This window comes from Strongylocentrotus purpuratus, unplaced genomic scaffold (assembly GCF_000002235.5).
Source record: "Strongylocentrotus purpuratus isolate Spur 01 unplaced genomic scaffold, Spur_5.0 spur5_scaffold_9, whole genome shotgun sequence".
NCBI lineage: Eukaryota > Metazoa > Echinodermata > Echinoidea > Camarodonta > Strongylocentrotidae > Strongylocentrotus > Strongylocentrotus purpuratus.
Window position 1 is genome coordinate 6528352 of NW_022145615.1, and position 123925 is coordinate 6652276.

Consider the following 123925-nt stretch of genomic DNA (forward strand, 5'->3'; position numbering starts at 1 on the left):
ACAAGTCGATGAGAAATACGTTGTATTGTTATATAACCGTAATCTAATTAAACAAAACAAAAAAAAAATACAAAGAGCTTTTATCCCTTAACAAATGCCTTGAATTGTATTACGGAACCCGCTCGTCATAACTAAGTTAAATGATTTTCCTAAAATGCATTACAGTGAATTGACCGGCCCGCGTACCTAATTACAATACGCACCTTCTAATTAAAAATAAAAACACGATCCCAATAAACCAAATTCCCCCAAACGACACCAGTTCGGCAACCTAATAAACTGTTCGTGCAAACCGAACCCATCATGCTATCATTTACCAAGTTCTATAATTTGCATAATAAGCCTCACCCATGAATGAATAGGCTCACACACCTGATCGTTTTGTATGCACTCCGTAAAAAAAACTCCTAAAGGGCGTTCCCGACAACTCGAAAGAACACCAAACGTCAGCCCGACATAATGATAGGCAAGCATGCATACCGGATCCCAACACGTTCCTCCCTCTCAAAACATCACACCACCACCTGGCTTTAAAACAAAATAGTTTTGGCTGGGTGAACAGATCGGACCATTATCCAGATACTCGAATTGTTTTCACTCGAATTGTTTTCACACACACACACACACACACCACACACCACACACACACACACCACACACACACACTACACACACACATACACACACAATATACACTCACACAGCACACTCACAAACTCATACACAAAGAACGTTTGAACACTTTTTCATTTTAAGTTTTACATTTTAAAAAAATTAAGGCCGCGAGCCTAGTCAAGCTTCACCTATGATTGCGGTGTCCTGCACTTTTTTCAACTGATAGTTTGGATAATACTTTAAATTTATAATATGTATATGTTATATGTAATGGAAATATTAAGTTTCATTTTTATGTGTACATATGTTTAAAAAAACATTTTGACATGAAGTTATCATTGTTTGTCTATTTTGTACCTTACGTTTATTTGTTCTTAATTATTCTTTTATTATATTTGGAAAAATGCAGAAATAAAATCAATATCAAAATCAAAACGTGGATTCTACAAAATGTCGTGTTCTTAATATTCATCACAATATTCATTGCAGTCGTCACCGATTTCTCATGTAAATTACTTTTTAAAAATGTAGGTGTTATCAATAGACTTAAACATTATTTTCCCCAAATATTTAATATTATGTTCTACGTTATTGCAACTATTTTCAATATTTTTTAGAGTTGGAAAATGTTCTAAAATGAGAATTTGATATATTTTGAAGATACAAACAAGATCCACGAGGACGATATATTTTACACTTTTTGTGCAAATACAAACCCTTTCTTTAAAACAATTTTGTTTTAAAGGGATAGTTTAGGTTTTGTTTGAGACCGCGAATACCTTCAAAGAGCATGGTCATTGCTCTTATTCTTATTTATGACATTTCGGGTGCCCTTTTAGAATCTGAAACTGCTATGAAGATAATTTAATTAATCAGTAATACAATACACGGGCCGGCTTGTTGTGCGTATTATAACCAACACGGAAAAAAAAAGCAAATATTGACACAGTCTGGAAAAGCACGTATTAGGCGCTGTCTCGTTTTTCATTTGCTGGTTCAGAATTACCGAATATTTGTGGGGCACCACAAATATCAGAAATGGTTATATTTATGGGTTTTGTCAGCCGTCTCTGAACCGATTTTGATCAAACAAAGGTGGTTTTATCATCTAAATTGTATATTCTTTCAAATTTGACCCTCAGTTTTGTATTTCGCACCAACAAAGATATGTAGCGCCCTCTGCAACAAAACTGAACTATCCCTTTAAATAACAGACGGATATTATTTACAAATGGACTACTTGTGTATCAACTAAATGAAGATAAACCGCCAAGATTTTGCACTCCTGTATTTGTAAAAAATAGAGAAATTCATTCCTAACCTGCCGGGCTGTTAAATCTTATGTATGAGACAATATTGTTATGTGGAATGTGGAACAATAATGCAAACATAATACACACACGCACACAAGTACACAGACGCGCACAGGCAACTACATGTTTGTAATAGAGGGAAATAAAAAAATAAAAAAGGGGGAGAGAAGAGGGGGAGATTGTTGTTTTCCTCCTCTCAGTCTGTATTGAGTTGAGGGCAAAGATAATTAACATTGATGTCATTTCATGATTGTCAGTCCAAATCGTTCCTACACTCTCTGTTCTCTCCCACATCCAGATTTACAAATGTTTACGCTCTTCAAATGACAATTAGACTTTTGACAAAGTTTTAAAAAAAAGTAACATCATTCTGAATTTTCTAAATGTATTCTTATTATTCGTTATACTAATGAAAACCTTTATGCATGAAAACTGCTTTGTCGTTTATGAACCGAATTTATCAGCATGACTGTATTTACGACGTGTATGGTGTTACTTTGCTTATATTTCATGTATTAATGGCTTAGAAATATACCTGTAAAACTTGTCGGCACAGATGTTGACATAAGAAAATATAATCGTGTACATGTGCTGTTATAATATATACCCTACGGTAATAAAAAAAACATGTCGGACGAAATCAATTATCAACACTTTTACTTGTGTCTGTTGACCTTTTATCTGTGTTAGCACATGGATGTACTTTGTTGTTACCAGCATGGGTAGTCCGCCAACCACGTTACATCTTGTTGTACAGGTGTCACGTATATCTGACAAACATACTAAATATTTTCAATTATTTGGTGATCAACATGAGATATCAATGTATAAAGCATGAATCAAGCTTTCCAAATATCGAATACTAATTATGATTATATATATATTGACGCCTATTTTTTACAGCAAATATAAGATTTTGTTCACATTTGCATTAAGTCATGGTAAACAACATGAGGAACAGGACACATAAATGACTCGAATGAAACTCATCTTTATTTCACAAGAGTGTTCATGTCTGGAGTTAAGTGGAGTATGAATAATTGGTATTATATTAATGGATGTTAGAATTACTACAAATTATGTACACAACATGTTTCTGTGAAGCTCATGGTAAAAGGAAAAGGTGCAGGCTATTGGAAAAACAAATTGTTCATGTTTGGTGTTTTAAAAGAAATCTTAAACTTGCTACAATAAGATGATGTCTACAGTGAGCTATTAACATATTGATATATATTCAGTATAGATATAAATGCGGCGGGCACCTAATCGAGAATACACGGAACAGTGGGGTATCATTATTTTTGATGACATCTTTATCGTTAAGTTGTGACTACCAAGATGATTATATAACACACATTGACCTTTAAATATGTTTATTCATTCATTAAATCTTTCATTCATTAATGCATCCATTCATTCATTCATTTATTTATTTTATTTATTTTATTTTTATTATTTTTTTACAATCAAGTGTCGCAAAAATATGTTGAATATTGTATAATTTACAATCAAAATTTAAAAAAAATAACTTGGAATATTCTTAGTCATTCGAAAGAAAAAATTTCATAAGTAATAGTTAAAAATAATTTTAAATTAAAAGGTATTATGTAGAATTGAAAGAAAAAAGGCGTTTAATACAAGCGACGATCTTTTTCGTTCAATTTTGCATTACGCTATGGTAAACAAAATGAGGAACTGAAATATGAATGACCAAAATGGTATCTATTTAACAAAACAATCTTGCTTCGCAATATGATATTGAATTATGAATTATTTACGATAAAATGTAAACAGATAACAAGAAACAAACTTAGTCATTCAGAAGGTTGAGTAATAGTTCAAAAATAACATTAAACAGTATGGTATGTGTCGAAACGAAAGAACAAAATGCATTTCGAAGAAAAATACACGCAGTCTTTTAATATGATAACATATTCTTTTCACAGACCTACACTACAAAAGGTACAGACAGAATGAAAATATTGTGATAGGGTGTATCATGAAAAACAAATTGTAATACTCTGATTTATAACTAAAAGAGATATTTGTTCAAATGGAAAAAATAGGAAATTCTAAGCCAAATATGAAATAAAAAGGATTTACGGAACTGGTGCCATTAATATGAACATGATTTGATAATAGTATTGACAGTTGGGAGGAAACAAACTTAGCGCAACACATATAGTGTTGCAATTTTAAAGAGAAACAGGTAATTTTAAGATTCTTGGAATGAGCTGTATAATTATCTCTCCTAAGTACATAGAGCAGTGTATTATGTTATGTTCAAAGCTGAACAAATTAATTTACATGAAATTTGTTCGTATTTGTACAAGCTAATGGCAATTGTTAATTGCGAGTCCAATATTAATATTTAGACATTGACGTCTGAAACGTTAGTAAGCGTCAGGTAGTTCAGCTTGTAAGGTGACATCAAATGCGTGAAATGTGTCATTTCATTTTGATGTTGACTAAGCTCTTGAAATATCTAGTAATCCAACGATACGATTGGGCATACGGTCTGTAAAATCAGGGACAGAAATGCTTGGCTTGGAGCTGGTCAAAATTAGATCGTCATTGTTTAGATGGGGCATAGTTTGCATTTCTACTTGATGCCTGTAGGAAAGGGTGGTGGAAGGGGAAAGTCGACGATATCTGGTCGAGCTCTCCTTTCTCGACGCCCGTGTCTCATCGACAAAGAAAGACGGGATTCGATGGACTTTCTAAGGTTTTCAGCTGGAGCCCTTCTTGTCCTTTCCCCTCCCAGGTTGTGCCAGGTATGCCCATCCATTGAGATGGACTGGATTGGGATGGTGCAGACTCTACAACAGCCGGTTCATGTTGCACAGCATCGTGTCCTCGTATTTCTCCCCAGGATACACATGGTACCATTTTGTCAAGGATTCTTGGAGGCAGCGGAGGACCTTGGTCATTCAAATCGAAATAAATGTGCTCTTCTTCATCGACAGGCTGAGGATACTCAGCGTTATCCCTTTTGATTGGATGCCTGACGCACAGATTTGGCGTAAGTGTGGTGCCATCCGATATCGAAACATCGCCGTCTGATTCCTGGGCTGTATTTTCAGCTAAGTTACACTGATGGTCAATAGAAAGGGTATATGCCAATACATCAAACGTCAATATCAGGAAGGGAAACGTGCCCTTTGTGATATGCTTCGGAAACATCGCGAACATGACGTGCGATTGTTTAATTCAAGTTCAACAAAGCCCCAGAATGAAAGACTATTTGCACAATGCATTGATCAATCAAGCATAAATTCAAGAGAGTTTCGGTGATGAGTTAGTGTCTGTAACTGTCAGATGTAGACTTGTATAACAAACACAACTCAGAGCAATTACCGTGTGCAGCAACTCATTTTCAATTCATTGATTTGTCAGGTGAGTGAGATAAATGACAATTATCACAACTGGTTTCACATAGTAGTGTGTAATTTGAAATGAATTATTACACCCATTATCTGAATCTGTAAGTATAACTTACAAAACGTCACAAACGTTTTTTTATAAATATTTGTAGGGCTTCTGTAAACCTAATAAAGGAAAGTAATCTGTTTCAAGTTGTGGTGATTCATATGGATTTCGACAATTTATCGTGTTACATAACGCAACATAATGCAACTTTTCTCATAAAGTGCTGAATCATTGACCATTATCTTTGTCACAAACGTTGCTTCTGCTTTGACACTTAAATTAGCTTTCTCTATACGATCTGGAATAACTGGTGTAAAATGACTAGTAATTGTTTAACGAAATAATAATCTGTGGTAGTTTACAATAATGAATCCTGTTCCTTATGTCGTAACAAAATACCTAAAGCCACTTGTGTAGCTTATCGATGTCTACGGGTAAGAGTCCTGGTGCAACCCTTAATTCTTTTATCCGTCCGTTCAGGCCCATATGCTACAGGGTTTACTATGGCATCGGTCGCCCTGTGACTCTCGCCTTGTCGTGTTGTGCCTCTGGCTCAGCTGATATGAAAGGTAGTTCTGTTGGACAGTTTTTCTCTCCCTTCTTCCTTGATGGATTACTACATTTTCTGCAGAAGAAAATAAGGAGACATATCCCGACGATGACAGAACCTGCGATTGAAGATGGAAGGAGTGCTGTAAAGACTGTGTATGCAATGCCGCGGGGACTACTGCCTTCTTTCATTGCTTCTTCTCTTTCACTGGATAATGTGGTGATAGACGGTGATCCACGAATTAAAAATCGAGGTGATGCAGATTGCCCAGATTGCGTCGTGTCTGGTGTTGACTGAGATACCGATTTGCTTGAGGACGAAGGTAGCGATTTAGGATCCGGTTCGTCAATGAATGCATATATGGGGTGAACTCTTATTGAAACACTCGAAACCTCGCAAAATATCTGACTGCTCCAATAAATTTCACAGAAGTATTGTCCCGAATCAGCCGTTTTAATTTCGATTATTGGCAAAGTGAAATGTGTCTTTTTATCCGTTTTCAAAACAGTAGAACTTGTTTTGTATGGACTTGGAATTTCTCCATCAGCCAAGGAGAAAGACATTACTGTATCACCGCTACCCATCCTCCATATTAGAGTATAGTCTTGCTGTAATTCAATGCCAGTTATGCATGGTAAAGAAATATTCCCGTTTTCGTCGACATCAAGTTCGCCCACCGTGTCATTTAGCGGTGTTGAATAAAGCAAGGAGTCGCCATCAGCTGTAGCATGTGTAGTAGGCTGCACCACAATTCCAAATATGGCGAACATTATTAGGAAGCGTAACCCGAACTTAATGTCATGTTCCCACGCCATGCTTTTGTCAGAGATCGCATCTACAATGTGAATATACAAATGTAATATTCAGAGTTCTAGTTTTTGACAGCTGTGAAATATTCTTCGCAATCAACTCAGCAATTATTGAATTCTTACTGTCTTTCTTTCCTCGTTATAAATCCCTTTCCTTTTGATTCAATACTAATTGGTAATTAGCTTCAAATTGCCTTTATATCAAATCTATACGCTTTCTGTTTCATTGTGGCTTCGGGTTTCGTAAATTATTACTCAGCCTACATGACTTTTCATCTTTGACATAATTTCAATAAATATACATTTAATCTACTTTAGTCCATCGTTAGCAAATAAAAACTCTTTTAATTCTTTTAATCTATTCGATCCAATTACTCGTCAACAATTTCATCATCATAAAGTTATCATTCAGAATCGTTCTTGGCTTCCACATCATGCTCTCAATTGTATCGCTGTCATCATCACGAGGCCTATCACCCATCATCATCATCATTACCACCGCCATCACCACCGTCATAATCATCCTCACAATGTTATCACTGTCATCATCACGAGGCCTATCACCGCCATCATCATCATCATTACCACCGCCATCATCACCATCATAATCATCTTCACAATGTCATCACCGTCATCATCATCATCATTACCACCGCCATCACCACCATCATAATCATCATCACAATGTCATCACCGCCATCATCATCATCATAATCATCTTCACAATAACATCACCGTCATCATCATCATCATTACCACCGCCATCACCACCGTCATAATCATCCTCACAATGTTATCACTGTCATCATCACGAGGCCTATCACCGCCATCATCATCATCATTACCACCGCCATCACCACCATCATAATCATCTTCACAATGTCATCACCGTCATCATCATCATCATTACCACCGCCATCACCACCATCATAATCATCATCACAATGTCATCACCGCCATCATCATTACCACCGCCATCACCACCGTCATAATCATATTCACAATGTCATCACCGTCATCATCATCATCATTACCACCGCCATCACCACCATCATAATCATCCTCACAATGTTATCACTGTCAGCATCACGAGGACTATCACCGTCATCATCATCATCATCATCATTACCACCGCCATCACTACCATCATAATCATCATCACAAGGCCTATCAACCATTATCATCATTACCACCACTATCACCAACATCATAATCATCTTCACAATGTCATCACTGTCATCATCATCATCATCATTACCACCGCCATCACCACCGTCATAATCATCCTCACAATGTTATCACTGTTAGCATCACGAGGCTTATCACCGTCATCATCATCATCATCATCATCATTACCACCGCCATCACCACCATCATAATCATCATCACAAGGCCTATCACCCATCATCATCATTACCACCGCCATCACCACCATCCTAATCATCATTATAATTGTATTATCGTCATCGTCACTATGGCTACCATCTATCATCATCATCATCATCATCATCAAAATGTCATCGTATTCTGATACTTCTCCTGTATCTGTCTTTCACACTTGTGGCTTCATGTCCACTTGGATTATTATATAATATTGTTACACTATCATGACATGGTTTGCCGCTCTTGGAAGCTTTGACTCTTTTTCTCTTGAACATCCAGACAAATGGAAGAATATTTCAAAATTACAATTTAATGTGCCCCTTGATTCAACATTACTCAAGTCAATGTAAAAGTGCTGGTGACGCGTGAGCGTTAATTTATTTGAGATATTTGTCATACTTCAATTATCTCATAAATTTACAATGGCTTTAATCTACACATTAACATTTTAAGCGCTTGCATGTGATGTTATAATAACAAAACTATAGTTTTATACTTTCATTTTGATTTATTTTCTCTCTCTTTTTGTTTTTTTGTAGAAAAACTTACTTCATTAGTTTTTTTTTGCTATTTTCGACTGATCTCTTCGGAAAGCAATTTGAATATAGCTAGGCCTACACTTGTATATGAAATTAAAAAAAGCTTTTTTGATTTAAACCTATAGATATGTAAACATGTCCCTTGAAAGATCGACTTTGCTTTATGATAATACGCGATCAAGGAAGGGATATTGATATTTCTCTGTGTTTCTCCTGAAGTCTGGGAAAGCATTTATAAGATACGGGATGCAAAGGGTTTTATACAATGTAAAACAAATATTATTAATATCGTACACTCAACAGGTATGTTGTCATTTTATGCATAACACCTCATATGTATATATTAGTGTATAAGTATTAATTATTAAAATTGACGTACTATGTAGTATCACACAGATTTTAGGTTACATAAAATCATTATAAAGCTGGTTGAAATGTAAAACCCGGTTCATCGTGTTTTTGTCATTGTACTGGTTTGACAATTTAGTCTATGTCATTACGACGAGATGTGTCTATGTCATGACAGGATCACCCTCTCCTCACACAAGCATACGAATGCTCAAAAGCAATAGCATATTTACGAACACGTCTAATGTATTGTCATGACTATGGTGGTTCATTGAATCCCCTATTCAACTCACTTAATATGCATATAATTCGGATTCGAAACATCCCCCTTACTCATAAAAGAAGATCTATATATAAAAAGTTAGGACTTTCCTTTTAACAAAATTGAACGCTCAAAGTGAGAATTATCACTTTTAACAAGAATCAGAGAAAACCAAGTATTAGAAGAAACTGAAACCCCTCAAATCCCAGAAATGTTTTCATGAAGACAGTAAAATTACACCCAAGTGACAGAGAAACATGTGCTCAACAAAACATTTATTCAACTTACAATGTTTAAAAAAGAACAGTAGTAAAAAACATCTATTTCTTTTGAACCATCCTAAAAGAAAAGCAAGATGAAGAATTCCAAATCTAGGCATGAGAACATTTCCTATAAATAGAAAGCTAAAGAAAAGTATGTACAAGTATGATTTTTTTGTATACGAAAAGCGATGTTGAAAACCAAAACACGTGACGTTTAATTTTGAAGAAATGCATGACTAAAATGCATACATGAATATCTAAAAGACTACGTGTGAATCAAAACGTGAGCAAGCACTAATATTTTAACAGTCACTGCGCAGTGATCACATGATGCGTCGTTATGACTAACACCTCACATTATGGAGGAATTAAGAAGCTCATTAAACATATCAGTTTACAGCTAGATACAGAGATCATGATCTACGAAAGATATAATTGTTGGACATGAAAAGTTGGATGTAATTCAGCACAATATACACTAATATCATGACATATGAAACAATTAAGTGACTTTTTACAAGAATTACTTGCAATGGTTTAACATCTTTCCTCTTTTTTCAAACAATGGTAAAATTAAAATAATCAAACTTCATTATATATAACATGCAATACTTCTTTTTATCAGTTATTCAAATGCAACAAATCAGTAAGTAAGTAGTAAGTAATCTATGACTTGTTTCTTTGCAATAACTTGACAAAATGATCAAATAATTTACTTCAAAGCAACAAAGTGTAACTAGACCTGCAATCGTGGCACAACGATATGCGTTCAATGACGGGCGATGTGGCACTAACGGTCGTCTATACTAACATAATCATAAACAGTATAATATGGTGTCTAAAATGCGATTAACTCACAATTCTTTGTGTGAACATATACCATACTTGGTATCATTCGAAAGGGCACTTCATTGCGGTCAGTTTGACAGCATTGTTTTCTGCGCGCATTGTATTGCACGCATTAAACGCGCTATTACGTAATGCATAGTAAATTCATCATTTTTGGCGATAACTTTACGCTGACGTCACTGAAATTTACCAAACTTGGCGGAGAGTTGTCACGTTTATGGATACATGTGTCTGCCATTGACGTAGGTCTAAGGATCGTAATTTTAGAGCAAGTTGAAGTTATTTCGGAATTTTCTTGAAAATGGCGAATTTGGAGGGCAATTTTCTCAAATTTGGTCAGTGTTAGGGTATATATTTCGTATATGGCTGGAAAGGGCATATTTTCATGTATCTAAATCCAAAAAAGAGTACGGGTTTGCCAAGACACAATAGAGATACGGCCACAGAAAGAAAAACCAAGTCCCAGAACTTTAGAGGGCGCCATTTATGTTTTGCATAGCCATTGGAGCGTGAAATTTGACATGGCTATGCGCAATTGTGAGATAAGGATACTGTGAGATTTAAAAACAAAACGAAATTTATATGATAAAGTTAGGCAGTTTTAGATTTTTAGGGGTCAATTTTTTAAGAATTTGAGAGATTTTTGATGGATTCGGTTTCAGATTTGAATTTTGAGTACGAAGATGGCATTTTGAAGGTCAAGTTATACGTCGCAGATGAAAGAACATCTCTGAGACTATCTAGAGGAATTTGTTAGAAGTTTATATGATTTAGGATAGTGGAGATAGGAAGGAAGAAAGAATGGCCTTAACATTGACCAGAAACGAACAAAATTGCGCCTGGACGGTTATGCATGAGTGATTTCGAAAATCGAAGAATGTAGTGACTTTGATGAGATGTTAGAGACTATGCCTATGAAATTTGAAAGGAAAAGGACATGAGAAAAGCACCTAACTAGAAATAACAAGCACTATGTGCAAAACGAATGCGATTTTCTGACGAGGAAAACAAGGAAAAGGAGAATGAGAATATTAATGGGCAGAATGTGAACGAAAATAAGGCAATGACCATATTCGTCATTGCAACTATAGCAAACTACAAAGCATGAACTTCAGCAAAAAAAAATATTCAGCTATGCACTGGGTAGAAAAACAAAATGGTGTACGTGGAGAATCAATATAAACCATGTCATAATTACAGATACATACAAATTGTGAAATAGAATTTTTGATAGAGTCCAGGAAAATTAGTTCAGTATCAATCGGAAAATGCAAATCCATCTCTCCGATTTCTCCATGCTCACAGATGATCACTATTCAAATGAACACATTATTATTTTCTTCAATGTCCATCTGGACACAGCAGGTAATAGGAATAGTAAACAGTCTAGGACCCCCTGCAAAACTAGTTTTAAGAAGAGGTTTAAACTTTGTCTGAAATGTGTTTGATGCACTGATCACTCCGGTTTACAGCCACTCATACAAAAGACAAGGGATGGGATTCTCTGTTACTGGTAGAATATCGCCGCTGAGGACGCGTCCAGGAAACCTGATTCTCGAGCACTGGGTGGTGAAGGTAGAATACGTCTCGACGCATCTAATGAAGCACGTATTGGTGTTTGTCCTGGTTCCCGAAGACGTTGTTCAAATGAGAAACGCTGCAGCGAGTCGTAGGTGGAACTGGCTGTCGAGACCGTTCGATCGTAGAGCCCGGCCTCGTTGCAGGTGTCATCTTCAGATTTAAGATCATGATCCATGATGGTATCATTGATGTCGACAGCATTTATACCATTTGAGTCATCGGCACCAAGGCAATCAACGGAATAAGACAGTTTTGATGGCTTGACAGACACGTACTTGTATGAATTAGCTGCACCTGGAGGACAAAAGGTAGGTTCGGAAGAGCTTCTTATTCCTTGAGACGGACAACCCACTTGTTCCATACGGTCACCGTGGCGTTTAACCCCTCCCATTCCTGAAGGTTTAGGATCATTTCTACAAACAGATGACAGACGAGAAGCGTTGTTACTTTCGTTAACGAGTAAACAGGGACTACTGTTCGAACGGTCAATGGGGAATGTGGATTTTCGGAAGATCTTTTTCGGTTTCGCGTAAACGCAACAATCGTCAGGACTGGTTGCTAACCCTTCCAGTAAGGGCGATGATTTGTTCAAGAAGATAGTCTCTTCTGATAACGGAGCTCTCCTTGTGGCTTGTGGGGTAGTGAAGTCGTCACATACAGCCGGAACATCGCAAGGAACTTCTATTGAAGGTTTAAGGACGCTTCTGCCTTGCACCTTAATACCGCATGGATCACTGACCACTTCGTTCACTGTGCAATAGACTGTTTCATCGGACGTTTGGATATTCTTCAGATTGTCCTGTTGGTATCTTTCCATGGTATCACCTAGGCTCCTTTTGATGTAGCCCACTTTACACATCCGGCCAGACATTGCACTTTCAACCATGGTATCTGTGTTTCTTTGCATTTGCATGGTACAGCATCCCGTCGCATTACTATGCCTTGAGGAACTTAAGGTAACTCTTGGAGGCAACACTGGAACTTGGTTCTGTGTTTGAACAATTTCGCCATCAACATCGCCAACTCTATCCATTCTTTGACATTTACACATCCTTGAAAGTGGCATCTCGTCAGGAAGGGAAACACATGTTGTGTCCATAACTAATTGATTGTCATTTTGTTGAGACGCCATAATGTTTCCTCGAAACCTATGCAAACGCATATTCTGATTCTTGGTTTTATTTTTATAGCTCATGGTTAGATACAAGCACATTCCGAAGCTGCAAATCAGAACAGGAACAACCAAAATGGATAAAAACGCACCATTGAGCCATGATTTGTCTTCGTGAGAAATGTCTCTAGAAGTAGATATAGATAATGTATTAATTCGCGTTTCCATGGTCACATTTATTTGTGAATCCGAATTCGTTGAATCTCCTTCGGTTACATCGATAGTTTTAATGAATCTAGTAGTTGCATTTTCAGTATTATAAGTTGGTGAACAACCGGAAGAAATGGTGACAACTGTCTCGTCAGACTTATGTTCAATCTCAGCAGTGTAACAAATGCTCCGTTGGTTTAGTTTAACTTTTGCAATACGGTTCACTTCTATCGCATCATCTGTCTCTTTACCACAAATCACAAATACTTCATCGGAGTCAATCATATTTCTTTTAATCGTTCTTGGCTGATTTGAGTTCATCTTGATTATTTGTCCATTGCTGCCTCTTATTAGCAAAACATCTACCTGAACTGCACCTTGGCGTTTACAGACAAATGTATGCTCTTTCATTTCCAACAAAGTTGGATACGCACATGATTTGGTTTCTTTTTCTCGTGACGTATAACAAGTTAGGGGGATGATGTTCGATGATAACTCATTTACGGTAAAGCTTGCAAAGATTTCGTATCTACCAACTAATCTGTTAGAAAAAGAGCTGTTCATTTTGATTTCCTGGCGAAAAACTGTTTCGGTGACTGTGATTAGGGAAATGGTCATGTCTTCTTGCATCAAGTTCCACTCACAGACAGCATCTACTGTAAGGGTGTTCTTTCTAAAAAGCATGGAGCAAGTAGGTGACGGTCGATCAGTAGGTTGCAAAGGTTTTGAATTGTAAGATGCATAATTAGGTTGAATGTTCACAGTATCAATGCATTCTCTTAAAGAACATACTCCAAGCTCTCTTCCATCTTTGGTCAAAGTTAAGCTTGCATTTGGTATGAGCTCTTCTTCGAGGAGACAATGCATGTCGCATTCAGCAGTCGTCGCGATATCCATGTTTTCTGGAAAACCCTGCTTACGTGTAGATGCTTCAGAGCTGTCGGAGAATACCAACACCAGGACAGCAAGGAGCTTACAAAAATTACTGGTAGCCATCTTTGTGCCTAGGCCTATCCGATTAGAGTAGATAACATACATAACAAGATTGTACTTTGCGGTGCTCGTCCAGAAAATAGCAGTTATGTCGTAGATATACCGAAGTCCTGTACAACACTTTGTCAAAAAGTAGGATTAATCATTTTGTTTAATGGATGGAAATCGTTGGAAAACAAACTACTATAGAGTAAGAGCACTTTTGCTTCAAACTAACATTTATCAAGTTTAAGTTTCCATTCCTTAACACTGTCTACGTGCCATTACATTCAGGTATGGTGCGTATGTTGCTTATTAGGCAACATAATGTCACATGATAAACCCCATGCCGGTAGATGGCAGTTAAGCATCCATAACAAGTGATCATTTATTTACATAACAGCAGGTTTTCATAGCCATACGAGTACTCTATTGTTTTGTCTTTGTTCTGTCCCTTTTTTCACGGGATGGTAGTTTTGATAGTCATACGAGTACTTGTTTGTTTTAATTTATTTCTTTTTTTTCCTATATTTTTTCTTCAAGGGGGGCGGCGAGTGGGGTGAAAGAGGCTCATCCGAATGCTCTCTAACGGTATGTTCTAAAAATGAAAATAAATTTGTTCAACTTCTCCCGTCATAATCTTATCTACGCGCATTTTTTTAATAACCGATGACATTAAATAGGTAAGAACGTAGTAAGAACTGTAGGTTGCTTAAAAGGCAACCTACGTTTTACACAGACTTGTTTCCTTTTGTTTTGTTTTAGGGAGTGCAATTTCTGGAATCTTTATTCCCCTCCCTGGGAATTTCAAAAAAAATATTCCTAATTTGTCATTAAAATTGTTTGTAGTGGTTGAATTTTTCGCAAAGAACATTTCATGGTTTTCGAGATTCAACAGCATTATAAAATTGACCATGAGAGGACTTTCATGAACCCTACCTTGTTGCTAATTACCATGCAGACGTGTTTTATTGTGTATATTAGTGAAACCGTTCATTTATATGGATTTGTATCTTATAGTTCCACAAAACGTTCTTAGATAATTACAACCCTCTTTTACATAAATCACATGACTTACACAATTGCAATCTAGTTAATTAGATAACCATCAAAGCCATTAAAGACTATGGAACATCTCGTAAGGAATCTGATGTCACGGTAATTTGACTTTTCTTTATTTGAACTACTATTCCTGATGTCGGTCATTTTTCGTAAGATTACCAATAATTACGTATTTTCTTTCTTGCATATTTTTCCTTGGAAATCTCGGAAAGTATTATGTTGAAATGAAAAATAGTATTACGAAATTAAATCGCTGAAGTGAATTTAAATTCCATTTTGAATCACATTTTTATCGCTATTTTAAGTGACTTTAGTACGGTTGAACCTTTAGCGTGACCAGAGAAATTGTTAATTGATATTTCGAGCTTTGTTTATTAGTGCTATAACGAATGCTTTTAAAATATATCGCGATTGGGACCCGCAAAATTACCTTGCTATAATGACAGTTTGTTACAACAGTTTTTGATATACATTTATATATATATATATATATATATATATATATATATATCATATATATCATGAAGAATGTCCAGTTTTGTATACTGCTGTGTTATAAATACGATCTGCGTATACTGTCTCCTGATTTACCTTCAACTTAGATCGGGTGGGGGTGGTAGCATATCTAATTTGGAGTTGTACACGACTGCCATCTGCATCATGGAGGGTACACTCTGTTGAATTATTTCCTTGAGAACCCATTCGCACTCTCTCTGGGGTATTAGTGGGTCTAGGTTCATTCTCATCATGATAACATGTAAGTTGCCCTGTTATAACTTCCCTTTCTCGAGAACCGATGCAACCTCTTAGAGGCAAAGACGGCGTTCGATGCTCTCACGGTACAGAAATATCTCTTATGGGGATTTCTGACTTTGCCCTCGATACACCTGTACTACCTGGACCCTTCATACTTTTCACCATGAGAAATTGGTTTGAGAGACATCGCATTCTGTCTTTTTTTAACTTTTGTCTCCTATGCAGGTAAGCCTCAGTGTTAAAAACCATTAACACAAAAGTGATAGACGAGAGTACGCCATACACCAATACAACCAATCCATCAGAACGGGTAGAAATTTGTTTCTTATATTTCTGATCAGTACAGTGAATATTTTTCTGCGTTGTTTTCGTGTTTGTGACATGCTTCGTATAGTCCTAGCCCCTTGCGTTGTCAGAGATAGCGCCATGTTGCTGGCATAAGGATACCCAACTGTTGAGAGATCAATGTCGGGAGGTGAAAGCGGACAGCCAGGAGATATTCTGAAGATAGTCTGTATCAAAGTTTGTTTGACATTAGCAGAATAACAAATGTCATATTCGTTCCCATTAACATCTTCTTCCTCCGTTTTACTTCTATTATGGAGGTGTCGAGATATAATGGCTCATTCACTTAAAATTGAATGTAAGGGTTGATGGTTCGAATCCACGTCCGGCGCTAATGTCTTTCGGCAAGGCATTAATCCATACTTGCCACCCTCCGACCTGGTGAAAATGGAAAACTGGTGATTGCTGGGGTAATAATAAATGCAGGGCTTTCGGAAAGAAAATCATTGATGCTGATGAGGTTTCCATGATATTCTCCTTCTTCTCCATCTTCTTATAATTCTACTCCTTTTTCATTATCCTCTGCTCCTCTTTATATTCTACTCCTTTTTCTTGTTTTTCCCCCTCCTCCTGTCTATCTCTCTCTCTCTCTCTCTCTTTCTATTTCTCTATCTCTCTCTCTCTCTTTCTATCTCTCTCTCTCTCTCTCTCTCTCTTTCTATTTCTCTCTTCTGATTATTCCTCTCCTTTTATCTACCATTTCCCAAAATTAATATCCAGCTCCATTGACAAACTGCTTAAACGAATACGAACAGCAATATCTTGATAATGCAAAGCATATACTTTTAATCATTATAAAATTCCTTTTTTTTTATCAACATAACAATATCTAGAAAAATTATTTACTGTTAAATGTACATGTATAGTAAACAGAATGTGAAGAAAAAAAATAATACATTACGTATACATAGAACTTTTCAAACAGAAATGCTACTTCTGTCAAAGATTTTACAAACATTTTAGGGCCCTGTCTTAAAAAAATAGTTGCGATTGATCAAAATCGATCGCAAGTTGGCAGTCCCCTATCTCATATATACATATTTGCGATCGATATCAATCGCAAATAAGTTGTAATTAATACCAACTCTTTATAAGAAAGGGTCAAGGAATATATATATTGTCAGATGAACAAAACTGCTAGTATTCAAAACGAAAGGAGCAGGTAAAAATACATAAGGCAGAAAAAAAAGTAATCAGGAAGTCTGTCACAAAATGGTTTCTTCTCCTTCTTTTTCCACTTCTTCTTGCATCATGATACGAGCAAATTTGTTATTTAACTTAAGTTAAATAAAAGTTAAATAACAAATTTGCTCATATAAAAATAAACTGCGTGGCTTTAGTAGCCAAGCTGATATCAATTGTTATTAATCAATCACTTCGGGGAATCAGTTCCGTACCTTCGACTTTGTATGACATTCACTACTGTACTCCAAGTTAGGAAATAAATGGTTCATGATAGATTCATTAATTCAAACAAACTCAGTTTATCACCGACAAAAATAAGTTGTTCAAGTAAAACTCTGCATATCAAATTATTTTTGACGAAAAACCTGTATATCAAGTGATAATCGACGAAAAGTCAAAAATTTTGTGAGCAGAAATTTCGTCAAATTAGTTTGTTATGCAGAGTTTATTTAATAATAAAATTAACACCTTCTTTCATTTGATATATAGGGTTTTCATCAAATCGCAAACACTTCATACGAAATACTGAATTTCATGTTACTGGGCATTTAGCTTGGCATACTCCTCTACTCTAAAGTAGGTTGAAAGTAGTAAGTACTATCCTTTTATTGTTGTATCTAAGTTGGGGCTGCGGGCACGTCAAGCTACTTTGCTTATTTCTGTAGCCCTCCTGCATTTAATGTATGTTAATTATGCTTTCAATATATTTGTTTAATTTCGTTTATCATCTGTATAAAATTATATACACCTAAAATATTGTATAAATTATATTATGTTCATGAAAATGTATAATGAAAAGAAGGAAAAAGATGCAGAAACCAATGAATCAAATCAAAATCAAATCCTTTTAAACATACTTATAATTCGTCTTCTCATTCCACGACAATGATGTAAACTTTAATTTGTTTACAATAAGTGACATCGTTCTATGATGGATTGACACTTAAGATAAAACAAGGGTCTCCTCTTTGGTGAGTAGTCTCAGTCTCGGTTTCATATAAATGGGACCCCATCACGCACACTTTGAGAAATGTCCTTCCGGTGTGACGAGATGCAAATAAATGTACAATAATGAACCGCCATGTCTTTTATTTTATGTATTTTTGGTTCATGTTTCTACTTTCATACACTATACACCTATTATCGTTTGTATCTTTGTGTCATTGTCCAAGGAAAAATGTATAAGAATTTGTATTCATAAGTCATTCATTGATATTTATACTTTTATGTTTGTTTGTGCTCTCATACCCCGAGAGGGGGTCAACGAGTCAATACATTTCTAAAATTCTAAATTCTAATGCAATAGTCTTTTCGAGAAGGCAAGATGAGAATTGAACGTGTCTTTAAAGACACACAATCGTGGGTTCTCATTGAATGGGGGTCGACATCATTCGTGTATTAAACGAATACAAACAAGTATATATTAACTTGAGTGATCTTCACTTACGACACACGGGGCTTATGCAACAAAATGGACCCTCCTCTAAACGCTACATTACATCATCGTATATTTCCCTCAGCCGAAGGCTTTGTCTCAAGGGATTGGGGATAATTTCTTGCTGGGACATCCAGTTTGTTGTGTACAAGACATGTACGCCCATAAGATGGTAGACCTATTTCCAACAAGTCCGATGTAAGCGAATTATGAAATACTGCACATGGAAACTGCCTACCATTTTGTATTTTACAAAGATCAGTACTAAGGGTCTTCATACTGTTGCTTTGTCGCTACTATAGTAAAACAGGGAACCAGACAGGTTTGCTTGTTTTAGTCTTCAAAATGACCATGTTGATCATAAATTTGATCGAGAGTTAAGGCGCATCGAAAGGTGAACGGTCACATATTTTGTAGGTCAAGTTTGAGACAACTTCTTGCTTGAGGGTGTATCTTCGACAATTTCTGTGAGATTGGAATGGGGAAGATGGGAATTCGTCCATTTCCTGATCCAGTGGATAGCAAAAGCACCAGCTAAGACAATGAAAATGGTTCCTAAAGCGGCGTAGGCTAGTGACCCGATGACGGACGGTCTCGGCGTTGTGTCTGGAAAGAAGGAAATAGACGAATGGATTTAGAATGATCTTATTATTCATTATGCTTTATGAACAAATGCTTGCGGTCCAAACACCATTCCAGCAATTCATGACACTTCTTGTAGATACTCGCCTCACCTACCATCCCAGTATAGCTTCCTGAGTGAGCTGCCAAAGGAATTACCCAACCAAGTACAAGTACCAAGTATTACTATTATTATTGACGTTATTATTATTAGTAGTAGTATTGTTATAACCATCATTATAAATAATATTAAAGTTTAGCTAAATTCATTCGATTTTGTTTCGTTATAATTATATTGACTTAATTGTGTTTTATTTTATGTATTCAGTCATTTCTATACATGATAATGCCTAATTAAATAATTGAATTCGCATATATCAAACAAAAATGTAAATGTAAATATTATGTCTGAGGTGGGTGAACTTCGGAGAGTGAGCAATGTCGGGCATTTCTGTCATGCTAAGAGTTGTTTTCTTTGTTTCCATCAGTTTGTCTTCGTTAGGAAGAAATGAACGGACATGAGTATACATACAGTACAACCAAAAGTCATTACAAAAATAATTTAGGACAATGACTAAGATATTGTGACATACCAATCTGAGTTATTTCGTCCAAATATCAGTATAGAATGACGATTATCTGATTCAATTTATAACATTGCACACATGTAGACACGCATATGACTACTCAATAATTTTTGAATTATTTGTTTTGGTTAGAATGTTAATATTTATGATAAATTTGTTTATTTTTTTACTTTGTAAACAATACATTATTACTTGATTCCTTTCCTATATTTTCGGTACCTTTTATTTGTGCTAACAACCCAAATTTGAACTTGTGTTAAAACTTAAACTTGGAATACAAAAGAATAATAATCGTAGCGCATATCACATTATGATCTATTAAAAGTCTCTATGCGCTTCCAAATGCTATTGGATATCATTTCAGCGACTTTCATTGCTTTAGCTCCGGCAACCTACAAGAGTTCAAAAGTATTTTACTACAGATTTTCCCGTCTATGTTAACACTTTTGTGTATGCCATGTTGTGATGAACTAAAATCAAGCTGGCCAAACTCCGAGTATAGATGGCGCTGATAAAAAAATCAGGAAGAAACTGGGGAAACTTACAGCACTTGACGCCATTTGTATAAGCCCCACCATCACACAGGCCGTCCGTTGAGAAGTCCACCTGGCAGTCACCTAACCAATAAGCATCACTGCATGACACCTTACTGACTACGATCGGCAAGTTTTCTAGAACAGGCAAGTTTGTTGGCTAAAAGATAAAGAATAAAATTGGAATGTCGCAAAATTAAAAAGCAAAACTGAAGTAAGCAAACAAGATGAGATTCTTTGTCGCATAAGACAATGAGGCAAAAGACAACACATGAAACAAATATGGTAGATATAATGAATGAAAGGGAGTGAAAAATGAAGGCATTTGATAGGAATATGATGTTAAATTTGCTTGAACAAAAACATTTGAAATGTTAATATGTATAAGCCACTTCGATGAAAGCATTTGTACACATGCACCCTAAATATACACAGATCTGTTTTACATGGAGACGGCTAACTTTATACATTTTAGAGTAATCAATGCCTAATGGATTGAGATACTACCTGAATACCTTTCGTTTGCCTTCTTGAAAATAAAAGCTTCCACTTGTGACGGTATCACAGAATTTACAGCCCATGCATAACGATTGAATAAGTTTTGTGAACAGCAGTTATCCCGATGGATTTTGCAGTTTCGTACAAATAACCTTTATCTGCCCATTTGCAGGTATTATATCCGACGTGCCCTAATGTTCTACCTTACATAAAAATATATGTCACGAATACTGATATTACGGCTGAGGTATGTAAATTCGATAATACACTATCTGGTCTCTCTGGGAGCGGCAATGTGCAGAATTTGATGCACGTTGTTGATGGTCCATAATTTAATTTATACTGGGAATCTCGCTCAACAAGCCTAGCTTTTCTGAGATTCCCTTTTTTCCCCTCTCAATTAAATCAAGCAATTTAAAATCTGTTGTCTAATTCTCAAACATAAATGTACTTTGTAAACTTATTTGATTACGAATATACTTGTCATTATTTCGTTACTTGTATAATTCATTTGTTCTATTATACATTGCATTACTGTATGGTTTATATATGTCATTTAATTTGTGGATATTTGAGTGGAAAATAAATCAAATCAAATCAAATCAAATCAATTATATTTCCCATCTTTAACTTTCATCGGCTTCAATGGGCAAATAGAAAAAACAGGTGACCACCACAGTCAATTCAATTTTCAAGTTTCAGGTTTATTTATTTATTGCCACACTTCTCAAACAATTTTAACATAATAAGTTCAAAACATAATACAAATGAAGCACAAGTACTGTACAAATGTCACGTATCATAACATCGTAATAACTATTAAACAATATAGCCTGTATCATCAAATGATGAAAGAGAAACACTATTATTTTGTTTGTTTCAAGCTAAAGAATAAGTATGGGGGACCCAGAGTCACAATGTATAATATACCGCAAATAATATGACAGTCCAGGGTTTCGACAAATGGTGGAGATAAGGTTCAAAGTTTGTTTCACTTGAGAAGGGTACACTGTAGGATTCGACCGTCATTGTTGGTCAAACAGTTTTTTAGCGTTAAGTAACGCCTGGCTGGAATACTCCCCAGGGAGTGGAGATTGTGCACACAGTGTGTGCAGGCAAGTATTGAATCCAATGACCGTGGTAATAGTATACCTGTAAAGCGCTTTATAGAGACATTGTTAGATGTATTAAGCGCTATATAAAAGCGGAATATAATAATTATTATTAAGGGCAAAAAATCGTCCTAACACATTTCTAAAAACCCACGGTGGTGATCGAAAAACAAACACTTTACCTTGCCGCCGTAATGGTATCCATATTCGTCGCATATCATCGAAGCCGTGCGGTCGTCCATGTTGCAAACGCCCCCCAAAACACGGGTACGAGTCTGTTGTCGCTGTACGGCCAGCACCAGGCCATTGGGAGCGATAGTGTATAAAAGAGTTTTGTACTGGCCGATGTGGGTGATCAGTTCGTAGAATTGTTGTGGAGTGATGTCTAGAAAGAAATAAATCAAGGGAAGAAGGGTAAGAAATATTTCGTAAAGCATCGACATTAACAGCGGACTGAACGTGATCAAGGCCTGTGGTGGAGGTGGGGGTACTTCCGCAAAACCGTCATCTAAATTCTGGGACATCCCATTGAAATATGTATAAAATTAACAATTATTTATATGGGATTTATATACGAACTAATCTCTTAAAACATGTTGTATAGAATAAATTAGTATTTCTACTGGATTTCTATACGAATTAAGACTTATGGCGCCACGAGGAATTGGGCCCAGAACGCCTTTGTGAACTAGTCGGAGAAGCGGGATGACCGACCATATTATGTTCTCATGGAATTTCGCAAATCATGCTAGTTAAAAAGTAATCAATATTTAGGTCAAAATTAATCCTAAATCTCAAGACGATATGTATCAAGTTAGTGAAATGTAGCATAGCAAATAATCATAGGCGCATATGTCCCGTCCTGGTTATGTTTAAGTTGCCCCTTCATTTTGCATTTTGCCATCAAGGGGCGACATACATCGGACTCTGGCTTTTCATGATTGCATTATACATTAATTTTTTCAAATACCATGCCAGCAGGACGACCTGCAGTATGTCATATTGATTAAAGTACACGTATAAATGAAATGTATGCACATATTTATCGGTTCATACATCGGATTCTGGCTCTTCATGATTGCATTATACATTAATTTTTTTCAAATACCATGCCAGCAGGACGACCTGCAGTATGTAATATTGATTAAAGTACACGTATAAATGAAATGTATGCACATATTTATCGGTTCACGCATCAGCTGAAATTCGTATTTTCAAAATGCGATCCTACCACAAACTGCTCCGGCCCATTGCCCACAATATCCGCCATATTTTGTGTAGTTGCAGGTCAAGAGGGATTCCTCACTTCCGTTGCAAGCGAAGTCGGTCCCAACGGTGAGGAAAGTCTCCCTCTCTGGTTTGTTCAAGGATATGTCAGGATCATACAAGTCACCGTTGAAGATCAATGCATATCCTTCAGTAAACCCCAACTGTCTGCAGGTGACCAAAGCATCCACTGCGTCCCATCCGTCATTGCAGATGTTCCTCCATTCACCTTCCACGTTGACCTGGACAGCGCCCTCTTTATCTGAAGATCCTCCATACAAGCGGATTGAACTGCCAGTGACTACTTCAAATTTAAAATGACAAGAACGGAATCGAAAAGAGCAAAAATTACTCCCAAATTCCCTTTAAATAGGAGGTCTATACATCAATTCATATAGGATACGAGGGGGTTAAGTTATCCATTTTTAATTGAAATCTTTTTGTCTTATTTATTATACTTAAAAACAGGACCAGCTTACAGAAATTATATCTTTGCAGTAAGTTTGATAGACAGAATTTTTGATCTTCAGGAACTTTTATAATAAGCAGACATTATTTATTATATATATATATATATGAAGATGAAAACAGTTTGATTCTGCAAATACAAAGGTTTATTTCTTCATTAATTCATTAAAACTCTTTTAAAAGGAAATGGCCCCTCTTCCTATCATGTATTCAATTGTTATCATCATTCTCACCAATGTTTGCATGGGCTATTTCTTTCCCCAAAAGAGTTATACAGGAAATATCTGAGGCATCATTTGTTATCCTCATTTATTGTGAGGCCTAAAATGCGCAGAGCAGTGGGTGAAATGTTATACTATGTTATGTTATGCTATGCACGATTCGAACGCATTGGTGACTTGAAGAGAGGGTTGAGTTCTGAAAAGACTAAAACAAAACAAAAAAATATATATATATAAAGACCCATGTGGAATAACAAAATCCCCGAGGAAAGGATTGCGTGCTCTCCAAAGTCCATTATGCTTGGAATATGACTTAAAATAGCCAACAAACATGTTTTGAGGAAACGCTCAAGACATGCCACTCGACGTGTGTGAGGTCCAGTACTGTCCCACATATCCATTCCTGTGTGTAGTGTTTTTCAATTGTAGGTTTATGTGATTTTGAGCAAGAATGGGTGCATCTCTGAATACATTGATGAATCAAGAACCTCAATATACACAATTGTTATTTACTACAAATCTACCTTTCTAAATAGCAAGCTTTCCCACTGCAGTCGTTTGACCAGAACTTATTATATGCTGGCTTAGTTCGATAAAAAGATGATAGATCTATCAAAGTAATGTAAGCTTTACATATGTATTCTAGCACAGCATAATGTATATAGCCTGTGATCTACGATTGCTTGTTTTATTCATTTTGCTATATTTTACAATATCGATCATTACTATAATCATATTAGTATGTTATTTCGGATTGCGTTTACAATGTATCTTTCATTTGTTATTAAGAGCCAAACGTATGGTGAATAAACTTACTCGTGCCCATGCCGATTACTAGAAGGTGCAACACATGTAAGTTGATCATTTGACTCCACGCTGATACTGCCATGATTTAATCACGCTGTATTTCAAAGGAATTTAAGGTCGATTCCAAGTAGAAAAAAACAATGTTACACGTCTGTACATATCATCCTTACCACCACCACCACCATTAACACCACCAATGTGAATACAACATGGCGTGTATACTATCGAAAACACTCTATGTTCATGTGCAATTTGCAAGTATATTTTGCACATACAACAGTAAAATAGAAGAACGTCATTGCAACAATAATAAACCTGCCCTTCACCTCAGTTGTGTCTATTGCGCTTTGATCAATACATGCTTGTATATCACATTTCTAATTTATTGCATGCGAAAACTGCTACCCTACTATATCTGTTTCATGGTTGAATAAACTGCAGTATGCACTTTTACGTTTTCTCTCTTTCTCTGTATTAACCTGTTTTTTTTTCTTCTCTCTCTCTACGTGTATATACCCGCACCCCCCCCCCTCTCTCTCTCTCTCTTTCTCTCTCTACCTGTCTCGCTGTCGGACTCTCTGTCTTTCTCTTTCTCTCTCGATCTCGATCTCTTTCTCGACAGGCCTATCTCTCTCTCTCTCTCTCTCTCATTCTATTAAGCATCGTTTGTTATTGGAATTATAGCTGGTGGGAAATTTTAAATGTCTATTTTTCTGACTCGCACTGTATTTGGAGTCAAAATAAACAAAAACATATTGTGTATTAAAGTCTTGAAACCCCTTCATATTAATGGTCACCTCATTTGTATAGGTATTTGTCTAATTCATCAGTGAGGACGTGAAAAGGTAATTGTCAAGCCTCATTTTGGCATGTTTTAGACTTAATTTCAACATTAAAAGTATCGAAGGTTATGCTCAAAGACTTCGTTCCCTTGCAAATCTAGAAACTCAAAAGGTTAGTTATCGGGCAATTGACGTCACTTCCTGGTAAAATTGTGGCCGTGCGCCCATGACAATTTGAAGTGAAATACGGCAAATCGACGTGAAGATATAGATTAGGCATGTAGTTTTCATATCCCTATGAATTTCCAATATCCCTACAAATCCCCTTTTCCCTCTTAAACTTATGTTTGGTGATACTTTCAAAAGAATGTGCATTATTATTATCATATGAGATGGCAATCACGGCCATTACAAAATCAGATTTAAAATCAATTAAAAAATGTATCCAAATAAGCACACAATAGAAAAGTTATTTCTACAAAAATTCACAATTACAATTGGAATGGCAACATTCATTGCATGAAAAGAAAGATAATGTATATTATAATGTATAATATATAGTACAAGGCTTATATATAAAGCTATTCTCAGGTTTCGTTAACAAACAATGGATACATATATCAAATGAGACTTATGCTGTCAGATATAGTACTGAACACATATTTAACATTACATGAAGTGATTACATTTGGTAAATTATTTTGAAAAAGTAATTGCCTTATAAATGTTTTGTCAGGTGTTCTGAAAGTGTGATTCTGCACACACACACAAAATATACCGGAAGAATAATAGGGCCCAGAAAATAGCATAAAATGCTTATCATGTCCGTTACCTTTTTTATTTATTTATTTATTTATGCATGCATGTTCACAATTTCACAATTCATTGAAGTTAACATCACATGAAAAATTAATATAAGATGACAAATCATTTTCAATTTTACAATACATTTGAATTAACTTCACGTGAAAAAGAATATAACATTGCTTTATCAAAGACAAGTTGCAACTTATATACAGTTTGAAGAATGAACACACAAAGGTGATGAAACATAAGCAAATAGAGCTTGAATCTTTACAACACCTTTCAAATATATAATATATGACAAATAAAATTCCTAAAGTTTTGTAGTGAACTATTTACACTAGTTACAAAGTTTTTTTGTTTTTTTTAATTAAATTTCGTTAAGCCTAGTAACAAAATTATGTTAGATTTAATTAGAACTGATAAATAGATTATAATGTAAGTAATATCTTACATCTGTGAAATGATAATACATTTGAGTGCTCTTTTAAAGGAGTTTGTTGATTTTATATTTCGAATATCATTAGGTAAAGAATTCCATACATCTGGACCTCTGTGTCTGATTGATTTCTGGGCTAATGTAGTGTGAGGATTGACCACATGTAAATTCGATGACTGTCTTGTTGAATACGAATGAACCGTGTTATTAGGTTGGAACATTGAAGATAATGACGTAGGTAATAATTTGATATCAAAACGGAAAATAAAAATGGCAATTTGGAGGAAGTTAATATCATCAATCTTTAAGCATTTCAGTTTAACAAATAGTGGGGTAGCATGGTCACGATAACCAGCTCGGGTACATGTGCGTACAGCTTTCTTTTGTAACAGAAGAATATTATTAGTCACACACTTGGATGTTGCCCACAAAATATTACAATAAGAGATGTGTGGTAAAATTAGACTATTATATAGCATAAGTAATATTCTATCAGAAACAAAACATTTTATTCTATACAGTACGCCAATATTTCTGGAGATTGGAGTAACAATGTGTTTTACATGGTCGCTCCAGTCAAGTTTTTCATTGATATAGACACCAAGGAATTTCGTACATGTCTTTCTCTCTAAAGAAGTATCATCTAGTTTAATATTAAGAGCAAGGTTGTCATTAGATTTTCTACCTCTAAAATTAATATAATTTGTTTTAAGAACATTGAGAGAGAGCACATTACTTCTAAACCATAAAGTCAACTTTGGTAGTTCCGAATTTAGTTTCTCTTCAAGAGTGTTGATTTCGCGATGAGACAAGAAAACACTCGTATCATCTGTGAAATAAGGTATAATTTAACCCTAATAAGGCCGGGCTATTTGAAGTCTTACTACAGCCGGGGGGGGGGGGGGCATTATGGCCCCCCCCCCCCTAAGATCTCGGCCGTGAAAGGGCCGATCTCCGCGAAAATTTGCACGCATGTCAAGTGAAGTGTACAGAACAATATGATAATTTCAATTTTTTGAAAAAAAATCACTCATTTGCATATTTATGGTAATTTATGCAAATAACGTCATAAAATCAAATTCTTTTTCACTACATATATTCATTAGACCATTTGGAACAATAATACGACAAAAAAATTGGAAGAGCCAGCTTATTCCTTATGTTATCTCTTGTTTTGATAATTTCTTATGTATTTCATTGTTTTTTTAACTTATTTATGTTATTGTTTTTTTGTTTTTTTTATTTCTTCCTACAATTCAACTATTTTGACTCACAAAACAACCACCTAAATTTTAAACAAGACCCAATAACCAATGTTTGATCTATTTTTAGGAAAAATGACATTCCCGTATGTTTTGTACACAAATCACAAAAATGAGCGATTTTCGGGCTGACATGCAAAGACAAAAGGTCACGTGACCTTGTAACTATAGGTCCGATTTTTTTTTTTTTTTTTTTAAAGATGCGCAAGACTCTTAAGAAAAAAGTCAGCGAGCGGCGAGGCGCCATCCATATGCGTTCTCGAACAATCAGAAAAATCCATAATGCCCCCCCCCCGGCCTTATTAGGGTTAAAGTTTTAGATACATTACAAATATCATTGATATAAATAGAAATATTAATGGGCCCAGGATGGATCCCTGCGGAACACCTTTAAAGTAGAGTATCTTAAAATTTAACAATTTGTGTACATATATATATATATATATATATATACAAATATATATGACTTGTTGAATACAGGTACATGTTTATACTTAAGCTACATAATATTCTATGTACATGTTTGTGTGTTTAGTACAAAGCCTAAACTTATATAAATAGACATTCTGTATAATATAATACAGTGAAATATCATAACTGTCTACAAATATAGAGTATATGTTTATTGTCTAATAAAGGAAAGAAGTTTGGTTAAAAGGTGAACACAGTTATTCTATTAACATTTGTGCCGTTAGAGTACTACGAAAACAAAGAAGCTTTTTTCCCCGTAGGAACAAAGGTAAATCATTCCAGAAGCAAATGCCTCTGTATGACACAGAAAATGTACCTTGTGTTGTTCTTACTTTAGGAATACTTAGCTTTTTATTTTATTTTTGTCGTGTCTCATATCTGTGCTATATGAAAGAGCCGTACTAAATAGGGGACTGTGGCAATCTATTATTCAATAATTGATGCATAACAACGAAAATAGATATATAGTTTATGTAATTGATACACAATCAATAATTTTAACTCCTGGAATATTGGTTTTGAATGTGCCCGAAAGGAAATAAATGTTAAAGCTCTGAGTGCCATCTTTGGCTTAAGAATAAATATTTCATATTAATTTCATAACTGCTTCCCAAAACTTCAATTCCATTTGTAATATGTGGTTGAAATAATGTTTTATACAATAACAATAAAATATTTCTAGGTACAAACTGTCTTAATCTATATAATACACCAACCTTTTTTCTAATACACTTATTGACTCTTTCAATATAAGACTTCCAAGTCAAGTGTTGTTATTTATGGATTCCTACGAATTTTTGTGTCGACTATTTTCAATACTTCCTCTTACAGGTTAAAATAGTTAGTTTTTAACAAATTTACTGTAAGATTATTCATTTTACACCACACGCTTTCATCTGTAGTAATGAACCATGTCTATCATAATTGACAAACTGAAATCTTTCATAAAGATAATCTTTAAACTACTCATGTGGCAGTCAACTACTAATACCAGTATTGTGTGGTCTATCGTATCAAAAGCTTTCTGAAAATCTAGGAATACGCCTACGGTTATACTACCCTTATCCAAAGGTTTTATATCATTAACTAAATTAATTAACGCCAACTTTGTACTATTGTTTACGAAAACCATATTTGTTGTTATACAAGACACTATTCATTTCAAGATAATCAAGTAGCCTCTTATTTATTAACTTCTCACATACTTTTGCCAACGAAGACAACACTTAGATTGGTCGGTAATTACCTGGTATTTCTCTCACCACTTTTTTTTTAAAAATAGGTGTTACTTTAGCTACTTTCATCGCCTCTGAAACAAGACCCAACACGAATAATTGGTTAAAAATATAAGCCAATGGTCTTGCAACTAAATAAGCAGCATCATATCTTTTAGCAATCTAGCTGGAATATTATCGTAACCACATGCTTTCTTTAGATTCAAAGTGAATAAAAGATCTTAAACCTCAAAATTTGTAATCGGTTTCCAAAACATGGAGTCTGTTGCTTCATTACTAAGGTAATGTCTAAATGTGCTATTATCATCTTATTACCCCGACTCTAGCGAACATGTGCCGGATAACCAGTAGTCCAGTGGGTAGTATACATTATTGTCGTATACGACAGTGACAACGCCAATCCGACTCCACAAAAACTCCAGGCTTACCTTATTCGCCATTCGATGTAGTTTTTGGTGCTACCAGTTGTGGTCTTGCGTCGGTTTCGTTGGTGTAACCGATGTATTAGGAAAAGTTGTTCGCTGAGTGCTGCTGTAGTGGTAATGTCCAGGAGTTTGCACTAGCAATGTTTGCTTTATTGAAAATGAGACACAAACACTTCGGTTCGTAGGAGTAAACAGCTTCGTATCATTCATCAGGAGTGTTCATGGCATTCGGGGTGAGGAACTGATAAAGTTTTTGGTTTCCGCAAAATCCTAGACACGCCAAACGCACCAGCAATGAGGATAAGAATAGAAGCCACACCGAGGAAAGCCAGAGACCCGAAGACAGATGGTTGCAACTTTGTGTCTTAAGGAGAAAAAAAAGAAGAATACAATGTTCTGACATACCGCACATTCGAACCGAGTTGCATATCTGAACGAGCCTTTAGAGAGCTTTTCATTTTGCTATCAACGGCGTGTCAAAGACCTGACGCTTTGTTTGTAACTGCAGAAGACCCAGTGCAACTCTACAGCTTAGAATCATTAAGATGTACATGTTTCGTTATAGTTCGCAACTCTTTACATATAACATCAAATCAAATATATTGGGTAAAAAAGAGTTGTCCAGCATCAACCTTATTCTGGTAGGACTATATCCTTAAGCCAAATTGGGTAATATAATGACCGGTTAGTGTGAAAAAGGGAAGAATTACTTCATAATAGGCTAAATATTAGCCGAATTGCGGTAGCAAAACATGCCTATAGTTGTGTAGACACATCACCATCTAAGCATATTTTTAATTAGCATTTCTAAGAGTACAATGCATTGTATACGTTATTGTAATTGCGGCATACGAGTCATCGTAATCAGTAGCACGAAATATCAAGATTTGGCTATTTTGCATCATTGGCACGAAAATATTAGGATTCAGACTGTTGCAGGTGTAAAGAGAATGAAATAACACGATCAAATTATTGTTGTCTAACTAGGACCACGGAAATAGTAAAGTTACCAACAGAATGCATGACAAAAAATTACACGTATAAGGATAAATCTGACAAAGAGCGTTTTGTGTTTAATACAGCTAAACGGCCAATAGCAGAGATATGACAAAGAGGAGTGCACTGTATTAGAACTTTTCATTCATATCAAGATACAACAATTGTTTTCTTATGTATCGTTTTTTATTGTTTTCTTAATTGTCTATGTTTTTGCTACTTCAGTTGTTATTCTAATTGGCAGCTTTAAGCATCATGTTATTAAAGGCACACTGTCCTACTTGTAGCTACTTGCTCCCTCTATATAGAAAACTTCCCCAATCGGTGCCTGTTGGTCCCCCGTGATCCTCTTTTTCTTATGTTAAATGAGAGCTGAGTTAATGAGATAGCCACCTGTCACAGTTACCTCGCTGGCTCGCTGTGTGGTCTAATCCCTTCTGGCTTAAGTAGTAAAGCCTCCCTTTAAAGGAACAACCTATTAATGTGTGCGTGCGGATGTGTGAGTGTTTATGTTTCTTTGGTGACTTGTCTCAGTGCTCCAATATGACAAATATTGCATTTAGGGTATAACGAGCTCTACCATAATAAAAACAACTTAAATGCCTGTTCCTATACTCACAACATTCGACGCTATTGTATTGAACACCGGCAGGACACACTCCGTCCTTTGTATATACCACGTCACAACTCGGAAGGAATGTTGCGTCAATACAAGTTAATGTGTGAATCAGCTTAGGTATGTTGGGTATGGATGGCAATTGGATTACCTATAAAATGGAGGGGGAAAGGACATTAATAAAGAAGGGTATTAAAGACTACAATCAAACCTAACAGTTCCTTGACTTCCTAATACTTCCATAATCCATATAGGTCATTTCTAAAAAACCCGCAAATGCATCATTTCACTCAATTATGCTTGAATACTTTGATTGGTATTGTGCAAATGGTGGAGCCCACCCCCCCCCCCTTAAAAAACACAACAACAACACTACTTTGGTGACAAAGAGTAATTTAACCCATGGAGAATCCTCGTTTAAATAATCAATTTCTGTATAAGCAACCGCTGAATACATCATCTTTTGTCATGGCTATAATGGTTAGAGAAGACATTTTTATCTGGTATGTTATTATAATTATTATAATTGTATTAAATATATATTACGACTAATGTATTTTACTTAATAAAACATGAAAAGAAAATTAAACAAATGAAGTAATAAACGAATTAATAAATTAATGATAGAAAAATTATTTTTTTAAAAGAAATAAATGAATAATGAAATTGAAAATGAATTAGATAATACATACATACATAAATTGTTTAACGAAACAAATAAACAACTTCATGTCGATAATCTACCTTGCCACCCTTGTGATACCCTTGATAGTCACATATCAACATTGCCGCTCTCTTGTCCATGTTACATATATCGCCTGTAATTTGAACTCTGTCGGCGTTATACCTAGAGTAATAGCTAACCGGAGACAACACCCGGCCAGTCGATGTCCCCGAAAATGTGGGGACAGTGTAGCGTTGAAGACGACTGGAACGCCTGGACTGTATGAAATCATCCATCAATATACCGAATTCTTTGGTGGTGATACCTTTATTTAATCATATTGAGAAAATGTAAGAGAAGATGGTGAATTATTGGGCTATTTCGTAGACATCGGGTATAAACAAAATCAAGCTAAACATTAGATATGAAATCGTGTCACAACGATGTGCGTTCAATGACGCACGTGTAAGAAGTATTAAAAAAGTACCATGGTAACCATGGTATCAAATTCATTGTTTGATGACCTTATGTTTATCATTGTTTGATACTATGATTACCATGGTTACCGTGGTTACCATGGTGGATGGTAATTTGGACAAAAAAACATGGTTACCATGATACTTTCTTATAAGGGGTAGCTTCTGTAATAGTGGAGATAGGTAGGGCGAAAGAAAGGCCACCAAAACGGCCCAAGGATCAAAACCGTGTCGATGTGCTATTTTAGTGCCCTTTGTGGGGCATTAATCTTCATTACTGTCATTCATGACTTAAGGGCGTAGGTCCCCTAGTTGATAAGTATAGTATCATACACATGCTTTGGCAGCCACGCAAAACACACATTGTCAAATTATTATTCAATAAAATCTGAGAATGTATACTATTATCCAGATCTATTATTTTAAAATTATTTTTAAAATAATTCCATAAATTGGGGTAAAACAAAAATATTCCAACTATATGAGCGAAAGTGTATTAAAATGTGTGTTTTTAAAGGATCTAAGACAAAGTTACCGGATCTCTCTAAAGCCAATTGTGCGAGTAGTTGGAATAAGCGGGCACTTATGGACAATAGTGAGTGGGAAGGTTTCTAGCTATGACACACGTCGAATGTAACATAAATGTACCAATCATCACCTTAAAGATACTGTGTCCCTTTTGCAGCCAACATCAAATTCTGTAGAACTTTGCAGGAATTATGACTTTGTCATGTATGTCCTAGTTGTGAAATGTAAACGTTAGCAGTGTCCTTATACAATTGTGCAATGAAACCCGTTTACTTGCTAGACTTCACTGTCAGACACTATTGAGGGAAGTTCTAAATTAGTATTATCTTTCAAATGCCGTTGAAATTTAACCTTTTCATTTGTTTGGCCTGCAAATGGGACATAGTACCTTTAAGAAAAATGTTTATCATTTTTCTCTCAAAAATGTCCAATCATATATCCGCCCCAGATATAACAATTGCACATAATATGTTTTACATAAACTATGTACAAAACAAATCTTCCCCTTCGTCAATAACGAACAAGATAGAAATACATGAAACTTCTGTGCAGAACTAGGAGAGGACTTCGAAATATGCGTCAAGGGAGGTGGGCTACATTTGCCGTAATATCGCTTCCCTTCCACTTTAACTATTTATCGGATCATGGGCTGCTTTGACGGAGTAGAGATATGAAACCACGAACATATGCATGCCTCACATATTCGACATTTCTTTTTTTTCATAATTAATAATTCGAACTTGTACCTTGATAATAGTGGGTTCCTGTATAGCGCACATGTCTGGCAGTGCCATTCAATTCCTGGCACTTCATGATTATAACACCGGCTTAAGCACTGCTTCCATGAGAGCGCTCATGGCCAAGGGGCTCGGTGTAAAAATGTCAGAGGTAAAAATGTCAGAGGTAAAAATGTCAGAGGAAAATATGTCAGAGGTAAAAATGTCAGAGGTAAAAATGTCAGAGGTAAAAATGTCAGAGGTAAAAATGTCAGAGGTAAAAATGTCAGAGGTAAAAATGTCAGAGAAAAAATGTCAGAGGTAAAAATGTCAGAGGTAAAAATGTCAGAGGTAAAAATGTCAGAGGAAAAAAATAAAAACAAAATCATGTGGCAAGTTTGTTATGGTTACACCCGGGTTATATATTAGGCTTATCGAAAAAGAACAGCGAGGGATATTCTGCAGTTGTTATTTCACCGCTGCTTTGTTTTCCACTTTCCCAGTTTAAATTTATTTACCTTTTGACCCCGAATGGTGACTTTTTTGCCCGATTATTGCCGAAGGAAGACGAGGGGGGGGGGTATTCTTCTTCTGGGGCACGGTGACCCGGCTGCTCTCCCCCTTCCTCTTATATTATGCTTTGCTAATAAATCCTTCCGAACAGTGGTCAATGCCTAGGCAGAGCAGGCAGACTAATGGGACATGGTTTCTACTCCGAGTTTCGCGCCTTGCAAGCAATCATCAGGCAATTGATAGCATTTTTAAACATGATTATCCTACAACCTTGGTGCAAATACCCCTAAAATAAGACTTAACTAATAAAATTCAATTAGAATTACTCATGAGTAATTTTTATTATATTGTATTCAGGTATTGTATTAGTTAAGTCTTATTTTGAGCGTATTTGTACCAAGGTTGCAGAGGAATCATGTAAGAATGCTATCAGTTGTCTGATGATCGCTTGCAAGGCGTGAAACTCGGAGTAGCAATTATGCATGTCCTATTAGTCTGCCTTATTCAATATTTATATACCGGTATATTATGCTTTTGTAAAAGCAAATGGTACTGGTACACTGAGCAAACTTCTGGGGAAAAAGATTTCTAAAATCGAGAAGTTTGGCCATGTTTTATAGGCTGAGTTGTCGCTCCATGCATGGTGTAATTATTAAATAAAAAGAAAAATCAGTACAGCCCCCAAAATAGGATCAGATATCTATGAACCTTCCCCCCCCCCCCCCCCCCCCCCCCCCCACTTCTCCTTCATTTTTGAAGATTGTTGGACATTTTAACTGCGTGGCAATGGCTAATATTATATGTAATTTCCAATAAATGCATATTTCCGACAATTCCACTTTCTTGTGGGCTTGGTATTTTGATACTCTGAAACAAAGCAGAAAGCCATGTTATCAATGCTAACCCATCACATTCCCGAAGTGCGCGCGTTGCAGTAAAATATTGTCGATTACTATTGCAGTATAAAATAGTCTGGGAGAAAATCAATAAGCAGCTTTGTTAATCCGATACAAAGCAGAAAGCCGCCCTTGGTACATCAATTAAAGAGAAGGTTGAGTTAAAGGTGAACAATAATTTGTGAGCGTTTATCATTCTTATTATGCAAGTGTGGAAGAACATCAAAGAAAAAAGTTATTCCCTGAAAATCTATTTCAAATGACTTCATATCTCAGATATGACTTTACTTTACCAAGACTTTACCAAGACTGGGCCAAAGTTTTTATCATTTTGATGACTCCACACCAATACTTACATGTTTATGCTAGATGAGCAACCTTTTCTGATTGCTTCCACACCGTTTCTTTCACAATGCAATCGCAAGACCAGAACTCAACTTTATCTTTAAATGCCAACCGCACCATCACATTCCAGAGAAGCGCGCGCTTTGCAGAGTTTCGGTTTAAGTTACATCGTTATTTATATAATGATGTGCAAAAAAGTTGATAGTGGATTACTATTGAGGTATAAATAGTCTGGGAGAACAGCAATGGGCATCAATTATTCCCTCGACATGAACGTATAAATATCAAAAAGGACAAACGACATGCGATGGAGGTAATTGCATTAAATAAGGGTGGAATGAAGGTCATATAATGAGGGGCATATGTACACAAAAGTATTTGAGGGCAAGGTGTCCATTCTTTGGAAGTGTGTGAGGCGTACACGTGGGTGCAACGGAACCTTAAAAAGAGATCTCAATCGGGCCCAACCGCGCACAGCCAACCCACACAACCATGACGTTGACCTAGTAGGAGCGGAGATAGCAAAAGCGCGGCAGCAAATGAAGGCACGGACCTCGACCACCAACGACACGCCCAAACAAATATATACGGATACGGTGAGAAATCTGCCTAGAGAAGTACAGGGAAATCTGCCAAGCCGCACCGTTATGGAGCCTGCAACTCTAGCAGAATTGAACATGGATCCCGAACTAACGATGACGGATGGGCCCAACCCAACGCAGTTCCTCCTCTACGACAACGGTCCCCAAGCTCGGAGTAGAATGATTGCGTTCGCCACAGAGGAGTGGATTATTTTGACGAAATGCGTCGTAGTGACACGCCCTTATAAGGGGTCACACATGTCGGAGGGTTTAAAATGGGGATGAGCTTCTGAATCGAGACGGTCTTTTACTTTTTGCAGCGGGTTTTTAGTTTTCGGAGCGAGTTTTCACTTTTCGGGCGACTGCTTGTTTTTTCTCATTCTTACTCCACTTCCTTTGCCGCCATGAGGTGCTAAAGCTTTAGCAGAGTTCGGGGCGCCCAGCCTATATATGTAACTTTTCGTGATTCCTCGTGATTATATGTAATTATTTGTACTAAATGCACTACTCACTTTAACACTTGACTTTTGTCGAGAACTTTCATTTCTTCGTTTGGACTTTGTTCGTCTCTGGAACGTTACACGGGCTAGCTAGTTGTAGGCTGCCACCGGCTAAACCGGTCCGAGTCACAAACATTAACACATCAACCAATTAAAAATATTAAAAAATGTTAGACATTCATACATAATAAATATGCAAGCCTGATCACAAAAAAAAATAAATTTCAAAAATCTATTTTCCACATTGTATTATCCTCAGGACATGTACGAAATACAACACACAGCCATTTATAAAATTTACATTATGGAAGAAATGAATATAATAGACTAGCCTATGCAGTAGCTGTACGTCTCGACATTCTATGTGATAAAAGTGCTGAGATATTATGACGGTACTTATGACGGCACTTTTTGCTTGTACCTCTGATATTTTTACCTCTGACATTTTTACCTCTGACATTTTTTCCTTTGACATTTTTACCTCTGACATTTTTACCTGGCACCGGCCTAAGTGCCCATTTAGGCTACCTCACCTGGTAGAGTGTGGCAATTGTGGATCTATATATTGTCAAGGAATAGCTACGACGGGCATTCGAACTCCGTAACTTGTATCAACTATGCAACGACACCTCTACAAACAGTTATATAATTACTATATTAACCACGACATCTGAAAATCATACCTACCACATGCGACTCCGGCGTGGCCTGGACAATAATAAGTCGTCTTGTTGTATTTGCAGGATAACAAAGAATTTTCGGTGCCGTTGCAGGCGAATTCGTTTCCCTCGATCAGGGACCTCTCTGCCTCGATAGAGAAAGGCGGCGGTGGTGTTGGCGTGACTGTGAGAAGATAACTCTGTCTTTGAAGGCCTTCGTTCCACACCTGGGCATATCCATCATCAAATCCCAGTTCTCTGCAGACCACCAGAGCATCCAGTGCGTCCCACTCGGTTCTGCAGATGGCCTTCCAAACACCTCTGACGTTGACCTGCACGAGTCCCTCCTTATCCGAAGCTCCCCCGTGGAGGCGAATGGAATCCCTACTACCAGCAATAACTTCGATTCAGATCGAGGGAAAAATGAAAGAATTCAATGAACACCGTCGCAAAGACTTTCGAGAAATTACCTTTAAGTGACTCGGTAACATTGTTGAAGGTAGATGAAAAAACTTTGTAATTTTTGCTTTTACTGTACTAACCCTCTAACAGGCAAAAAAATCCTGAGAAAATTCTCAAACCACAAAGATATTTATGATTTTTTTTTAAGGCGTCACTGTGCAACAACCTCTAACCGTAAATTCTCCAAACCATTTTTGAATTTTCCCAACCGTTTTTCCTTGAAAATAAGACAGACTTTTTTCATGCATGTCAATACTTAAATGTCTGGAATGGTATATAGAGCCAATTCATTGCATTTTGACGATTTTGACGATGCATGTCACATGCATTTGATATGCATGTGACACCTGTTCTACACATTTTTAAATAATAGCAGTGAAGGGATGTTCCTTTGTCTGCCACAGCAATTGTTGAGGGTAGAATGAGGAACTGTATATTGTGTCCTCTTTCTTTGTCCGTCATGTTCATAGTGTTTAGAACTCCGGGGAATAAAAATTAATCGTTGATGGGGAAGAATCATTCCAAACATTGTAATTTACTATTTAATCATGTACTTTCTATTGTGAAACGAACAAATAAACAAATAGAAATAATGATGAATACTACTAACGACACGATTACAACAACAACAAAAAAATCACCTGTAGAAATGTGATTTTTTTTTTTTATTACAAACGGTGTATTACGTAATCTGAACATCTTGTCTTTGGGGTAGACAATGACATATTGAAATTTCCCTCTTGTTAATTTGACGAAGTTCGTTGCTGTCGTGTTGAATATAACACCCCAATCAGCTATAGCTAGAGGAGAGACCCAAGGATAACAGTGATAACAAATCAATAATGATAATATCAATTTTTGTTAAGGTCTATACAGTAATACGACATGATAATTTTAAATTAGGTTATCAGGAATATCTCCTTTTGTTTGGGGGGGGGGTTAAATGTTTGTATTGAAAAACATACTTTTAATTCAATTTTAATTGGGTTGACAGAATCAACACCCAATAAACAAAACACTAAAAAGTAACCTCTTTTGGGAGTGTATTTTAAGTGATTTTAAAGTATGGTGCCTTTTGAACTAAATTTAAACGTTATCGACACGTGCTTTCATTTAAACAAAAAAGGTACTCCTGTTCACGTTTTCATCTAACCTAAAAACCACCAATTTATCACGCGACTGGAGTAACGTGATTCCACTTACCTCTGTAAATCACGTGTTTATGACCAAATAACCACTTGACCAAGCAACGAGTTTTTTGTCCGTTAACCGATGGTGGTGATAAATAAGTAATTATTTGGTCTTGTAAGCACCTTAATCGATTGGTTTCACAGGTTATCCAAGGTTGATGGTAATAATCACGTTACTTACACCGGCTAATCGTCTTATTGTTCTGTCCGTGAATCACTGGTTATATTAAATTAGTAACTCTGAGGTGTCTTACACACCTCTTTAAATGGTTTCAAAGTTACCATAACTTTCTTGGTTATGATCACGTAGCTAAAACTGATAACTAATCTAAGCTGTGAATCCGTGATATTTAGGTGTGAAAAATTTGTAATTATTAGGTGTCTTAAAACACCTATTTAAATGGTAGTCAAAGTTGCCAGCAGTTCCGCGGTGATGATCTCGTGACTCAAACGGATTATTAATCTAAGTTGGGCATAAGTGACTTTTAGGTGTGAAAAATTAGTAATTATTAGGTGTCTTAAAACACCCTTTTAAATGGTTTCAAAGTTACCATAACTTTATTGGTGATGATCACGTAGCTAAAACTGATTACTAATCTAAGCTGTGAATTCGTGATATTTAGGTGTGAAAAATTAGAAATTATTAGGTGTCTTAAAACACCTATGTAAATGGTAGTCAAAGTTGCCAGCAGTTCCGCGGTGATGATCTCGTGACTCAAACGGATTATTAATCTAAGCTGGGTATTCCGTGATTTCCAGGTGTGAAAAATGAGTTATTCTTGGGTGTCTTGATGGTTTCACAGTTACCATTTAAGTTCCGTGGTGATAATCCCGTGTCTGTTGGCATATTTCTATTTTCACCAGTTGATAACTGATTGTTCGCATCTTTACATTGCACCAGTTGATAACCGGTCTGTGTGCATATTTCCAGTTGCACCAGGTGATGACTGCTGGCTGACTGTTGGCATGTTTCCAGTTGAACCAGCTGACACAAATTAATTTGCATATTGAATATGGGGTGCGTGCAGATCTATGTTTTTTAATCAGTTTATCTGAATTTAGAGCATATTTCTTAATTACTGATGATTTAGTTATATGCAATTCATTTCGAAAATACTACAAATATAAATTACCAGTTATTAGGACATTTCGCTACTTCGTATAAATTACATTTAATTAAACATGAATAAGGAAAACATTAACTAGAACTAAAATAATTTCAATAAAATACAAGTATATGAAAAAAATTCGATTAATTAATTATGTAAGTCTACTTATTACCAATGCCTTTACATTGGAAATACAGACGTACCAGTATTGAAGTGTTGTTGCTGTTCAACTGGTTGGAAGTTTTACCAAATTGTTCTAATGGCTCAGCTAGACCAGTTGAATTATAACTGGTCTGGATCAACTGGATCATTTAGCCCATTTCAATTTCTGGGGTTACCAGTTGGCATTAACTGGTTCATCAACTGGACTAGTTGCAACTAACTTTCTCCTCTGGGATGTTTGCAACCACCCCCCCCCCCCCCCCCCCCTCTAATCCCAAACTGCTTCCGGCGCGCCTGGACGTAATTATGGAAGATCCAAAACACGATGTTCAGAAACGGGATGAGAACGTCATTATTTTGGTTTATTTATGGTGTAACATTTGCGTAATTATCGGGTTGAACGCGGGTTACAGTAATATATTTCCTCTTCAACGTAATATTCACGTGAATTTCACGCACATATTTTGACTAAAACAAACACTAACGCTTCACGTGTTTTTGTGACGCGATAATTTCGTTTATGAAGATGTAATTTCATAACCAAAAAAACACGGGAGTATTAGGTTTCCAAACCATGGTCTCCAAGGTAGGGATAATCACGTTATATAATGGTGATATTGCAGTGACAATTGCGTGATTTAGTGTACGTGTGTTTTAAGTGACCTAGTGCAACAAACGTATTAACACATTTACGTAAATGTCCGGTGTTTGAAGAACGTAACTCTCCTCAAGTCGATACCTTGATATTGACGTGATTTTCACGTGATTTTTTTTATTGGGGCAATGATGTGACATGTATTACACTATTTCCGTCAAAAATACCTTAAGTATTACACTTATAATTGTCCGGCTGCATTTTGTGTAGCAAACTTCTTGCAAATGCCTGCGTTTGATGTCTTTATACACTGTCGCTCATATAGTTCGAATATTTTTGTTTTACCCCAATTCATGGAATTATTTTAAAAATAATTTTAAAATAATAGATCTAGGTAATAGTATACCTTCTCAGATTTTATTGAATAATATTTGCCAATGTGTGTTTTGTGTGACTGCTAAAGCATGTCATGCTACTTTGCCTATCAAATAGGGGACCTACGCCCTTAAGTCATAAATGACAGTAATGAGGAGTAATGCAACACAAAGGAAAACTAATAAAGCACATCGACACGGGTTTGATCCTGGGGCCTCACCGTTAGGAGACCATCGCTTTTTCACTGAACCATGACTGTAAGCAGCGGGGGCTAGGGTAGGGGGCAGTTTCCATAAATTAAAAAAACAAAGAAAATGCAATAAATTTTCAATAATTTATTGCATTTTACCCCGATTCCCAACATAAACAAATCCTATGTGTGCCCATGCCTTGAGCCATAATGCATGTCCGTCCAGAGAATTTGTTTATGTTGGGGACCGGGGTAAAATGCAATAAATTATTGAAAATTTATTGCTTTTTTCTGTTTTTTAATTTATATATGGAATCTGCCCCTACCCTAGCCCCCGCTGCGTACAGTCATGGTTCATTGACAAAGCAATGGCCTCGTAACTGTGAGACCCCATGATCAAAACCGTGTCGATGTGCTATATTAGTGTCCTTTTGTGGGGCATTAATCCTCATTACTGTCATTTATGACTTAAGGGCGTAGGTCCCCTATTTGATCAGCATAGTAGCATACACATGCTTTAGCAGTCACGCAAAACACACATTGGCAAACTATTACTCAATAAAACCTGAGAATGTATAGTATTATTTAGATCTATTATTTTTTAATTATTTTTAAAATAATTCCATAAAGTGGGGTAAAACAAAAATATTCCAACTATATGACCGACAGTGTACTATCCACCCAAATCACAATGACGTATCAAAGTACACGAGACCCTATTTGCTTGACGTACATGTAGGACTGCATCTTGATGCGACATTCGACATAATGCATGTCATGGTAATATTTAACAGACATGAATGTATTTGTGTTAATTTTTCAATAATAAAGCTTTCGGTCGATTTAAGTCAAAAATCATTGTTTTATAGCATAATGAATATCTTGACCTTGAGGGGGAGCTATACAACATAAAGAGTTTATTATTTACAATTTCAAAACTTTAGACTCGATTTCAACTGCGACAACGATCACTAAATATTTTAGGATTGCATATGTTTCGAATATGTTCATTTGAACCGAATTCATGACCCCATACCAAAACGTTGTATTACCTTTAATATAGAACGATTCTTTTCCACATTCTCCTAAGGAGTAAGGAGGTAATCTTTGCCCCTTCCAATCGTTTTGAGTTCTAACATCAACAATAACCTGGTTTGGGCTTCTTTGGCAACTTCAAACGAAACCAAAGTTACATGTCTACTCACACGTTGCGTGTCTGAACAGATTATGTAAGCAGTGAAATTATATTTTGCAAGCAGGTTTTCATGCATCTCTCAAAGGTATAATGAAGGCATCCTAATATTCGCGGTTATAATTATATGCTATTTGGTGCACATTTCTCTCCAATGTCCAGGCGAAAGCTCTTAACCCCTGCCCCCATCATGTTATCTACGTTCATACCACTTACGTGTATATGTGCAGAGTACGAAGAGAAGCCCTGATCTTAGGACACTATTCCATACCTTCAGCGCCATTTTGATGCACGACCTATACGAAGTATTATATTGATGTACATGTAAATGTACTGCTTGTATATGTTGTCAGACGGCACATGAGTTCAGCCGTTTGTGTATGCGTTTCCCGTTCTGTCTGCCTATATATACGCGTTATATATGTATGTACAAGCTATCGAACGGAGTCGGTTTATTCGGTTAATTCGTAATATGGAACGCTAAAAAATAATTCTAAAATGTTGAAACCGATACAAAAACAGGCCGTTGTAACCAGAGTCTGGTATTGTCTACTCTCTCTCTCTCTCTCTTTATATATATATATATATATATGTGTGTATAAATATATCTCTTCATATCACCCCTCTCTCTCTATCTCTCTCTCTCTCCCACAGTGTCCAGTTTGATTTATATATTTTTCTCTCTCGCTATTAGTTTTGCGATATCCCACATAATTCACATTCATAATTATGTAAGCTTGGTCATAATCTATTGAATAATAGGTATTTGCCACTAAAAGGGGGAATTAAACGAACGTAGCTCCTTATGATTATATATGGACATCCCTTTCCCAAATCCTATTATAATTTAGTGCAAATGACGATGAATTGTCGAATTCGAAACGTTTAAATTACAAATGTTATCCCCCCCCCGTCTCTCTCTCTCTCTTTTTCATGTGTGTGAATGAACACACACATACACACACGCACATACCATATTGCTCCGTTTGTCTCATTTTCGCTCATTGATATCTGAAATTAAACAGTTAGTAAAATGAACCTACCAAACTACATAATAAAATGAAATACTTGACTGAAAGTAGGGGAATTTGATGTGGTGCACAATTGCACCCCTCTGTTAATAATCGAATAGTCCATGGTGTTCATAAATATTCATGTTTTTGCTTACCTCAGCAAAATGTTTGCCCATACTAAATGGAAAAATTACGGTGGGGGGTGGCTGAAGTGGACATAGTGAACCAAGCAGAACTGATATCTGATAATTCATGCTTTTTATCCTTCGTGTGCTTGACCTATAATCTTACAATCGCGTGGTAAATTGCGTCCAAAGTTTGACCTGTTACATGCGTTATATATGCAACGGCGAGCTTGCGACCTATTTTACACAAATTACGGTGGATGAACTTTCAAAAGTCAATAGGCCATGAGGGTTCCAATGAAAGAGCTAGTGTCAACGTACGTCGGGGTGGATGTGCTTTTCGTTCAAACAAAAAATGATTTTTTTTTTTTTTTTTTTTTTTTTTTTTTTTTTTTTTTTTTTAACGATTTGTTTTTGTAAAAGTCCATAGGCTAACATGTTAGGCTGCTGACTCTGACGATATGGGGCGTTGTCAAATGAGACTAAACAGAGCTAAATGATTGACACAATGAATTATTTATATCCTAAATAACTGCTACGAAAATCATATTTCATACAAGAAGCAAGGTTCATCCCATGCCATAATAGAGATACCTGATTACCTGAATCATAAACAAAAGATCAGCAAACAAAATCTGAAAAAACATAATTTTCTTAAAAACTACATGTATTTATTGGTAAAAATTGTAAAAATGTAAAAAAAAAAAATCCTTTTCACTATCACTTCCGTATTCAGGATTTATAACAATCTAACTAGTACTAGATATGTAATAAAGTTTTGCTATAAATTAAATAGATGTACAACACAAAATACCTACATAGATAACTCTGACGAATCATAGGCACATCATAAATCTATCTACATAATTTTCAAAATGAAAAAATACAAGTAATAACAAATTTATTTCGAAGAACCTTGCAACAACGAAAATAGGCAAAATATAATACTTCTTATGTTAATTTAGACACTGCACAACTAATCTAATACAGAAGAGTGAAAGCCCCCTTTTTGTCATACGGAACACTTTCTTTGGAGTTAAATCCATTCCGGATACAGTGAGTTTGAGTTGAAGTTTTATTATCAAAACGTTCAAATACAGTATCTTTAACAAATATCTGGAATGAATAATAGGGACCATAAAAAAGCATAAAATGCTAATCATGTCTGGTACCTTTAAAGTACAGTATCTTAACATATAACAATGTGTGTACATATATATATATATATAGATAAATAAATGTATATACAAATAAATATGACTTATTGAATACAGGTACATGTTTATACTTAAGCTACATACTATGCCATGTATATATTACACATAATACGTGTTTGTTTAGTACAAAGCCTAAACGAATATAAATAGACATTCCGTATAAGATAATACAGTTAAATATGATAACTGTCTACAAATATAGAGTTTATGTTTAATGTCTAATAAAGGAAAGAAGCTTGGTTAAAAGGTGAACACAGTTATTATATTAACATTTGTGCAGTTAGAGTACTACGAAAACAAAAAAATAAGCTTTTTTCCCCGTAGGAACAAAGGTAAATCATTCCAGAAGCATATGCCTCTGTATGACACAGAAAATGTACCTTGCGTTGTCCTTACTTTAGGCATACTTATTTTTTATATTTTTTCTTTGTCTTGTCTCATATCTGTGCTGTACGAAAGAGCCGTACTAAATAGGGGACTGTGGCAATCTATTATTCAATAATTGATGCATAAAACACAAATAGATATATAGTTTATATAGTTGATACACATTCAATAATTTTAACTCCTGGAATATTGGTTTTGAATGTGCCCGAAAGGAAATAAATGTTAAATGTAGTAATGAACCATGTCCATCAGAATTAACACACTGAAATCTTTCATAAAGATAATCTTTAAACTACTGAAGTAGCAGTCCCCTAATAACCAGTATTGTGCTGTCTATCGTATCAAAAGCTTTCTGAAAATCTGGGAATACGTCTAGGGTGATCCTACCCTTATCCAACGATTTTACATCATTATTTAAATTCATTAACGACAACTTTGTACTGTAGTGTTTACGAAAATCATATTCGTGGTTATACAAGACACTATTTATTTCAAGATAATCAAGTAGCCTCTTATATATTAATTTCTCACATAGCTTTGCCAACAAAGGCAACACTTAGATTGGTCGGTAATTACTTGGTATTTCTCTCACCCCCTTTTTAGAAATAGGTGTTACTTTAGCTACTTTCATCGCCTCTGGAACAAGACCCAGCACGAATAATTGGTTTAAAAAATAAGCCAATGGTCTTGCAACTAAAAAGAAAAATCATATCTTTTAGCAATCTAGCTGGAATATTATCGTAACCACATGTTTTCTTTAGATTCAAAGTGAATAAAAGATCTTGAACCTCAAAATTTTTAATCGGTTTCCAAAACATAGAGTCTGTTGCTTCATTACTAAGGTAATCTCTAAACGTGATATTATCATCTCATTACCTGACTCTAGCGAACATGTGCCGGATAACCAGTAGTCCAGTGGGTAGTATACATTATTGTCGTACACGTCAGTGACAACGCTAATCCGGCTCCACACAAACTCCAGGCTTACCTTATTCGCCATTCGATGTAGTTTTTGGTGCTACCTGTTGTGGTCTTGCGTCGGTTTCGTTGGTGTAACCGATGTATTTGGAAAAGTTGTTCGCTGAGTGCTGCTGTAGTGGTAATGTCCAGGAGTTTGCACTAGCAATTTTTGCTCTATTGAAAATGAGACACAAACACTTCGGTTTGTAGGAGTAAACAGCTTCGTATCATTCATCAGGAGTGTTCATGGGATTCGGGGTGAGGAACTGATAACGTTTTTGGTTTCCGCAAAATCCTCGACACGCCAAACGCACCAGCAATGAGGATAAGAATAGAAGCCACACCGAGGAAAGCCAAGGACCCGAAGACAGATGGTTGCAACTTTGTGTCTTGAGGAGAAGAACAAAAAGAAAACAATGTTCTGAAATACCGCACATACGAACCGAGTGGCATATCTTAACGAGCCTTTATAGCTTTTCAATTTGCTACCAACGGCGTGCCACGGACCCGACGCTTTGTTTGTAACTGCAGAAGACCCAGTGCAACTCTACAGCTAAAGCAGGGCTCCCACTTAGCCGAGTTGGAACCAATTCTTGATATCACGAAATCGAATTCCTGATATCACGAAATCAAATTCTTGATATCAAGAGTTACCATTGCTTTACAACGTAAAATTATTTCTTGATATCAAGAATTGATTTATTGATATAAATTAATAATAAAACCGCTTGCCATAAGATCGCGCCAGCTTGCCACAACTCGAGGTTCTAACTCGGCTAAGTGGGAGCCCTGCTTTAGAATCATTAAGACGTACATGTTTCGTTATAGTTCGCAACTCGTCACATATCATCAAATTAAATATATTGGGTAAATAAAAATTTGTCCAGCATCAAACTTATTCTGGTAGGTCTATATTCTTTAGCCAAATTGAGTAATATAATGTCCGGTTAGGGTGAAAAAAAAGAAGAATTACTTCATAATAAGCTAAATATTAGCCGAATTGCGTTAATAAAACATGCCTGTAGTTGTGTAGATACATCACCATCTAGGCATATCTTTAACTAGTATTTCTAAGAGTACAATACATTGTACACGTTATCGTAATTGCGGTATACGAGTCATATCATAATCAGTAGCACGAAATATCAAGATTTGGCTATTTTGCATCATTGGCATGAAAATATTAGGATTCAGACTGTTGCAGGGGTAAAGAAAATAAAATAACACGAACAAATTATTGCCGAACTTAGACCACCGAAATAGTAAAGTTACCTACAAAATGCATGAAAAACTACACGTATATAAGGATGAATCTGACAAAGAGCGTTTTGTGTTTAATACAGCTAAACGGCCAATAGCAGAGATATGACAAAGAGGAGTACACTGTATAACAACTTTCCTTTTTGTTTTCCTTTATGTCATTTTGATTGTTTTCTTAAGTGTTTATGTTTTTGCTTCTTTAGTTGTTATTCTAATTGGCAGCTTTACGCATCATGTTATTAAAGGAACAACCTATCAATGTGTGCGTGCGGATGTGTGGGTGTTTATTTTTCTTTAGTGACTTGTTTCAGTGCTCCAGTATGACGAATGTTTCATTTAGGGTATAATGAGCTCCCCACATGCCATGATAAAAAAACAAGATAAATACTGTTCTTATAAGAATACTCACAACACTCGACGCTATTGTACTGAACACCATCAGGACACAACCCCTCCTCTGTATATACCACGTCACATTCCCACAGACGTGTAGCTCCAATACAAGTTAATGTGTGAATCAGCTTAGGTAGGTTGGGTATTGGTGGCAAGTGGATTACCTATAATATGGAGGGGAAGGACATTAATAAAGGAGGGTATTAAAGACCACAATTAAATCTAATAGTTCCTTGACATAATAATCCATATTGGTCATTTCTAAAAATTTGCAAATGCATCCTTCCACTCCATCATGCTTGAATACTTTGATTGGTATTCTGCAAAAGGTGGAGCCCCCCACACACACACACACACACACACACTTCTTTAGTGACAAAGAGGAAATAAACCCCTGGTCTGTAGGGGATCTCTGGATATGCAACTGCAAACTACATCATCTTTTGGCATAGCCATAATGGTTAGAGAAGAATTTTGTATCTGGTATGCTATGAATTATCACACTTGTACATCCAATGCGACAATTGATTTTACTTAATAAAGCATGAATAACAAAACTAAATAAATGAATTAATAAATGATACAAAATAAAGAAATAAAGAAATAAGAAAATTGATTACATAAGACATAAATACATAAATTGTTTAACAAAATAAAAAAAAAAAATACATGTAGATAAATTACCTTGCCACCATTGGGATACCCTTGATCGCCACATATCAACATTGCCGCCATCTTGTCCATGTTACATACACCGCCTGTAACGTGAACTCTGTCGGCTTTATACACAGGTTGATAGCTATTCAAATCTGGAGACAACACCCGGCCAGTCGATTTCCCCGAAAATGTGGGGACAGTGTAGTCTACATAACGACCGCCGTGCGTGGACAGTGAATCAGCCAACAATGCTCCGTATTCTTTGGTGGTGACACCTGGATCAAATTGAACAAATGTAGAGAAGATGGATGATTTTTTGGCAATTTCGTAGACATCGGGTATAAACAAAATCAAGCAGAACACTAGATGTGCAATCGTGTTTCAACGATGTGCGTGCAATGACGCACGTGTTTCTACGTTTCAAACGAAAGAGCTTCTCTCGGAATATCCAGAGCAATTTGTAAGAAGTAAACAAATTACCATGGTAACCATGTTTTTTTGTTCAAATTACCATCCACCATGAAATTTATTGTTTGATGACCTTATGTTTATCATTGTTTGATACTTGGACCAAAAAAACATGGTTACCATGGTACTTTTTTATAAGGGATATCTTCCGTGATATTGGAGATAGGTAGGGCGAAAGAAAGGCCACAAAGAGGTCCAAAACGGACAAAATGGCGCCTGGACGGTCACACATGAGGGATTCCGGAGAACGAAGAATACAGTGACCCTGAAGGAATGCTAGAGACTATGCCTACGAAGTTTGAAGGCAATTGGAATAGAGGAAAGGACCTAGAAAGGGCTTGCAAGCACTGCCTGCAAAACCAATGGGATTTGGGGCATGATGAACATGTGGTGACGCGTGCTGTGGCACAAACAGCCGCCCATACTATCACAATCATGCAGAGTATAAAATGTAGTCTTGACAATTTTCAAAAATCCGGCTTCGAGGTGCACCGCGTTTTAAAACCCGGAATATTACTGCAAAATTTCAAGGAGAAAACATATAACGTATTTGGTATCATTTGAAAGAACACTTCATTGCGGTCAGGTTGACGCCATTGTCATCTGCGTGTATTACACGCATTTAATGGGCTGTTACGTAATGCATAACAAATTCATGATTTTGGGCAATAATTTTGCGCTGATGTCATCAAATCTAACCAAACTTAGCTCAAATTTGTCACGTGCTTGGATACATGTGTATGCTAAGTTTCATTGACGTAGGTATATTAAAGGATCGTTATTTTAGAGCAAGTTGAAGTTATTTCGCAATTTTTCTGAATTTGGATGGCAATTTTCTCAAATTTAATCAGAGTTAGGGTACATCATTTTGTACTTGGCTGAAAAGGGCACATCTTTAAGTATCTAAATCCAAAAAAGGGTATGGTTTTGGCAAGAAACGATGTAAGTACGGCCACAGAAAGAAAGCCAATTCCCAAAACTTTAGGGGGCGCTATTTATTAGCACTACTGACTTGGCAGCGCTCAAGCACAAGGTAAGCTAAGCTTACCATTTAGGCTACCTCACCTGGGTCGAGTGGGGCAATTGTAGTTATATGTTTTGCCAAAGGATATTCGTGCTACGATGGGTATTTTAACAATGTTTTACCTTGTATCCACTATGCAACGTCACCTCTACAAAGAGTTGTATAATTACTAAATTAACCACGACATCTTAAAATCATACCTACCACATGCGACTCCAGCATGGCCTATACAATAGGAACTCGCCCTGTTGTATTTGCAGGATAACAACGAATTTTCCGTGCCGTTGCAGGCGAATTCGTTTCCCTCGATAGAGTAGTGCGGCGTTGGTGTTGGCGTGACTGTGACTAAGGAGTTATTGGCATGGTAACCCCGGCTTAGAATGCCTTCTCTCCAAACCTGTACATATCCATCAGCAAATCCCAGTTCTCTGCAGACCACCAGAGCATCCAGTGCGTCCCACTCGGTTCTGCAGATGGCCTTCCAAACACCTCTGACGTTGACCTGCACGAATCCCTCTTTATCCGAAGCTCCCCCAAGGAGGCGAATGGAATCCCTACTACCAGCAATAACTTCGATTCAGATCGAGGGGAAAATGAAAGAATTCAATGAACACCGTCGCAAAGACTTTCGAGAAAATACCTTTAAGTGACTCGGTAACATTGTTAAAGGTTGATGAAAAAATTGTGCACTTTTTTATATGAAATGCTACTTATTATATTCCTTCTACTGTATTAACCCTCTAACGGGCAAAAAATCCTGAGAAAATTCTCAAGCCACAAAGATATGTATGGGTCTAACAGTGATTAACAGTAAATTCGTCCAATCATTTTTGAATTTTCCCAACCGTTTTTCCATGAAAATAAGACATAAGACAGGTTTTTAAAAATTCTGTCAACACTTAAATGACTGGAATGGTATATAGAGCCAATTCATTGCTTTGTGACGATTTTCATTCACCTAAAATGTAATAATATAATTGGGAGAATTAAGGAATCGATCAGATCAGTTTTTCCCAATTTTTATTATAAATAATGAGCCTTTTTCACTCAAACTTTCAGAATATCTTTGATTGTGCATCTATTATTATTTTCTCTCATTTGAACAATGTTACCACGTTCCTTTAAGGGTGGCTTAATTACACTAATTATGTGTCATCGATATATTCACACATTTCGATAGGTAACGCACAAGGTGATTTTCTTGGCATTATTGTGGAAGGCATTTGCGATCGTGGTGATTACTTTAGAACTCCAGGGAATAAAAATTAATCGTTGATGGGGAAGAATCATTCCAAACATTGTCATTAACTATTTAATCATGTACTTTCTATTGTGAAACGAACAAATAAACAAATAGAAATAATGATAAATAGTACTTACGACACGATTACAAAAAAAAAAAAATCACCTGTAGAAACGTGTTTTTTATTATTACAAACGGTGTATTACGTAATCTGAACATCTTGTCTTTGGGGTAAACAATGAGATATTGAAATTGCCCTCTTGTTAACTTGACGAAGGTCGTTGCTGTCGTGTTGAATAAAACAACCCCAATCAGTTATACCTGGAGGAGAGACCCAAGGGTAACAATGATTCAGTAAGCGTTTCGCCTCCCAGGCACAGGTGACGCCCAATTAATATTAATAATTTGAAAAAATGGGTCTATAAAGTATTACGATATGAGAGTTTTAAATTAGGTTATCAGGTCTTTTTTGGGGTTTATTTGTTTGTATTGGAAAATTTACTTTAGGCCTAATTCAATTTTAATTGGGTTGACAGACTCAATATCCATAGATTCATGGCGTTAAGTGATGGGTATACAGTGTAAATATCATAGATCCAATTACCTACAACTACAACAATGACGTGACAGGTATTACATCATTTCAGTCAATTTCTTACTTAAAGTATTAAACTTATACTTGTCCGGCTGCATTGTATACAAACTTCATGCAAACGCCTGCATTTGTGGTTTGTATTCCAATGAAATAATGACTTTATTATATCCACCACATTCGCAATGACGTAAGTACTCGAGACCCCATTTGCATGACGTACGACTGCACATGACGCGACCATTGACATATACTGCATGCAATGTCTTCATGACAACTTACCAAGGCTCACTCTCACGTCCATGGTAATATTCAACAGACATGAATATATACCATTTTTCAATAATGGTTCCCTTTGATATAATTGGTTAAAACGATTGTTTCCCACATTCTTCCAAGGAATATATTAAGGAGGAAATATTTGCCCCTTCCAATCGCTTTGAGTTCTAACATCAACAATCACCAGGCGCTTCTTTGGGCATAAAAGTATGCATTCAACTTCAAGAATCACTTCATAATAAACGAAACCAAACTCACATGTTTACCCACACGTAGCATGTCTGGGCAGATAATATTAAGCAGTTAAATTATATTTTGCAAGCAGGTTTTTATGAATCTCTCAAAGGTATAATGAAGGCATCCTAATATTCGCGGTTAAAATTATAAGCAATATGATGCACATTTTTCTCCAAATCCACAAACGAGAAAGCTGTGAACCTCTGCCCAGCTTCCCTTATCACGTTATCTACGTCACCACTCACGTGTATATGTGCAGAGTACGAAGAGAAGCCCTGATCTTAGCACACTATTCCATGTCTCCAGCGCCATTTTGATGCACCGCTTATAGTATACGAAATATTATATTGATTTACTGCTTGTGAGATTTTTTGTCAGACGGCACATGAGTTCAGTCGTTTGTGTACGTGCGTTTCCCATTCTGTTTACCTATAATGTATGTACAAGCAATCGAACGGAGTCGGTGTATTTGTTTGGTCGTAGTATGGAATGCTTAGAGTGAATTCTGAAATTTGAAACCGATACAAAGAGAGGACGTTGTAACCAGTGTCTGGTAATGTCTACTATATCTATTCTCTCTTTCTTACTCTTCATGTCACCCCAAGACCCCCCCCCCCCCCCCTCTCTCTCTCTCTCTCTCTCTCTCTCTTTCTCCCTCTCATTCTCTCTCTCTCTTCCTCTCTCTCTCTCTCTCTCTCTCTCTCTATATATATATATATCACTCCATGTCTATATAATATACATGCATCCATTCGTTCCCTCATTTCGCTCTCGCTCTCTCTCTCTCTCTCTCTATCATTTGATTTATCATTATTTCGCTTGCTATTAGTTTGCGATATCCCACATAATTAACATAACATCAAATATCAAATCGTTATTATATAAACTGGGCCATAGTCCAATAAGAGACCAGTATTTGCCACAAAAAGGGGCATTAAACGAACGTAGGTCCTTATAATTATGTGGACATCCCCTTACCGAATCCTAACCCCCGAAACCCCCGAAACCCCCCCCCCCCCTACCGCTCTCTCTCTCTCTCTTTCGTGTGCGTTAATGAACACAAACATGCACACACACACACATAACTTGGTACATAGAATCGTTTATATCCAAAACAACTGCTAAGAAAATCATTTCGCATACTATATAGAACCAAGGGACAATTTGCAAGGCTACCACGCCATAAGGAAGAAGACATGGTAGAAATACATGGTAGAAAAGGTTTCTGCAAGAGAAGATCAACAACAACATCACAATTCTTCAAAACGACATGTATTAGTTCTAAGCATGGTAAAAATGTAAATAATTTTATTTCATTTTCTCACTTCATCACTTCTGTATTCAGGATTGATGAAACCAACTAGAACAAGTAGATATTTAATAACGTTTTGCTTTAAGTTTAATAGGCAGTCTTTCCTCAGTAATAGACATTTTCTACATAAAACAAAATTGAAACTATTTTTGAAAGAGAAACTGATCGACTGGCAATTTCAGTACCCTATTGAAATCATGTTCGTAATAGGTAATACGCCATTGCCATGTTCGCATATTGCAGTAGGTGACGCACAAGTTCAAGGCTATTGAAATTGGCTTAAGTTGATTTTTCGACAGTGGGTTCTATTTTGTTATAACCATTTCCTGGATAACATGTCGATATATGAACAGAAAAAGCTAGGATGATAATTATTGTCAGGAAATGTGAAAGATTCTGACTCAAAGTACAAAAAGGGGATCGGTTTTAAGTCCTATCCGAGGGACTGGATAATGAGGATAAATTTCTTAAGAACATGAGTTAGGGTTACAAGTTAATCCATTCCGTTTTGAACCTGGGGCGTCCCAGTTACGAAACAACTGCTCTACCACTGAGCCATCATATGGCGTATGGCGGGTCCAGCCAGGAAGGGGGTCGGTGGTGGTGTTGACGGGGGGGGGGGGGGTAATCTGTATGAATAAGATATGGTTGAAATGTGAGAGCAAATGCCATCACGTGGTGGGAGGGGGCTGAATGAGTCGTATCATCAGCTTCTTCTCGTGTTGCAATTCCAACCCCAACCCCCAACCCCCAACCCCCCCCCCCCCCCAACCCCTCATTCGCCGTTCAGTTTGAGGAATGGCTCCCGCTCTTTCACTCCTAACAGTCACAGACAAGAATACTGACAAGATGCTAAGATCAATTTAAACATTTGTTCTTCTTACAAATGTGCCAAATCACAGAACAACACCACCAACAACAACAACAACAACAACAGGACAGCACACTTGTCGTATGAAGTGTGTTTGGTGGTTGTTAGAAATGTTGATTAAATATTTTGAAGATATGTCCCTCAAAAAAAAGCATGACTTAAAATAGTATAACATACACAATGTACCATGCTACATCAGTATGACTGACGCTGGAAGAATACCAAACTTATGCCAAACTCCAGTGGTGTGCGACTTTTCTTGTAAAGAAAATGTGGGAATGCATGGATTTCATGAATATGAGCGAACATAATCTACACAGAAAGAGCTCTGTTAAAAGCATAAACATGAAAAACTATAAAGACCTTCATTAAAAATCGTTTTTAATACTAGTGCAATGTGAAATGAAAATTCGTAGAAGAAAACAAATGATAATAGATCAACCTCCTTATATAAGTTAGGTTTCTGGATTAGACCTTTAAAAAAAAAAAATATTGCTCTTTAAATGCCAGAACCTGGGTCGGTCGGTCGGTCGGATTTTAGTTTTGTTTTGTTAACCCCCACCCCCCCCCCCCCTTAAAACAGCGACCGTCGCCAAAAACGTATACACGAGGCCGTGGTCTTCTTCTTTACGCTAGCAGGATTTCGAAACTAGGGCAGAAGACGAGTGAGAATTGGGGAGTAATTTGATGATTTCATGCATTTATATCCCATTTAAACAAACAAAAATACATATTTTTGTATTCATTAAACGTCATCAGGCTCATTCACATCAATATTGAGGGGAACGTGGGAAGGTTTTCGATCTTTCAAGATCCAACGTACAGCACACGCACCGGCTATGAGGATAATCAAGGACGCCAGAGCAGCGAAAACTAGGGCACCAGTGACAGACGGCGCCAATGTTGTATCTATGAAAAAGAAAAAATGTCAATCTCACATTCATTTATTTCCGCATAGTACATTAACATGTGAAAATTCGTAAATGGCCACTAAAGGTTTATTGAAGATGATCACAGTATAGACATCAATGTGTTATAAGAACAAAGGCATGGAATGAACTAAGGTACATAAAGTAACATGAAATTAAAGTAGATTATTTGTTGTCGGGGTTAAAAAAAAGCTCAAGGCCTAAGTCCAATAGTCCAACAGGATCGAGGTTCAAAAGCATATATCTATCAAATTATATAATCAATACAAATACAAAATATGTGACGAAACAGAACAATAAAAACGGAAAAAAATACAATGTGATAATGTGGGTACAGTGCAAAAGGGTCGTGCAAATACAATTTTTTTTTTTTGGAGAAAAAAAGGTATATTTTAAATTTTATTTTGAAAGATGATGATTATTCATTACCTTGTCATATTGGCAAAGTAGATAGATGCTGGTCTTAAGGTATGTAATTGAATCTCATACAACTGTAGGTCATAATATCAAGGCTTACACTTACGTACATATGGAATTAAGTATAGATGGGGAAAACTGTGAAGACTTGCATTGTATAAATATATTGCGCCTAACATGCCTAAAAGGTATGAAAGATCATGGCGGCATACACTTACGAAATATCAAGTTAAAACCACCCCCCCCCCCCCCCCCCACCCTCCCCCTCCTCGCGCTATGCGTGCATCGGCAAAATCGTGAACGAATGGACCTCGGTGTAATATTGTGAGTTCCCGGGGTGGATTGGATTGGATAAGTGTTGCGATTCCATAGTCAGTTTGTTCTAAAGAATCGTATTCAACTTTAGATAAGAGCCATGGATACAATTAATCATTTCATGAGATGATGAAGGCAGGAACCTGAAACAACAATTCACTCACAACACTGGACACCATTATATTGGATACCATCGGTGCAAACACCCGTCGATGTGTACGTCCGTTCGCACCATCCAGAATCCCTATTATTCCAACCACATGATACTGTGCTAACAAGCATCGGTAGGCCATCTAAGGACGGAACTTTCAGTACCTAGAAAGGAAGATATTAATGGAGAAAAGGGCGAATTTAGAACAAGAACAAAAGTTCAGAAAATAAACATAATAGACAGTAAGTAATGATTAAATGTGATACCATGCTAGAAATATGCAGACCTACAACTCACACTCATAACAGCTCATACACACTGGTTGACACCGTTTTTGTTTTATTACTCTCCTTCTTCTACTTTTTTTTGAAATTTTCTATTTCTTATTTTTATCTTCTACCTTCGTCTTATTATTCTCGTTTTTGTTCTTCTGCCTCTCCTCTTTTTTTTTTTTTTTTTTTTTTTTTTTTTGTGCAACGGAAGATCTATGAAAGAAAGTAGCTACGCGCGACAAAATACGGACAGCGAATTACGCTTTAATCATATACAGTGCGTCCCAGAAAAAACGAAATCGAAAATTATCATAACTTCTTTCATTTGATGTCAATCATATAATACGTATTTCACATATGAGTGATTACAATGAATTTGAAGAGAGGAAACTGAAAAGTCATTTGGCGGACGGTATCTGAATTTCATGGAGAAAATCACATTTCTAACAAGTTGAGTTTCTACCCTTTCACATGACACCTCAATCAGGAAAAATGAGCAAGGAATGACAAAGTTCTGTTTGTTTAAGTAGTGCTTGCATTTCCATAATTGTATCAAACGAATTCGTTTTCACTGGGTGCCTGCCGTAGCAACAAACAGAATTGACAAAAGATTTAACTCCATTTCGTTGACAATCAGCCGTAAACAAAAGACTTCGACAGCGTATATTTATATATATATATATATATATACATATATATATATATATATAATATATATTCGTGTGTGTCCATGTGTGTATATATCCTCTTTTTAAAATACGTTTCGTCGCAAGAGGAATAGACTTACCTGCCCACCATTGCTGTATCCCTGTTCACTGCATATTAACATAGCCATTCGCTGGTTCATGTCGCAAACACCACCAGTCAAGTATATGCCTTGAAAATTATAGGCATGTTTAGCCAGTACTCGACCACCTGACCTGTCGCTTGAAGTGATCACTTCATAAGTGACATCATGGTTGCCCCAATCTTCCGCCAATATGTCATTGTATTTGACTTCTGTGACCCCTGGATAAAATGATAACAGAATCAGTGGAAACTTGAAACGAATCCCTTGGATATATTTTGATTGCCGACAATATTATTACAAAAGGGCTCAGAGCTTTTACAAATATTTAACAATTAAAAACAATTAAAAGAAAATGTTAATTTATATAAAATATTTATTAAAAAACAGACGTACCACAGGCGACGCCAGCACGTTGTGGGCAATAGGTGGAGCTCTTCGTGTGCTTGCATGACAACAGGGTTTTCTCGTTTCCGTTGCAAGCGAATTCGTTTCCCTCGGTGTCAAGCCAATTCTTTGGTGCTTCAGTTGTACCATGGATATTCATCGTATCATACCATAGCAAAGCATATCCTTCAGTAAACCCCAGCTGTCTGCAGGTTACCAGAGCATCCAGTGCATCCCATCCGTCATTACAGATGTTCCTCCATTCATCTGTCACGTTGACCTGGACAGCGCCCTCTTTGTCTGAAGATCCTCCAAACAAGCGAATAGAACTATCAACGGCAACTGGAGTTGTGATAATAAAAGGGAAGCTGTCACTCCATCCAACCCAAAACTTTTTGTTGTCAATCACAAGCTCAGAGATAGAGAAGATGAGAAACGTGCATCTCCCTCCCCCCCCCCCCCCTCTCCCCCTGTCTTCACAAAATGTGCTCTTTTTTGCAGAAATACAGGGATTATCAGTTGGGCAGATGTTTTGCCCCTACCCCATCCCCTTCTCCGACCCCACTGTCCAAACGCCACTGAATCATCATCAATTTGCATAGAAAGGCTCAGAACGATTTAATTCATCTGAATATAATCATAGAGTCTACATTCTTCAATTAGTTAAAAGTTAATCTTGTTTATCTTTAAAAGCTAATATCGTTTCTTATCCTAACTTCACTCTCGGAATATGTTACCCCAGATACATGTACTGCGCAGCTGTTTGAATCTCATCCAGTTTAGAATAACTCAAATAGATTTAAGTCACAATCTTGTGTGAATGAAAGACTGCCATTTTTTTTTTTTGTACAGTTTGTATGCACCTCCTGTTTGATATCCCCTCATGAAAATATACTCTTACCCTTTTGTGACAATTTAACAATAATTAATTACAAAATAGGTTCATTAACAAATATCGGCAAAGAGGTAATGTTGTACAAAAACTTACTTGCACTCATGCAGGACAGCATGAACACCGTTGTTTGCAGCCTAGTACCCAATTTCCCGAGGAAAGCCATGGTTAATCTCTTGATCTTATAACTTACTGCAGTGCACATGTATAATCCTCTCTCGTATAAGCATTTCCCTATATATTGTTATCAATCTTTATAGTACATGTACTTTATGCCGATGGAATACATTACGTAGTGTGATTATAATATGCGATAAGCAAAGAATGAATTAATGTATTTTGGACTTTAACCGTTTATGCCCCATAAAAAAACGTGCTCAGTGCCAGTATTTCAGCCCGGCTGTGTATATTTGTTTTAAATCAGAAAAAAATACGTGTAAAAATATCTAAAGTGCCCATGTTACTCGTGCAATAACAGTGCCAAAAATGTAGAGTGTGATCGACAAACGTACTGTTCAATAAGCGAATTAGTGAATACACCGTTTTTTATAGTTTCTTTTTTTTTTACATCACTTTCTTAATCACACTTACACAACAACGGAGGCATATTAATAGCTCTGGATAAAAACAAATTTAGATGCAGGGCATACTAAGCAAATGGTACCAGAAATAGATGTTACTCGTTGGGATAAGAGTCTGTAAAACAGATGGAGGCAAAGAGGAGATGTATATTGGTCAAACTCGTGACACGGACTGCCTTTTAATACAAATTAATTCGATACACAATAGTTGAATACTCGTATACATGTACAAACAAACATAGTCACGTAATCCTAACACAAACACACTACTATTGCTCCTATCCTACCAATATATATGTTTACATCCAAACTTATCCCTGAAATGAAATAGTTAAGTAAATATCAACATGTCCGTTTGCCAATATCTACTCAAACATAGACCGATCATTCCCTTGAACGGATAATATATAGTAACTATTTACATAATATATGTATATATATATATGTATATAATATATATATATATATATATATATATATAACTATGGATTGCACATACGGAAGACATGTGATAAAAATCAATATTTTGGAGACAGTAGCAAAATGGTACCATAAAGTTAAAACAAGCATACAAACTTTCGTTTTTATTTCGCAGAAAAGATCTTCAAACCAGAGTCTTTCAATTACTTAATTACTTTTTACCCTCAAAGACACACTTTTTCGGTAAAAGATATACCGTCGTAATTTATGTCTCCTTTACGTTTCATTACTATCTGAGCAACAAAAGGGAGACATTTTGTCTTTCTCATACTATTGGGAGACATGTCTCCTAATGATAGTGATACTGAGCATGCACACATATATGTATATATATATATATAAATGTAACATAATTAAAATGTATGTTTTGCTTTATAGATTTTTGAACATACTATTAGTCTTCATACAAGCCTAAAGGGTTATAAGGATTGCACATAGGCTTAGTCTATATTAAATTACTATTATCGTTATAATTATAATAACTATTATCATTATTATCATTTCTATTAACATTGTTATAAATTCTTGTTTATTAACACGAAAATGTCTCCTTCATGTGGGTGTCTCCTATAAGTAGGTATAATAACACCAAAATGTCTCCCAAATGTCAGATCTATAGAAATATTATCATCATCATTATTATTATTGTTATTTGATTTAATTCCACAAACTGGAAACTTCCTGGGTCTTTGAAGACATGCATTACTTCTAGGAAACACCCACTCAATGGAGACATATTTGTGTCTCCTTGAAGTACAAGTTTATCGATTATTTTGTCTATGTTATTATTAATGTTTTTTTTATCATTTTTTTCTTGTGTGGAGGTATATTCGCACATGTCCTTTGTTTTTGTTAATACTCGATATGACATGCAGTGGCGGATCCAGGGCGCAACAGGTGCGCAACAGTTTTTACCATCTTCATCCCATTATCATAATTATAACTATCCTCTTTATAAATCATAATATCATTATCAATGTCATATGAATGGATTTGTATACTATAAGAAAAATATGAAAAGGAAAAAGAATCTTGCATGTGAAGACACCATATGCTAACTTTCAAAAAGGAACCCGAACGCGACCCGACCGTTTAGCACAAGCCAAACAAAACGAACCAGACACAACGAATCTCACAGACATGTGTATATGGACACAAACTCAATCAAAATATGCATTCACATCTTCAACTGGTCATCCACAAAAGGTCACATTCAAAAGCAAAAACAAAACGCGGGAACTATTTAGTTATTTTATTAGCAAGGAATTTATTACAAAGGTAAACCATGGATTAATTGAGCAAGTCTAAAATCAAGCAATAAAAATTGGGCACATGCTCAAAATTATAAATAAGCATGAAGTAGAATACATATATTATATAAATGGGAGAGATCTCAATGCAAAATATTAAATTAATAGTCACATTGAATATTAAAGAAACAATTTAAATTGCACAGACAATACAAGAAAATATTTCAGTGTATCACATCATCAGGCAAGAAAATAAAGAAATGGCAAGAAAGAGACAGAAAATTGGAAATAGGGAAAGGGAGGGAGGAAGGGGAGAGAGACAGAACAAAGTAGTGTGGTGGTGGTTTTGGTAGTAAACCTCCTTGGTAGTGGTAGTAGTAGTAGTAGTAGTAGTAGTAGTAGTAGTAGTGGTAGTAGTAGTAGCAGCAGTAGCAGTAGTAGTAGTAGTACAGTGGAACCTCGTTATAACGATATCGGATATAACAAAATCCTCTTATAACGAGGTAATTTTGCTGGTCCCAGCTCTTTATATTTCTTTGGTTTCTTACACTGATATAATGAGAAACCTGATATAACATTAGGTAATTTTCATGGTCCCAAGGACCTCGTTATAAAGAGGTTCCAATGTAGTAGTAGTAGTAGTAGTAGTAGTAGTAGTAGTAGTAGTAGCAGTAGTAGCAGCAGTGGCAGCAGCAGTAGTAGTACTGTAGTACTACTAGTAGTAGTTGTAGTAATACAAGACTAGTAGTAGTAGTAGTAGTAGTAGTAGTAGTAGTAGTAGTAGTAGTAGTAGTAGTAGAAGTAGTAGTAGTAGTAGCAGTAGTAGTTTTATATTTCTAAAATATTTATAAAACTAATAATGCTTAACCTTGAAATTCTACATATAATTGGAACATACATACTCTACCCAACCATGACTAACTTGATATGAACCAATGAATAACCACTTGTGCATGAACGAAAACAGAGCTTCTCAAAAAAGGTGTAAAATTAAGATGTGGTCAAAACTTTGCCTGTATCTTTTGAATCTAGTAAAGGAAGTCATCTCATTTTTGGTCTGGGTCCTCACAAATGAAAGCAAAAGAAAGAACATACATGTGGAGATCTTCGGTTCTGAAATTAATCCCGATGTAGTCATTTTCATATTTCGATGTCTATATATTCTGGGATGAATAGGGACAGTGCCCAATGTTATGCAACACTACAACCTAGTGGGTCAGAATGTAATCGTTATACTTTTCCTACATTTCTCATGAATAAAAACATTAACACATGTAATTATTATAGCACTAAATGAGCAAATTAGCATTATTTACTCTTGTCACAAAGAACACTGATGTAGCCAAATATGTACACCATATAAAAGGCAATGCTGTAAAATATTCCAATAACAGGAATAACAATAACAAAAGTTCAACTAGATGCAAACGTGCAATCCATATATATGCAAGATTAGATAGTAAAATGACATCTAAGTGTCTTTGTAATATCTGTGCTTGTGGAATCAAGTTGATGCTCTTCAAAAACACTTCGAAAAGGGATTGTGCTCAAACTGACATCATTATCAAGTACTATAAATACCCTTTGTCTAATAATATGTTCACTCTAATAAACTTGAATTGAACTTGAAGTTTGACTGCATAACTACACTTCACTGTACAGTGTGCAACCAATCATTTCTAATGTCCAAACCTTCATCATGCACTAAAAGCAGTATTCATCATTACATCATTAATTAGATACATGTCATCTTCATTTGATCCTGAATTAAATTTAAAGGTAATACAAAGTTTTGGTATGGGGTCATGAATTTTGTTCAAATGTACATATTGGAAGCATATATACGATCCAACAAAACACAATGATCGTTGTCGCTGTTGTAATCGAGTCTAAAGTGATGAAATTGTAGATAATAAACTCTTTATGTTGTATAGCACCCTCTCCGGATTGATATTACTTTAGCTTTAAAGCAATGTTTCTTGACTATTCTTTTGGAAACCTAATATCAGAACTGCATATTCCGAGATTTTCATGGTCGCAACTACCGTTATATGACCGTAGGCGCTATTTGAAATTTATCGGGAGCACCGATAAATTTCATATTAGAATATCTCGAAATCCAAAGCGTTTTAGAGCCCAATTTATTCAGAGGCGGTTTTTCGTACACAAGGTTTTACAATGATAATGAAAATTTAAACGTTATTCTCCGACCCTAGTGAAATATTCCCAAAACTTTGTATTACCTTTAATATTCATTTAACTTGCATACATCCAGGTTACAAAATGTCCACTATATAACCATTTAGCACTTTCTTTAATACATACACTAAGTCAATGGCAGGGAAAACCGAAATAAACTAACTTCATTCAGGCTCATTAATCATCATTACACCAATGTTTCAACTGACCTCTTTGCCCACCATATTAGACTTTCATCAATTCAGCTCTATCACAAATTAGAGCAAGTTACAGGTTGCGCATGTGCAGATAAAGGACCAGGCTTGACACTGAAACAAAACGAGGATGAGTCCTTGTGCAAGCTCTTTCATGAATATTCATTTAGAAGCCACATACCTACTGGAATATACAGGTGAAGGTACATGTATTGTGCCAAAAAAGGCAACAAAAGATGTTAATCAGACCATATGATCTGACCCAACTAATATTATTAGTTTAGGAAGCTCCTCTCTCTGTCATCAAAGTTTTTCTTTGCTTTATTCCTTTCGTTCATCACCTTATTTCTTACCGCCTGCCATTCCATGGTGATTTGATGTCTTTGCAGGAAAGTGGTGCAGGCCTTCCTCCCTGGGTATGAAATAAGAACAATACATTCTAAATCCTTTGTCATCATCGATACTATCTTAGGTTATTAAATAGGAACTAGTCGACTGGTATGCCTCTGCCCTCTCACGCACTGCATTATATTGAACAAATTTGCATATTTGCACTATCAACTCATATGAAATTTCAATACTTATTATTAATTTGACTAAGCTATCTTTCAGAGTACATGAAAAGCCAATTTATGTCAATTAAGTGCACTTTCTCCATAAATGCTGGAAACTGAAGAAAAAAAGCAGAACTCCTGGAAAAAAAGTTGCATATGTGCATAATCAAATAGGAATAACAATAAATTTGACTATGCATTTTTGTAAAACAAATAATCCATGTATACACACATGCCACACATTGATATATGGCCGAGGTCCGAGATGGGGGTGGGGAAATCAAATGAGTCCTGAGTTACTTGTCATGTCCTACATGACCGTCTCACCAAGTTTAATGACATCAATCAAGTCATACTCAAATTATCGCGTAAACGAAGAACATCTGATGGATGGGGGAATAACCCCCTCCCCCCCCCCCCCCCCAGCTATTGCAGTGTCACTCAAAATCAAATTTATTAATTGCCAAGTCCTACTCAAAGTTTGATGATATTCCATCAAGTCATACTTGAGTTATCACGTAATTGTTAAAAACTGAAGGAGTAGTTCGCGACGCAAGATCCCCCCCCCTTTGTTTGTCATAATATGCCATTACCATGGCAATGCACTTTCTGCCACTGTCATCAACTTCTGCCAACACGCTGATTCCTATATACTTCGTTTGGCAGGGGTATAATAATGACTAGACCTTGAAACTAGTAAATGGAAGCTACCAAAACTGAAAGCTGGGGATCCCTGGAACTTAGTTTCTTGGAACACAATATTCTGATTTTTATATAAATTATATGCACACTTCTAATACATGCTATACCAGTTTCCTGCCCTTTAAAATGACAACAAAATTACAACTTTTCTCAACCCTTTGCCTAAAGATGCACTTAAACATAAACACAAAGAAGCTTACCTGGTAATGGTTCCCCTTGTTTGATTGCTGCAGAGAAATACTGCTTGCACTGCTTGCTTCCCTGCTTTGACCAGCGGTTGTACCTTCGGGCTGTAATGACATAACATATAAGCCTTATATACTTCTACGCTTCAGACATGTTTCACAGTTTGTCACATGTTGTGCCTACATCTATGACAGATGTTTGAAAAGAAGAAAAATACTTTAAAACGCACAACACTCCGGTTGCAGCTTGCATGACTACCCTCCCCTGAATTTGCTTTATCTCATGAAACATAACCACAGCATCGGGACACCTACATGTACCAATTTATTTATGGGCAAAAGATACTGTAATTTAAACAGGGTGATTAATGTTTTGCAAACCTCAAATCCCCATCTCATATGATGTGGCAAAAATAAAATAAAAAATACTCAAAAAGAGCCCAGTAGACTAGATGCTCACCTGAATTTTGCAACCTCCCCATAGTGCCCCAAGGGGGAAAAAAAAGTTTGTAAATTTGCTCAGGGGCCTATAGTGTGTCTGCTCATCAACACCCCAAGGCAAACATTTGTGCCAAATTTCACTAGAATTGTTCAAAAACTGAGAAAGTAGTTCACGACACAAGATTCGACCGACCGCGCGACCGCCCAACCGACTGCACGCTGATTCCAGTATACCCCCTTCAAACAAAACGGATGGCAAAATCTCACTTGAGCATTCTGCTCACATGGGCTAAAAAATATGGAATAAATCAATCAACAAGCTGTATGCATGCGCACAGGTAGTTAGAGCCCATGTGTCCCTCCAACTTTTAAATGTCTAGGCCAAATACACCTTTACCATTACTCTCGCAGTTGCTAGATTCAAATTGTATCCATATCACACAATCTTTCAGTATTTACAATGGTTGCTGGGAAAACTTCTCATTATGGTCAGCTATAAACTTTTCCCATACAGTGTTGCGTTCCTGAGCAGATCCAATTAGTTTTACACCAATATTTGTCATATAAATGCATGAATCTACTACTTTTTTTTTTCTTCATGAATCTCCATTGTATCATATGCTGAAACCTTTATGAACTGATTCATTCTACAAGAACCAAGTTTTGAACTCATGCCTATGATTCTCAACAATACAATACAACTATGAATTCAGCACATGTAGTTGAACTGCAGAGTTAATGGGAACAACTCCCTGTTTAATATCAAAGCAACAATGTGCACAAAAAAAAACACTTCGCTTTCATATTACCTGAAGACCTATCCCCAGAGGTCAATGTTGCAGTAGAGCAGCCATCCTTTGAGGTCGCTGGTGTAGTTGAGCTGCCATCCTCAGAGGTCACTGTTAGAGTTGAGTTGCCATGCTCAGAGTTCACCCGTGCTGTAGAGCAGCCATCCTTTGAGGTCGCTGGTGTAGTTGAGCTGCCATCCTCAGAGGTCACCGTTAGAGTTGAGTCGTCATGTTTAGAGTTCACCCGTGCTGTAGAGCAGCCATCCTTTGAGGTCGCTGGTGCACTTGAGCAGCCATCGTCATCAGACGCTTCAGATTCTTTGCGTGCCCTCATTCCTATGGGAAGGGAAAGACATATAAAATGCGAACATCAATAATTTGCATACACGATATAACAACAGTCAATATAAGAGAGAGAGAGCATAAACAAATTAACAAATTTGTAATAGTGCAATCAAACAAATACAAAATAAATATATACCAAACACAAAGAGTTTATGAAATAAATAAATAGTAAATAAAATATCACTTGATGAACATTTTTGTTTTCTGCGTTAGGTTTGCTTCAGATTTGGGAATATGAAATGGTGCAAGTTTTTTCCATCAATATTTTGCAATTGTTTTCATATAAATGTACAATTGGGTGTATCATTTACTGGTTGTTTTGTTGCTCGATGTTATTATCCTATATGCTATCCCAATTCAAAATTATATCAGCTCTTATTTCTATTACTACTGCCTCGCTGTTATAAATCTGAACTCGAGATAATCATAAATTTGCTGTACATATAATATGGTACATTGAACCAATGCAAAATTTGTATAAATGTTTACCTACCTCCTATATCTATATGATGGAGATGACTCCCTACTCGGGTGATTTCTTGGATGGCAAGTGGGGTCTGGTAGATTGTTTGATTGATTGTAGAGGAGTGTCCCATATGCCGGTAAAATAGTTCCAAGTCAGCATCAGGCAAGTCGAGGGATGCGTAAATTGTAGACACTCTGTGCCTGTTCTTGGTGGCATTCACCGTAACGTTGGACGAAAGGCTGATGTTGTCTGAGACATTCTTTAGAGCATGCCACCCTCCAACATGGTCATGAGACATTTGAGTACAAGCGAATATGTACTTATTATCAGGTCTTATTCCTGCTGTATGCCGGATCTCCTGATCACATAGAAGTTGCACAGGTTTCACAGTGTCTCTTGGGAACAGGACTGGAACCAAGCGATTAGTGCCCTTCCCAGTCTGGTAGCATATCTTGAGCTGAGATAAAAGTTCCTGATGGGCTGGATTTTTAACTTCATGAATCTTGTCTTTCTGCATCCATACACCCTCTTCTGCATCTCTCCATTCTTCGGTTGTAAGCCTGCTGGGTTCTCCACCACGCCTTGCATTCCATAATGTCAATCGCGAGCAAGTCAGATCTCGTAACTCTACAAATGTGTGAGAATCCCAAACCAGGAACTCATCAGAGATGATTTCTGTGACTTTCTTTTGAGTGTATGTCTTCAATGCTTCAATGTCAGCCTCAAGCGGGAGCTCTGCAGGCTTCCTCAAACGCACTTGGCGATTCTTTTGGATTTCGTAGTGTGCATCCCCAAAAATCAAATTCTGGTTCAAGTCAAGAATCTCTACGAACTTGTCAATCTCAGATGCATCTTCATCTAGCCTGGATACAAGAAAACTAGCTTTAGTGATTTTGCTAGCTTTTTTCAGCACAAAGTACAAGCAGAGTTTCAGTCCTGGCTTTAGTTTGCCTTCAGTTTCATCATAAGTGAGCGTCTGGATTGCCTCTGTCAAAGATTCGAAGTGCTCTCTACTGAACATGTCTCCAGCATGTCCCATTGTGAGATCTGCAGTCCCATGAACCTCGTGTTTCTTCTTAAACTCAGTGTATAAGGTGGCAAGTCTTCTCATATCAGCCATAACTGATTTTCTTACTTCAAGTTTCTTGTCTTTTTTGGATCTGTGTTTAGTCCACAGTCGATGTCCAACATTAACTATCACTTTGTCCGTTCTACACGTATTCCCAACGTCATCATTCTGGAATCTACTAAGTATGTCAGTGACAAAGTCTGGGTGTTTTTGATACACTGGATCTTTCCCTTCCATGAGGTTTACTGGTACTCCTTCAGATGGAGTGCATATATCACCTTGGCAAACTTTCCTGTGATGCCAGAAGAAATGTGAGCTGTAAAAGCCCTTGCAGTTACTGCACATTTTAAGGTTGTCATCATTCCCTGATTTTGGTAACTTTTCTCTTTCATAAATGGGGTTGTCATCTTTCATACGTTCTCTATTTACTTGGTATATGCCTTCCTTCCTGAACTTTGAGAACACCTTGTCTCTCTCCCGCTTTGGCAGCTGCATGGCAGATTTCACCTGCTCCTTATCCTTATGTACCAAACAAATGTGTCTCGAGAGCTTTTCACCACAAGCTTTGTTGCAGAAAGGGCATGGCCTTGATGGCTTCTTGTACCTTGTTTTCTTGTCCTCGTGTTTGTGTGTCGTTTCCATATTATCATTGGTTTTCTGATGTGGCAATTCTGGCCCTGAAAATGATCCTGGAAGGCACTGTTTATAAATCTTTGTAGGTTTTTCATCAGGTGTAGATATAACAGAAGATGGTCTCTTGCGCACTTGAACATTTCTTGGATGAATCTCAAGAGTTGCCTCATCATCACTGCTGTATTCCTCGTTGCTACCCTCCTCTGGTCGATATGTTGGATCAAGGTCAGATTCATCACTGTCAAAATGATTTTGGAGTTCACTTGATGATTTAGATAGGTTAGGGTAGATGAACCTTCTTGGGCGTGTGTACTGCTCTTCCTCATCTGAGGAACAACTTGATGGAGATACACAGTTTTGTGGATGCTCAGATTGTTCTAATCCTTTGAACTCTCCTTCGACTGGTTGGTGTCCTTGTGTCTCTCCTTGTTGGAGTCCTGGAGTCCCTCTTTCTTGTTGGTGGACCTGTGTCTCTCCTTCTTGTTGGTGGAAATGTATGTCTCCTCCTTGTTGGTGTCCTATAGTCCCTCTTTCTTGTTCGTGTCCTTGTGTCTGTCCTTCTTGCTGATTAATCTGCATCTCTCCTTCTTGTTGGTGTCCTAGAGTCCCTCTTTCTTGTTGTGTCTCCCTGTGCTGGTGGATTTGTGTTCCTCTTTCTTGTTGATGCCCTAGAGTCCCTATCTCTTGTTGGTTGACTTGTGTCTCTCTTTCATGTTGGTGGCCCTCTGTCTCTCCTTCTTGCTGGTGGACATGTGTATCTCCTCCTTGTTGGTGGACATGTGTCTCTCCTTGTTGGTGGACATGTGTATCTCCTCCTTGTTGGTGTCCTAGAGTCTCTCTTTCTTGTTGATGGACTTGTGTCTCCCCTTGTTGGTGGATTTGTGTTCCTCTTTCTTGTTGGTGGTCCTCTGTCACTCCTTTTTGGTGGACTTGTGTCTCTCCTTGTTGATGGATTTGTGTTCCTCTTTCTTGTTGGTGGTCCTCTGTCACTCCTTTTTGGTGGACATGTGTATCTCCTCCTTGTTGGTGTCCTAGAGTCTCTCCTTCTTGTTGGTGGACCTGTGTCTTTCCTCGTTGGTATATATGTATGTCTTCTCCTTGTTGGTGTCCTAGAGTCCTTCTTTCTTGTTCATGTCCTTGTGTCTGTCCTTCTTGCTGGTGGCCCTCTGTCTCTCCTTCTTGTTGGTGGACCTCCATCTCTCCTTCTTGTTGGTGTCCTAGAATCTCTCTTTCATGTAGGTGGCCCTCTGTCTCTCCTTCTTGTTGGTGGACCTCCATCTCTCCTTCTTGTTGGTGTCCTAGAGTCTCTCTTTCATCCCAGATAACAATACGACGTTACGCCAACGTGGGGCCAACGTAAGCTGTTACGTTGGTCCAACGTCGCCAACATGATGTTGGGCCCACGGCTTTCTTGCCGGCGGGCCAACGTTGGCCCGACAGTGACAAAATGACATTAAGCCAACATCGGGCCAACGTTATGCCGACCCCTATCCGACCATATGTGCCGATGTCCTCCCGACATTGAACCAACGTTATGTCAACCTCTTTTCCACCGTATGCCGACGTCTTTCCGACATTGGACCAACGTCGTCCCAACCCTTTTTTAACCATGTGCCGACGTACGACCAACGTTATGCCAACCCCTATCCCACCATGTGCCGACGTTGTTCCGACATTGGATAAACGTTATGCCAACCCGTATCCCACCATGTGCCGACGTCTCCTCGACATTGGCCCAACGTTATACCAACCCCTTTTCAACCATGTGCCGACGTCTCCACGACGTAGGGCCAACGTTATTCAAACCCCTATCCCACCATGTGCCGACGTAGTTCCGACATTGGACCAACGTTATGCCAACCCTTATCCCACCATGTGCCGACGTCGTGGGCTGTTACGTTGCGCCATCGTCGCCAATGTGATGTTGGGCCAACGGCTTTCTTGCCGGCGGGCCAACGTTGGCTCGACAGCGACGAAATGACATTAAGCCAACATCGGGCCAACGTCCTCCCGACGTATGACCAACGTCATGTCAACCCCTATCCCACCATATGCCGACATAGGACATACGTAATGCCAACCCCTTTTCCACCATGTGCCGACGTCTCCCTGACGTAGGACCAACGTAATGCCAACCCCTTTTACACTATGTGCCGACGTCTCCCTGACGTTGTCCTAACATAATGCCAACCCTTTTCCTACCAAGTGCCGACCCCTCCTCCACCATGTGCCAATGCTAGACCAACGTTATGCCAACTTCTTCTCCACCATTTGCCGACGTAGAAGCAACGTTATGCCAACCCGTATCCCACCATGTGCCGACGTTGTACCTCCCCTTTCCAGTTCATGCCAACATCCTTCTGACATTACCAACACCAACTCAAAAACATATTCACACCAACATCAGTCGTCCGTTCATAAGAACATCGTCAAGATCATACTACATCGGACATGTACAATCATTCAAACACATGCATCACAACGTGACAAGGAAAAGCCAAGTAGTTTAAGATTGGATTAAATAAATAAACAGAGCAAAATCCACAAAATGAAGATAGTAACAATTTCATCAAAATTAGACTGAATTTGAGGAAAGTTCATTATAGAACTCGACTTAGATCCCTCTGGAAGATATGTATAATAACAATATATTGAAGCAAGAGGGACATGTTATTTTAATTTCGTCATGTCTATTATCTTGTACATTTTAATCACTATCAAAACTTGATAACAACTTATTTGTCCCATTTTAATGAAAAGTTCACCATCTTGCTTCTTAGAATTTGCTCTGAATACACCCCCTCCCTCCAAAACAAAAGAACAAGGAAAATAAACTGATTTTGTGATAAAACATACTTTATTTTATGTGTAATAAACAAACTGTTGTAAATGTGATTACAATTATTGTACATCTTTCTTTTGTATTTTCGTTTGAATTCGAAAAAGATGTAAACATAGTTTCAAGTTCAAGGTATCTCAATGTGTCACAATATAGGCCTACTATCAATGAATGCTAGGACGATAGGAGCTGTTATAAAATGAATTGTCGCTTACACGTAACACAACATAACATACTGAAATTCATTGTACGAATATAATAAACAATCCTCACAACTTCCCGAGTAAAACAAAACAAATTTTCTGGCAGACGAACACGATTGCTTATGACAAGATTCCTCTACATATGTACAGCACAAAAATATAAAGAAATTAATAAAGTGTCCACCATTTGCATACCAAGAACTAGGCAATTAATGTAAACAATGTTCCATAAAAAATAAAAAATAAAATTCAGAGAAATTGCCAACATTTTTTATGCTTAAGCATTTCAGAGATGCTGATACATCTACAAACTGTTTTTTTTTAGGAGGGATAGTATACATTGCTTGAATGTGTGAAGTAAAGCAATCGCTAAATGTTTATATAACAAGAGAGGAAATTTGAAAGTGAAGTAAGAAAAGAGCAGAGCTTGTAAAGGGAAAAACACAAGTTTCTTCACTCTGATATACCACTTTCAATATTTCTTTAAATTGAGAAGAAGGTAGTGCGAAAAACATTCAGTCACTTAGATATATGAAACATTTTTTTCTTACCTTTGAAATTCTTTATAGCATGCATTTAGTTGACACGTTATACAGGCATTCAAATCAATTACGACCTTCTTCGACTCATGGTATAGCTCTCTTTTTAAAATTGGGCCATTAGTGAAATTTCACCACAATAAATAACAAGTAAAGATGCATAGCACACTATTTAATAACAAAAGTTATTGTTTATGTTTGTGTACAAAACATAATGCCTGCAGAGCTGGCTAGCAAGCACCGTAGCTTGCCTAAGCGGAGATCGTTCTTGATATAACATCACTAATCCTTTGGTCAATCATTCCGAGGAACTCTGAGAATTGTAAGGGGCGGGGTCCACCATTAGACGAGCAACTTGGAGAGGTTTTCAAAAAATTGTAAAAAATATAAGGAGGCATTTATTTATGAAACAATTGTTATTATGTTGCTTTAAAAGGGTCTTGATACAAGACATAAAAGTTTTAATTTCCTAAGGCAATGGACCTTTAAAGAATGGGTCAGTCGGAATCAAAATCTTGTCTAGCTTGTGGTGGTACAGCTTCGACATCTGCGGCAAAAAAAAAGAAGAAGAAAGAAACCAAACAAGATTTAAAAGCAGATCATGGAAACATCACCTTGAAATAGTACGGATATTAATCAAATAGTACGGCATTCAAGGGAAGTAGTCCTGAGTGGCACATCCTCCCTAGTTTTGATGACATTTCATGGATAGAAGTACTTTGTCATGAAAATAACTTCGTTCAAACTTTAGAGCGAATGACCCAGACGTATGGAAATTAGAAAGGAATGGATTTCTTTTATTTTTGTCTTGTTTAATTAGAGTAGCATCAAACACTCTTCTTAACAAAGGAAATATACATTTGAGGTAAAATGGCAGTAATATTCTTCAATAGAAAGAACCAATTTATAGTATCTGTTTGCTCAGTGTTGAGATGCTTGATTGATAACAGTTTAAAGCCCCTCTTAAGTGTTGGATCCCAAAATTAGCCAAAGAATAGATGGCACAATCTCACTTAAATGGTATGATGTAAAAGAGGATGTCATTAACACCTGGACACTTCTGCAAATAGAATATTGCCCTAACAAATGTGTTTGAAGTAGAATATGGATGAAAGAATACAAAATTTGCGTTTTCTGCATACAACACAAAACCCTTAGTTAGTAAGTTTGTATTCTTTCTAATTTTAGGACAAATGTTTGAAGAAGAGTGGCATTTTCTTTCACATCATTATAACATTGAAGTGAAATGTGAAGCTCCCAATACTTTTTTTTGTATTTATGTAAGCTCCCAATACTTGAGAGAGCTCGAGGGGCTTCAAAGTAGAAACAAAACACAAAGCTATATCGTTAGTTGCTTATACAAGAAACAAATCAATTGACTGTGTTTTGTTTTTTGTGGCACCCTGCATTCAGAATTGTTTCCCAAAAAATACTGCTATAAGCAGTATTTCATGATTTGTTGTTGTTGAATAGTTTTGTAAGTGATCACAATGCAGTTTCTCAATATAATCAGGAAAAAGATTCTAGCATCCGTTAGCAGCTATGTCCTACACAAACGTACATTAATCCAGTACATTTGTACTTTGTGTGCAGGGCACAACTATAACGAATACTAAGAAGTGCTATCCTGTCTACATGTATAACTAAATACAAAATGAATAAAATGCCAAATGACATACCCATATTTCTGAATGTTGAGGTCAATGGGGTCGTTGGGGTCGACAGTGTTCTGGAGGTTGATGGGGTCGATGTCGAAGGGGTCCTTGGTGCTGTTGATGCTGTTCTGGATGATCGAGGTAGGGGTAGCTGGATCTGAACGGGTAGAGGAATCTGGAATTTGTTGTGAAGTTGACGATATGAAATGCAGGATTTAATATTTAAATTTCAGAATTGTAGGGATTATGGGGAGAAAAAAGTATTGGGATTTGGAAGAGCTATATAGAATTGAATGTATTAATAAAGAACGTCAGAATTTTAAAAATAAATAATTAGAATATTTACCTTCAGTTCAAATTATAGCAATTTAATATACATGTGCATAAACAATAAAAACTAATTTGAAAATGAGAATAAAAATGCAGAAATAATCAAATTTGTGAATGAAAATTGTGAATGAAAATTAGGGGATCGATCAGTGTTGCCCCCGCCCCCAATAGTTTTTCCTATTTACTATTTGATCAAATTGAGGTTCTTGGCCAATTGCGACTTTAAATGATTGCAAATGCTAAAATGAGGGTAATTCCCACCAGCTACCTCTTTCACATCACACTCACAATCCACTAAATGTGTTGATACAAAGTTCTTGCATATTTTGGCAGACTTGGCACCCTTGTAAGATTTCAGGAGGCTAGAAACATGTACTAGCGGGATATCTTAATTCACAGCTCAATCTCGTAATTTATTCCTTTTCGAACTGAATCATCATCAGCATATATTGAGCTACTACAGAGTATAGTGTAGACCTACTTCTAAATCTGAAAGTATCAGAGACTATAATATCATTTAGATATGCATACAAAAATGATGCGTCTTCCCATTCAGCTCTATTTGATTCAATTGGTCTTTCCAACAATGCATCAGCACCTTCAACACTTGTAACACCAACAGATTCACAATCATTTGATTCATGGTCGATATTGCATATTGGGATGAACATCATCACTGTCACGGACGCTGCAACATGATGCATCAATACATCACCTAGGTCTAACTCTAAGTCAGGAACATATTAACATTATCAAAGCAAACACTCAATGCATCTGATGCCGACACTTCGGGCCCCCATCATAGCCATCATAGCCATCACTCACACTTCAATTGCACGCAGCGGGTGTGCATGCTAAGCGTACGCCGAGACACTAGCTCGTACTCACTTTCACTTCTATTTGGACAGGGAATTATCAATGATTACTTTAACAATTTCTCATGCTATTTCCCTCGCCTTGTGACGGGGAGTTCTCACACTATACAATTTATCAGTTTCACGCGACATGCTCACAAAAATAACGTTGAAAGAGAAAGAAAATCATTCATTTACCATGCAGTGTTGGTACTCCCCGGCAACTGATCCAGACAAATGGACAGGATATGGCTGACGTACGTTGCAATTGCATGAGCACATGGGCATGCGCACGCATGCAATTTTTTTACCCGGATGTAGCGGTACTAGGTCGTATTTGCTACGTTGGCCCAACGTCATATAGCCAACCAATATATACATGCACTATTTATCAGTAAAGATGGAGACGATATAGACCAACGTTAAGCGAAGGTTGGCCCCGGGTTGGCCCAACGTCGCGTATATTAGCCAACATATATCCACCAATTCTCAGTAAAATTTGAAACGATGTACCAACATTGAGCCAACGTTAATAGCCAAACGTCGAATAGCCAATTAACAGCCACAATTTATCAGTAATAATTGAGACGATGGACCAACGTTCAGCCAACATTGGCCCAACATCGAATGGCCAGCCAAAAGCCAACATTTAAAATTTAAAATTGAGACGATGGACCAACGTTCAGCCGACGTTAGCCCAACGTCGAATAGCCAACCCAAAGCCACCATTTAAACAAAAAAATTGAGACGATGGACCAACATGAAGCCAACATTGGCCCAACGCCGAATAGCCAACCAATAGCCAACATTTATAAGTTAAAATTGAGACGATGGTCCAACTTTCAGCCCATTGGCCTATAACGTCGAATAGCCAACCAAACGCGCCGACAGTTATCAGTAATATTTGAGACAATGGACCAACGTTCAGCCAACATTGGCCCAACGTCGAATAGCCAACCAATAGCCACCATTTATCAGTGAAAATGGCAACAATGGACCAACGTTGAGCCAACCTTAGCGCAACGTCGAATAGCCAACCAATAGCCACCATTTATCAGTAAAAATAGTGACAATGGACCAACGTTCAGCCAACATTGGCCCAACGTCGAATAGCCAACTAATAGCCACCATTTATCAGTGAAAATGGCGACAATGAGCCAACGTTAGCCCAACGTCGAATAGCCAACCAATAGCCAACATTTATCAGTGATAATTGAGACGATGGACCAACATTTAGCCAACATTGGCCCAACGTCGAATAGCCAACCCAAAGCCACTATTTATCAGTGAAAATGGCGACAATAGACCAACGTTCAGCCAACATTAGCCCAACGTCGAATAGCCAACCAATAGCCATCATTTATCAGTGAAAATGGCGACAATGGACCAACGTTCAGCCAACATTTGACCAACGTCAAATAGCCAACCAATAGCCACCATTTATCAGTGGAAATGGTGACAATGGACCAACGTTCAGCCAACATTGGCCCAACGTCGAATAGCCAACCAATAGCCACCATTTATCAGTGAAAATGGCGACAATGGACCAACGTTCAGCCAACATTGGCCCAACGTCGAATAGCCAACTAAAAGCCACCATTTATCAGTAAAAATGGTGACAATGGACCAACGTTCAGCCAACATTGGCCCAACGTCGAATAGCCAACCAAAAGCCAACATTTATCAGTGAAAATGGCGACAATGAGCCAACGTTAGCCCAACGTCGAATAGCCAACCAATAGCCAATATTTATCAGTGATAATTGAGACGATGGACCAACATTTAGCCAACATTGGCCCAACGTCGAATAGCCAACCCAAAGCCACCATTTATCAGTGAAAATGGCGACAATGGACCAACATTAAACCAACAATAGCCCAACGTCGAATAGCCAACCAAAAGCCACCATTTATCAATGAAAATGGCGACAATGGACCAACGTTCAGCCAACATTGGCCCAACGTCGAATAGCCAACCAATAGCCACCATTTATCAGTGAAAATGGCAACAATGGACCAACGTTGAGCCAACTTTAGCCCAACGTCGAATAGCCAACCAATAGCCACCATTTATCAGTAAAAATAGTGACAATGTACCAACTTGAAGCCAACATTGGCCCAACGTCGAATAGCCAACCAATAGCCACCATTTATCAGTGAAAATGGCGACAATGGACCAACGTTCAGCCAACATTGGACCAACGTCGAATAGCCAACCAATAGCCACCATTTATCAGTGAAAATGGCGACAATGGACCAACGTTCAGCCAACATTGGCCCAACGTCGAATAGCCAACCAATATCCACCATTTATCAGTGAAAATGGCGACAATGGACCAACGTTCAGCCAACATTGGCCCAACGTCGAATGAGCCAACCAATAGCCACCATTTATCAGTAAAAAATGGCGACGATGGCCCAACAATTAGCCAACGTTGGCTTGCCGACTGCGACCCTGCCGACCATGGCCGACGTTGGCCCAACGCCGTATTGTTATCTGGGATGTAGGTGGCCCTCTGTCTCTCCTTCTTGTTGGTGGACCTCCATCTCTCCTTCTTGTTGGTGTCCTAGAGTCTCTCTTTCATGTAGGTGACCCTCTGTCTCTCCTTCTTGTTGGTGGACCTCCATCTCTCCTTCTTGTTGGTGTCCTAGAGTCTCTCTTTCATGTAGGTGGCCCTCTGTCTCTCCTTCTTGTTGGTGGACCTCCATCTCTCCTCCTTGTTGGTGTCCTAGAGTCTCTCTTTCATGTAGGTGGCCCTCTGTCTCTCCTTCTTGTTGGTGGACCTCCATCTCTCCTCCTTGTTGGTGTCCTAGAGTCTCTCTTTCATGTAGGTGGCCCTCTGTCTCTCCTTCTTGTTGGTGGACCTCCATCTCTCCTTCTTGTTGGTGTCCTAGAGTCTCTCTTTCATGTAGGTGGCCCTCTGTCTCTCCTTCTTGTTGGTGGACCTCCATCTCTCCTTCTTGTTGGTGTCCTAGAGTCTCTCTTTCATGTAGGTGGCCCTCTGTCTCTCCTTCTTGTTGGTGGACATGTGTATCTCCTCCTTGTTGGTGGATTTGTGTTCCTCGTTCTTTTTGGTGGTCCTCTGTCTCTCCTTGTTGGTGGACCTGTGTCTCTCCTTGTTGGTGGACATGTATGTCTTCTCCTTGTTGGTGCCCTAGAGTCCCTCTTTCTTGTTCATGTCCTTGTGTCTGTCCTTCTTGCTGGTGAACCTGCATCTCTCCTTGTTGTTGTCCTAGAGTCCCTCTTTCCTGTTGGTGGACTTGTGTCTCTCCTTCTTCTTCCCTTTGAACTTGTCCTCTGAAATGCTGAGGGGAAAAATAATTAGAAATTAGATTAATAAAGCCAAATAATGAGTAGAAACTTGTCCAAAATGTAATCAGTTTAGCTATATCACATGGGGCAATTTTTAGTATTATGGGTAATGTACAGAGGTAAAGAATTGAATCTCACATACATGACTTGTATTGCTTTGTCTATCATGGGTTACAAGCAAAAACATGAAAAGGTAAAATTTGACTTTTATCACATCTGATAATAATCTTGTAATTTCCATCATACTCTAAATTTATCAAAATTAATTTTACCTTTTTCTTCCACGGCAGTTCTCGAACTCCATAATTGTACAGAACTTCGGTCCCTTTAGATATGTTCTTTGTAGCAATTATCCACATGTGTGGATGTGACTTCATATCTAGTATCTTCATTCGGGCGTTCTCCTCCCTCCCTTGTCCATGATTCACGAGGCGGCCGAGTCTATCCCCAAAAGCACACTCATCAGTTGCATCAAGACTGTATTCCAAAGAAAAGTGTACAATATTGTATGTCATTCAACTAGATGGATGTTCGACTGCGCGCAGTCGAAAATGATGCCTCCACTATTGCGCGATTTACATATTAAGCCCATTAACGTGATCACAAGCTCTTATTGCATATATAATGAGCCCTGTGACCTTTGACCTCATAACCCAAAAATCGAATTAGTTCATCATTGGCCCCTTAAGGTACATACATGGGCCAAGTTTGGTGAGAATCCGTCAATCGGTTCTTGAGATAACACGACCACAAGCTATTTATTGCCCTATGACCTTTGACCGCATGACCCCCAAATCCAGCTTTAGTGAGGATGGGATGAACCATCCAAAAGTAATATGTAGATTTAACATCTTATGTACAAATTTAACATTTTGTACACAAAGTCTGAGTGACCTTTGACCACACTAAAATGTATAGGCCTCCCTAGCTAATGCATCTACCATTCAAATTTGGTAATGATAGGACGAACCATCCAAAAGTAATAGGTAGTACACATACGGATGGACAGTGCCCGTTTCATAATCTCCTAATAGGAATAAAACGTGCAAACTTACCAGTAGCTTTGTCCTTGATGCTTAAAAAAAAAACGAAAACCAGATGATTCCTCCTCCTCACGTTGGTTGCCTTCTTGGGCAGATATAAGTTGGCCTGGGTACTCCAACAAAAACTCCCCTTTTGAGATGTCTCTTTGTGCCACTATCCCTCTTCCTGTAAGAAAAATTACAGTAAGACATCATTACACCAACATTATGGTACCTCTAAACAACGATAGTTGATTGTTGACGTCACAGCTGAAAGTCAACTTCAATAAAATATTGATTTGCAATTTATTTCGTGCAATTTACTTTCAGGCGCACATCTAGACATTGTCCCTATATACTCTATATGTAGTAAATAAGGATGTCCAGCTCAACTCAATTTGTTTTGTTTCTCACTGTTTTCATTTTGGACACCCTCCAAGAGTTGGGTTTGCAGGTTCTGTACATTGTAGAGTTTGAGGAAGTAAGGATTACAAAAAGTATCCAAGAAGTGTGTCTGATTTTCTTATGCCAGATTCACTATTCTATTTCTTTTATGTTGAGATGGAAATGGCAGGAATTTATATGTTTCCAAAAATCACAGTGCCAATTTGATCAGTACAATTAATTTTGTCAGAATATCTTGACAATGTGTACTCGGACAGACGGTGTGAGTTGCCATTGACACCAATATATGTTATTCGATCATACCGGTGTTTACACAATGCCATGTTCCAAACAGTAAAAAAATGATGTATGTAAATATGCCTGGTCAATCTTCGGGATAAAATTGGCGGCGCACAACATGCCATCGAACAGCGCCTTCTAGAACACCAGGTATACAGTGTACATGTACATCCCTTTATGTTATCGTGGTAAGAAGAAATATGGACGGACAGAAGGATAACCTAAAAACAGAATGCCTCCGGCACCACTTCATGTCGGAGGCATAAAACAAAAGAACTTGAGTTGAAATGAATGTGCAAAATATGCAAATTATGTTGTTAAGTTATGTTTCTGCTGTGACATCAATCAAATATTGTTGGACAGTATACGACCTAAACTTGTAGCAGCCCCATGAAACTTAATTATGAATTAAAAAATGATGTTGCTTACCTTTGTTCTCAAACAGCTTGACAATGAAGTGAGGAGGGTCCTTTTCTTTCTCTGTGTATTGTGCTGCTACCTCAAGGGGGTTGGGTTTTCCAACACCACAATGTCTTCTTCTGGTCAGCATGTCTAAAAGGGTTAGAGAAAAATAGAAAATGAAGACAAGGCCTATATAAACCAAGAATTATAACAGCATTTAATAGGAAAGACTACAGATGGTATTCATCAAATTTAGTAGGGTTACACCGCTATGGAAGAAGGGATTACATTCCAGTAAGGGAAGTATCAAGTTCCAAAAAGAGGTCCATTATCTATTTTAGTGTATGTCACCATCACCACAAGTGGCCTAATTGGGAATGATGAAATTGGGGGATTGACAATAACTATTTGGCCGCTAGAGGGCGTTAAATTAAATAAATTAAATGCTTGTTTCTGATTGGTTGACGTGCGCTGTTGGCTCAGCGGGTCCAGCTTCAGGTTGTGCTACCTACTTCCGGTCTTTTACGCCGAAATCCTACAGAATTCAATTTTTGCCGGCTAATTTGATCATTTCATCCGCAACGGAACCCCATACTCACAAAAACACTTATTTAAACTGATTTAAATCAATGTTTAAATCACTTTTCGATAGCGTTTTAGAACCGTTCGTTATAATGACGCATCATGATTTTGGCTGATTTCAATAGGAAAGCTATTCACTCGTGCCTGTCCTGGAAGTAGGCAGCACAACCAAAGTAATATAGCGCCGCTATCGGAGAATATCTTACAGCTCTTGTCGATCTCTCGAATTGGTCTTGGATACAAAATTTTGAATACCCAGTGAAACTTACCAGTGACTCTTTCCTTGATCTTGATGCTTGAAAAAAAAAGCCCTAGCCCTGCAACCGCGACTCCTCACATCGCTCGTCTTCTTGGGCAAGTAGTTGCTGCAGGAAAATAAAAACATGTACATATTTTTCATATTGTGTCAGAAAAATTGTGTTAAAAAAGACTGTTTGACCCTACAATGTAGATACACGCACCCGCTATCTCTTGCGATAGCGGTGCACCTACAAAGCTTCCTCTAGAACTTAATTTCCCTGTCTTATTTTTGTTTCTCAATGGAATTGTCATAGATCCAGTCTTGCATGGTCTACAATCCAATGAAAAAATCAGGAAAATTATTTTGACAACCCAAAAAGCATGCAAAGTTTCTGCAGATACTGCATGTTCATCGTTGGGTGTTTCGCGAGCAGTTCAACGCAGAACCCTATGCCAACAACACAAATAAACAGAAATTTGTTTTGTTATAGAGGTCTAGGGTAAATCGTTGTAATCAGCATTTTTTGACATATGGTTCTATATTCGCTGTCGAAGTTGGAATGCGCAGTGCGTGGCCACGCACGCGCACAGTACACATTCGCATATAATCCAACAGCACTTGATTGCCCTGCGTTAAGCATTTGTTTGAGCGGTTGCTATCGAAATGTACAAGCCGGGACCGGGGTCGTTACATAGGCTTCGACAGTGAATAGGAATTAAGCTTCATGCTTTGTACATGTAGGTGCAAGCAATAGCGGGTGCGTGTATCTAGGTTGACCCACAACAATGCAAAACAAAAAAGTTTGACCTTGCAATGATTCCAATGTCAAAATTACCGCTAAGACCAGAAAGATGCACAAGATATTATATTAAATATCGAAGCAAGACTGATCATATCAATCATCCACTTTGACTATAATTCTATTTTGACACACAGTGACAATTAATAATTTTGACATGGATTTTTACATTTCATTCAAATTGGCAACAATTTTTTTTTTTACCGCGCCTGGCATATTGGCATTCAAAATCCATGAATGTCACCCATTACTATATGATACAAAATCCCCCAAAATGAACAAATGATAATTTATATGGGTTTGAACTCAATTATTACCTTTATGTAATACCTAATTTCAAATTCTTTGACGTCAATTGAAAGTTTTCCACCTCCAAAATACATGATTCGATTGATAAATCCCAATGTACTCGCATATATTGGTGACACGGGTATGTGCCGCTACAAAGACCCCCTTTTTCAGAGCCAATTTTTTAATGAGGGCCGCTCGGCCAGGCCGGGCCGGTTGCCGCTCTCAAGGGTTACAAAATTATTTCCCCCTTCTCTCTTGCCACTATGCGGCAAACTCCCAGTTCCCAAACCATATGGCATCCGAACAGTGCGGGCCGGATTTTTGCCCAGAACAGCCAATGCATGAGCGCTGTACATAGCCGTTGAGCGGCGCTCATAGACACATACATGTACACACGCAACAAGCGCGGTCAATTCATGACATGATGGTCGAATTCTGACCCAGACAAGAGTTCCATATTTATACCCCCTACTAAAACATGAGAAAAGAACTTGATAATAATTTATTTGATTTTTTTGGATGTTGAACTTGAAGAATAACACAATGTGTTATGTAATATTTAATGTTGTATCCATTAATGTTAAAGCTATTTCGTCCAGTATTTCTGTCCTAGTGTTAGGGTTAGGGCAACGCGGACTCAGGTGGACTTCCAGTAATTTAAAATTCTATCATAGTCTAGACATAGGTCTAGTCTAACTAAGTAGATTATATCAGTCGTTAATTTTTTTCAGCGGGGGGGGGGGGGGGGTGGGAGATCTAGATCTAGGAGTAGGCCTACTAGGACTAGACTCTATATGGAACTCTTGCCATGACCCGTTCTCAAGACCCTATTTTTCACTCAACTTGTTGCCCCCTAGGCTATAGCAAGGCTAAGCCCTATCCTTTACTCAGGGGAGGGCCAATTAGCCCTAGACTCTACTAAACTAGCTGAGTAGACCCTACTAGCTTAATTTGAGCTGACTGCGGCCAGGGGCGTCGCCAAAGGGGGGGGGGGCGGGTGTGGGGGTGCGAAATTGCGCTGCCGTCGGGAAAACAAAGAAAAGGGGGAGGGGAAAAAAGAGAGGGAAAGGGAAAGAAAAGAAAGAAAGAAAAGGAAAAGAAAGGAAAGAAAGGAAAAAAGGAGAGGAAAGGAAAGAGAAGAGAAAAAAGAAAAAGAGGGAAGAGAGGAAAGAAAAGAAAAGAGAAAAGAAAGAAAAGGAGAAAAGGAAGAAAAAAAGAGAAAAAGGAAACAAGGGGAGGTAAGAGCCTGAGAGAGGGGGAGGGGGGGTTGTTGGGTGGAGTCGTCTCGTCGAGGGAGCAAGAAAGACACGCATAAATAAATTGCTGTGTCGGGTCAGCCGTGTCGGTATTCTTGCTCGATCCTCGGGTACTATATAAATGCAGGAATTTGAAGTCGGCGAGATGTATAATGTCGGTTGGCCGACAATTTTTTTTCCCCCTACTAACTGTGACGACATCGAGAGAGACTACAACTATAATACTTGTACTTTCTAGAAGTTTGACTTTCCTATAATATCAGCTAAAGAAATCAGAGGTTTAAAAGTTTCGGGTAAACTAAATTCAAACAAGGATTAGAGTCAAGAACGGTACAACGAATCGTCCTTTTTCTCTAAAATGTTAATGAAACGTCAAAGCTTTCGCGCTTTGCGCGGAACATTATTTAGATAAGAATTAAGAGTCGAGAACGGTACGACGAATCGTCTACTTTCTCTATATTGTGATGAAACGCCAAAAAGAAAACGTCAAAACTTCCGCAAGCGCGGGCGGGGGAAAAACTGAATTCAGACAAGGATTAGGAGTCAAGAACGGTACAACGAATCGTCCTTTTTTTCTAATATGTTAATGAAACGCTAAAGCTTTCGCGCTACGCGCGGGAGGGGGAAACTTCATTCAGACAAGGATTAAGAGTCGAGAACGTTACGACGAATCGTCTTCTATCTCTAATAGTTTAATAAAACGTCAAAGCTTCCGCGCTTTGCGCGATTGGGGGAAACTGAATTCAGACAATTAAGGATTAAGAGTCAAGAATACTACACTGAATCGTCTGCTTTCTATAATAATTTAATGAAACGTGAAATTTTCCACGCTTTGCGTGGAAGGGTGGAATCTTCATTCAGACAAGGATTAAGAGTCGAGAACGTTACGACGAATCGTCTTCTATCTCTAATAGTTTAATAAAACGTCAAAACTTCCGCGCGGGAGGGGGTAAACTGAATTCAGACAAAGATTAGGAGTCAAGAACGGTACAACGAATCGTCCTTTTTCTCTAATATGTTAATGAAACTCCAAAGCTTTCGCGTGAAGCGCGATAGAGGAAATCTGGATGCGGACAATTAGGGCTGATTAAGAATCGAAAACGGTACAACGAATTGTCTTCATTGTCTAATAATAAATACTACAAATTTAATGAAACGTCTAAGCTTCCGCGTTTCGCGCGATTGGGGGAAACTGAATTCAGACAATTAAGGATTAAGAGTCAAGAATACTACACTGAATCGTCTGCTTTCTATAATAATTTAATGAAACATGAAATTTTCCGCGCTTCGCGTGGAAGGGTGGAATCTTCATTCAGATAAGGATTAAGAGACGAGAACAGTACCAAGAATCGCTTTCTCTCATAATTTAATGAAATGTCAGAGCTTCCGCGCTTCGCGCGATTGGGGGAAACTGAATTCATACAAGGGTTTAGAGTCGAGAGCAGTACAACGAATCGTCTTCTTTCTCTCATAATTTAATAAAACGTCAAAGCTTCCACGCTTCGCGCGATTGGGGGAAACCGATTTCAGACAATTAAGGATTAAGATTCGAGAATACTACACAGAAGCGTCTGCTTTCTATAATAATTCAATGAAACGTCAAAGCTTCCGCGCTTCGCGCGGAAGGGTGGAATCTATAAAGTCAGATAAGGATTAAGAGTCGAGAACACTACAACTAATCGTCTGCTTCTCTCATAATTCAATGAAACGTCAAAGCTTTGCGCGGGAGGGCCCTTTGCGCGCTCTTTAAGTGATTCGCTTCTCACTACCCCCTCCCCCTAAAATAGGATCCAAACTAGATCTACACGCCTGCATTTAGACTAAATATATAGTCTAGATCTAGCTATGATACTGACTAAGTTAACGAAATAATTCTTATATTTATGTCAAGGAAAATGACAATTTGCGCATACGCAAGTAGATCTAGATCTACTATAGATCTAGATTCTAGATAGACTAGATCTAGATCTAGATCTAGTTTATAGAAAAAATAATTTAGCCTTCGGCCCCGGGTTGATACTAGTATTGATAGGGTTAAATTTGTAGACACAGGGACATTATTACATTTTGTCGGTAATTGGTGGCTAGTTTTGTCGGTAATCGGTGGTCTCTAACTTACACCCCCCCCCCCCCCCCACTGAAAAAGGTCTAGCGACGCCCCTGACTGCGGCACACCCCAACAACAAATAATTTGAGTAGACTCTACCCACCCCCGCCCCGGATAGATCTAGGCGGTACTACTACCAGCCTAGATCTAGTAGTAGATCTAACTTAGATCTAGACCTAGGTCTAGATGATACTTGATAGATCTATCTAGACTAGTAGGGTCTAGAATCTAGTAGTAGATCTAATAATATAGTAGAGTCTAGATCAGCTAGATCTAGATATAGAGTCTAGACCCCTACTAGTACTAGATCTAGATTTTACTAGTACTAGACTCTACTCTCTAGACTCTTCTACTTCTAGATTCTAACTGTTAGACCTCTAAATTGGAGAATTTTTTTTGCCAAGCCAAGGCCCAAGACGTACTAGATCTAGTATGAGAATCACACAGGGTCGACTCTCTAGAAGATCTTCTAGATCTATGCTTTGCTTGCTGGAGTGGATCTAGTCTAGACTTTTCTACTCTAAAGTCAATTGGCTACCACTCTCATGAGTGTCTCAGCCCCATATATGCAGGACTAGTAGTACGGTAATAGAAGTAGTCTATGAATATGATTAACAGAAAAGAATAAAATATCCACATATAGACCCTATAGGCCTACCTGAAGTTCAGACAACCGTCCCGACTTGCATGCTGCTATAGCCTGCATACCGTACCGTACCGGCGCGGGAAGCTTGGGCGGCAACGCCTGGGCTACATTCGTGGAGGTCCTAGTAACATCTTGATCTGCTGTGTAGCGGTGTAGTTAGGAGACACCTTTTGCTATATATTACGGTGCAAGGGAGACAATTTTATCGGCAAATATATGTATATATTACTGCGCATGTGCGAAGATCGCGATATCGCATTGGAATAAACTACCTTAAAAAAGAGGGTGCTTTTCACACCATAACGGATATATATTTTTCTTTAAAAAAATAATGAGCAAGATGCACATTATTACGTTGTTAGAATCACATCTGATCTTAGAAATGAATATCCCACACATATACGATTGAGAAAGCGAGATATATCCCATAAACTTTGTGTCTCTCAAATGCACTGTTATATCAACGCCGAGTATACACCCCCATATTTGAAAGGGTTTCTATTTTAAGTTGATGTACCCTTGTATCAAATGGACGGTGCGAACATTGAGCTACAATGTTAACATGAATATTCATGAAGCATTTTGGACACCGTTCCTTGTAAAACTGCATGTATGGGGTGTTGAAACGTAAAGGAGACACGAAAATGTCTCCCTAATCTGGGTGTCTCCTATAAGTAGGTATAATAACACCGGAATGTCTCCCAAATGTCAGATCTTTATATATATATATATATACATATATATATATATATATATATATATATATGCACGCGTAAACTGGATATATATTGTGCAAATGAATAGCATTGGTGTCCATTATATTAAATCCTTCTTTGAAGAGCGGGGTAGGTACATGAGCGTTTTGGACCATAATAGCGATGGCCAAAACATAATTGCTTCAGCTACTACGACTGTTTCTATTCAAGGTAATTCATGTAGTTAAAATTTGAAATATAAACATGGCATTCCTTTCTCTGTACTCAACGACGCGGTCACTCCCTACGCCCCATGAGAACGTGCATAGTCGAATTACGCAGACACTATGTGTAAGCCTCAGGCGCGTACGCAGGATTTTTTCAAGGGGGGGGGGGGGGTTTAACATTTTTAAATCGGGCCGAAAATTTCGCATCAACTCAGCCGGCCGCTGAATAAGCGGGGGGGGGGGGGGGTAAGAGGACACTATTTTGCTCCGTTGGGGGGGGGGGGGTAAGGTCGCCTTTTTAGGTCAGCCATGGGAATATTTTTTTTTTTTTTAATTTTGTTATTATCAATTAGGGGGGTTTATACACATAAAAATACCAAAGGGGGGGGTTAACCCCCAAACGTCTTCTTTCTCTAATGAAACGTCAAAAGAAACTGAATTTAGATAAGGATTAAGAGTCGAGAACGGTCTTCTTTCTCTAATAATTCAATGAAACGTCAAAGTTTCCGCGTTTCGCGAGGAGGGGGTAAACTCCCCCCCTCTCTGCACCCACCCCCCTAGGGAGCGCGCTACGCGCGCTCTGTAAGTGGTTCGTACGCTTTGCGTGCTCACTACCGCCCCCCCCTGAAATAAAATCCTGGCTACGCGCTTGATAGCGGCTCATGAAATGAAATGCAAGCACTACTTTAAACAAACAGAGCTTTGTCATTCCTTGCTCCTTTTTCCTGATTGAGGTGTCCAGTGGCGTACGCAGGACTTTTTCAAGGGGGGGGGGGGGTTAACATTTTGAATTCGGGCCGAAAATTTCGCAACGACTCTGCCAGCCGCTGAATAAGCGGGGGGGAGGGGGGGGGGGGGGGGGGGGGGGGGGGGTAAGAGGACACTTTTTTTTTTTTTTTGGAGGGGGGGGGGGGGTCCCGAAATTTGAAAATTTGACATTTTTCTTCGTTGGGGGGGGGGGTAAGGTCATCTTTTTTAGGTCAGTCATGGGCATAATTTTTTGTTTCCTTTTTTTTTTTTTTAATTAAAAAAAAACAAAGGGGGGGGGGTTTAGGGGGGTTTCTTAAAAATACACACATAAAAGAATACCAAAGGGGGAGTTTAACCCCCTAACCCCCCCCCCCCCTGCGTACGCACCTGGAGGTGTCTAATGAAAGGGCAGAAACTCAACTTTCTAGAAATATGATTTTCTCCTTGAAATTCAGATACCGTGCGCCAAATGACTTGTTGGATTCCTCTCTTCATATTCATATTAATCACTCATGCGTGAAATATGCATCAATATGAGTTGCATCAAATGAAAGAGGAGGATTTAAGCTTTCTAAATATGTGTCATTTATCAATTATAATTGTGGTTAAGTTATGATAAAACATGGATAATTCTCGGTTTCGTTTTTTTCTGGGACGCACTGTATAGGTAATGGCGAGCTTGCGACCTATTTTGATGAAATAACGGTGGGTGAACTTTCAAAAGTCAATGAGACATGAGAGTTCCAATGAAAGATCTAGTGATAACGTCCGTCGGGGCGGATGTGCTTTTCGTTTAAACAAAAAATGAATTATTAACGATATTTTGTGTAAACGTCCATAGGCTAACATGTTAGGCTGCTGACTCTGACGATAGGGGGCGTTGTCAAATGAGACTAAACGGAGCTATATGAAGATCCCCTCTCCCCTCCCTGAAACAAAAGGATAACGTACAGATCGCCAGTTGCTCAGATTATTGTCAAGACTAGTAGCAGCATTACTAAACAATCATGTAGATTAGAATATATTGCATCTCTGTAGAAATTTTGAAAGAAATATGTTTAGAAATGTGTCAGTTAGAGCGCACAAAAGACAGCCACCAAAAGATGACCTTTGACACTATAACACACAGTACACAGATGGCCGCATCACCAAACACTAAAGATGTGTAGATTATACTAAGACACACCTCCATACACACTTTGAAAGAAATCCTTCAAGAAATGTGGCAGTAACAGCGCACAAAAGAGACATATGACCTTTGACCGGATAAAGGATGGAACAACGAGGGCAGCATCACCAAAACAGAAAATGTGTAGATTGTACAAAGATACATATAGATTTTTTTTTTAAATGAAAGAAATCCGTCATGAAACATAATATGACCTGCAGAGCGCACACTAGGTACCCAGCAACATATGACCTTTTGACCCTATAAAACACGGGACACTGTTGGCAGCATCACCGAAGACAATAGGTGCATAGATTTCATCAACATACACTTCCATACTCAATTTGAAAGAAATCTGTCAAGAAATGATGCAGTTAGACCGCACACTAGAGTGCACACAAGACATCTATCAAAATATGACCTTTGACCCTATAAAAGATGGAACACTAGAGGCAGCATCATCTAAATCTATAGGCTTGAAGATTATACCAAGATACACCTTGATTCAAAATTTTAACGAAATCCCTTGAAAAATGTGGCGTATAGAGCGCACACAAACCATCCAAAAATATGTAGCCTTTTACCGTATAGAAGACGGAACATTGGGGGCAGCGTCACCAAAAGTTATAGGTGTGGAGATTATACTAAGATACTCCTCCATACACAATTTGAAAGAAATGCATTATTAAGGAATGTGGCAGTTAGAGCGCACACAACAATATGAGGCGGCCGCCTACCAAAGCGAGGTGACTGGCAGCTCCCAGTGGAGAATCAAGCGCCATGTCGGTCCTGATTTATACGTTCCACTGGGAGACTGCCATCCCGCTGGAGACGGCAGTGAAAAAGGTTGACGGGTCATGCAAGAGGTGCATGGGGCACAGAAGATTCTCGCGTGCGGAGAAGAGCACGAAAGACGAGTTGACTCGACTGTAGTGGTAACAGGAGTGAAGAAAATCTCGTAATGTTGAAATACGCGGGGTGAACGATGCGCTGAACCACGATGCGTGATTTGAGGGATGAACGCACGTGGTCCGAATAAATGAATGTAAATAAGTCGCGTAATAGAAAATGTATACGATAAAAGTGCAAATGTATGAGACGCTACAACCTTATCAATACAGTAACAATAAACAGTAAACCGGCTAAAGATCTATAACACGTCATGGTTCTGAGTTAGATTGACAGGCTATGACATCATCAGGCTCGTTCTCAAGAGCGGCGTGTGGAATTTTTCTATCTTTCCAAATCCAGTGTACACCACACGCACCGGCAATGAGAATTAAAATGGATGACACGCCAGCAAAAACGAAGGCTCCGATGACGGACGGCCTCTCTGTTGTATCTGCAAACAAAGACACACACAAAACAAATTTTTCTTTTTTTTCTTACGAGTATTATACACCGTTCAAGATTCAAGCTTCACGTTTTACTATTGCTTATGGTAATACGGATACTTAACTTCTATTGGCTTACCTTCAAGAACTGTTGTTTTCTAAAGCTTCATAATATGCGGGTGGAAATCGACCGTCCGATTTTGCTAAAATTTCTTTTAGGATAAACGTTCTGTTTAACCTAGATTATGCCTGATAATCTTACCATGCAACACACAATGAATGCATCTTAACCACTTCGCTTCCATTGGCAGCAAATCCCAGAAAGGAATAACAGAATCGTATTGTAAATGTGGACTGAAATATGCTATTCTTTCCTGAATCCAAAATACCTGTAATATTTCTTGAAAGTAGTAATGAGGAACATATTTATAGCCAGATTTTATGCAATATTGGATCATTTAAGTAAACATAAGTTTTGTGAATATGGAGGCATATTTCTAATGATGTAGTCGTAATGGGGAACACACCCAAATCAAAATGTATTACACATTTTGATCAAAGACGTAAAACCAAGAATATTTACGGAGAAAGTTTATTTATAAATTTGTTGGAAAATCTAGAGGCAAAGATGAGGTTATGTGACAGAAAAATACAAAAGAATACAAAAACACAAGAACAATGATACACTGACTTACAACACCGCACTCCATTATATTTTATGCCATCAGGACACACGCCTCTTGATATCAACTGGATTTCGCAGTATCTTAATCCCCAGGATTCAAGACATGTTATCGTGCCGATAAACATTGGCAGGCCTTCTGGTGTTGGGACTTTGGTTTTCTACACGGTACGAAGGGAACGCAAATAACAACATCAATAAAACATTAAACTGCGAAACAATATATGATTTTAACGCTAAATAAGGATTTATATTGAAATGCCATGCACAGCTACATGTTTTAAAAAAGAGGGTAGAAAAACATCGAATATAGAAGGGTTGATTAATCCAATATAAAACGAAACCCCACGTGTCCAAATATATGCGCCAAGTTTTACTTTCCATGAACCTTCCATCCAGTTAATGGTGATATCCCCATAAAGTAGCATTCCAAACGAAATATGTAACCCAGAATCGCATTCTCAAACAGGGTCATGGTGTGGTATTGAATAAAAAACATAAACTGAATATTTTAAATGTACATTATTTACATACATATGTATTATATATATATATATATATATGTACCTTGTGCTGGTAAAAAAGAAGTCAAGTTCAAAGAAACCTCTTGGTTCTTCTTTTAAATTGCGTGCCAAATGATAACCACGATATATATAATTAAAATACCAGAATCAAAGGAAACGTGTTATCCAACATTCAATATGACAGAACCAATGCACTTTAGTCTGCCTTACTATTGTAGGGTCAGACTTTGCTTTTCTAGCATCATGAAAATAAAAATTATTACGAATTAGTCACGAAATCCCCCACATCTCCCTCCCCCTCCCCCTCCCTCAAGAAAAAAACTATGATAATAAATAAATAAAATTAAAGTAATTAAATACTCTGTAGTTATGGCATATTATCTGTTCGTGTCTTCTTCTGTGATCTAATGTTTATCCTACAACGACATTGTTACACTGTACTGTGTATATTCGGAGTATACCACCCAACAAATTTGTTGTCTGTAATGCTCAATTAAGAGACGGTTCACAAAATTATTGTTTTGTTGTTGGTGTCTGATTTAAAAAACAAAAACTTAATTCTCGAACAATAAACCAATACACATTGGCTTACCTCTCCACCATGACTATATCCTTGAGCATCGCATATCAACATAGCCGCTCGCTGGTCCATGTCGCATACACCGCCAGTTAGATGTACATGTTTTTCGTTGTTGTTGTATGTAACAAGCAATTGGCCATGCGAGTTGCCCTTTGAAGTGCCGACGGTATATATAAAATGTCGAGAAAAGCTTTCATATTCATACTCCTTCCAGTCGGGCGATATATTAACATTGGCCAGTAATTCGCTGTATTTGGCTGCTGTGATGCCTATAGAAATGACAAGCGGAAGGTAGGGGGTGAAATATCGATGGACATTTTGGAAGAAATCTGAGACATCGCTTTAATAGAATAATTGAAAAAATTCACGCTCATGTCCACCTTGAGTGCAAAGAGTGTTATTTTCTCGCAATGTTGCGATATTACATGTAACTAAAAACGAGTTTATAACTGAATAAATACTCTCGAAAACTATAATATAAGAAACAATATCAACTATCTGGTATAGATTCTCTTTTGTCAGACATATAAATATATCTGATAGCACTTAAATCGCAACAAAATTGTGGAAATTTTGCATACCACAGGTGACTGTAGCTAATGTTGGACAATATGTGTCGTGTTTCGTGTACTTGCAGGATAACAGGGTTTCCTCGTTTCCGTTGCAAGCGAAATTGCTTCCCTCTGTTAAAAGGGTAGGTATTGGCGAACGTGTCGGACCATACCGATTATGTGAAGTACTTGGCTTCGACCAAAACATAGCATATCCTTCAGTAAACCCCAGCTGTCTGCAGGTTACCAGAGCATCCAGTGCATCCCATCCGTCATTGCAGATATTCCTCCATTCACCTGCCACGTTGACCTAGACCGCGCCCTCTTTATCTGAAGATCCTTCATGCAAGCGAACAGAACTATCAACAGCAACTACATGGGATTCAGAATATCAGGTAAAAGATATTACTTATCTTATTTTAGTGAGAGAGCGGATACATACATATACATCTACATCTTTCCACGAACATCCGAAAGTGTCATGATTGTAAGTGCTCATGCAGTGATGCTTTGAACAATCAATGAGAAACTGTCCGCCTCAAAACTTAATTTCGGCATTTATCAATTTATCAATTTCGATCCATAAAACTTCATCGACATGCGTGCTATACTTACATGCCCTCTTGTAATAAATCAATACGAGAAAGACCAGTGTCTTCAGTTGAAAACTCGAGGTGGGGAAGAAAGCCATGCTGAATTACCGACATGAGTTTTCTTTGCAATCATCCTGTGTTGTGTGTCAATCTCTTCACGGCAACCCGCAGTAACCGTAATCGTTGAAATCGCGTGCGTTTTTACTCATGTAATACATGAATACCAAGACAGGGTACAAATGTAAATTTGCTGGACTTTAAATCCAATATGAGCGAACTTATAGTGTGTATACATGTCGAACATTCAGATGACACTGATAGTCATGTGCTTGGAGCGAATTTACAGCTCTCTTCTTGAACCTCGGACCTCATTCGTCAAATTCACAGTGGTGACAGCGAGCGCTCATGCAGTGCGTGTATTCACTAGTTCATATACGCTTATCCTATGCAGTCTGTGTGCCCAATGTCGACGATACATTGTATGTCGAGGCAGGCGCGGATCCAAGATTCTTAGGGGGGCCCAAATTTGAAATTATGCAGCCAAATATTGGTACGTAATGGTTACACCGGCAGTGGCAAAAACGTTTGGGGGGGGGGGTCGACAACAAAAATCCCCATCACCCCACTCTTACATGCAGGCCCCGCTTAACGTTTCTCGGCAGGGGTCAAGGGATGGAGCCCCCAGAAGCTCAGGGGTTAAAGGCATTTAATTACTGTCAGATGAGCATAATTTTATACCTTATTTGTTACACCGGCAGGTCACGAATTGGCGTGGGGTCCAGGGGGCTGAGCCCCCGGAAGCTCAGGGGTTTGGGGCAATATATAACGGTCAGTTGAGCATAATTTTATACCTTATTTGTGACACTGGCAGGTCACGAATTGGCATAGGACCCAGGAGGCGGGGCCCCCGGAGGCTCAGGGGTGTGAGGCAATAGATTACGGTCAGATGAGCATCAAGGGGCCCGCCTTAGGGCCATTGGTTGGGTTCGGGGGCAGAGCCCCGGAAGCTCAGGGCTTTAGGCATTTAATGACGTCAGATGAGCATAATTATACCTAATTTGTGACACTGGCATGTCACTAATTGGCGTGGGGTCAAGAGAGCGGAGCCCCCAGAAGCTCAGGGAGCTTTAGGCATTTTATAACGATCAGACAAGCATGCAGGGGCCGCATTAGGGCCCCTGGTGAAGTCGAGGGGGTGGTGCCCCGGAAACTTAGGGGTTTTAGGCATTTTATTACGGCCAGATGAACATATTTTGATACCTTATTTGTGGCACTGGTAAGTCACTAATTGATGTGGGGTCTAAGGGGCGGAGCCCCCAGGAGCTCAGGGGTTTTAGACATTAAATAACCGTCAGATGAGCATCCAGGTGCCTGACTTTGGGCCCTTTCCGCTACTGTGTCGGGGAAAGGGGAATTCCCCTTTCAGAGCGTATCAAAGATAATAGAGGGCGTACTTGGAAAGCAGTTTTTTTTACTGATTGTACACCTTCTATTTTAAATAAAAATTGAATAAATAATTGATAAACAAATAAATAATGGTTTGCGTAATGTCCGATTGGCGGAACTACAATAACATACAATCCGTATCAGTAGTTAGTTGAGAACACGACGATTGAGTTCATCTATTTAAAACAATCATAAAAGGCCAGGACATCGAAACATAGTGTACAGTGCGTCCCAGAAAAAACGAAACCGGGATTATGGATTATAACTTAATCACAATAATAATTAATAAATGACACACATTTGAAAAGCTTAGATCCTCCCCTTTTATTTGATGCAGCTCATATCATGCATATTTCACGCATGAGAGATTAAAATAGATTTGAAGTGAGGGAACCAAAAAGTCATTTGTCGGACGGTATCGGAATTTCAAAGAGAAAATTACATTTCTAGAAAGTTCAGTTTTTGCCCTCTCATATAACACCTCAATCAGGAAAAAAGAGCAAGGAATAACAAAGTTCTGTTTGTTTGAAGTGATGCTTGAATTTTCATAATTTTATTAAAAAATGAATTCGTTTTCACTGACTGCCTGCCGTAGCAACAAACGAAATTGACAAAAGACTTAACTCCGTTTCGTTGACGATCTGCCATAGACGAAAGACTACATGCATGGCTGATCTCTCCTCCTTTTTAATCGAGAATGAAATAAATGCGAATTGAATTGAAATGAATTCTCTCCTATAGATCCGGAAAATATCTCCTCCTCCTCCTCCTTCTTTTTCATCTTTCTCTTCTTAAGCTTTTTCTCTTGGTTCTGTTCCCTTTTTTTCGTTTCTTTTCGCCTCTTTTCATCAGGGTTGATCAGACAGCAAGACATGTATTGTATCAAAACATCATATGGCAGATTCACGTATTGAACTGAATAGAATAGGTGACCTATCACATACACACTTACCATTATATAAACGTATTGTAGCCCTCGTTACTTTTGTAATTGTATGGTACCACAAATAAATGTTACTCGTTAGGATAAGTCTGTAAAACAGGAGGCAAAGAAGAGATGTATGTTGGTCAAACTCGTGACACGGACTGCCTTTTAATACAAATTAATTCGATACAAAATAGTTGAATACTCGTATACATGTACAAACAAACATAGTCACATAATTTAAACACAAACACACATCTATTGCTCCTATCCTACCACTATAAATGCTTACATCCAAACTTATCCTTGAAATGAAATAGTAAAGTAAATATCAACATGTCCGTTTGCCAATATCTACTCAAACATAGACTGATCCTTCACTTGAACGGATAATATATAGTAACTATTTACATAATTGTGCACGCGTAAACTGGATATATATTGTGCATATGAATAGTATTGTCGTCCTTTAGATTAAATCCTCCTTTGAAGGGCGCAGTAGATACAGGAGCGTTTTGGACCATAATAGCGACGGCGAAAGCATAATTGCTTCAGCTACTATATACCGTCTCTATTCAAGGTAATATATGTAGTTAAAATTTGAAATATAAAAATGACATTCCGTTCTCTGTACTCACTCCCTACGCCCCATGCGAACGTGAATAGCAGACACTATAGCCCGAATTAACAAATAAGGTTTGTCGACAAACCTCCTTTTGTTTCGACAAACCTCCTTTTGTTATTTACAAACCAAGTTTGTAAAAAAACGCGTCAAAACAACACGTCATATGACGTATATAAACCTCGGTTTGTCGACAAACCTCCTTTGTGAATTCGGGCCTCTGTGTAGGCCTATCAGAGATCAATAAATATAAAGATGTAACCAAAGTTCAACCCAATCCCTGGAAAATCGGGAAAATATATAAGTGATTATTTTTGATGAGGTATTTTTAGATCCTAACAAAATAAACGACATAATAATTCAATGCATATTATACGAAAGTACGGACTCATAGACTAGCAGCGTCTGCGCCATTTCAGTACGTCCGAATGATATTCCCTTCTGAGATGGAGTCTCTCAAAACTTTATCAAATCGAAAATACTGCATATAGGAAACCGTAATTATATTACCCGAACTAGAAAATATCGAATGCTAACTAGAATCAACATAGCGTTTAATGAACAAGAAATGTATATTATCTCATATCTTTGAGTTAGAAAGCTAATGGTAGTAGATAATGTGAAATGTAATAGTATTTCTTCCATCAAGTTGTAATTTGCCAGATACGAATATGTATTCGCGAATACTATTTACCCATACAGTATATATATAACACTAATAACTTTTCTCAACTCAAATTGATGCTCAAAAATGCTCTCTCCACATGTGTTATCGGAGCTAAAAGAGGTAATAACGAAAACAGATATCTGTTTTGCCCCAAAACAAGCAGCCCTAGAATTGATAAATTCGAAATGGAAAAATTATTTACACATATATACAGATGGATCAAGATCGCCAGATAAGGACTCTTTTCATGTATCTTATTATGATGTTTCTCAATCTAAGAGACTGGCTAATTACACATCTTCTTATATAGAGCAGAAATGGCCACAATTGTACTTACCCTAACATGGTTATTACAACTCCCAGAACTCTACACCGGGGCAGTCATATTTTCTGATTCTTTGAGCTTACTCCAGGCCATAGAATCTCGTAAAGACGAATCTTTCATTCTTGAAATTTTAACTCTGTGTAGTCAACTAAAATACAAGGGCACCCAGGTCAATTTCAAATGGATTCCCAGTCATTGTGGTCTACAACACAATGAGATAACAGATAGGTTTGCTAAAGCAGGACTAAATAAAAATATAGAAATCAACAACGCTCTTGCCAGAGCAGAATCAAATTATGTTATAAAGAAATACTACATAGAGATATGGCAAAAAAGATGGAATGAAACATCATCCCCCCCCCCCCCCTACGGGAAACGCAAACTCTAGTATCAAAAACATTTGTATGTTACTTGAACAACAGAAATCATGAAACTGTTCTTCATCGCCTAAGAATGGGGAACTTAGGTTTAAATGCAACTCTATTTCAATTGAATCAACATGGGACCGGTCATTGTTCAAACTGTGAGCACGAAAAAGAAACAGTTAAACATTTTGTTTATGCAAATGCCCACTCTGTCTTATAGAGAGAGCCATGCTTATAACAGAATCTGGCATAGAAAACGAAAAAGTAATCCCAATACTCCTGAAATCAACAGACATTAATCACCAACAGGCTCTGGTCAATTTCGTAGTTAGAACTAAAAGGGTACACCTGTACCCCTAATAACCACCTTGCACCGCACATAATTATTTGAGCCGAAGATGTTTCGCTTTTTGTAGTGAGTAATACATGAAGAAGAGTGAGAAAGAAAAAAAAGGGGGAGAAATTAGAAGAGAAAACTGCCTATATTAAAGGTACTATGTCCCTTTTGCAGCCAACCTCAAATGCTGTAGAACTTTGCAGGAATTATGAATATGTCATGTATGTCCTATCTGTGAACTTTAAAAGTTAGCAGTGTCCTCATATTCAAATTATGCAAGGAAACCCGTTTACTTGCTAGACTTCACTGTCAGACACTATCGAGTGACTGACTGGCTTTTTTTTTCTTTGGTAATAACATACATGAAAAGAGTTGTAAAGGGTACATGAGCATTTGTCTACATCAATAACCCACTTCTTGTGATGGCCAAGATTAAACTGATTGAATCTTTGCGCAGCATAAAACGTATGACCATTCGATACAATTGTCTGAAAATCAAGACTATTACTTTTGGGCTCTATAGCCCTAAAGTCGATTTGACAACTAATAGTCGTTATTTTCCAACTTGAAGACATTTTCAAGCCCCACCTTTTTTAGGGAAGTTCTAAATTAGTATTATCTTTCAAATGCAGTTGGAATTTAACTTTTTCATTTTTCTGGCCTGCAAATGGGACATAGTACCTTTAACGTTCCTCAAAATCACTAACTCAACTAGGTACCCGGAATCCATGGACGAAATATTGAAGGCCGTTCTTTTTAGTTCTTATGTAATATTCCAAAGTAGACGTGAGCCAGCATGGCAATTTGATCAATACCTTTAATTTATCAATCTATATACATTAATTTTTCATATTTGTTTTGTTTATCAATGAACTTGTAACCATTCTGTACCAAAATGACAATATTTAACGTAATACGCAATTTATCTCGATTCAATTATACACTATTCATTTATGTATCATGTATGGGGATCTCCTAGCTTCCTCACCATAATGTTACAATCTTCTTCTTTTACCCTGTTCTGTACTATGCCACTTCTGTTTTCCTCTCCTTTTCTCCTTTTCTCCTTTTCACATCTTCCTTTTCCCTCTCTCTTTATCCCGGTGCTCCTTGTTATCACATATATTATTACACTGCAACTTGTATTGTTATTGTTAATGTACTTTGCTATTGTATGTATTGTTCATTATAACCTGCCGTTTTTGGTTTTGTGTACATGATCTCTAATAAAGACTTGATTTACCACCACCTACGGTACATGTACGCACAAATTATAAAGCGGAGTGATATTTTTTAGTGATTCGCCTTACGATTAGCCTTGTTTAAATCGTTCTTGGTGTAACATCGGGATACTTGTTTTAATAGTGAGGAAAGAGAATGGATCATTTTAATGTGATTTATAATATGCTAATGACAAAGACAAAGGCAATATATTCATTACTTTGCTTTAAAGAAGACAACTTTGATTGAAGTAGTAGTGAAAGAAATAGTTATATCATAAGAGTTTGAACATAAATCTCAATATTTCTAGTTGCTTTACTCCAGTCTCAAACTTGATAAATACTCTTTGAAGGTCATGTATTTACTTGAGTTTGCTAACAAAGAAAGCAGTCTAAGAGAAAAGAACATATTACAGATAAAAGTGTAGAAAGTAATGCATTTTCCAGTTTAAATAGTTTTAACTATTTACTTTGTGAAAGGAACAATTTGTGTAATTTGAAACAATAGGCATTCTTTGTTTTATCTTTGCTATTCTCTACAGGATTCACACACAGTTGTTGAATATGCTATTCAGCACCACTACTGAGATACTCCCAAGTATTCTGCAGGATATTAAAAGGAAGCTAACTAAGCTCACGCCACCTTTCGTGGTTATTGTAGCAACGTGGATTTTTGACACGGTCTTTAACATAAATAATGTAGAGTGTTAACAAAATAATGTTGTGGGGTCATACTCACGTCTTTGTTAAAGCCTTTTGCATGAACTGCGTCGTGTGAAATACATCATTTTATGGGGCAACAGGGTGGGGTGTATGGCTAGTCATCAAAACCAGTCACCTCTTTACATGTATAATAAGATACCTTATCATTACAGTTACAATAAACAGTAAACTGGCAAATTAAAGATCAATAACAAGTCATGGTTCTGAGTCAGATTGACAGGCTATGACGTCATCAGGCTCGTTCTCAAGAGCGGCGTGTGGAATTTTCCGATCTTTCCGAATCCAGTGTACACCACACGCACCGGCAATGAGAATTAAAATGGATGACACGCCAGCGAAAACGAAGGCTCCAATGACGGACGGTCTCTCTGTTGTATCTGGAAGAAAAAAAGAAGAAAAAAATCTTTCTTTTCCTTCTTATTACAAGTATTATACACAGTTCAAGATTCAAGCTTCACTTTTTACTATTGTCAATGGTAATACGGATACTTGCTTTCGATTGGCTTACCTTCAAGTTTTAATTTCTTCGTTTAAAAAGAAAATTAAGAACTGTTTTTTTCTAAAGTTTCATCATATGCGGGGTCGTGATTGTTGTAGTTATGGATATCAATGTCAGTACCGGGCAGTGAAATATCGACTGTCCAATTTTGCTTCTATTTTTAAATTATGGTAAACGTTCTGCTGTACCTAAATGATTTGCCTGATAATGTTACTATGAAACACACTAGAAATTCATCTTAACCCTTTTGCTCCCATGGGCAGCAAAGCCCAGCAAGGATTAAGAATCGTATTGTAAATGTGGACTGAAATATGCTATTCTTTCCTGAATCCAAAATACCTGTAATATTTCTTGAAAGTAGTAATGAAGCACATGTTTAGAGCCAGATTTATGCAATATTTGATCATTGAAATAAACACAAGTTTTGTGAATATGAAGGCATATTTTTAATGTCGTAGTAGTTTTTGTGAACACATCCAAATCAAAATGTATTGAACATTTGATCAAAGACGTAAAACCAAGAATATTTACGGAAAGAGTATATTTTATAATTTTGTTGGAAATTCTAGAGGCAGAGATGAGGCTTTGTGACATAAAAATACAAACAAATACAACAGACACAAGAACAATGGTAAAAATGTTGACTCACAACACCGCAATCCATTATACTTGATGCCATCAGGACACACGCCTGTTGATGTCAACCGGGTTTTGCAGTCCCTTAATCCCCATGAGTTAAGACATGTTATCGTGCCGATAAACATTGGTAGGCCTTCTGGTGTTGGGACTTTGGTTTTCTACACGGTACGAAGGGAATGCAAATAACAGCATATATATAAAACATTAAACTGTGAAACAATATATGATTTTGACGCTAAATAAGGATTTATATTGAAATGCCATACACAGCTACAAAAAAAAGATAGAAAAACATCGAATGTAGAAGGATTAATTAATCCAATATAAAACGAAACCCCACGTGTCTAAATACATGCGCCAAGTTTTACTTTTCATGAAGCCTCCATCCAGTTGATGGTGATATCCCCATAAAGTAGCATTTCAAACGAAATATGTAACCCAGAATCGCATTCTCAAACAAGGTCATGGCTAGGTATTGAATCAAAAACATTAACGATAAACTTGAATTCTGGTTGTTATTGTGTGTTTTTTAATTAAACGAAACGAACACTGAATTTTCAAGATTACAAATAAATGTAATTTGCCAAACAATTTTGGTAGAAATGTACAGTGGCTGAGTAACGAGCATAGAAAGATAAGGAAATCAAGGTGTTTGGCCCCCGACACCATTTGTGTAGTCCCATATATATCTTTCTGTGTACAGTGCTTGTTACTTTACCAAGACTGGGCCAAATTTATTATGATTTTGATGACTCCAGATCCCTGAAGTACACACCAATACTTACATGCTACATGATCAACTTTTCTGATCCATTCCACACCTTTTCTTTCACAATGCAATTGCATGACCAGAACTCAACTTTATCTTTAACTGCATATCTTAAATGTTAATTATTTATATACATATATATTAAATTCATAGTACCTTATGCTGGTAAAAAGAAGTCAAGTTCAAAGAAACCTTTTGGTTCTTCTTTTAAATTGTTTGCCAAATGGCAACAACGATATAAATACCAGAATCAAAGGAAACGTTTTATCCAACATTCAATATGACATGACCAATGCACTTTAGTCTGCCTCACTATTGTAGAGTCAGACCATACGTCTATGGTCAGACTTTGCTTTTCTAGCATCATGAAAATAAAACTTATTCCGAATCAGTCACAAAATCCCCCACATCTCCCTCCCCTTTCCCCTCCCACAAGAATAAAAAAATGATAATAAATAAATAAAAATGTTAACTGAATAAACTAATTAAATACTCTGTAGTTATGGCATATTATCTGTTCTTGTCTTCTTCTGTGATCTAATGCGTATCCTACAACGACATTGTTACACTGTACTGTGTATTTTTGGAGTATACCACCCAACAAATTCGTTGTCTTTAATGCTCAAGAGACGGTTCAAAAAATTATTGTTTTGTTGTTGGTGTCTGATTTTTTTGTTCAAACTTAATTCTCGAACAATAAACCAATACACATTGGCTTACCTCTCCACCATGACTATATCCATGAGCATCGCATATCAACATAGCCGCTTGCTGGTCCATGTCGCATACACCGCCAGTCAGATGTACAGGTTTTTGGTTGTTGTTGTGTGTAACAAGCAATTGGCCATGCGAGTTGCCATTTGAAGTGCCGATGGTATTTATCAAATGTCGAGAATCAAAGTGGGCCGGTATATTAGCATTAACCAGTACTTCATTGTATTTGGCTGCTGTGATGCCTGTAGAAATGAAAAGCGGAAGGTTGGGGTGAAATATCGAAGGAAATTTTGGATGAAATCTGAGACAATGCTTTTTTTAAAAATCTTCTTTTCTACGCTCATGTCCACCTTGAGTGCAAAAAGTGTTATTTTCTTGCAATACTGCTATATTACATGATTGTGACTAAAAACGGGTTTATAACTGAATAAATACTCTCTAAAACTATAATATAAGAAACAATATCAACTATCTGGTATAGATTCTCTTTTGTCATACATATAAACATACTTGCTAGCACTTAAATCGCCAAAAATTGTGGAAATCATGCATACCACAAGCGACTGTCGCTAATGTTGAACAATACGTGTCGTGTTTCGTGTACTTGCAGGATAACAGCGTTTCCTCGTTTCCGTTGCAAGCGAAATTGCTTCCCTCTGTTAAAAAGGTAGGTTCTGGCGGAGGTGTCGAATGATAGTAATAATGGGGGGGAGGACTTGGCTTCGACCAAAACATAGCATATCCTTCAGTAAATCCCAGCTGTCTGCAGGTGACCAGAGCATCCAGTGCATCCCATCCGTCATTGCAGATGTACCTCCATTCACCAGTCACGTTGATTTGAACGAATCCTTCTTTATCCGAAGATCCTCCATACAAGCGAACAGAACTATCAACCGTAGCAACTACATGGGATTCAGAAGGAAAAAATAAACTATTACATAGATCTGCATGTCGTCCACGCTGTTATTTTGCAGTTCTATGTTAGTAAATATTTGTTTTGTTAAGTACATTATTAGTACCTCCAATGTAATACATGTAATACATGTAATACCTTCGTACTTTTCTTTATTTCCTCATCTCTCTTGCATCAGCGGAATTAATGCCAGCGATTGAATTTATTGCCTGTGGCACGTGAATACCCCCCCCCCCCCTCAGTGATATTCTATTCAATTCAATTCAATTCAGAACTTTATTTCAGACTCATCTACACAAGGCAGAGGTCCATAAAACATATTTTACATACACTGTCGCTCATAAAGTTGGAATATTTTTGTTTTACCCCACTTTATGGAATTATTTTTAAAATAATTTTAAAATAATAGATCTAGATAATAGTATACATTCTCAGATGTTATTGAATAATAATTTGCCAATGTGTGTTTTGCGTGACTGCTAAAGCATGTGTATGCTGCTATGCTTATCTACTAGGGGACCTACGCTCTTCAGTCATAAATGACAGTAATGATGAATAATTCCCCACAAAAGGGCACTAATATAGCACATCAACACGGTTTTGATCCTGGGGCCTCACAGTTACAAGGCCATTGCTTTATCACTTAACCATGACTGTACGCAGCGGGGGCTAAGGTAGGGGGCAGTTTCCATAAATAAAATAAAAAACAGAAAATGCAATATATTTTCAATAGTTTATTGCATTTTACCCCGGTCCCCAACATAAAAAAAAACTCTGGACGGCCATGCATTATGGTACAAGGTATGGGCACACAGAGAATTTTTTTATGTTGGGAACCAGGGTAAATGCAATAAATTATTGAGAATTATTGCATTTTCTGTTTTTTTTAAATTTATGGAAACTGCCCCCTACCCTAGCCCCCGCTGCGTACAGTCATTGTTCGGTGACAAAGCAATGGCCTCGCAACTGTGAGGCCCCAGGATCGAACCGTGTCGATGTGCTATATTAGTGCCCTTTTGTGGGGCATTAATCCTCATTACTGTCATTTATGAATTAAAGGCGTAGGTCCCCTAGTAGATAAGCATAGTAGCATAAACATGCTTTAGCAGTCACGCAAAACACACAATGGCAAATTATTATTCAATAAAATCTGAGAATATATACTTTTACCTAGATCTATTATTTTTAAATTAATGTTAAAATAATTCCATAAATTGGGGTAAAACACAAATATTCCAACTTTATGAGCGACAGTGTAGATATATAGGGAGTATAAACATGATGAGTATAATAACAACAATCTTACAAAGAGTATAACTAAACTATACTAGGCCTACGTACAAACAATCTGAACTCTAATTAGGGTAAACGTTTTGCTTTACCTAAATGATTTTCCTGATAATCTTACCATGAAACACACTAGAAATGCATCTTAACCATTTCGTTTCCATGGGCTGCAAATCCCAGCAATGAATAAGAATCGTATTGTAAATGTGGACTGAAATATGCTATTCTTTCCTGAATCCAAAATACCTGTAATATTTCTTGAAAGTAGTAATGAAGAACATATCTAGAGCCAGATTTATGCAATATTAGATCATTGAAATAAACACAAGTTTTGTGAATATGGAGGCATATTTTTAATGTTGTGGTAATAATCGTGAACACATCCAAATCAACATTTCTTGAACATTTGATCAAAGACGTAAATCAAGAATATTTACGGAGAAAGTATATTTATAATTTTGTTGGGAAATCTAGAGGCAGAGATGAGGCTATGTGGCATAAAAATACAAACAAATACAAAAGACACAAGACCAATGATAAAAATGTTGACTCACAACACTGCACTCCATTATATTTGATGCCATCAGGACACACGCCCGTCGATGTGAACTGGGTTTTGCAGTAGTCTAATCTCAATGAGTCAAGACATGTTATCGTGCCGATAAACATTGGTAGGCCTTCTGGTGTTGGGACTTTGGTTTTCTACACGGTACGAAGGGAATGCAAATAACAGCATATATATAAAACATTAAACTGTGAAACAATATATGATTTTGACGCTAAATAAGGATTTATATTGAAATGCCATACACAGCTACAAAAAAAAGATAGAAAAACATCGAATGTAGAAGGATTAATTAATCCAATATAAAACGAAACCCCACGTGTCTAAATACATGCGCCAAGTTTTACTTTTCATGAAGCCTCCATCCAGTTGATGGTGATATCCCCATACAGTAGCATTTCAAACGAAATATGTAACCCAGAATCGCATTCTCAAACAAGGTCATGGAAAGGTATTGAATCAAAAACATTAACGATAAACTTGAATTCTGGTTGTTGTTGTGCGTTTTTTTTTAATTAAACGAAACGAACACTGAATTTTCAAGATTACAAATAAATGTAATTTGTCAAACAATTTTGGTAGAAAATGTACAATGGCTGAGTTAAGAGCATAGAAAGATAAGGAAATCAAGGTGTCGGGCCCCCGACACCATTTGGGTAGTCCCATATACATCTTTCTGTGTAAGTGCTTGTTACTTTACCAAGACTGTGCGAAATTTATTATGATTTTGATGACTCCAGAACCTTGCAGTACACACCAATACTTACATGCTACATGATCAACTTTTTCTGATCCATTCCACACCCTTTCTTTCACAATGCAATCGCATGACCAGAACTCAACTTTATCTTTAACTACATATCTTAAATGTTAATTAGTTATATAGCCTACATGTATATTATATTCATAGTGCCTTATGCTGGTAAAAAGAAGTCAAGTTTAAAGAAACCTTTTGGTTCTTCGTTTAAATTGTGTGCCAAATGGCAACAACGATATAAATACCAGAATCAAAGGAAACGTTTTATCCAACATTTAATATGACATGACCGATGCACTTTTGTCTGCCTCACTAATGTAGGGTCAGACTTTGCTTTTCTAGCATCATGAAAATAAAACTTATTCCGAATCAGTCACAAAATCCCCCACATCTCCCTCCCCTTTGCCCTCCCACAAGAAGAACAAAATGATAATAAATAAATAAAATTGTTAACTGAATAAACTAATTAAATACTCTGTAGTTATGGCATATTATCTGTTCGTGTCTTCTTCTGAGATATAATGCGTATCCTACAACGACATTGTTACACTGTACTGTGAATATTTGGAGTATACCACCCAAAAATATTCGTTAATGCTCAAGAGACGGTTCACAAAATTATTGTTTTGTTGTTGGTGTCTGATTTTTGTTATAACTTAATTCTCGAACAATAAACCAATACACATTGGCTTACCTCTCCACCACGACTATATCCATGAGCATCGCATATCAACATAGCCGCTTGCTGGTCCATGTCGCATACACCGCCAGTCAGATGTACAGGTTTTTGGTTGTTGTTGTGTGTAACAAGCAATTGGCCATGCGAGTTGCCGTTTGAAGTGCCGACGGTATTTATCAATTGTCGAGAATCAAAGTCGGCCGGTAAATTAGTATTGGCAAGTACTGCATTGTATTTGGCTGCTGTAATGCCTGTAGAAATGAAAAGCGGAAGGTTGGGGTGAAATATCGAAGGAAATTTTGGATGAAATCTGAGACAATGCTTTTTTTTTAAATCTTCTTTTCTACGCTCATGTCCACCTTGAGTGCAAAGAGTGTTATTTTCTTGCAATACTGCTATATTACATGTGACTAAAAACGGGTTTATAACTGAATAAATACTCTCGAAAACTATAATATAAGAAACAATATCAACTATCTGGTATAGATTCTCTTTTGTCCGACATATAAATATACCTGTTAGCACTTAAATCGCAACAAAATCGTGGAAATTATGCATACCACAAGTGACTGTTGCTAATGTTGGACAATATGTGTCTTGTTTCGTGTACTTGCAGGATAACAGCGTTTCCTCGTTTCCGTTGCAAGCGAAATTGCTTCCCTCTGTTAAAAAGGTAGGTTCTGGTGTCGTACCATCCCAATAATGTGAAGAACTCTGCTTCGACCAAAACATAGCATATCCTTCAGTAAACCCCAGCTGTCTGCAGGTTACCAGAGCATCTAGTGCATCCCATCCGTCACTGCAGATGTTCCCCCATTCACCTGTCACGTTGATTTGAACAAATCCTTCTTTATCTGAAGATCCTCCATCCAAGCGAACAGAACTATCAACAGCAACTACATGGGATTCAGAAAATATCAGGAAAAAGCTATTACTTAGAGCTTATCTGAAGATAGGGTAGTCCATTTGTATGAAAGCAGAAAAAAATTAGAGAAACAGAATAGCAAAGAAATATTCCTTGTTTTTTTTACCCAACGTAGATAAAATTTTACTTATCTTTTTTTAGAGAGCGGATACATATTGATGATATGCGTTTTTCGCAGTGTAAGTCAGTCAGGAAGGAGAAAATACAGCCAGCAGCGAAGAACAAAGAGGGAGTTCTCAAGACTGCTCCAGGAGATGTTTTGGATTGCTGGAAAGCACATTTCAGCACCTATCTTAATACAGAGTTCCCGACAGACACCAACACACTTCGCAATATACCTGAACCTCCTCCTACTGAAAGCGAGACTACACCTTTTACCATAGAAAAGGTTAAAGCTGCGATCAAGGCTCTAAAGAATAACAAAGCAACTGAATTTGATAATATAGCAGCTGGAACACTGAAAGCTTGTGGTCCAGCAATGGCACAGATCTTCCTGAAGATTATCAACACTGCATTTACGCAAGGCAAGACACCAGTTGAGTGAAGCAAAGGCCTTATTACCCCCGTGTACAAAAAAGGGGATAAACTTGACCCAGCAAACTACCGAGCCAAAACACTGCTATCAGTGCCGGCTAAAGTTTTCTGCAGGATGGTGCTCAGTAGGATCCAAGAGACAATTGAAGAGCATTTATCGGAAAAGCAGTGTGGATTCCGGAGCTCCAAAGGAACCACTGATTCTTCTTCTGCTATGTGCCATATCCTAAGACGTTGGCGACCATGGAGTGCCACAACTCTCTATCCCATATTCTATGAAGTAATTCATTCTCCCCGAGATCAATTCCACATTCATAAAATCCCACTCATTAAGCTACTCATCCACAGAATCCTCCTTCTACCCCTACTTCTCCTCCCCTCGATTCTTCCAGTCAGTGCAAGATTTTCCAAACCATTCTTCCGTATAACATGGCCCAAGAAGCTCAGCTGTCGACCTCTTATATTATTCAGAAGCTTTCGTCTTGTTCCTGCCATGGCAAAAACCTCATCATTAGAAACTCTTTCTATGAAATTCTTAGCATCCTTCTCAGGAACCAAACTTCACAACTTTCCAGTCGCTTTCTTAGCTCTGATTTCAGGGTCCAAGCTTCACATCCATATATTAGAACTGGATACACGTAGCAATTGAGTACGCGGAGTCTCGTTTTCATCTTCAGCTTCTCATTCTTTAGGATGTTTTCTAACTTATAGAAAGTTGATTTTGCAAGTGCAATCCTTCTCTTGATTTCTTGCTCTCCTCTTGCATCGGCCCTTTCTGCTATAGACCACAGAACAAAAACAGCATTTCTAGTTCCGGCATCCTTGACAAAACCAAACTGCACATTACTAATTTCTGGAGTTAGGTGATTCCTTGCTCTTTGAATTAGAACTCGCAAGATGATCTTTGTGATATGGCTCATGATGCTGATGATTCAATGTTGCCCGCATTCCACTGCTCCAGGTTTCTTGGGAAGTGTAATAAATATCGATTTGCACAGGTCATCTGGAAATTTTCCATCATCATAGATCTTATTGATGACTTCAGTTAGTTTCATGACACCATAGTTCTCCAATGCTTCGACCATCTCCATTACTAGTCCATCAGGACCAGCAGCTTTGTTCCTCTTCATCATACTGATCGCTGACCTCACTTCTGAGAGCAGAATTCTAGGTCCTTCATTTCAACCAGTACTGATCCATCCCTTGCCTTGATGCATCCCGACTTGGAGCTCCGAAGTTTCTTTCCACAAAGGTCATCGTTTGCATTAAAACTTCTCTCTATCTCGGCGCACTTTTTGTTCAGCCATTCCTCTTTAGCTTTTGTGCAGTGGTCGTAAATTTCTCTGTCCAACTCTCTGTATTGACTTCCATCTCTGTCCTTAATCTTCTGCCTTTTACTCATCCTTGCTAGAATCTCCTCCGTCATCCATCTCTGTTTACTTTTCTTTTCCTTTTTAGGTAATGTCTCTTCAGCTGTTTCTATAAGAATGTCGCCCAAGTGACCTCCTCTCCCTGGTCGGTGAAACTATTAAATCTGTTTTGTACTTTGACAGTGTATCGGAGGCGAACATCACGATTCTGTAGCTGTTCGAAATCTACCTTCTGGATTGACTTGGCTTTTTTCATATTCTTTAGCTTACATTGCAGAGTTGCCACAACAGGAATGTGATCACTCCTACAGTCTGCACTCGGATATGTTTTAGCTTGTTTTACACCTCTTTTAAACAGTTCATTTTTTGTGTTGTAGTCAATCTGATTTCTTGCACGATCCCCGGGGCTTTTCCAAGTATATATCCTTCTTGGATGTTCCTTGAACCATGTATTGACAATGACCATTCCTTTGGCCTCGCACCACTCTACCCATCTGTTACCCCTTTCATTTGTGTCTCTAATACCGTATGGCCCTACTGTTCTACCATATCTGCCTCTTCCCACCTTGGCGTTCATGTCTCCCATGTCAATTACAATTTCATTTGATTTACATTGTATTAATTTGGCTGCCTCTAATTGCTCATAAAAATGTCAATATCTTCATCTGTGCTTTCCGCTGTGGATGCATAAACCACTATTATTGCCATGTGGAGAGGTTTCCCGTGTAATTTGACCAACAAGACTCTGTCGCTGACTGCCCAAAGGCCGAGAACATAGTTAGCCGTGAATGGATCCAGAAGCACCCCTACACCTCTTTCATGTCTTATCACTCTTGAATAGATCATCTTATGTTTTTCAACTGTGAATTCTCCACTGCCAGTCCATCTTGTTTCACTAATGCCTAGAATATTAATTCTCATCCTATTCATTTCTTGCACGACGTTGTCCAGTTTCCCTTTCTGGTAGAGAGTTCGTACATTCCAGGTGCCGATGCGCATGATGTTACGGTTACGGACAGATGCTGAATGACGATCGGGTCCCACCTGTCGCACATGGGAAGGCCTACCGAGCGAGGCACCTCTATTTATAGAGGTTCCCTTCACGCCGTTTCTCTTTGACTTTGAATTGTGACTTTCCATGGTATATCTTGGGAAGAATAATGAAGGTGGTTTCCCGTTGCCTTCCCCACCGCAGTGTGGTGACCATGAATATATCCATGTGAACACCAGTTCTGAGAGGCGCCGTTGTCCCTGATATAGGATAATCCGCCTGAACTCTCACTGCATCGCTGCTGCCCAATGCAGTCCCTTTTAGTCGCCTTTTACGACACGCAGGGAATACGTGGAGAGAATTCTATATGGCACCCACTCCCAGATGCTATTTTCATTGTCAGGCAAGTGCTGGAGAAGGCCAAAGAGAGACGTATCCCCATTCATTGGAACTTTGTGGACTTCAAAGCAGCATTCGATACTGTCTGGAGGAAAGCTTTATGGAAGTGCCTTCTTTCAATAGGAGTTGAGAAGGATCTGATTGACCTCATTAAGTATATGTATGATCAGACCAAATGTTCTGTCATCGTAAATAGTAAAGTTACGGAATGGTTCCAAGTTATGACAGGCGTCAGGCAAGGCTGTCTTCTTTCCCCAAGTCTGTTTAACATCTTCCTAGAGTTCGTGATGGCAGATGTCAAAAACCTAGACAGTGGGGTTCAGATGGGTGGCATACGCATCAACAACATCCGCTATGCAGATGACGCCACTCTGCTCGAACTCATCTATGACAAACTCCAAACATCAACAAACAAACTGGTAAAAGTCTGTGATAAATGGGGAATGAAATTCAACACAGCTAAATGCAGAATCATGACAAACGATGATGAGATTTCAATAGATGGCAACCCTATAGAGAAAGTAGAAGACTTTGTCTTTCTTGGAAGTGTAGTCCCCTCGGTTACCAAGGATGTCATGAGACGCACAAATCTAGCTTCCTGGGCATTTGGCAGACTGAGAAACAATATATGGACCAACCAAGATATTTCAAGAGCCCTGAAGGTCAGGATTTATAAACCCCTCATTCGTCCTATAGCCACCTATGGGTCAGAGATGTGGAAGCTAAGGAAAACAGACCGGGATAAACTGGAACTTTTGAGATGAGATGTCTGCAGACAATAGCAGGAGTCCATCTTCTAGATAAAATTAGAAGCGTAGACATCAGAAAGTCATTGAAAATCTCCAAGACAATAAATGAGGAAATATCCAACCGCCGCCTGAAATGGTTTGGACATGTGGTACGTATGCCACAGGGACGCCTACCAATACAAGTCCACACCAATGACTTTAATTTGCCACGGCCACCAGGACGTCCTCCCCTGAGGTGGAAACACCAAATCCGCCAAGACTCTGGATAAGCCTAGAGGCTGCCCAATACCAAGCCCAGGACAGAAGTGAATGGAGGCAGACCACCCGTAGGAGCGCAAGGGCACACTCCGTCCTGTGCACTTAAGTCAAGTCAAGTCAGGAAATTGTACATCTACATCTTTCCACGAACATCCGAAAGTGCCATGACTGCAAGTGCTCATGCAGTGATGCTTTGAACATTCATTGAGAAACTGTCCGCCTCATAACCTAATTTCGGCATTTATCAATTTTGATCTATAAAACTTCATCGACATGCGTGCTATATTTACATGCCCTCTTTTAATAAATCAATAAGCAAAAAAAGACCAGTGTCTTCAGTTCAAAACTCGATGTGTGGAAGAAAGCCACGCTGAATTACCGACATGAGTTTTCTTTGCAATAATCCGGTGTGTGTGTGTGTGTGTGGTATATCAATCTCTTCACGGCAATCCGCAGTAACCGTATGTCGTTGAAATCGCGTGCGTTTTTACTCATGTAATAAATGAATACCAAGACAGGGTACAAATGTAATTTTGCTGGACTTTAAATCCAATATGAGCGAACATACAGTGTGTATACATGTAGAACATTCAGATGACACTGATAGTCATGTGCTTGGAGCGAATTTACAGCTCTTTTGACCCTCCGACCTCATTCGTCAAATTCACAGTGGTGACAGCGAGCGCTCATGCAGTGCGTGTATTCACTAGTTCATATACGCTTATCCTATGCAGTCTGTGTGCCCAATGTCGACGATACATTGTATGTCGAGGCAGGCGCGGATCCAGGATTCTTAGGGGGGGGCCAAATTTGAAATTATGCGAGCCAAATATTGGTACGTAATGGTGACACCGGCAGTGGCAAAAACGTTTGGGGGGGTCGACTACAAAAATCCCCATCACCCCACTCTTACATGCAGGCCCCGCTTACGTTTCTCAGCTCAGGGGGTATAGGCATTTAATTACTGTCAGATGAGTATATTTTAATACCTTATTTGTGACACTGGCAGGACACAAATTGGTGTTGGGTCCAGGGGGCAGACCCCCAGAAGCTCAGGGGTTTAGGCATTTAATTACGTCAGTTATACCTCATTTGTGACACTGTCAGGTCACGAATTGGCATGGGGTCCAGGAGGCGGAGCCCCCGGAGGCTTAGGGGTGTGAGGCATTTAGTTACTGTTAGATTAGCATTCTAATACCTGATTTGTGACACTGGCAGGACACAAATTGGTGTTGGGTCCAGGGGGCAGAGCCCCCGGAAGCTCAGGGGTTTCATACATTAAATAACCATCAGATAAGCATATTTTGATACCATATTTGTGACACTGGCAGGTCACGAATTGACGTGGGGTCCAAGGGGCGAAGCCCCCGGAAGCTAAGGGGTTTTGGGCAAAATATAACCATCAGATAAGCATATTTTGATATCTTATTTGTGACACTGGCAGGTCACGAATTGATTGACGTGGGGTCCAAGGGGGCTGAGCCCCCGGAAGCTCAGGAGTTTGGGGCAATAAATTACGGTCAGATGAGCATATTTGTATACCTTATTTGTGACACTGGCAGGTCATGAATTGGCATGGGGTCCAGGAGGCAGAGCCCCCGGAGGCTCAGGGGTGTGAGGCAATAGATTACGGGCATATGAGCATCCAGGGACCCGCCTTAGGGCCATTGGTTGGGTTCGGGGGAGGGGCAGAGCTCCGGAAGCTCAGGGCTTTAGGCATTTCATTACGTCAGTTATACCTTATTTGTGACACTGTCAGGTCACGAATTGGCATAAATTAGCATTGGCCAGTAGTTCATTGTATTTGGCTGCTGTGATGCCTGTAGAAATGACAACCGGAATAGAAGGTTGGGGTGAAATATCGATGGAAATTTTGGAAGAAATCTGAGACATTGCTTTAAAAAAAAATTAAAATCTCCGCTCATGTCCCCCTTATTATTATTGTTAATGTTATTTTCTTTCAATACTGCAATATTACATGTGACTAAAAACGGGTTTATAACTGAATAAATACTCTCCAAAACTTTAATATAAAAAACATACATAATAAACAAACTTGATAGCACTTAAATCGACAAAATTGTAGAAATTATGCATACCACAAGTGACTGTTGCTAATGTTGGACAATATGTGTCGTGTTTCGTGTACTTGCAGGATAACAGGGTTTCCTCGTTTCCGTTGCAAGCGAAATTGCTTCCCTCTGTTAAAAAGGTAGGTTCTGGCACCATACCAGGTGTCGCACCATACCAATAATCTGAAGAACTCTGCTTCGACCAAAGCATAGCATATCCTTCAGTAAACCCAAGCTGTCTGCAGGTTACCAGAGCATCCAGTGCATCCCATCCGTCACTGCAGATGGTCCTCCATTCACCTGTCACGTTGATTTGAACGAATCCTTCTTTATCCGAAGATCCTCCATACAAGCGAACAGAACTGTCAACAGCAACTACATGGGATTCAGAAGGAAAAAAATAAACTATTACATAGAGCTGCATGTCGTCCACGCTGTTATTTCGCAGTTCTATGTTTAGTAAATATTTGTTTTGTTAAAGACAAGGTTGAGTTCTGGGAAGAGGTGAAAAATAATTTGTGAGCGTTCTCATTCTTATTATGAAAGTGTGGAAGAACATCAGATAAGACATGTTCCCTGAAAAGCATGGCTCTTTAAATGCCTTCATATTCTAAATATGTCATGTAACATCGTAAAAATCCAGGGTAGGATTTTTACACCATGTGTTCGTGTAGTCCCATATACATCTTTCTGTGTACAGTGTTTGTAACTTTACCAAGACTTCGCAAAATTTCTTATCATTTTGATGATTCCAGAACCTTGCAATACACACAAATTTTTATATGCTAGATGATCAACCTTTTCTGGTCGATTCCACACCGTTTCTATCACAATGCAATTGCATGACCAGAACTCAACTTCATCTTTAAGTACATTATTAGTACCTCCAATGTAATACATGTGATAACTTCGTACTTTTCTTTATTTCCTCATCTCTCTTGCATCAGTGGAATTAATGCCAGTGATTGAGTTTATTGCCTGTGTCACGTGAATACCCCCCCCCCCCCTCAGTGATACTTTGAATACTCAATAAAAAACCGTCCGTCTCATAATCACTTTCGGCACTTTTAATCAACTTCATCGACATGTGTGCCATACTTACATGCTCTCTTGTATGACATCAATACGAGGAAGACCAGTGTCTTCAGTTGAAAACTCGAGGTGTGGAAGAAAGCCATGCTGAATTACCGATATGAATTTTCTTTCCACTTATCCGTGTTGTATGTCCATCCCGTCACGACAACCCGCAGTAACCGTATCTCATTGAAATCGCGTGCGTTTTTCCTCATGTAATAAACAAATACCAAGACAGGATACACATGTAATTTCGCAGGATTTTAAAACCAATAAAAGCGAAATTATAGTGTGCAACTGTGCATACATGTAGAACATTACTGCTCTCTTCACCCTCCGACCTCATTCGTCAAATTCACAGTGGTGACAGCGAGCGCTAATGCAGTGTGTGTACATCTATGCACACTAGCTCATATGCGCTGACCCTAAATTAAGCTAGTCAAGTACACGTAGAAGCTAGTTTGTGTGTCCAATGGCGGTAATACATTGTAAGGGAATTCCCCTTTCAGATCAGAGGTATCAAAGATGATAGAGGGCGTACTTGGAAAACAGTTTTTTTACTGAATTTACGAACCCTATTTTAAATAAAACTTCAATAAATAATTAATAAATAAATAAAATATGGTTTGCGTAATATCCAATTGGCAGAACTACAATAACATATAAACTATATCAGTAGTTAGATGAGAACACAACAATTCAATTCACCTATTTAAAACATTTATAAAAGGCCAGGACATCATAGTACATGTATATGACACACTTTAAAAATAAGATATTTGGTAGTCCACGTAGCGTGACTAATATAGCGAGTGTTAACTAGATCAGGGAGTTGACTAGACATACAGATACAGATGACTCAAAACAAATCAATAATATAAAGTTCGGGATGGTATTTTATTGATGATGATACCGATAAGATGACGTGATTAATATAGCAGCCACCCCTCTGTATACGCAAACAATAGGCAGGGGCATTCACTGTCAGGTGAAGACCAGAAAAAGAAGAACCCAGATTTGTTATTTCACAAACTATATACTCTATGTGCTACGACCTTGTTACTCCTCATATTGCTAGGTAAGGGAAGGTAGGAGTGTGTCCGAAGAAGACCAGTGAGTGGAGAGAGGGGGGAGAACTAAGAGACTAATAGGAATTAATACATTGTGAAGGATGGTCATTTCAGGAAGGCCTAATAAGCGTTCTTACAATAAAAAAACATAAATAGCGAATATAGATAATCAACATTAATAGTACTATCTACCAGGGGCGTAGACAACGGGGGGGATGAGGGGGATGCATCCCCCCACCTCACAAGCTGGGGGGGGGGGGGTGGCATGTACAATCATCCCCCCCCCCCCTAGGTTTTGGGGAATGATATTTGCTTACTTAATAAGTCATAATGATGATAATAATAGTAATAATAATAATGATAACAATTATGATATTAATAATAATAATAATTATGATGATGACAATAATAATCCTCATCATTATTGTAATTGTGTTTATTGTTATTAGCCGCATTCACACGGTGAAAGCCAATTCAGACGGTAAAAAAAAGAAAATCTTACAAGTATTTTGTGGTTATCTTGTGGTTTGGAAACCACAAGATAACCACAAGATTAAACAGGCGCGGATCTACGGGGGGGGGGTTAGGGGGTTTAAACCCCCCCCCCCCCCCTTGGGCGGCCCAAAAAAAAAAAAAAAAAAAACAAGGAAAACGAAAAGAAGAAAAAAAAGGAAAAAAAAAGAAAAAAGAACGCACGCTGGAGAGAAACCCTTTCAAGTGCAAATATTGTGAGAAGAGATCCAACTCATCTGGTAACTTAACCAAACACATGATAACTCTGGATATAACTGTGTATTTAACTGTTACTTGATTTAAAAAGACGTTATCATGCACTGCTTTTTATGGTCTCCATTGTGTTAATAGATGCCAGGAAAACATCACTTACGGGGTTCAAATAAACACCCCAAAAAAAATCGGCTCGCCGCTTCGCGGCTCGTGGACGATGCTCTGCATCGTCATTATTTTGGTCAACCCCCCCCCCTTAGCAAAAAGCTAGATCCGCCCCTGAGTCATCTCCCCCCCCCCCCCAGGTGTACAAACCTGTCTACGCCACTGCTATCTACTGCATCGCCCATGATTCTCACTGACCAGTAGTGTAGAACGCCGGTTACGTAGGGGCGCGTTACTCCTTATTACAAGCTAAACATATGAAATTATGCATGCATTTGCATAATTAACAATGAAGAATCACTTTGAAATATAGCGTGTTGTGTAGAAAATATGTAGATAGAGTCATTACAAGTATGAATTGATACATTACGAACAGTTCAAGTTTCAGTTCAAGATCACTTTATTCAATCCTTTAATTGAAAATATACAACATAAGTAAGGTAAATAAACATTATAATTTCTTTAATTAATATCAATGTATAACAAGCAGAGAAGACAAGAAGAACAAGTACATTAATGAAAGTAAATGATTTGGAAACAAGACAGGAAGGCCGGGTCGTATGTAAAAGCCTGTCTCCAGTGATAGTATACAAAACTATGTACATTATTTAAAGAAAAGAAAATAATATACTTTCATACAAAACTGTATATTCCATGACAGAATATTTATAACAACGTTTAATATGCGTGCAAATATTTGAAATATTACAATGAAAATAATTTGATATTTGAAGTTATGTGGAAAATATATAATAGAACTCTTACATAATATTAAGTTGATAAATCTGAAAGTGTACTCTTTTAATTAATGGGTATAATACATTTGAGACAGGTTTAACATGCCCGAATTACAGCTGTTACACGACCTCTTCCTTTTTCTTATTTCCTTCTCTTCAAATAATTAATGCATTAGAGGAAGGAAAAAATCTCCATCCACACGATTAAACTTTGTATGAACATAATTATGTATATCCTTTGATTGTTACATACAGAGGAAAATCTTGAGGAGTAATGTAATTAATGCCTTGCATTTTTGTTCAATGCTTACGGTCTAAGGATCCTTTATTTTCATAGTCTTCTTCCAAATACTATTTCGAACATGTTTCCTACGAATCTCAGTATTGATAATTATAACACAAGAAATCGAACCAATTTTCATCGTTGTAAAATTATGTTTATGTATGAAGAAAAATCTCCTCGGTGTAATCTCCCGGTGATTTGGAATTTATTAGCAAAATATATTCCCCTTTGCAATAATCAAAGATTATTTTTAAAAAATCGGAAAATTTATTACTTGTCCAAATACTGACATAAAACATAATCATATTTTAGACTTTGCTGTTCCTCTGGCTTTTTTGTTTTTCTGGTTTTTTGTGTGTGTTTTTTTTTTTTTTTTAATCCACTGCTTGTTTTTAAATTTGTTTACTTGTCTTTCAGTAACAAAATAAGTTTAAAAACCAAATGATAATTTATACTTTTTGGGAACTTATTTTACAAGGCCCTTTGGCCTTATTTTAGTTCCCCTTTTCTCATTTCCGACTAGTAAATTTGGTATCTTTGATACTGTTTAACTTGTATGATTGCATGTAATTTTTTATATAATGTATATTGTTGTAATGATCTTTTGTTTTTATGGATATGGAAATAAATGAACAAATGTAAAAATGAAATGAAATAAATGACTTAGAGTAAGGTGTCTCAAAGGGAGTGACATTATCTCATTTTCACCTAATTATGTTCTGCATTTAACAGCCTGTCAGTTTAACATATTGTTAACATTGATAAATCATCAACTGATATTCATATTTTCTGATTGTCACAGTCACTTATAGCCTAATAAATCGGTCAGACACTTGGGTAAAATGCTTTTTTTTTTATCCAATAATTCATAACATCGAGTGGACGCAAGAGCGGTTGATCATTTGCCTTTCTTGTTGGGCTTGGCGTACAGATCTTCCACCGAGATGTCGTGATTGTTACCAGCTATGTTAAAATTCACCTCTAGACTAGGATGACGAATATCCAGTTGGTTATCTTGACTTTGTACGGGCTCTACCACCCCCTCGATTTCGTCATGTGTGTTGCGAAGATCCGCGTAGGCCCCTGGAAACGAGCAAGACGAGCCAAGACCACATGGAAGAGTTGTCGTAGCACACCCAGGTCCCTGGTTTACGTCTTTCACCGTGTGATAGATACTCTCAGAGTCCTGCAGTCCATCGGTTGCAGGACGGCCTTTATTTTGGTTTTGAACTTCCTTAGATGGGCACCATGTTACCCGCTGGCATGTTGGTGTCACCACTGCGAATGATAAGTTTTGTTGGGAACCACCTTTGTTGAGTTCTGCAGGGAGTGTATGGCAATCTCTCTTACGGTTAAAACCTTCTACATGTCCTCTTGGAGGTAACGCCGGTCGGTTGACAAGCGCTCCAGTGACATCACCGGTGTAATCATCATCAACATCGACATGCTGGACTTGACTGACATTCAACCGACAGCCCTGAAGCGAGTGAATTGAATTCGATGTCGCAAGAGTGGTGGGTGCCACTGCTTGACTGTCTCTCCTCTCGGTAGCAACACCCTCTCCACGATGTGGATCGTACCGGTAATACCGCAGTCGCAAGTTTCTCTCGCCATTTACATTCATCCTTTGGCGCGCTAGATACAAACATGTCGTAATGGTGAAAAGTATTGTAACGCTTGCTACTATGGATAAAAGAGTAGCGTATTTCAAATATTGGTAATCGCGACTTGTAGTTGTAGATTCATTTGAGTAGAAATGGACCTCAGTGTTACTCTGTGCCACAGATATTGTGATTTCTGTGGAATTATACGTGTCGTCTGCTGTAACTTTCGTTGTCAGAAATAGTCCCAGCGTATTGCTGGCAATAGTGGGTCTATGTGTTGAGCGATCGATCTGGGTTGGTGATACACATCCATGCATTATATTAATGGTTGTCTGCAACCAACCTTGCTTGACATTAGCAGTATAACAAATGTCATATTCTTCCACTTTAACCTTTGTAATACTGCGTATGTTTATCGAGCCCCGTGTTTCTATTCCACATACATGTTCATCAGCCATGCTAGCGTCTACAATAGTCGGTTCGCCCGGGTGCAGCTTCAGCGTTTTGAAGTTAGTCTTTACTAGCCAAACTTCCATCATACGATGTCTGCAGCCAAATTCTGATTCATTAGTCATAACATTTTCCAAATGAAAGAACATTGGGTAATGGCAGACATGAGATCCATGCATTGATACCAACCGACATTCGATAGGCATAAGAGCCCCTGTCAAAAATGCATTCAAACTTAACATAAACTTTACCGTACTGCTTGCACTGTAAGACTGTAAGCTGCTTAACGCATTCAATGTATTGTTTGAATGTGAATTAATGTGAACATCTGAACCATTGTCCACTACTGTTAGCACAAGTGTAGTTTCCCCGTAGCTGTACAACATCGCCTCGCATGATACCTCGAATTCTAAAGAGTCATATCTCAGTTTCATATCACAATTCGGCTCATTGGCGATCGGGTTAGTGACAGTAAGGTTCAAAACTAAAACACTGTTCAACACTACTGATGATTTGTTTTTGAGAGAGGCAAAGTATGCCCCTGAATTTTCTGGTGCGAGATTACTGATTTCAAACGTAATATTTTTGGACCCTTTAATTGGAAGTTGTAAGTCGTAAGGATGAGAAGTTCTACAACGTTTGTAGGAACAGTGCCCGATTTGTGCTCCACTTTTCTCCAAAATAAAAGACTCACCGGATTGCAAATCATCATCTAGCTTGCAGTATACTTGTACGTAGCCCCCTACGAGCTTTTCGGTTTCTTTTCCTCCAGGAAAGCACTCGAATGACTCAGCGGTACGAATGATGATACTGAGAAAACTCACTGCAAGTAACAGGGCAATATTCGAAGGCATTTTGGATTCCTGGTGTATTCACTTTGTTCCGACAAGAACTTTAGAATACGAAGGGTTTGTAACGTATAGGTTTACCTCTTGCCCGCCTTGATCTTGCTGATCTACGTCTCCCCTTGGCCTTCTCCACGCAGAATATTGTTCGAGTTTGGATAAGTTGTGACGATGAATCCTTCTTCATATCCTCCCTTTACTAAGGCACTCTAATATGGAAGGATAACAGGAGCCACTTCAGCTTTTTGAGAAATGCGAAGTTATGATTATACAAAGTGTTAATGAAGGCCTGAAGAACGTTGCAAATAGGCGGGTCAAAAGCACGATCAGATTCTCAATAAGCAATGACAACTTTATCCAGGAAACGTTCCTTTTATATTTAGGGGCTGTGGGCGAAGAGCTGCAAATTAAAGCTTGGACCAATAACAGTTTGCTATTGTTTGGCCATGCATACGTGCTATTGAACGCATAATTTAATTAAGCATGAATATTCATGAAGTAGAGAATGGTTGCTCTGGCCAATGATTGGACAATGGACTTTAACTTCATTCTGGAAAAAAGGAGTGTCTCGTCGGCTTTATCATTGAGTCGAAGCCCTTGATTTACAATACTACTACTTATGTGTTTTCTTTCTGTCTGTTGTCATTCAATATATATTTATAAATTATATTTTATTTTATATATATATATATATATATACTAAGAACGTGTTTAATTTTTCCTCCGTCAGAAATGAATTAATGAACATTATTACATAACCCTGTTGCCCATTTTTTGAAGGGTACTTTAGTTTAGCTGGATGATCGATTTGAGACTTGATGTCGTAGATTCGTAAATTTGCAAGATAGTTCAACATTTGAGTTATCCTCCTATATGGTTGTGCCATATTTTGGAGGATTAAGATTCGGTTAGACGACTGTGAGGTTCAAAACCAGAATCTCATGCAAAAGCAGTGAAGCAGCAGTTTTTCACATCCGCTTCACGGTTGGATCGTGAAGATTGATCCTACAAGTACGTGTCTGTAACTTGATAATAAGGAATTTTAGATTTGCACGTCAACAGCTTTGACTGCAACGTTTGACGTCATTTTAAGGCACTGCGCATGCGTTACGTCGTCTCAGTCGGCGATCGAGAATGCGTCAACCTTGATTTTCCTAAATCTAATACATACATATTGATATTTATGTAGCGCCTTTACATGCTCAAGGTACTAGTATGCCGCGTGCGCATAAAATATACAGTTCCTCAGGTAGACAAAGGAACATCCCTTCCCTGCTATTATGTAAAAATGTGTCACATGCATATTCACCTGTTCTACACATTTTTACATAATAGCAGTGAAGGGATGTTCTTTTGTTGAGGGTAGAATGAGGAACTGTATATTTTGTCCTCTTTCTTTGTCCGTGATGTTCATAGCGTTACTTCCTGCATGCATGTATATCGTCGAGTGCTATCTAACAGATTTCTAATTGTAGTCAACATGGGCAGTTAGGTACGTTGACACGCATGATCAGTCGGCGTTCGTCGTGTTCTCGTCCACTCAATCTAAAAGTCCCTAATAATTTTGAGCTTAGACTATGCAGTCACGGCACATTAAGGGTTTTTTAAAACTGAAATGGGTGTCGCCCAAGTGCGGCTCGTTCCTCATCATGATCCATTTGCACAGTTATGACGACGCAAGATGGTGAATATCTCAAGAGCGGATTCCGGAGAAGGAATGATGTTTTTTAATGTTTTATTACGATTAGATTTTGGAATTTTCTTAAATTGAATTCTCAATAGTCTACGTTATATTGTAAAAAAGGATATCGAAGTGGTTTAACATTTAACATTATAGCAAGCATCAATGAAATAATTCTCTCAATAATATTATAATTATCATTGCGGCATGAACTAAATTCAGGAGTTTTTCCCCAGAATCTGGGACAAATTATCCAATCCCTTTAAACCTTGGCCGCCGTCAAATG

General features: G+C 37.8%; 6 protein-coding genes and 1 long non-coding RNA gene across 8 annotated transcripts; all 7 read right to left on the reverse strand.

Moving 5' to 3' along the window:
• Positions 1-19041: 19041 nt before the first annotated feature.
• LOC576097 (deleted in malignant brain tumors 1 protein-like) lies at positions 19042-25447 on the reverse strand. The gene is made up of 5 exons (XM_011668906.2): positions 25140-25447; positions 23600-23938; positions 22551-22753; positions 20771-20918; positions 19042-19623 (listed from the first exon to the last, which is right to left on the reverse strand). The coding sequence occupies exons 1-5, from the start codon at positions 25210-25212 to the stop codon at positions 19436-19438; spliced, it is 951 nt and encodes a 316-aa protein (XP_011667208.1). The 5' UTR covers positions 25213-25447; the 3' UTR covers positions 19042-19435.
• Positions 25448-30275: 4828 nt separating this feature from the next.
• Positions 30276-43717, reverse strand: LOC100892473 (deleted in malignant brain tumors 1 protein). The gene is made up of 5 exons (XM_030977451.1): positions 43530-43717; positions 38067-38438; positions 32905-33149; positions 32164-32311; positions 30276-30912 (listed from the first exon to the last, which is right to left on the reverse strand). Exons 1-5 carry the CDS (start codon positions 43594-43596, stop codon positions 30758-30760), a joined length of 987 nt encoding a protein of 328 aa, XP_030833311.1. The 5' UTR covers positions 43597-43717; the 3' UTR covers positions 30276-30757.
• Positions 43718-45106: 1389 nt separating this feature from the next.
• Positions 45107-53625, reverse strand: LOC100891297 (lysyl oxidase homolog 2). The gene is made up of 5 exons (XM_003729241.3): positions 53414-53625; positions 51022-51387; positions 49353-49600; positions 48685-48832; positions 45107-47404 (listed from the first exon to the last, which is right to left on the reverse strand). Exons 1-5 carry the CDS (start codon positions 53478-53480, stop codon positions 47250-47252), a joined length of 984 nt encoding a protein of 327 aa, XP_003729289.1. The 5' UTR covers positions 53481-53625; the 3' UTR covers positions 45107-47249.
• A 2319-nt stretch (positions 53626-55944) lies between these two features.
• On the reverse strand, positions 55945-60498 carry LOC100891597 (scavenger receptor cysteine-rich type 1 protein M130-like). The gene is made up of 5 exons (XM_011663593.2): positions 59598-60498; positions 58619-58951; positions 58223-58443; positions 57177-57327; positions 55945-56260 (listed from the first exon to the last, which is right to left on the reverse strand). The coding sequence occupies exons 1-5, from the start codon at positions 59704-59706 to the stop codon at positions 56097-56099; spliced, it is 978 nt and encodes a 325-aa protein (XP_011661895.2). The 5' UTR covers positions 59707-60498; the 3' UTR covers positions 55945-56096.
• Positions 60499-63964: 3466 nt separating this feature from the next.
• On the reverse strand, positions 63965-78363 carry LOC115920674 (the record flags this gene model as incomplete). Its single annotated transcript, XM_030977057.1, has 6 exons — positions 63965-64617; positions 65662-65751; positions 66897-67211; positions 67714-70645; positions 74645-74781; positions 78321-78363. Coding segments are annotated over 6 exons (3654 nt in total), but the record flags the coding sequence as incomplete, so codon positions are not given.
• A 13380-nt stretch (positions 78364-91743) lies between these two features.
• LOC115920727 lies at positions 91744-94618 on the reverse strand. The gene is made up of 4 exons (XR_004062496.1): positions 94277-94618; positions 93692-94033; positions 93123-93379; positions 91744-92167 (listed from the first exon to the last, which is right to left on the reverse strand). It is a non-coding gene; the product is annotated as an uncharacterized LOC115920727 (long non-coding RNA).
• Positions 94619-99802: 5184 nt separating this feature from the next.
• On the reverse strand, positions 99803-116573 carry LOC100889475 (lysyl oxidase homolog 2). Of its 2 annotated transcripts, XM_030976907.1 has the most exons (9): positions 116107-116573; positions 115032-115379; positions 108267-108602; positions 107722-107957; positions 106260-106407; positions 104060-104407; positions 103512-103747; positions 102033-102180; positions 99803-101261 (listed from the first exon to the last, which is right to left on the reverse strand). In XM_030976907.1, the coding sequence occupies exons 1-9, from the start codon at positions 116180-116182 to the stop codon at positions 101080-101082; spliced, it is 2058 nt and encodes a 685-aa protein (XP_030832767.1). In that variant the 5' UTR covers positions 116183-116573; the 3' UTR covers positions 99803-101079. The 2 variants fall into 2 exon arrangements, with proteins under 2 accessions (XP_030832767.1, XP_030832768.1); XM_030976908.1 differs by lacking the exon at positions 115032-115379.
• Positions 116574-123925: the final 7352 nt, after the last annotated feature.

What these genes read in the sequence shown, in the direction of transcription:
- LOC100889475 (XM_030976907.1), bottom strand. Translation starts at nt 116,182, where the DNA reads ATGGCTTTCTTCCACACCTCGAGTTTTCAACTGAAGACACTGGTCTTC. An exon ending in GATATAGTCGTGGTGGAGAG is followed by an intron (nt 106,408 to 107,721) that starts GTAAGCCAATGT and finishes CGTACCGTGTAG; the next exon opens with AAAACCAAAGTCCCAACACC. An exon ending in GTATAATGGATTGCGGTGTT is followed by an intron (nt 101,262 to 102,032) that starts GTGAGTCAACAT and finishes TTTTTCTTCCAG; the next exon opens with ATACAACAGAGAGACCGTCC.
- LOC100891297 (XM_003729241.3), bottom strand. Translation starts at nt 53,480, where the DNA reads ATGGCGCTGGAGACATGGAATAGTGTGCTAAGATCAGGGCTTCTCTTC. An exon ending in CCATGCTGGAGTCGCATGTG is followed by an intron (nt 49,601 to 51,021) that starts GTAGGTATGATT and finishes AATTTGATCCAG; the next exon opens with GTGTCACCACCAAAGAATAC. An exon ending in GTACAATAGCGTCGAGTGTT is followed by an intron (nt 47,405 to 48,684) that starts GTGAGTATTCTT and finishes CTTCTCCTCAAG; the next exon opens with ACACAAAGTTGCAACCATCT.
- LOC576097 (XM_011668906.2), bottom strand. Translation starts at nt 25,212, where the DNA reads ATGGCAGTATCAGCGTGGAGTCAAATGATCAACTTACATGTGTTGCAC. An exon ending in GATACCATTACGGCGGCAAG is followed by an intron (nt 20,919 to 22,550) that starts GTAAAGTGTTTG and finishes TTTATCTTTTAG; the next exon opens with CCAACAAACTTGCCTGTTCT. An exon ending in TACAAATGGCGTCAAGTGCT is followed by an intron (nt 19,624 to 20,770) that starts GTAAGTTTCCCC and finishes CCTTCTTTCCAG; the next exon opens with ACACAACGCCGAGACCGTCC.
- LOC100891597 (XM_011663593.2), bottom strand. Translation starts at nt 59,706, where the DNA reads ATGTGCACTGCAGTAAGTTATAAGATCAAGAGATTAACCATGGCTTTC. An exon ending in GATACAGCAATGGTGGGCAG is followed by an intron (nt 57,328 to 58,222) that starts GTAAGTCTATTC and finishes CTTCCTTTCTAG; the next exon opens with GTACTGAAAGTTCCGTCCTT. An exon ending in ATATAATGGTGTCCAGTGTT is followed by an intron (nt 56,261 to 57,176) that starts GTGAGTGAATTG and finishes TCTTTTTCATAG; the next exon opens with ATACAACATTGGCGCCGTCT.
- LOC100892473 (XM_030977451.1), bottom strand. Translation starts at nt 43,596, where the DNA reads ATGGCGCTGAAGGTATGGAATAGTGTCCTAAGATCAGGGCTTCTCTTC. An exon ending in CGTACTCTGCACATATACAC is followed by an intron (nt 38,439 to 43,529) that starts GTAAGTGGTATG and finishes TCTGAATCGAAG; the next exon opens with TTATTGCTGGTAGTAGGGAT. An exon ending in ATACAATAGCGTCGAATGTT is followed by an intron (nt 30,913 to 32,163) that starts GTGAGTATAGGA and finishes TTTCTCCTTAAG; the next exon opens with ACACAAAGTTGCAACCATCT.